Source organism: Vanellus vanellus (assembly GCF_965231255.1).
Source record: "Vanellus vanellus genome assembly, chromosome: 3".
Lineage (NCBI taxonomy): Eukaryota > Metazoa > Chordata > Aves > Charadriiformes > Charadriidae > Vanellus > Vanellus vanellus.
The window spans coordinates 28115760-28259938 of record NC_138907.1 but is presented as its reverse complement, the minus strand read 5'-3'; the positions used below and the strand labels follow the sequence as shown (position 1 = coordinate 28259938).

General features: G+C 44.1%; 1 protein-coding gene across 1 annotated transcript; it reads right to left on the bottom strand.

Moving 5' to 3' along the window:
* Positions 1–39900: 39900 nt before the first annotated feature.
* On the bottom strand, positions 39901–76504 carry PKDCC (protein kinase domain containing, cytoplasmic). The gene is made up of 7 exons (XM_082481429.1): positions 75619–76504; positions 61530–61652; positions 58148–58419; positions 54380–54459; positions 53185–53292; positions 43044–43217; positions 39901–40222 (listed from the first exon to the last, which is right to left on the bottom strand). The coding sequence occupies exons 1-7, from the start codon at positions 76288–76290 to the stop codon at positions 40137–40139; spliced, it is 1515 nt and encodes a 504-aa protein (XP_082337555.1). The 5' UTR covers positions 76291–76504; the 3' UTR covers positions 39901–40136.
* Between the last annotated feature and the right edge of the window lie 67675 nt (positions 76505–144179).

Here is a 144179-nt window from a genome sequence, read left to right as displayed (position 1 = left end):
CAATGGGCTCAGCATCTCCCAAGCACTGCAGCCCCTGCTCCCAGGGGGTTTCCGCCCATCTGGATTTCTTCCACAGCTACAGCCTCAGGTTCACCCCATGCTCCATGCCCATCATGCAGTTTACAATAGATACAAGATGCTGAAGAACCACTGTGGCTCCCATCTTACCAAGGATGCTCTCAGGCATCCAGAGAGAAATCTTGTGATGCTCAATGTCAGCCGTATTTTTTTCTGGAGAAAGAGAGAGTATGTAGATCTAGAAAAAAATTTTCCACCCATGCACTTAAGATACAATTAAACATTTCTTTAATTCCTTCTTTAAAAACACAGATGTAATATTTTAATTTGAAAGGTAGAACAGACCCTAAAACGTAATGTTATTTTGAGGTATAATCTTCAGTTATGTGGGGTTTTTTGATGAAATAGAGGAACAGATAAAGTCAGTAATACAAATTATTGGCCCATAACTAAATGCTCACTAATGTTATATTTGAAGAGTGCTGTCTTAGGGTTTGATAAACCTATTATCATTCAATGAAAGAAAGCAAAATAATCTTCGTTACACAAGTAAACAAGAAACATAATAAATAGCATTTACAACAATTGAACATTTTTAGCAATGCAACCTCCTACAGGATTAAAAAGAGAAAAGGCGAGTGCACTGTCTTCAGCACCAATCTGTATTTTCATGAAATTACAAAACTTCCCAGAAATTACTCAGAGATGGACAAAGCCAGACTTATGCCAATGTTTAAACGTGCTGAACGAGGCACAGTAGAAAGAGGTCTGAATAACTGGTATTGTACTTTACAGATAAAGAAGCAAAGGAAAATTATTTAATTAGTGTCGACAAATTAAAGGAAAAACCTAAGTCTAATATCCTCTTCTAAAGATACAGGCAAGAAGCAACAAGTGTGGCTAATAAAAGTAGTATCAGTGCAATACAGCAAGATTCATGAAAGCCACTTTATCTTAATACCCAGTGACATTTTGAATAAGAAAAGAGCATTCTGCTAAATTTATAGAGCCTTATGAAATAGCCTGGAGCTAGACAACTGAATAGGTCTCCGAAGAGAAATGAGAAAAGGAAAATTGATTTTTAGTTCCATAGAGCTGAAATAAGCCTGAGCAGTCATATCCCTGCCTGCTTACTTGATGAGAAAGTTGAAGATGACATGGAAAGCAAATACTTAGGAAACCAGGTCACAGATGTAGAGCCACCTGGACCGCTGTTTGAAAAAGGCATGACTATAAATCTGCGTTCCAGTATGGCCAAGAGCAGGACACCCAGCTATGCAAAGTGAACGCTGGCAAAACAACAGACTACATCTGTCAGGCTGTAGCTCTGGAAATACTTGGGGTCTGGAGGTGTCCTTAAAGTTGTGCTACAGCTGATAGTTAATTTATCTGAGGGTTAGATGAAGTAACGTGATACTAATCAACAGGACAAGGAAAGTCATCATACATTTGCTTTTGGAACTGGGTCCAACTCTGTACTGAGTACTGAGTACTGATGATGAGTGCAGAAAAGACTTGGAAAAATGAAACAAAGGATTGAAATTTTTGCCTTATACTGAAACGCTCAGGAACTTAACAGATTCCTGTGTCAAGGAGAATATAAAAGGGTGACTTGCTTGGCAACACAAATGTTGTAATTCTTCAGAGTTGCAAAAGATCAAATTATAAGAAGCTTATCTGTCTGAGCACTGGAGCTAGACAAATTCTGTACAGTGACTGATTAGCCACCAGGACAGCTTAATAAGGTTATAGTCAATTCCCATCATAGGCCATTTTAAATCATGGCTATAATGTTTTCTAAATCAGATGCTTTTTTGGAATGAGAAATAGCTTACGAAAGTCCTATGTCTAAGTAATGATGGAGGTCAGACCAACTCCCTCCATCTGGTTTTGTTGTCTCCAAGTAGAAGTCTCAGACTGAGCTTCCAAAGGGAAGGAGCTGGCCTCCTAACATGTCTAGCTAGCATTTGTTTGAAAAGTGTTTGGTTCTGATTGACAAAATGCATTCTTCAATGTTAGTCTGGAGCATTCTTTTTTAAATAAATCTTACTACTAAATTTTAACAACCAGTCTTTATTAGTTTTGATTGTCTTTAGCAGGAATACTTCATTTGTTAGGAAGAAGCTGTCCTCTGAGCAGCTGGTAAATTACACAAATTCCCTTATAAAAGAAGTTTAGGACTGAGAGGAAGAGACTTTGTGCAAGATTAGATTAACATAACTGTTTACTTCCAAAAGGAAAGACCTAAAGGACAATGCCATAACATGTGTATCAAGTCACTTGTCTCAGTTCCAGAACTAATTACTATCACAAATATTGACTCTGTGCATCCTGCCAGCAATCCAACAAGATGTCTCTTACTAAATTTTCTGTTGAATCAGTCCCAGCCTCATATCTATAAGAGACTGTTCTACTGATGTTTATATAGACCTCAGGCCAGAGCAAATGATTAGCTCCGGCTGCTTTGACTGCTTTAGCAGCACAGCATATCTAGAAGTTGGACCCAATGACTACATTTACTGAGTTTACTTTTTGTCTCATCGGTGAATCTGCTCTAGGTAAAGTTGTGCAGAAGTCTTTATTTTATATTTATTTTGACAGCACTCAGAGTTTTCAAATTTATCTTTTCTTAGCAAAAATGAAGGGGAAAAATAGTGAATAATAGAGTGATGTTTTTCCTTCTGGCAAATTTTTTCAGAAGTGCAAGTCCTTGCTAAAAAGTTTAGCAAAGCAAAATGAAACTATGTTAGAAGATAATTCTGTCAGGAGACCCAACTCCTCTTCCCCACCCTTTATGACCGAGGTTCTTTTAAAGAAATGAGAAATTTTCTTTCTTTTGGAGAAAAATTGGGGAATCGTCTCATTTATTCTCATCTGTTACCAGTGTCAGGATACTCTTTAGCCTCTGTTACTATCTTACATTTCTCTCTCTTCTGGATAATACTGGATGAAAACAAAACTACATGACATAAATACACAGACTAAAAATGCAGCTTAAGGAATACAAAATCTAGATCAGCTTTTGCAACACTTCAACTGAAGAAAAAAAAAGAAAAAAACAACAAAAAAAATACCCACAAAAGTCAAAACACTTAATCAGGACATTTCTAAAATCACATGCTTTAGCTTTTCTTCTTGAAATGATTTTTTTTTTAATTAAACTGACCTAAATCTTTTAAGTAGAGTAAAAAAAAGGAGTTAAGTAACACCTCAGACAGAGTTTCTACATGTTAAAATTGTTGGATTGTCTTAAAATTTTCTCCATTCTTTTTTCCTCTCAGTCCCTTTTTTCATAATGCAGCTATGGAATGGAAAAATCCATTACTCATATGCAAGCCTAGAATTCCTCCACTAAACCAGATATTATTCTTTCTAGAATGATTTAAACACAGATTTGAATTCCACGCAATTGGATGGGGAAGGTTCGTGCATTCAGTTAAGCACACATTCCTAAAACTGTTGGTGATAATTGCAGTGAAATGTAGGGTGTACTGCATGGTGAAAAAGCATCAGCACAACTCTTTCTGAAAGATTGAGTTTTCCAGTTTAACTCTGAGTAAACAATTTGTCAGTGTCTAACCCTTGTGGATCTGCCCGCCCAGGTACATGTCAGCTACCGTTACAAATGCTGAGGATTAAAAAATGGCACATCAGTATGGAGCATATCTAATACTGCATCTGAAGCACTGCTTTTCCTAACTCAACAAAGAGTGCATATTAGACTATGTAGAACTGACTGCTTTCAAAGGCATGAATCGCCATGCTATGCTAACTCAGAAGTGTTTAGAAATGTCAGCCTTCTCTGGAAGTGAATTGTGTAACTATACTTTAGACACAAACACTTAACGTTGCTTAAGATCAATTTGTGGAAAGCAAATGCAAACTCTAATTTTGGCTTCATTTATTTTATTTCTTACTTTTTTGTGGGAGGAGTCTTCTCTTTTCTTTCCATAGATAGTATAGGATCATCTTAATTAACCCGTATGTTTAATAAGAGAATATTTAATCATCAATCAACTAGAATAACTACTGATTATTTTAGTGACAGGAACTCGTTAACTGGGCTTACATGGGCACGTATATTTTGGGTTGACTTCATATTCTGTGGAAAAAATACTTTTACTTTTTTTGAAATCTGCTACTAACCAGATTTTTAAAATCTCATTTAAACAAAAATAGTAATAACTGTGCAAGAATCCTGCTTATTAGTTTTCTTGAATGACCCTATGGGAGGATGAGTCTAGTACTATCTTCCCAGTGGGAAAATAAGATGAGGAAGGAACAAGAAATTTTGTCCCAGGTGCCAAATCTGGTGATGAACATACTGGGTGTTTGTGCAACACTTGCTTTGGATGCGAATTCAGCAGAGAAGAAACATAAGGCTCTGCAGCACAGGCAGAGTCAGAGGTAGTGTGTGGTACCCCTTTGAGAGGGTCAGAAATTACTCTTTTCCAAGTAGTCATGTATGTCTATTGGGAGCAGAACACCATTCTGCATTGTGTCTGAGACCCGGGAATAAGACTGAATGGTATACCAGTAAAAGGCAGTACATTTTCTTTGTATTGGCAATATAGAGTTTGAACTTGACTCACCTTTTCATCAAATTAGTAGTAGAGCAGACAGTAGACAATTTATCATGTAGACCATCTTACATTTGACACCTAAAATTCACGTTGTCCAAATTCAGCACTTTATTTTGGCAAGCGTTTATGCGTTCAGCTTTTAGGTCTTTACTTCTTGGACGATTCAGAGTACAGTAATTCAGGAAGTAATATTTTAAATCATCCAGTACAAGAAATGAGGCCACTTTCTCATATGCTATTGCAACCATCCAAAGCTATTCCTTTCATGGTCTAAAAGAAAGGAGAAGGGATAGAAAAATGTTCGGAGGGAAATGCCAGCAAATGCCATACATTTTGTATTTCATTTTTCAGTCTTTTTAGTGTTCAACTGTCCCAAGGTCTGAAGCATTTCATTTAATAAGATGTTATTAATTTTGGAAACAACACCAGATCCAATCTTCTTGCCAAGTAGAGAGGCCTGTTTTGATATCTTAGTAATGAATAGCACCTTCAGCCTTGACTATTACTAACTCTTGTAACGCTAAGTTGGCATCATTATAATGTTCGTAGGTCTTTTCTTTCCAGACCAAAAGAATGAAAGATTTTATCAAGGCATGAAGTACATTCCAGCAGTATGGACAATTTCTTTATTGCTGAAAGTGTAGCTTTAAAAATCTACAGATCCTACTTATGAACAAAAAATTCCTTATACAGCTGTATTGTGTTGTTTCCACATTTGTTTAAACACAGGAGTCTGGCTAAGGAATATACAAACGATTCATAAAAACATGCCTATGTTACACATGTGTGAACCACATGGAGAGTAACATGTGGATTTCAAACTAAGGGCATGGGTTTCCCTTTTTATAACTATCCAAAGCAAGAACGTTCTAAATAGGGACATTTTTTCAATAACATTTTTGAAACCTTAACCTCAGAGGGTATCAAAAATGTCTCTCATGAGATATGGGGCCACACATATTGCAGACAGCTGTTTGGAAAAGTTAACACCCACCTGAAAAAGCAAAAGGGATGAAGTCTCCGCAGCTCATTCCTTTCAGCAAGTGAGAACCATACCTGGAAGACTGAGCAGAGGTATCCTCCATTTGCCTCCATATCTACTAACTGCACTTTAAATTCCTGATCCAAACGTAAAAGTGAGCTTATTCTGTTGACACCATATTATATAAAGTCAACCAGGAGACAGAAGTCGTAGTTCGCACAGTCACTGGCAGCAATGAGGATCCCCATGTTCATATCTGGAAACATTGGGTTTTAGCCTCGGTTCAGTGAAATCAGTGCAGGACTTTCCATTTCTTTGGAAAACATTGGATCAACCTGTCTAGCAGGATTCTTGCACCAATGTTACATGTTTGAAAAATACAAACTTTCAGACTAGTGGTAACTGCTTATATCAAAAAAAGATGCTCATTATTGCCCAAAGAGGTAATATACAGTTGCTAATAATTTTACTCTCATAAGCTAGGATGTAAGATTACTCTGTTTATCAGTCACACAAGCATGCAAGGACATTAGTTCCAAGACAGCTACGCTCAGTGCTCAACCGGCAAAGAGGTCAAATGAAGCTCTATCGTGCTTCACATGGAGTCTCAGTTTAAGTTTTTCTCAAGCCACTTGGCTTTCAGCTTAACGTAAACTGTAAATCATCCCAACTTCTTAATTTGTGTGTGTGTGAACTGAATTACTCTAGGTAGTGCTGTATCTGTGTTTGTGTGTTCCACAGTGCAATGCTGACAGGAATCTGGATATTAGCTGTGGCTCAGATAGGAGTTCTGCGTCTGCTCTTACGACCTGACAAGAAGGTCTTTCACAAGCAGGCATTCAATGAACACTGGAAGGCTGTTCCTTGTGCTGCAATATTTGCTCCAGTGTTTTGTTTTAGAGCATTACGTCTCAGGGCAAAGAATCATTCTTTTAATGTCAATCCACGCTATCTTATAAAACGCTTCTTGGCTTTGCACTCTGGTTTTGCTCTTACGAAAGTGCTCCACCACAGTACGATACCAAGAAAGCTCATTCTAGAGTATATGCAAACTTAAAATCAGAGAGCATTAACAGTAAGTTTGTTTCAGTTATTTTGAAGGCAGCAAAATCAAGCCTTCATGGGTTCAGATACTGTGTTAATGATCACAGGCAAAGGGCCTGCAGTGAAAAAAAATAAGAGGACGGGAAAGAAGACAGCAAAGCTAGAAGGAGAAAGGGCAAGAGTAGGTTTTGATAGACAAGGAAAGAGAAAAACTCCACTGGTTTCAGACAGCATAAATGCAATGAGAGTTTTTCCCAGTGATCTCAATATTTTTGTTATAAACAAAGAAAGTGAGGTAAGATTATTTGAATGTATCAGCAATGTAGGCTCCAGCCACATGTCCATCTTTACATACTGTTGATGGAAGGGCAAGGAGAGGGATATGGGTGGACATAATGTGGAGTCATCACATAAAAATGAGGACTAAAAAGAACGTCTAATATTTCCTTACGGGAAATCCACAGCATGGTGCAAAGTAAAGCAATGCTCTAGCAGTCAGAATACTGTCAAATGGTGACCCTGGTGGTTTCCCTTATGGCTTCTGTTTTGGGACTGAGACATGTGATAACTATTGACAAAAAATGAGATTTATCTGGAGACGAATAGGTACAGCTGTGGAAAACAGCCATCCTAAGAGACAGCCTGAAATCACCTGGCACTCTGAGGCCCAGATAGCTGAAGTGGTGGCTAATTCCATGTGCCAGAGCTGCCCTGCTCCAGCAGACAGGAGACTCTGTGTGCTCCAGTGGAGACATTCAAAGTGCAACCCACATATGTAACTTATCACAGAAAGTATATATTCCTATTGGCTCTGCTGTCAGATACTCTGAAGCCATGGAAAATGCTACAAAAGGTAAGCCATATACCTCTTTGTTTGTTCTACTTGTTTAAATTGTTGTCTGCTCCGCTCTGCGGGGTCTTTATCAGAGCCTTTTATACAAAAGGCATCAGTCTGCTTCTGATAAGTATTGCTGATATAATTACTGCTGGAGGATTGCTAGGGGCATTTTTTTCTGAACAATGAACAATGGGACATCGACAACATGTAATCAGTAACTTATCCACTTATCTATTAAGATGCTTAGTTAAATTTTGAGGTCCTGCTGCCTGTTTGTCTTTGAATCACAAGTCCATCTGGTCATAAAAACACGAAAGCTTGGAGTGGCGGAGCACTCCAAATCCCATTGCCTTGAACACAGGACAGCTCAGGACTCAGTGGGGCTTAGAAAGCTGGGAAAACTCCGGTTTACCCTCTCAGGCTTGGCACTGCTTGCAGTGGAGGGTAAAGCAGTGCGGGGAATCTTGGGATTATTATTCATTTTAATAGTACTAAATTTTTATAGCACAAAATGCTGAATCAGAGCAACATCATTGTATACCTGATAGCAGAAATACTTTTTTGACTTGAATGCCAGCAGAGCAAATAGAAAGAATTTCCTTGGACTCAGAGGGGAGGGGAGAAGTAGTAGATCAGATCCTGCGTTTTTTGAAGGAGAATTAAAGAGAGGGTATCTCTGCCAGTCTCTCCATGACAGACAAGTATGCTATTATCTCGTATACACAAAAGTCACAGGCACACTGTGAGATTCATCAAAATCAGACTACCTGTTATCCATCTGAATGTTTTCAAAAACTGTAGCTGCGATGCCATCAAAGAAAAACATTTTTTGTCTGTTCTTTACTAGCTAGTATAATTTTGGAGACAATAAAGTTGTACTGGAAATTCCCACTGAGCCAATCTGAATATTTAGATGAAGTGCCACTTGGTTTCCTAGTGTTGCGTTAGAAACATCTGGCACAAAAGGCTATTTCTTGATCTGTATTTTTTAAAAAATTTCCTCCCCAACCAGCTTCATTAATCTTTGGAGACATTAGCATTAGTAATAGTTCATTTAATTTATTTAAAAAATAAAAGCTGAAGAATGATCAGTAGGAAATTAGTTTGTTGATAATTACACAGTGTCAATAACAGCTCTGTGGCTGAAGCGGTTGTAATAAACCTGGTTTTTAGCTCGTCTTAATTATCCAGGGTAACACAGTTTACTAAGCATGTCACTTGGCACAACTCCTGCAAAGCACAATGTTCCTAAAAAAGTTTTTTTTTATAAAAGGGGTAAGGAAAAAAGAGGGGGCTGAAAGTTAAAGACCCAAAGTTGGCAAGCATGATTGCCCATTGACACTTAGGCCCTAATCTCACACTGAACAGCTGAGGCGTCGCTAGATGAAGCCATCCAGTTTAGAGCCACGAGACTCTTCCTGGCTTAATGGTAGAACAAAATGCTTTCCCACAGTGCATGGCTCTGGCCCGAAGAGCCGTAAGGGATGAGTACAACTTGGAACTGGAGCATGTTGCAGAGGTCTTGAGGTAACCCAAGATTATTTTATTGTAGCCAGACCAAACTTTAATTCCAGAAAATATAAAAATGCCCAAACCATCCTGAATGCACTGTGAATATTTTTGTTGAGTTCACTGAGTTTTGAATATGATCCATTAAATGTGATGCAAATGAACCTGCTACTACCTGTGATAGCCAGGTTTAAAAAAAAAACCAACACAGTTTTACTTCTCCGGTATTTGGCACTGCTACACTTACGAGCTAATATATATTCACTGCATGAACAGGTGTAAGAGCAAATAAAACTTTAAACTTTGCATTTGTTATAAAGAGACCATCTAGTACAGCCTGCACTCTGAGATATTGAATTAGAAATGAATGTGTCAGTGTTTAACAGAGCACTGCAATCTTATTCACAGAGCTGCATGGGACATAAGACTCATTTAAGTGCATCCTCCCTCTGAAATGTTTGTAATTTTTTTTTCCTGATGTTAATTTTTGCTTTGACTGTAATTGAAGGATACAACAGAGGGTTATACATGTCATCAGTTTGTCGGACTAGTAAAAAATCTTTAAGAACAAAAGAACCCCAGGAATGTTTTAAGAAGATTTCTGAATTTCACCTTTAAATTTTACATGGGACATTTTCAAATTTAAACAACTTCAACCACCATACCCAGGTTAATTTTGAATGTGAAATATTACTGTTGTGAAATGTTAGTGTTGTGAAATGTTACTGTTGTAAAATTTAAAAAAAAATTAATGACTTTATTTCATTTACTATTTAATTAAAATTTATATGCGTTAAATGAGTTGTAGTCATTTTTACAAGCAAATGAATTGAAATTAAAGAGTTTCTACCCAGAATCAAAGATGTGCATCTGGGTTTTGCTTTTTTTAAATCTAAGCAGTTTGAAGTAATATGAAGTTAGCAATGAAACTACAGCTATTTCTAATTATTACTGTGTCTGACAGGATGTATATGTTTATTGAATAATCTATGCATAACACAAAAAAGCTCTTTTTACTGTTTTTGAAACAGTGTTTACATCAAAGTAAAACATATGCGTGATAAAAGAACAAAGAAGAAATCCCCAGTTGCTAGTCCTATTTGAGAACTATATATAGGATATTTATAACATTTTTTTGGTGTGGTAGAACTCTGTGTGTCAGGATGATTAATTAGCAGACATGAAAAGTTAAAGGACCGTGAAGGGCTGAGGAAGATACAGCGTCTCCTAAACTATGGATAGATAGAAAGGAACACTAGGATTTGTCAGTGGCTTGCTGCAAAGTTTTATTATTACTCAAAAGGCACCTGGGCCCAAAGCATCAAGTGGAAGCAATTTTACAAATCAAAGGAGATAAACCATGTGAAACAATTATGAGTAACTAGTTTACTCAAAGGACTTGTAACAGGATCTGGAGCTTTCATCTCAGCCAAATTAACAGTGACCAAGACTAAGTCTCTTCAGAAATAAATGGGGCAGATGTTCCCATCACAAAATCACCACTACAGCTGACACCAATTGACTTTCTTATTGGTCATGTCAACAAAGAGCCAATGCTTACATGACTATGAAATATTGTCCTTCCAGAAAGGCTTTAGGATGGTTGAAGAATGATGTCTAGACTGTGTCTAAACTGGGAACAGACACTGCTTAGACTGCTGTTCGAAGAACTGTAATTGGCCTGATTCTTTTATTGGACACAGATATTGTAAATCAAGATTGCTGATTTACAGCAGCTTCAATGATATCCATAGAAACAGTTCAAGATATAATTTGTGGATGGAAGGACTGAGTTGGGTCACCTGGAAGAGGGGGCTCTTCACCATTTTTCTCAGCCAATAAGTTGCATGCAGTGTAACCTGAGGTAGGACAGGTTTCCCTGCTGTGCATCTCTCCTATTAAGAGCTCAGCTGATAAAGCTGTTGAGCAACAAGAGTCTGACCAAAACATTTTGTTGGTAAATGGGAAATGCTTTGCTAATGAACCTTCCAGTTCTTCAATGGGGTAAGACACACAGTGATGCTTTCTGATGATTGGTTTTTAGCCATCCAGATATAAAAAGGCAGATTTTGAATTATCCTAATTTCACTTCACTTTTTCTTTCATGTTTTCTGTACCTTCCATTAGTCCTATAATTAGAATAATATTTAGTTAGCTAAAATGACATGGTTTACATGTGACTACTGTGTCTGGAGATATTGTGAGTAAACGTCAGCATAAAATGTATGGGTACAGAAACATAAATAATTCTTTAATGAGTCCCTTCAATCTTAACATAATCAGAGGGAAATTAAACCAGTTGGACCCCCGCCCCCCAACCATGGACATATAAACTCACAGCAGGATTGGTTGCTTAAAAATGGCTTTTATCCAAAATGAAGTTTTTCAGCAATCAAAGAGCTGTTTACTTAGCCAGGGAAGTTTGGCTGTAGTGAGTAGACATCAGAATTGTTTATTATTGGAACCCAGAAGCACATTAATTATGTGATTTGAGTGACTGGGTAGCATCAGCCCCACAGGTTTTGCACGTCAAATGCCCTCATCTTGCATGGCGTAAACTGACCCCTGAAGTGCGCGCCTGTGCATCAGAGGTTAAAGGAGGACTCTCCTCCATCCCCACCCAGGGTCTGCCAGGGTGGCTGTGCTGCAAATTTATGTTTTTGGGGGGATCAGAGCGCTTTGATATACTGCACGGGGCAGCAGCGTAGCTTCAATTTCACTTACATGTTGTGATTTCCTATGAAAGATCATCTGTCATTGGGAGTTCTTGTAACACATTTGCAAATAAGGTCAAACAATTTGTTCAGAGGTGAACACGGTAAGTATAAACACATTGTAAATATTTGAGTATGAGTTTAATGGTGTTTGAGAGGCTCGCACAAAAAACCTCACAAATAAAATCTCTATATTTAAAAACAAATTAGAAACTTGCACATTATTTTAGCCTTTGGTGGGCATTCATCATCATTACGGACACTTCTGTTTATTTTGGTTTGCGTTGGGGAAAAGGGAACGTTTAGCAAGGCCCGGCGAGGGCAGGCAGTGCGGTATGGTGGTGCTGGCTGGGCCCTGCCAGCCAGGCCCCGGGGCTCCAGCCAGCCCCTGCCATTAGCAGCTGCCACCCCAGGCCCATGCCTGCCACCGCGCAGGGGACTAGCCATGCCCTCCTGCACAAAAACCCATTAGGCTCGCCCGAAAAATATTTTCAGAGAGTGATTATGGTGTGTGGGAACAGCCCAGCAATGGGCGGTGAAGGGACGGGCGGGCTGTGAGGGCAGTGCAGGCCTTGCGGCGCTCCTTGGCTCTCTGGTGGGGCACGAATGGTGTTTCTCTATGAAAAATGAGGGATCATCTGTACTGCATTTCGTGCAGGAACTTTACACTCTGGGGAAGATAAAGTAAAGCTCACCCCACTCCCCATCTACCTTATTATTGCTATTCTTAGGACTGGAGAAACCCCTGATTTACCTCAGATATATTCATCAAAGCATTAATGGGAATTTCTTGTAAATCCCACTCTGATGTGTCATCCCCAGTCCTGGCATAACCTCTGTAGCGAAGGCTCCTTACAGAAACACTTATTGCCATACTCCAGCACGCTCGTCCTGAGGAATTTTCTTTCACAAGGCTTTTCAGGTCCCCTTTGTACCACTAAAGGTTGATATGGCTTCTGGAGAGAAGAATCAAGGAGAAGATGTTTCCAAAGTAGTTCCCAAAAACATCCCCGAGCGGTCTCTAAGCAAAGCTAGATTTGAACAGTATTAAATCTATGGATTTCTGGTTCCAAAAAGGTTAAAAATATGGCCTTGCAGTAAGTCTGAAAGTCACCGTTTTCAGGCCTGCAATATGGCTGTTTGTACAGGGCCTAACCCTGCAAACACTTCTGCACGTGAAGTGAGGAAAACCATACCTGAATGTAGACATTTGCAAGCTTACGTCTCCAGCTACTAAAGTCTTTGAAACAGAGAACTATGTGTATGTGGAACAGTATCTAAACCATCTGGCACATTTAGGGGCACTATAATAAATCATAATATTTGTTGTGTATAAATATGCAAATTGCATTATACGAAAACTGTAAAAAACAGTGGATTAAAATATAGGTGGGACTCCTAGCATTGAAAGCAACCTCTCTGTCTAGTGAAATACTAGAAATGCTATCGGTAAAGAATTCCAGTTCATTAATCTTACTTTTGATCTTTGTGAGTGAAATTCACCCCAGAGTTTCATTTGGTCTCTCCTGAAGCCATACTATAAATCACATGATGTATAGCACACAAAGAATAGTTATTTTGCTAAGGTTTAGGCTAAGTATTCCACTGCTATGTTGCTGTTTTAAAGATTCTTTTTTTTTTCTTCTGTGGCATTATGAGTTGCAATGCTTGGATACACTTCGTACCTGTTACAGGGTACTGTTAAAAAAAGGGATTCTAGGTGCCAAAATAGCAGGGAGCACTGGCAGCTGCTTTGGGACCTCTACATTAGTGAGCCTGTGTGTGGATTGCCCGTTTCCTTCATGGCTGTGGCTGGAGGAGCGAGTACCGCACGGCCTTTCACGGCTCCTCAGGGAAGGGCGAGCTATTGCATAGGGACGGACTTTCCTGACAGCCCATGAGACATCATAAACCAAATGTGGTGGAGGACTGGCCTTAAACTGTTTCTTCTCAGCCAAGATCACACCCTTCTGGAGATTGCTTTGTCCCAGCACAGAAGTCTGAGCTGCTGCAGTAATTCTGCCATGAATGAGAGCCTTTCTTTTGAGTCATATACTTTTGTTTCCAGTCTATGGTGACTTGGCTTACTACTGTGCTGGGGATTATCTCAGCAAAAAAACAGAGCCTGGAAAATGGGCGGCTATGAAACTAGGTTTTGAAAAAGTGTTTCCCTTTATATGTATATATTAATATATATAAAAATATATATATTTTTATAAAAATTGGTGTTACTACAGTGAGACTAAATAAATTATTTTAATAATTAAAATAATATAATAACATCTTTTAATACTATAATGTAATAGGAAAATGTAGTACGTATAATATTATCATTAATATTGTCATTAGTAGTAGTAGCATAATACTCTTATAGTTAAAGCTTCATTTTTCTGGGTGCCAGTCAAACATAATGAATTAGACTGTCTTTTTCCCAAGCAGCAAAAGCCCCAACCTTACAGTAAACTCCACACAGACAAATCCCAAATGAGCACAGAGGGTTCCTCAGGGAAATGACCCAGCAATGGCTGTAGCAGGACTGGGAGCCAAGTAAGTGCCATAGGAGAAGTGAAAAGGAAGAAAAGGTGGGAACCGTTACACATGTATGGGGAGACGTTTATATCAACAGGCTGGGTTCAGTTCACTCCCCTCCTACCCTCAAAATCCTACTGAAACCACTGCAGACAGCAGCAGAGTCATACGGGTACAATTTATGGCAGAATTTGGCACAGACAGTGTGTTTCTCCGTTCCACTGGGCTGGGGTCCCTCAAAAGTCTGGTCAACTAATTCATAAATGCCTGGTGTAGTTATATTGTCCTGTATTAATGTAAGTGAGATAATATATTGTTATTACTTCATAAGACCTAATACAAAGTTAATGAAAAAAAAAATCCTTGGCACTGCAGAAGCTGTGAAACTATATACACTTAAAAGAAAATACTGTAACACAGAGCAGCTCTGAACTCTAATGTTTTTAAAAAAATTCCTCTAGTCCTGGAGGGTCTCTGGAATTTCTTTCATACTGGAGCACTCCAAAACATTGCAAGTCATGCACCAGAGACTAGGCTGAAATAGTGTCTTTTGCTTATCCTTTTAATGTCTCACTTTTGAGTGGCTGTACTTTTTTCATCATGCCCCCTAAAAGAGGATTGTCAGTGGCACAAACAGGTATACCTCTGACATCAAATGTTATGCTTCAGCCTTTCGTCATCAGAACCAGACACTTCAGGTTCTACGTTTAAGCTTGAAATGCTGTGCCCTGGCTTACAGATATTAGCCTTCCCTCCTCCCCAGATGCTGTCTAGTAGCATCCTGAAGTGCATGTCAGGCTTCAGTCTCTCTTACTATTCGTTTAACTCACTACTGGTTAGAAATATCCTTAAAAAGCCCCTTTCTGCAAGAGTATGAAGTGTATACAGATGTATCAGACTGAGTGGGGCAACAGGGCTGAAGTGTGCCAGCAAAGCAAACAGAGTTCACATCCATGAAGAATTTGTTTTGCTTCGTTTCCCAGATTTGTTTCAAGGATATGGATACCTGGAGGGGTGGCCCAGAAGAGATGAGTCAATAGGATATGCAACTTAAAAAAGGGAAAGAACGGAAATCTTTATGGAAAAGCCAAATGGAAATAAGAAGGAGAGATGAACAGAGAAAGACCACAGGGCAGGGAGAGTGAGGCTGCAGGAAAACCATGAGGGAAACCTGAGGTTCGAAAGACAATGGAAGCAGGAAGAATGGCCACACTGTAGTAGGCACAGGACAGTCAAACTAAACTTCTGGAGCTATTACTGCCCCAACTGTTGCCTCTGAAATGAAAGCCAGCTTAAACAATCTGGCCTGAAAAACTGCAGCAGGTCAGCAGCTGAGTCAAAAACTGGTCTTTCTTGCTTCAGGATAATAATTCATGACACAAAGGTGGAGTGATTGGTATATCTTCATCTACCCAAATCCAATCTGATGCTGTAATTCTGCCCAAAATCTAGTCTAACGGCTGCACTGAGGGAGGATAAGAAAAGATTCTGCCTTTTTCAGGATGAAAATGACCTTAGCAGAATTAGCTATCTCATGTGAAAAGAAACCCTGCTTGCCAGAGTCACATTATTTAAAGCTTTTGATTGACCTGAGAGACTTCCTAAAGTTTCTTTCCTCTGCCTCCCACTCCCCACGCTATGAGAATCTATTTTATTTTTAGATATATCATGACAATAAATTTAAAACCCCTGGATCTCTCAGCTCACTCTTCCTAGTTGGCGCCTCATTTGATTAATGGGTCATGAAGTTGACATTCCTCCAGTGATGTATTGCTTGCTAGAGTGGCACTGACCAGGGAAGGCAGGTCAAATAGTCTTTTAATTTAATCTTTTACAGCTAGAGATGAGAACGCTATAGAAAATGCAAAAGAGGATATCCATGTGATACTCTCACCGGGGAGAGTATCCATGGGGGAGAGAGAGAGACAACATCAGGAGCCATTGAGAGCTATATCTCAGGAAACATGGCTTATTTTGGGGACGAGCCAAAGACAAAATAGCAAGTGAGAGGGAAATGACGGAGAGGTTCTGGGGAAATTTTCACTAGCTGATTACCTTCTGTTTAAAGGTTTGGCTCTAACTTCTTTTTTAGGTGGCTTCATCCAGAATACCCTTCACAGCAGAGGAAAACTGTTACTTCTGGGAAGGTAAAGCAGAGTACATTAAACTTGGGTTTCTGTCTGTGATTTTGATTAATAGTGTTTCTTAAAATATGTGTTGTTTCTGTTGGACCATTACTCCTGATGGCACAGTCCTGAAGTTTCTTAGACTGCTGCAATTTATTACACTGTTTCTTCAAGTTTGGTGTGTCCTCTTAACTTCATGAGGAACCGGAGTCCACACAAACAAGAACATTAAAAAAAGAATAGTAGTGATTTTTTTAGCAAGGCGCTACCACTTTGCATAGGCTTATGAGGCTATGTCAGCCATTTAAACAGCCAAATTCAGGGTGACATGATTTGTTTTTATCAGTTTCCGCTCCACTTGATGGAGTAAAGTTTGTCTGATGCAATTCTATTTGTTATACAATTTGAGCAGCCGTTCCCCCAAACCAAAGAACAGGAAGTGCTCCATTTCAAAGTTCTGAATCCCTTTTTCCATCATTGCTTTGCCATTTTATTATTCCCCAGGCTGCGTACAAGATATGTCCTTGTTTTTTAGCTCTTTCTATCTTTTCAATCTTTTTGTCTCTCATTCACTGAAACACAAATTTTTGTAAAACTATCATCAGAAAACCCACACACCAAATGCCTGTCTTGAATGAGCAGACACATGTGCTTGTACTTGCTAAGGATACTGCTATAGTTTCAGCAATCTGATTCCAGAAGGGAGATTAATAGTTCTGACAACTGTCATAGATGAAGGGCCATATTTCTGCTCAATCCATAACAGTACTACTTTTTGTTGTTGTTTCAGCTCCACATATTGTTTATCCTGATCCATCTCTTCATGCAGAAAACCAAGTGCCTATATTTCATCATTGCTGAAGTCACCCCATAGCATTTTAAAGTCGAGGAAGAAATTCTGACACTGCTATTCATTCACCACTGACACTGGAAAATTATGAGATATTATGAAAATGTCTCAAGAAAGAAAAATGTTTATATTTGACTTCTCATTTCTTGACCCTCTGAGGTTATTTGCTTCATATTTTCAACTTTTATCCACATCCTGGAAGGCTAGCAAGTCACTCTGTTTGATGGAAGCTTAGATTCTCATGAACTTCCCTTGTTCCAGCAGCTAAGGCACAGACAAAACCAAATATCACAAGACTTTGTGATAAAACTGAAAAACTTGGCAGCACTTTTGCCTCCTGGTTATTAGCTCTTTACTCCATGAGTAATCTGATATAAACCAATGGAGTAAGTCACCAGTAGATAGTATTCATTGTGAGTAAAGCTGGCAGAAACACATCCTGTTTAAAACAAAACATGCTGAAGAAAGCTCCCAACCTGATAGCCTTGATTATAGGATATACACTGTATAAAATGTATGCGCATACATATACACGCATCTATCTACATACACACATACACTTACACTGTTAAAAATACTGCACCAGGTTCCGAACTAAGTAGAACTACTTGAGTTATGCTTCCAGTATGACCACACCTTGTTAAATAAAACACCAAGTGATTATTTCTCTGTTAATCTTAAATCAAGTGAACTGCATCTGTATGAAAAGACAGGAATTTGTTTATGGCTTGCCTCTTAAATGCCAAGTTGCCACAGAAAGGACACAACTGTGCGATCACAAGATGATACGCAACATGAATTGGCACACATATAGCAGGTTGGCTAGCGGAAGCATTGCTCGCATCTTATAATTACAAGCCCTGCAAGCATTTAGATTTCTTGGTTGTATAGATTCCTTGATGTATAATAAATACATGTGGCAGCCTCTCCTTTAGACAGCACACTTGAAAAACCTCTTTCTCTTCTACTTGATTACTGATTTTGACACTACTTGTAAGAAATTAAGTGCCTTCTAAACTTCAGCTGCCTCTGTCAAATTTACTTGAAATCAGCTAGTGTTGTAAAAAAGATTATTGTGGGGACACACAGTGTGACTGCAAAATAAGAAAAAAGAGGCATGTATTCAACTAATGGAAGTAATTCTGGCTTACTTCTGTATTCTGTCACAAATCCCCATGAGAAGCACTAGCTGGCATTTGTAAATGGCAGCTGCTGCCTCTGAGCTAGCACAATCAATCTTCATGCTACTGCAGCTATCCACATAAGAATAATCAGTGCCTGTGAATCAACAGGCTGAAGCATGTACCATTTATTCCTACCCACTTAGAAGTATCAAAATAACAGTTCACCAAGGCAGAAAAGAAGGCAGCAGCTTCTTACTTTCATTTCATATCTAATATGAATAAAGTAGTTTAATTCAGGACACTTACAAAGTCTCACCTTACATATTCGTCTCATTTTATTGGTTTGATATACCCAGAGACAAATGAAACCAAGCCAATAGACAATATTGCATGAATGTCTTCGTCATTCTGAACTTTGATATCAATTGCGCTCTGGAAAAATGGTGATTTATAAATGGATATCTGGTTCCAAACATATGATCTTATTTATCAGTAACCGGAGTATGAATTCCTCAGAGCATTTATACTACTGACTATAAGACAAAGTTCTGCTAAATGATATTATGGAATTGCCATCACTGCCAAGATATTTAAAGATAGGATTTTTACATGTATACAGATTTAGAGAAGATGCCTTTCTATTGGGGATAAAACCCAAAAAATAACCCAAAAAATAGATAGCAGAATCCTTATGAATCACAAAACTCTATCATTTTGTCAGGAAAAGCTGAGGAATTGTCCTATGTAGATTTGTTCCTATGTAGATTTGAAAAGCTGAATCAATCCAAACCTTTGTCTACTCAAGTACCACAGAGGATCCATAGTCGATTTTGAATGTTACACCCATGTTCTAGCAGTTACGTGTGCCAATCAATCACAAATTGACTACTATTAATACTAGATAAAGTAGTATTTCTTTTAATTTAAATGTCCTGAATGTATTGCATCTGAGTTCGATCAGAGGCTTTGTTATGTTTATACAGTGGGGCAATGAAGAAAGAAACGGATGACTATTCTTCTTATTGACATTCATTATTTTGTGTTTGAAAGCACATTTCAGTCTCACGCCAGTCATTTCATGGGTTGTGGATAAAGGGATTCATGGATTACTGTGTAAAAAGTCTGCAGTAAGTAACTGCAACAAACTGTCAATGGCTCTCATGAAAATGGGTTCCCACCTCTCATGCTGAAAAGGACTGACCATGCATTTGGTAAGTATGTTAAATGTTGTGTTACATGTAAGTATGTAAAAATGTTTATTTTAAGCACATAAGAAACCCACAAATTTGAATGTAGGCATTCCAAAGCTTAAATTTAAGAAAGCATATTTTGCCTGATATTTGGTTAACCTTGTCTTTTGGACATCAAATGCCCATAGTCAAAGTAAACATTCATGAATCTTCACATAACTTTGACTGGTTTTGTTATTCTTCTCCAGACGCTCTCTATGCATAGCATGTGTGGTGGGTTGACCCTGACTGGACACCAGGTGCCCACCAAAGCCGCTCTATCACTCCCCTCCTCAGCTGGACTGGGGAGAGAAAATATAATGAAAGGCTTATGGGATGAGATAAGGACAGGGAGAGATCACTCAGCAATTACCATCATGGGCAAAACAGACTCGACTCAGGGGAAGGAATTTAATTTATTGGCAACTAGAAGTCAGAGTAGGGTAATGAGAAAATAAACTAAATCTTAAAGCACCTTCCCTCCACCCCTCCCTTCTTCCCAGGCTCAACTTCACTCCTGAATTCTCTACCTCCTCTCCCAGCGTGGCACAGGGAGACAGGGAATGGGGGTTGCGGTCAGTTCATCGCATGCTGTCTCTGCTGCTCCTTCCTCCTCAGGGGGAGGACTCCTCACACTCTTCCCCTGCTCCAGTGTGGGATCCCTCCCACAGCAGACAGTTCTCCACAAACTTCTCCAACACAAGTCCTTCCCGTAGGCTGCAGTTCTTTGTGAACTGCTCCAAGGTGGGTCCCCTCCACGGGGTGCAGTCCTTCAGGAACAGACTGCTCCAGTGTGGGTCCCCGTTGGGGTCACAAGTCCTGCCAGCAAACCTGCTCCAGTGTGGGTTCCTCTCTGCACGGGGCCACAGGTCCTGCCAGGAGCCTGCTCCAGTGCTGGCTTCCCACGGGGTCACAGCCTCCTTTGGGGGCATCCATCTGCTCTGGCGTGAGGTCCTCCACAGGCTGCATGTGGATATCTGCTCCACCATTAACCTCTGTGGGCTGCAGGTGGACAGCCTGCCTTACCATTGTCTTCACCACGGGCTGCAGGGGAATCTCTGTTCCAGTGCCTGAAGCACGTTCTCCCCCTCCTTCTTCTCTGACCTTGGTGTCTGCAGAATTGTTGCTCTTTTCACTCCTCTCTGGCTGCAATTGCACAGGGCTTTCCCCCTGCCCCGTTCTTAAATATGTTATCACAGAGGCACTACCACTGTTGCTGATGGGATCAGCCTTGGCTGGCAGCGGATCCATCTTGGAGCCGACGGCATTGGCTCTGTAGGACATGGGGGAAGCTTCTAGCAGCTTCTCACACTACCCATGCCTGTAGCCCCCCAACTATCAAAACCTTGCCACACAAACCCAATACAGTGTGTCAATTTATATTGAGGCATCCAATACTGAACTGCGGTGAAACTGGAAATGTGTCATTCATAGTTTTCTATCAAGTTATTATTACAGCAAGATATTACTTCTGCAAAGTATTTCTCTGATCCTTCCCTTTGTTAGTTTATTTTGGAAAGGCATATTCATTAAGCTGTAATACTCACAATAATTCATACCTGTTTCCTTAGGGAACCATGTTAGATCGAAGTCCATTGCAGTAATGAGAAGTTTACTGTACTTTCTAACACACACTTCTTTTCATTAGAGCTGCCAGAATGCTGATAGATGGATAGAAGAATGAATGCTTTGGGCAAATACAAGTATTTCTAGGAGTGTCCTAGAAAGAGTGGCCCTCTTTAGTTGTTACTGATCCAGAATAATTTGTTAACAAACTGCATTCAAACTCTTTCCAAAATAATTCAAGTAATAAACAGCAACCCAACATGTTTTCTTATTTCTCTTTTAATTTAAAATTGGGTATTTACTATGAATGCCAAGCATCCTATAGGTTGGCAACATGACTTACTATTCATTTTATTTCAAAGCCTCTCACACAGGGTCCTGTCAGAGGGCTTTTGAAATTCCATGTAAATTATGTTCAAAAGATACATTTCATCTCTTACTTCATGCACTTTTTCAAGGAATTCTTGAAAGACAGAGCAGCACAATTTGCCCTTACAGAAGCTGTGTCCATTGGTCTTTATCGTATTATGCTTATCTTAATGTGTAATCTAGTCTTGAAGTAGATTCCATTTGAGGTCTTATCTTTCCCAACGACAGCAGATTAAAGAGGAAAGTCTTTGTTCATTGAAGTGCTGTGACTTACTTGCTCTCAAATCCTTGGAATTCAGAGGCAGAGCCCTGCAAGACCACTGTCTAGCAAAAGGTTTTATGCACTTGCTCAACCCTGAGCACAGTCTCACCGCAGCCAGTGGCCCTCTCTCTTGCTTAAAATTACACGCGTGATCAAATACCTTCCAAGCTGTATTGAGCAGGTAAAAAACCTGAACCTTGGATGAAGAAAAAGAGCAGAATTTAACTATATCTCAGGCAATTAGCACTTTTTTCCCCTTTTCAGTATAGTTTTCATAAGTCATATACAACACTCAGATCATTCAGAAGCTTTCTCTTTAAATACCCTTTTTCATTACTTCTAACTTGAGGAATCAAACACAGTTTCTGTCTTACCTAAGGAACTGCCAAATGTTTCCAAAAGAAGCACATGATGAGAACATTTCTTGGTGAGAAAAATGAAAAGAAAACATGTGCCTGACTTTTCCAAAGCCTGTTAGGAGTTCTAAATTTCTGTTTTCCTCACTTGCACAGCTTTGAAAAGAACCCTATGCCTAACACCAAACTGACAAAATTAACCTTTTCGACGTTTTTCCAGTGACTAGCGGAAAATATGCCCCTGCTACTCAACCTTCTGCTATATCTCTTACTGTGAGGTTGTTTAGTTTCACTGTGTTAGCATCCAATGCAAGTCATTTTTGCTGCGTGTAACTGGGTCTTTTTAACTGTTGTAAACCCTTTGAAGTTTCCTCTTTCTGCCAAGAGGTCAACGCGGTCTTTCTTTTGCCCTTTCAAAAGGACCTTTCATTCATTCCTGTGTTTGGTCAAGTTGTTGTGGGTTCTGCTCTGGCCTGGCACCATGAGTCCCCCCTCCACAAGCAATTGCTGCTTTCCTTGCTACTGCTGTTTGTACTCCTTATTGCTTCTTTCATTTATCTTCGCTGACACACCAAAGGAAAGAGGGGGCTGAAAGGGGAGAATTTGGCTGTAAGCTAAATTGATTGCATGTTATATTTCATGGAAGTCTGGCAGGAAGAGTTGAGTGATCTCAAGAGTTTCAGGAATATTTTCGTTCCTATTGTGCAAATCAATCAAAGCGCGGCTCAGCGCGGGCTGCCTGCCCCCCCGGCAGCCCATAGCAGAGCTTGCGGCATTGTCAACAAAGGTTTGAATAGAACAAAAGTCTCCCAAGTGGACACTGCATTCACTTGATGGGGTCACATATTACCCAACATTTAATAAAAGTCCCATGAATCTGAAAAGGAATCCCAGATAGATCAATGACTGGAAAAGTGGTAAATTTAGCCGGTAGAAGGGATGCCCTAAAATCAAAACGATTCCGTTTCACGTGGCAGCTACTCTTCTGTTTAGATATTAAATATTGTGGGTATCTTGGGACTACTGGAATGAATTCTTGTCAAATAAACATATCTACCACTTTCCTGTGATGCTTCCACCCGCCCTCGATCTGTCATGGAGGAATTTCCTTAGGGTGGGTTGTTTTTTCCCAAACCTTCAGTCTGCTGCACCAGCTGAACAGGATGGATTGGATCCACCGCAGCTTTACATGCTTCTCTGGGGCACATGCCTAAACCTGGCAGAGCTAGCGGCTTCAGAAACGGTGAGGCTCAAGCAACACCTAAGCAATTGCACCCTTAAGTGCTTGAGCAGAGAAGTCTCCCCAGCAGATCATGCTCCCTCCCTTTGCACCAGAGCACTGTCTTAACCTTTTCGGAAAAACAGAACAACTGCTGCCCTGCCCCTCTCGTCCTGCCTTCTCCTTTTAAGCCCAGGAGATGCCCAGGCTCTCCTGAAAGTTACAGCCGCTCTGCTAAGCTAGTCTTCCACTAGGCCCTGATAAAAAGCTGATCTCAGTAATCCTGGTTGCTGCTAAAGTAATGAACTCTCAAATTCTGGCACAACATGTGAGATTTTAATTTCGAGCCTGCAAACAGAGAGTGAGAAATAATGACTCTGCATTCTTTCTTCACGAATGCACGGCCTTAGGCTATCTAAAGAACATAAGGCCGTAGGACATGTCACTGTTCAAAAATTCAAAAGGAATCCAAAGGAGTACTTTGTGCTTGTTCCTCCCACCTTATCTGGTTCAGCGCTAGCTTTGGCAATCACTGTCACAAGTGAGAGCTGAGGGAATGCTGAGTCTGGAGTCATCACTCAGCTAACAGGTTAGTGCTTCTGCAAGATACATGGCAACTTGCTGACTGCCAGCACCTTATTTTGGACACAAATCAGACCAGAAAGGGGGAAAGGGTGCAAGAGCTTGCAAAAACCCGTGGCTTTGGGCAGGCCTCCATTCTGCAGAAAACTTTATGTGCCTGGTTTGGATTTCGAAGGGGAAAGCTTGTAATCCTATTTATCAGAACCTCTTGCATTTGGGGATCATATTAATCACCCCTCTTTGCAGTATGCCACAAAATATATAATTTATGTGGAGTGTTTGCTTTTTAGTAACTCATTTTCTCAGTAGAAATGTGTCCAGTTAACACATTTATGAGAGGAGGAATATACAGAGACAATTTTAAATCAATATAAATACGGACTATGGGGAACATAAAGATCAGAAGAAAATCCCTGAAAAGGGACGTATAGAGACATACTTTGAATACAAGAACTATTTTCATCCTGTTTTCTTCTTCGTCTTTGAAGAGCAATCATTTATTTTTAGTAAAATATTCAGGATTAAGTTTTCCAGCTGGTTGCCCAAGTTCTTTCCACCAGTGCCATGTTGCTGCTGTGAGAAGAGCATTACTGCACAAAATGTGCCTAGGCTTGCCCTTTACCCATTGTTATGTGCAGTTACTCTGTAGAGTAATTTCACCTGGGTGGGTTCAGAAACACAGATGTTGACTTTATTAGAAATGCTGAGATTTTCAGAAGAGCTTAGGAATTGACTCTTGCTAAACAAAGGTGACGGTTAGGCGTCTGGCTGCAATAATAACTTCAAAAATCTCAGCCTGAAAAGCCCATGTGACAGTTATCAGTTCAAGGATCTAGCAGAAAAATTGTATTCTTGCTGAGACTGCAGAGGTAGTCAAAAAAACACAGTTAAGAAACATTTAAAACCAGAACAAAACTTTACCACCTTGGAAAGTGAGTACTCTCACACCCAGCCAGTGTATTTCATAAACACTGCATGAAAATGAGATCTCTGAGCAGTGTGCCCTTCTCCAGCACAAAGCCCGCACGGCACCGCATGGCAGCCCAGCCCCCTGTTTGAAGCCACCCGATCCATTCCCAGCTTCGCGTATTAACACTATAAAACCATTATTAGCTGGGACACTTCTGCAAGGATGCTAACTGTTGGAGCCATGGGTGCTAAGCTAGATTTTGTTACTAACCAAAAGTAAATAATTCACCTAAAGTGCACAGCGTTTTCAAGCTCTTGGGTCTACAGATTTAAGAATAAGTTTCAGCGGCCAGTCTGGCCCAAACCATGGCAATGGGATATACTTTTACTATTAACCTCAGAGTTAATTGTTCATTTCTCTGCCTGCACCATCAGTTATCAAACCAATTTTGCTGACTAGTACTGGATGAGACGTTATGTACCACAGTTCAAAACAGAGGTATGCTGATAGTAAAAAATGTGTACCTAAAACTCATCTGCTGTTGAAAGACTTCAGAGCATAAGGTAAATATTTCTTTTGCTGTGTCTTAAAAGCAATTTATGAAAGAAATAAACAAATAGATAATGAAAAAATGATCATAAAAAAAGATATTGATTTTGCCATCAATGCATTTTAAAATATTTAAACCTGCTTCTGATTATCTTATGTGCTTGCCATTTGGCATTGACTGCTCCTGGTTGTCTTACACCCTTTCCATTTAGCATGTAACAAACCCTCTTGAGTCTGATTAAACGTAAACTAAAATTAAATACTTCCTATTCCTATCTATCTCCACCAAATTCTATTCTGATTTGCATTGTTTCATTCCTTGGTTAGATTGGTAAAGGAGGTTGGTGGATAGTTTTAAATCTGTTCTCACCACGAGCTGACACACCCCACCAGGGGTAGGAGCAGGGCAAGGGAGCGCAGAAGGAGAATGGAGACAGAGGCAAGTGTGGGACACACACCACATTCTGGAGTGTGAAACCCTGCAGGAAAAATTACGTTCAGCCTCAGTCAGGGCTGCAGCAAGCCCTTAAGACTTTGTTTGATGAAATTGGCCTGTTTTCTCAATAAATGCAAGTCGATCACAACTCAGTCCAGTTCATCTGATATGCTTTTAAATTTTGGCAGAAGTCACAGATAAGCACGTTTCGGTTGTGCTGCTTGGAGGAGATTGGCCAAAAGTCCTCAGATCGATTTGGCTCTGTTTCTGCACTGAATGTGTGAACGAACACATCCGGTAGGAATCATTTCATGTTTACATTGAAATGTGTTTCCTCAAGTTTTCGAGTAATCCACTTTCTGCAAATATTTGAGCCAGTAAATTCTGATCACACAAACTTTATGAAAAGCAAATACCAAACAGCTGTGAGCCAACTAAATTAATTTAAAATCCGGGGAGGACATTTGCAGAATTTAATTGGTACTACTATCTATAGCTCCTGAGAAAAAGAGAACTCAGTTCCTCTTGCTGCGTGCGTGCTATTTGGTGTAATTATCTAAGAGGTTGATGGATCAAGGATTTGAGCCCCAATTCTGGGATACACTTTAAGGGGCGAGTAGTGAGGAATATTTCTGTCTACTTAAGCTTGAGCTGAGCCTGCAGTGCAACTGTAGTCTCACAGGGCTTTTGTGTGTAGTCACTGTGCTGAATCTAGAACTGTGCAACTATAAAATATTATACAATCATTTAAACATGTGTGATTTAAATTAGGCTTCCTGCATTTGGTGGTTCTTACACTTTTCCCATTCTTTTTTTTTTTCAACTTAATCAATCTATTGATTTTCTATTTGAATTCTGGAATGTAATCGGCTGGAAAACCAGGCACACAGAAAACAGTGTTGTGGGGCTTCCAGCCAGGTCCAGCACTGCCCCAGGAAACGCCGGGGCACCTTGACTTTGCCTGGTATCAGGAGGCACTCAGCACCTAGCGTGGCTGGCCAATGTAAATGAATGCTGGCAGGAGACTGATACACTGGGATTAAAGGTGATATATAATTAGTCCATATGACTTTTGTTGATAATAATTGCAGGTAACTGGCTGCGCTCTGCTAATCCAAATGACTGTCACTGTGCGTTGAGGTTATCTGCAAAGGTTTCATATTTCATTTCAAACAAGGAGTTATCCATTAATAAAACAGAAAGCGATTACATGACTGCGCTCTCTGCCAAGACTGCCTAGCAAAACACGTGCGGAGGTTTTTTGCCAGCGCTTCCCCGCTGAGCAGCACTGCCCCTGCGCCTCCCCTCTGCCATACCGCCGGGCACAGGAGGCCTCCCAGGGAATGGCAGAAACGCCTGAGCAATTCACTGCGGGGAAACGCAACAAGTAAATACTTGAACTATGTTGTCCGGTGAAAAGGAAACAAGACCATCTTGCGGTGGGAGAAGGGGCATGAAAAGATGTTAATCGCATGAGCAGTAATCTCTTTGGCTGTTCAGTGTGCCACACTTGGGCTTTGTTTGCCTTGACTTATCTGGCTTACTTATCCCAAACTGTGTGATCACAGAGGTGGTGGAGGGCCTCCTTAAGTGTGCACGAGATCAGCTACTGGAGAAGGGCAATGAAACGTTAAGGAGGAAAGGTGGTATCATAAAAAAAAGCAACCTTCAAGGCCACCTATCTAGACAAAAGGGCTCTGACAGGCAATAAAAGCAGAAAATCATTGAGACAGCAATGAATTATGAAGGCTATTAAAACCCACAACTGAATTTACAGAATCAACTTCCCCTGATGTATCATAAAAATGCTTTTCTCCAGGAACTGGAGATACCAACATTTGTATTGCAGATTAATTATGGCTTTATTTAGCAGAATCAGGGAGAGGGAGTTCAGCTCGGTCAAAATAGCATAGATATTAATAGTGTTAAACTTTCTGAATCTCAAATACTGGCAGGAAATCATTAACATTACATTTAACAATTTCAGGTACTTCTGGTTTTGAACTCCAATTTTATTATTTATGGAATCCTGATTGCAGAAAAAACATACCCAGCACTTGTATTTAGATTCTGTTTACAAAGGAGCTCTGTGTTCTCCCTGGAACTTGCATAAGAACAGAAAAGTAGATTATGTGGCTTCTTAATAGTTCTTCACAAAGAGTCTTCTGTTTCTGACAAATGGTTTATGCAAATATATTCTCTGTACTGCTTCAAGCAGTACTCATGGAAAAATGACATTTTGCAATAGGGAACAATGAATAGTCAATGCATCATTTCTTAGGTGAGCTAATGGACAATTTGTATTCAATGGCCGCCGCCATTGAATAATTTTGAAATTTTGACAGAGGGCAGGGAAGTATCAGCTGGCAGTGGGAACTGAAAAGCACTGGCTTTCAGCCTTTCCAACAGTATTCCAAGAAAGGCAATTCGGGAGTTTAAAGTGCAGACTGGAAGAAAAATTTTGGTTTCTGCATGCTGAACTAAAAGGCCGTTTTACAAAGGGGCAGTACGGGTAAAAAATGTGGCCGCATCCTCGAAGTCACAGCTACTGCTGGACTTCGGAAGGGCAAGAGGGTGAAGGCTTCACAAAAGCCTCCCACAGATATTAATCCCTGGTGTGAATGGCACAATAAAGAGGCAATTTGGAATGTACAGGCCGTATCTTACAGGCCTTATTCATACAAGCAGGCACACTGAAGTCAATGGCTTTGTTTGTACTGGGGGAGGACTAGCCTGAGAGCAAGGGCTGCATGAGGAGCCCTCCTTTTGCAGTCCAGTTCAGAAAGGATGCATTGGCAGTGGGAATTCGACCTTTTTATGACAAAACAGTCTTAAGCCATCAGTTCACATACAACTGTTATATATGAATGATAGTGTAACATGATAGAGAGCAAGAAACCAAAAGGAGTGAGAAAGGCAAGTTAAAGTAGCTATTTAATGTAAATGTTTTAAGCCGCCTTTGCCTCTCATGCACCTCACGTGACAGCAGTAAGCTTTTTGAGTTGAATCCCGTGAGAGAACATAACAGTTTAGGGAAAATAGGCAGGCTTCTCTCACTCCTCCTCTCTGCTCTGCAGTCCTGCAGTTTTTCGCAAACATTTTTCTGATTTAGGAGACAGGACACGAGTTGTTCTCAAGAGTAAGGGAATCTCAGCTTTTCCATTTCATTAGCCATTGGTATTTTGTTCTCAGTAGTCTCCTACAGTTACCAGAAAGCTGGATAACTATATCTTTGAAATTCAGACATCTGCAGATAAAGAATCATTCATAAAATCTTCATGCAGATTGAAAAGGGGATCAGATCTCTTATGTTCATTTACAGCAAAGGTATTCGGTGTATGAAACAAAGTAATTAATACCTTTGATCACTGGGCTTTTCAAGTTTATCACGTTAAGTGCAATCGGAGATTGGAAAACAATAACGATTTCATGCCTGTAAATGTCTTCTAGTAAGTACATTTAATTAACAGGGAACCTCAAAAGAGAGATTTTGGACATGCTTTAAAACTTGCATTCCAAGCAGTGAACTTAACAGCAATGCTGTAAAACAATAGATACATTAGATATTTCATATCCACACGGTCATCTGAAGTTAATAGCCCAAATTCAGTGTTCAGTTACCTAACCGCAACTCCTGAATTAGTTCAACCTATAATCCATTCATTCAACAAGGTAATTGTGGACCAAAACTCAGCAACTCAGAGTGAAGATCCTGCACTACAGGATCAGATAGCACTGAAGCTGCCTCAGTTGTTTTTACAAACTATATCCAGAAAAAGCAGAAACTTGTTGTTTAGTCCAGATCTATATAATAGTAATATATGTCAAAAAGAATACAGTATTGCATGCTTTTTAGTTCCACCAGCAGAGGTATTTTAAAAAACTTTCCTAACTAACTGTTCAAGAGGCGAGTAATAAAAAATTCCAATCTACACCTAGCAATATAATTTCCTCCTAGAGGTCTACATTAATTTTCAAGGATGGTGAAAAGCCCTACCTTCTTTGTGGAGGCTCAGGTTTTCCTAAATATATGTTTTTAATGGCCTTACGTGGACTGTATGTGCTAATACCAAGATTCTAAGCTGATCATTGTTTCCAACTTCCCTTGGACCGCATTTCTGGCCGATGAACAAACAAATATTGAAAGTAATTCAGAGAGGAAAAAAAATTACTGAAAACACCAAAGACGTGTTCCATTTGTAGATTTAATTAAGATATCATGTCAATAGAAAAGCACTCAGTCACAGAATAACGATTTCCTGCTGCTGTATATGCACCAAGCCAAAGCTGAGGAGTTTATTTTCAAAGTAGGAGATATTGGTCCTGCCACAGCTGCCAAGAGAAGTGATATGAGACTCTTGTCGATAATGACTAGAGTTGGTTGAATAATTTAAATTCGTCTAAATGCTGAACTGCTGCTTGACAGAGAGGAGGAGAGTGTCAGAAGAAGGGTCAGGTCCATACTTATTCTTTCCTTCGGGGTCAGTTGCTGGCCACTGTCAGACACCGCAGCTGGGGTGACTGGCTTTTTGGTCAGACCCATCAGAGCCATTTTGGAGCAGATGAAAGTTGGCCGGGTGACAGACTCTCAGTGTGACTACAGTTTTGCTATTCTTGACAGTGATAAAGGACACCTAACTTCCGCGATCCTTTGAAAGCCAAAGGGACCTTTTGAAAGTTAATTGCTGCTTAGTGTGGGGAAAGGTACTGGAGTTTGTATCATCTGCCCAGTTTGCTTACCTGGCACTATTCAGGAGAAGTCCAGCTTACCTCTAAAAGTAATTTGTGTGGCGAAGCTGGGGCATTCTCACAGCGTAAAACCATGGCCAAGAAGCTGCACTGCTCGCTGTGGGTCAAAGCTGGGAAAAAGAAGCAAATGAGAGAGGACAGAGTAGGTGGAACACTCCAGCAGCTTCCCGGGGGGGGGGGGGGGAGAGGGACGACTACAGCCTTCTGAGACCTGTACAGAGTCTAAAGAGGTATGAAAAGTATTTTGCAACATGTATCTAGGGCCAGAGTGAAAGAGATTTTGGGATGCCAGATCTAGTCCCAATCACTCTTTCCCTCACCGATGCATTCAGCTCAGGCTACACATAGCAGAGGCTTCAGATCAGCCAACGTATTTTTAGCAAGTCAAAGTCCAGCGAGGTTATTTTCAGCAAATAAAAATGAGGTGTTATTTTGATTTGCAATTTCCAGGGACTATTCCCTTCTGACGAGTAAATAAATAGGTATGTATGCATCTTAAACAGCAAATGAAAGTCCTCAGTTTGCCCAAATTATTGCATGTCAAGTTGCAGCTAAAAAGGCAGTATTCTAATCTCTCCATCAGGCTACTTCATTTGTTATAAATAAAACCTTGATGCAAACAAAGCCAGAAAACACCTTGCCCTGATAACTTTCCCTAGACAGGCACAGATAGGTACCGATATGTTTGCGCATCACATTTATGACACTGAGCCTAACACAAAGAGCAAATGGCTTAAAACTTGACCAGAATCAATACCGAGACTGTAACAGAAATTGGAGTGTTAAACTCAGGCTTCTATTATTGTAACCTCAGAGTTTCTCTCAAAATCCTTCTTGGAAGTCATGCTTGCCCTGCTTAGAAAGATACTAAAATACTTCTTGTATAACTGCTCAGGAAAAGCTGTACATCGGGAATAAACTACTGAGCTGGCATTAATTTCATTTTACTCTAGTGTTCTGCAATATGACATATTTTACATCAGCTCTACTGCATAAGGTTCTTCTATCTATCAACTTAAAGAGAAAAGTTTGACATTGAATTTATTTCTTGGATAATATACTGGATGCTTCTGAAATCTACACTGAAGCATGAAGTGATAGTGTCTGTTGAAGCCATCCGTTCTTATTGACAAGTCTGGTTAAATTATCAGGTTGTATGTAATTTTATTTGAGTGTAGGAAAATGAAGGTTATAGCCAAGAGCTTGGTGGGGTTTTCTTTCCTGAGATGATGATTTATTCATTTTGGCTTCAATAGCTACGGTGTCAGGCGTATTTTATATTTTTCCAACTTTGACACTTCAAACATTTGATTTCCCTTTGCAACTTCCAACCTAAAACATGTTTCCCATTATAGATATTCAAGTGACTGCCTTGCACACACTGACTCATGAGGCTGTTTTTTATTTTCACAAAATATATAACCCTATTTGAATAAAATACAGATGGTGTCCAATACATTAAACACAGCAAATTTGCCATTCCCTCCTTCATCCCCTCTGTGTTCCCTTCCCCAGATTTTCTGTGGCTGTATGAAATCTTATCAGCCTCAACAGCTCCAAGAAGACAACGGCAGCGGAAATTTGATGCCACTCATATTTGGTTTGCTACAATGAATAATGTGCAGTTTTTTAATTATTAGTATTTTTCTGTAGGATTCTGCATTTGGACCTCTGCTTTAAAGTGAGATGCATGTCTCTTGGAAGGTACTGAACAGCCAGCTTCACATGGTCCTGTGGTAGAAGCTGAATTAAGGGCATTCAACATGGAACAGGACACCAAGTAACTTGCCTTCCCAAGTGACAGCTAGAGCAGATTCAGTGGCATTTTACATCGCCAAACCATTCAGAAACAACAAAAATGCAATATATTAATAGTACAGAAAATTAACTCATTAAACTAGTAAAACCTGCTGAAATTAGTTGTAGAAAAATTGTTCTGGTTTGGTATGAAAGCATAAGGATCACAGCACACACATGCATAGAACTTATTTGGAATGCGCAAGATCTGGGTTTTTGAATAAGATTCTATCAGCATCACTAGATGGCATTGGAGGGTGCCTTATCATAGAGGAATCAGAGAATCACAGAATGGTCAGGGTTGGAAGGGACCTCTGGAGATCTAGTCCAACCCCCGCGGCCAGAGGAGGGTCACCTACAGCACGTTGCACAGGATGGCGTCCAGGTGGGTTTTGAATGTCTCTTTTGTCAGCGGTCCATAGTAATTTTTATTAGGAATGCTAGTAATTAAGGAATTTATTCCAAGCAAGCTGAAGGCATGTGCTACGCAACTTTGGTGAAGGAATTGTAACACGAAGCAAGAACCAAGGCTGGCTGAGCAGTCACTGCATTGCTACAATTTCCTTCTGCTATGCACAAGGAGCCCACCATCTCTGAGCTAGAACTGGAAGACTGAAATTTGAACAGAAATAAATTGCAAAGGGTATGGAAGAAACTGAGAGCTGATATTCCATGGGCTGGTGACTTCAGAGAGATAAGAGTTAATTTGTTGCTGAGATTTAGGGTGGAATTTTTAGGACTGTATATTTGTTTTCCCCCCACAGTAAATTATACAAATATTTATTACACAAATTGTATCTCTGATTTTTCTTACAGCTTTTTTACTATATAGTTCTCATGTCCCTTTCCCGTTACTTTTAGAATGAGACATGTTTGCTATCCTGTGATATTTTTGTTTAGCATCAACATCCACTTTGGAATTATTGCTAATTTTAGTCATCTACTCTTGCCCCTTGATTGTTACTGCAAAGAAGCTGTACAGAATCAGTTGCAGCACAACTACAGCAGTTTCTGCATTGCAAGATTATTGTTACACTTACAGAGCCCTCTTTTATTCATACTTTTTAGTAGTTGGTAAAAAGAAGCAAAGAGGAGTTTGTTCCCATACAAACACATGATTTTAGGACTGTATATCAGAATTATAGGTTATGGAACATATGGTGCAATATAAGGCAGCAAAATGGTGATTTCTTTTCACATCTGCCACCTTGACCCACAATTTATGTCATTCAACTTTTCAATTCTCCAGGTAGACTGTACAGAGTCTGTTTGCAAATTTGATGCTATATGACAAAACGGGCATTATTTTTTGCCTCTGTAATAGTCTCTCTGCTTAAGAGCTGTCTTATCTAAATTCTACAACGAATCAGAAATCAGAGCCATATACAGATGAAAACCTGACACTTAATTGAAGCATTTCCATTCTTCAAACAGGCTTTAGCTTCGTTACTCTTGGGGACTAACAGACAGGATGGTAAAACATGTAGAAATAGTAGCGCTTGTGCTGATCAACAGCTTGTGTTCAAGAACGAGGTAAGACCTGCTAGTAAGTCATATAGGGTTTCTAATAGGTCATGAACTTGCTCAAAGCCAAGGTCTTGTACAAAATGTTAAGTACACTCACTTCTAAAAGTGCCACCGTGCCCCTGGTCATCTGTTTGCCTGACTAGCTGCTCCGCACTCCTTCTAGGGGGTTGTCATGGCTTAGCCTCAGCCAGCAACGAAGAACCACGCAGCCGCTCGCTCGACTCCCACAGCCGTGGGAAAAATCGGCAGAAAAAGGCGAAAGTCGTGGGTTGAAATAGTGCAATTTAACAGCACAATCAAAGGGAAGAAGAAAGAAAAACAATAACACCGATAAAGGAGTATAAGGACGCGATTACAGTACCGCCGCGCAGCGCGCCGACCGAACCCGCACCGTCGCAGCCCGCCCCCGAGTGGCGACTAACTCCCGCTCCCCGGCTAACGCCTCTTATAGCTGGGCATGGGTCACGTGGGATGGAATACCTGCCTCCCCCGCCGGCTCCTTGGGGAAATTAACCCCATCCTTGCCGGAACCAGGACAGGTATTTATAGAAAGCTGCAATTCGTAAATACCGATCTGTACCATTATCTTCATACATGCCAGGTACTTGTAATATTGAAAACTGGAAATTGTCCTTAGGGCAGAAGGGTGATAAATAAGAATGGTGTTATACCTGTTAAACAGTGAGTGTGAATGTGTAGAATTCTTATTCCTTCCTTGAGATTATTTATCAAATAATATGTCTTTAATTTGCAGTGTCTTGCTAAAGCTTCCCTCTTAAAGCAAGGTAACTCTTCATGTAGTCATTGTTTAACTCTCACTGGAACCCACACACACGCTCACGCGTGCTCTCTCTCTCACACACACACATATATGGGAAAAATCAGTGTATTTTTCCTCACTTACACGGTCCAAACATTTGGGTCCAAGAGGCAGGTTTTATTTAGCTCCTACTTCATAGCTGCCGTAAAATCTAACAGTCTGATTCTGTTTTGTGTGAACATAAATCAAGGATTAACTGAATTACACTGGTAAAATCAAGCTAAGTAAGATCAGATTCTGGCTTTACCATTTCACGTAGCCACCGAATAGTTTAGTTTTCCTTCTCAGCCTCACAGTCATTTGCTGAAAAACTGTGGTTAGCAGGGATTTTTTGTTTACAAGCCACAATTTCTAATAAATGTATTGTTTGCCCTCTGGCTTGACATCAAAGACAGTTTCATAACGAGGGTGGCTCCTACTGAATTATATTTCCCCTCAGTTCGCATGAGGAAGCGGGGCACCTATTACACAAAGGCAATTGTTGACTGCACACAACTAAAAAAGGGAAGAGATAGAACGCTTTGTTTCTTTCATATTTTTAAAATGAAAAAAATCACTTGTACTGACTTGCAAGCAACTTACTTGTTAGAATTAAAATGCCAAGGTCCACATCTCTGCTGAAGGATGGATACGGACCTTACATGCCCTGGGAGCTCTCAGAGGCAGTCAGCCCAAGTCAGCCCAATGTTTCTTGTTCCTGCTTAAAACTGAGAGACAGAAAAAAATTGTTGGTTTTTTTTTTAAAAGGGATCAAATGATCACATCTTAAAAAACATTAAACAGTGTGATCATAAAGTCTATATACCGCCTGCTGTTCACAAATCTTCCTCTTCTTCTTTGAGACCCATTTTCTACTTTCTGCATTTGATTGATGAAAACTTCACTTGAGCTTCTTCAACCTGAATCTGTCTGAATTCTTTCAACAGTGTTTCACATTTTGACCAAAAGATTAGGGATACATTTTCCTGGAAAAACTCGTGACCAGTTTTGCTACTCCATTTTTCCTTTTTTTTTTTTCCCCTCTGGTAGTAGATTTTAGTTAGTCTTCAAAGAATTTAGTGCTAAAGAATACAAGATAAGGGCCTCCCTAACAAAGTTTGAACATCCCTTTATTCATGTATTTCTTTCTGACGGGCAACATAACGTGTTCTCTGAATGTTCCCTATCACCTTCCATATGCTTTGAATTACAAGTCCTCTAAATCATTTGCTTAATCTAAATTATTATCAACAAGTGTCTTTTTTTTTCTCTAAATAGCAACAGTGCATGAAGGCACAGCGCCTTATAAACATTAATAGGGTCAGCACCCCCCATCCACCAGTAGAAGTGGAATAACAATATATATTTTGCCTCTCTGCAATTCTCCTTGTAACGCATGCCTCCCACGTGTCCCCAGGCTACAGCAGGCTGTGGGAGAGAAGCAGTGCAGGACAGTCCCATGGGGAGCTGCTGGGGCTCTGCTCTCCGTAACCGTAGCAGGGCGAGCCCATGTGCGTAGCTACGTTTTTCAGGATGTTTGTCTGTGACTGACTGATTAGTCACTAAGTCTACTCCTTTGCTCACCTGGTATGAACACAAGGCTGCATTGACCTATCATGAGCTCTGGTACAAGTTGGTAAGCTGAATTTCAGAGGCCTTCATGGTCTTCACTGTGCACCTACCATGATCAGGTCCTGCTCCAGGACGGTGGTCCCCAGTGGTTACCACACCACACAGAGTAACTGGCAATAGGAAGACCTGCCTTCACTCTGAGCTGCTGTCGTCCCTGCTCCCCACTCTGCCATCCTTATCACAAATCTTATGGGAAGCTGGGTGGTCATGGCTGGCAGAAGTACTAAGCAAAATGCCTCAGTGAAGCAGGGAGAGGCTGGGCAAAGCACGTTAGGAACAGTTGTACTTAACTCCTTTATTTCATGTTGGAAGAACATCTCTCTGAGATTCTTTGCCAGTGTCTCACTGCTCATCCAACCCCCTTCGCTCTCTATGCAAACTTACCCGAGCTCCTCAGCTGGCAACAGGGCCCATTTGTTTGAAGGCTTCCTCTTGGGGTGATGAGTGCTCATGGTGATATCGCTAATTTCACCACAGATTTCTCTTGGATGTGATGCAAGTTGTAACAACCTGTTTCTGGAGCTGAATATATGAGACCTCAGCTTTCCACTTAAAAAGACGCACTGAAGTTGGGGAGAAAGCTTTGAAAAAGGACTAGAGAGAAAGTAGTAGGCTCAGGCAAGATACAGAGCAATAGAACGTATTTATTTTGGTCTAAGCAAAGAGCAAAGCTCTCAGCATGCCTCCACCACATCCCTCGGGCTGTCAGGCCAGAGGTGATGCTGAGCAGCGCTCGCTTTGTTGCCTGGAGTCTGTTCCCAGTGGTGGGGCTAGTGTCTCCCCTTCACCAAACCATCACAGAGACGGAGGGCAGCTCTTGCAGATGCTCTGAGCCGCAGCCCAGCCGGGGCATGGCGGTGCCGGACGGGACCAAACGCTCAGCACAGCCCCTTGCAGAGCCGCAGCACCCACCGCTTCACGCAGCTCTCACTTCTCCAGATGAACTCAACATCCTGTTTAGCACTTCATTTTGTGCACAGCCAATTGGTTTTTCACTGAGGAAATAAGCTCTCTCTGTTCAGCGTGACACGTACATAAATGCATATACACATACACACACGTGCACGCACGCACACAGACATCAGTCGTTTAAAGCCCTGTGGGTGTCTTCTTTCATATTTCTACCCTGTGGCTTGAGGAAGCCAGGAAATGTAAAAAGCAGTCAAAATGTTAGGGGGAAAAGAGATAGAAATGCCTTTTCCACAGACGACGTGGAGCAGCTCCCAGGCTGACAGGCCCAGACCTGCCAGCTCACTTTGTGCCTTGCTTCCTCTTCCTCCTCCTCCTCCTCTGCGGCTTCTCAGAGGTTTCCACGCCACAAGTGCCAGGCAGGCGCTTTGCTGAATCAGACCTGCTGCTGCCAAAGACACTTTCTCTCCGTAAATTCAGACTTTTACCAGTGCTTATTACAGCTATTCAATTCACTTATTGTAGTATCACGCCTCCCTTATTAAGATTTTAATCAGCATTTCCACTGGAAAGCCTTACCCTCAAATAGTTATAAAACCGCCTGTACAGAGTTGATTACCGCTGAAATTTAGAATCCAGCTTCTTGGCTCACAGCTACGTTTCTTTCTTGCTTACTTGATCTCTGTTTGCAAAAGCTGATGTAAATTGATTTGGCAAGTTTGTTTAATTCCAGGAATAAACAATTCATGACTTAAGAAGCATTTTTTTCCAGTGCGTGGAAAGTGATGGAATGAAATTATTCTAAGTTACCTGACTACCCTATCAAAGAATTACCATGGATATCTTTCTTTTTTTTTTTTTTTTTCTTTTAAATGTTGATATATTTTACCTAGGAAAGCAACTAAAGAATTTAACCATTTGCACTGTTTTTAAACACTGAGTATTTTTGGAGCGGTATACAGTGCTTAATGGTAAGGCAATCATGGGAGGTTAAAGACTTTCAAAATACATACCAGCACCCCAGTGCCAACAACCCATATCACTTCAATGAACTGTGCAGTATGTGTTGGCATGATTTATGTAGCAATTTTAAAAGAATCTGTAGTGTTTGTTTATTACCATGGCATGATTGATGGGTTCCTAAGTGCACGGCGACACAATCAGCTGAGCTATTACGGCTGGGAGTTTGATAATTTGTGAGTTACAGCCATTACAGCATGTCATTTCAGTCAATTGCCAGAAGTCGTTAGGGTATCGGTGACCTCAGAGAAACCGCAGTGAGATGAGACCCACTGCCGATGGTGTCACCATCTCTCCTGCGTAGTCACACAGGCTATGAGCACTTCTGCCCAGCTTCCCTGGCTCTCCTGCCCCCCTTCCCAGACCCTCCTTTGTAAAGCCCAGCAGGAAAAACCATCATTTAGCCCGACAAGTAATTCCTTCAGGTTCTGCTGTCATCCTCATCCCTTCCAAATGTTAAAAGACTGGTACTGATGTGACTTAAACTAGAGAAAGAAAGTCTGCTCAAGCCTTGTCTTCTAATGGCCAATTGCTTTGCAATGGGCAACCATGTAGACAAAGCCACCGCGTACCCCCAGAAACACACCCCACACTGGGAGCCACTGGAACAACCTCAGTTCCTTCCTGAAAAAAATATCACAGGCTTAAGTTTACATAGTATACATCATGTCTAAGTCTTCACTGGATGTAGGCATTTATTTTCAACACACACAAAAAAAATCAAGTATGAAAGAAATTGTATTTATCTTTTATTTTTTTTTTTACAAAAATAAACTATTTGAGAAACAAAAGCACATTTTTTTCCTGACTGTACAAACTACAAAACAGTATGACATTGGTCACTTTAGCATTTACTTTATTGCTTTCACTGAAAGCAAATTCTCTAGACACACCATGCCTGTAAAACGCATTTTATATAGAATTAAGGCTAGCATTCATGTGACATTATTAAGGTCATTTACTTCATTCACTCTAAGAATTAGCAAGCGGTGCCTTAGAAAACCAAAGATTTGATGACGAAAAATACGGATAACTGCAAGATAGTCATTAAACTAGTCCTGTTCCACCAGCTGGATTGCTTGCCAGTCTGTCAAAGATGTGGCTTCCTGAACAATTCAAACTCGATTCAACAAAAGTCTTAAGCACAGGCTTAATTGTAAGCATATGCTTAGGCCTATCCCTATTCAGCAAAGCACTCGGCACTTGGGTAAGTCCCTACCCTTTCAGTGGGACTATTCATATGCTTATGTGATTTGCTAGACCTACAAAATGGCTCTTTTAAATTAAAAATGAAACTTTATGATAACATTGGAAGCCAAAATGAAAATTAGCTACAGTCTTGCAATTCTGAACATAACCAACTCCTTCCTTTTGACAAAGACGCCGGCATTGCATATTTGATAGCTTTAACACAAATGCTGATTGTCTTCAGTAACATTTGCTATTCAGTTTACAAACTGATACGCTTCAGTTATTCTGCTGTGATTGTACGTGCCCAAATAAATATCAGCGCGGAGGATACAGACTTCCCATAGAAACGATCAACTTTCATCCCTGCGCACACATGCACAGGTCAGAAACATTACACTAACCTTGGTTAGAAAAGCCAGAGCTGCCAGCTGATTTATAACCAAAATTATACCCTAACAGTGTATCATATCTTGTATTTCGCTTTGTGTTGTGTTTTTTTTTTTTTTTTTAAATCACATTTTCAAAATGTTGTTTTATTGCACATTCATCCTGGTCATGCAGGTTATTTCTTTAAAGTTTTGTTTAGCACTCTATAGATTAGAATGAGTAATAGTGCAATTATCTCTCCGGCCACAGCCGCCTTATACCTAACAGCTGCCTATATTTATACACAAACAGATCTTGTCACTCACGTGTCAGACTGAGCCACTTTAGGTGTCAGTCTGTCACCTTCACATATGTTATCTTGTCAGGATCAGGCATGAGATGATTTGAGGCCATCTTGAAGAAGACAAGCTGCCGACCTGCACCGAATAGGAAAAGGGGCGGAAATTATTTAGAAGTGGTAAGCAAAAGGTTGCAAACTTTAAAATATTGACATTGCATATTCTTCTTCAACCTACGCATTCTTTGGGCAACCCGAGAGTGAACTCCTTCTTAACTTCCCCTGGTATAAAACTGAAATGCTTTCGTCTACCCGGAATGACACTGAATCTCCTCTGCTTTCAGTGTATTTTTTGTAATTATGGTCAAGATAACGGCTGCACACAGCTAACACAGTAAACGACGGAAAGATCTGAAGATTTTAAATTTCACACGACCTTTTAAAAAGTTTTTAAAGACTCTCCCATTGATGAAAACAGGCTTGGGTTCAGGGCATTCACGTGATTATACAGGAGCAGTATCGTCTTTACATGCTCAAATCTTTGCAAAACCAATCAGTGCAACGTATGTTTAACATGACTTTCTCTGAAAGAGCTCCTGCTGATCACTTTGTACCTCTGGGTTTTAAACAAGCTGGAACAGGGTTTCCACTCCTCACACAGAAACCACCAGCAAGTGGTAACAGCCCGGGCAGCGTAAGGCACCTGCCACACACACCCCAGGCCAGCGTGGGCTGAATTTGGTGAGGTTTCACTTGGCGGTATCTGTGGGTGCTGCAGCACAGTTCTTGTATCTCCCCACGCTTACCGACCTGGCATCTTACGCACATCCCAGCCTCTCGCTGGGTACCTGCCGTCCCACGGACCTCCCTGTCATTGCTTTTCCTTGGGGCAGAGCCCACAGAGATACCTTCCACACCTATTCAGCCTCTGCCTTCCCCTCTCTTTAATTTCAGAAAGAAAACCAAACGCCATTTACTCCCAGCCTGCCTCTCTAGGGGGCTCCCATAACACTATTTTCTTAACAAGTATCGCACGGCAAATGGGAAGCCTCAACTACTGAGCAAATTTCCATGCTCCAGATTTCAGGGACTTGAGTGCTTAAGCATCAGGAACCACATGGTAAAGGGCATGATAAATAAAACTAGAAATACTGCTACTATGTCTCATTTGCTTTTAATATTATAACCTGAGACAGGAGCTGCTCTAAACTTCCTACGCACTTCTCTGTGCCATAATAATTACTTTTTAGTATTTTAATTAACTTCAAAGTCTGGTTATAGATGGTCTGTCATGATGACCTAGTAGTGACTGGTTAGCCACAGGCAAGGTTAATATAAATTAGTTTTTTCTGGGCTCCATGGAAGTCTCTGTTCACAACTCTCAGAAGTACAAGAAATGCAGAAAGCCATGGCAGTACAATGCCAAAAACACGCTGAAACGTATGAACTGCCTAAAGTTTCTACTCGTTTGGGATGTTTTCAGAACTGGGGACCCGCCCTGAGAAATAGGCATATACATAAACCTGGCTTTTGAGGTACATTTATGTTGCTCAGCTAAGCACAACTAAAGCACCCAACTGCACGCAGGGTAAGTTTCGATTGTAAGGTTAAGACGTGCTGCGATTGCAGATGTACAGGCAGAAAGCTGAGCCTCAGAGCCTCGATAACTTCCCACGCTAAAGCATATGGCAGAGCAGGGACTTCTGTCAGCTGCCCCTAGGTTTGGCTAGCATTAGCCACCGCTCCGCTCAAAGACACGAGCGGGGGAACAGACCTGGCTCTGGCAGAAAACAGCAACCGCAGGCAACAAAACAGCCCCGTGCACGTGGAGACAACACACAGAAGAAAACCTCACCCTGACTTCAGCGGGGGTTTCATCTTGGGGGAAGATTACAAAAAAAACCACGGACTCGGTCCCTTGCACCTTACAGGCACAAACATGTCTCTTTTCTTTACCCTCCCCAAGGGGTGGGTGCAGCGCGCACAGGGGAACGCTGCAGGACAGGCAGCTCCGCCGGGCACACGGGGACGGGGCACGGACGGGGTTGGGAGCCACCTGCAGCACTCAGCTCTTTGAACCCCTCAGCCACGCCGGAGCTGCAGCTACCGGAGATGTTTAGCAGGGGCTTGTAACATTTTTTTGTTTCTCAGATTGCTCTGGAGCTGTCTGAAACAGGCACAGGTCTGGTGCAGAAGGAGCGAGCCGGGGCCAATTCTCCGCTTGATGTCAATCGGCACCGAGTGCCTGCCTTCAGGGGAGCAGCACGGGGACCATCAGGCCCACAGACCTTTGGGAAAATGTATTTCTCTTTTCAACAAGTGCATTCCGTTAGACAAGAAAATGACTTGTGGCGGCAAATGGGATTTTCCTCTGGAAGTTCTGCTTCTACTTCTACCTAGTCTTAAACCCTCCCTCCTTGCTGTCCTTTAGCCAAAGCCCCACTGCTAGAAGCACGGTGTTCCCACCAGCGGTAGAGCATGTCTGACACCAGCCGGGAAGTCCCAGCTAGACGCACAGGAGAACCTGTTTGGTTTTGTGTCAAACCGCAACAACCATATGGATTGGAAAGATTTATTTAAATCCAGATGTTGGACCATGTCCTGCACATTTAACTGCGGAAACAGGTCATGGGCTTTTGTTGTTGTTTCTGCTGCTGTGTTTTAAAATAAAATTTCAGACCCCGTGGTTTGGAGACCTGTGGTCCACGTGCTGTAGCCCTCTGGTGCCATCTCCTCTGAGTCTGTCCGCAGGTTCCTGCTCTGCCCACAGCTGGCAAAGAGAAGCCCCACCAAAATCAAAAGTGCCTCGGCTGAAGCTTCAGAAACCATCCCACTTCTAGCTGCTGCTGGTGGCTCCCACAGCCCAGCCCAGCACCCTCCCCAAACTGTATTAAAACACTTAAAGCCGCCAGAATACGTGATCCAGCTGCTGCTTCTGCTCCGCAGCATCTGCGACCTACCTGTCCACGTCGTCTGGTTAGTTAGGACGAAAGCTTTGCACTGGGAGTAGCTGTCGCAGATCTCAATGGCTTCGTTGATGTCAAACACGGAGAGGAGGCAGCCCTTATGATGGTACGATGGCCAGCATCTGTAGTTCTCATCAGGAATAAAAGCTTCAGGCACCCGTCTGTACTCTGCAAATAACCAGAGCAAAGCAATCGTTTTGAAAGCTCCAGCAAACTGCTTGTTTTTAGCAGGCAAATTTTATTGTAACGGCTTAGGAGCCGGATATACGACGGAAAAGGTGACGGGCTAGACTGTACCAGCCCCGGTTTACTCCCAAACGTGTTTATAGCTCTGCACCTTACTTTCCTTTTCCTTTCCTCCTTTCTTCTTCTCACCTTTTTTCTCCAGAAAGCGTCTGTAAATAGTCTGTGCACAAAACCCTTTCCCCTTCCCCACTGCGTAGGCGAGGCTTTGGTTTTATTAGGAGTTTTACAGGAAGAATGTCCCAGTGAATAAACAGCATCCACTTGAATGAACTGACTCACTGTCCTACTTCTTAACAGTGAGTGGGATTGTCGGGGTGAGACCCGACCAGGCGTTCCCAGCCCTCCCTCTCCCTCAGCAGAGCATGCTATTTTCCTCCGGCTCCTTTAGACAAGGAAGAAAAGACAGGCTTTTAATTAAGCAAACTTTTTTTGCTGGCTCACATTAGCACAAAAGGGGAGTCGCTTGATGGGCCCCGAAGAGGTGGGGGGGAAGGAGCGGGAGCATGTCAGCGTGGTCCTCGCCCAGCGCCTCCGCGCTGCCCTGCCGATTACTCCTCTCCCTTGGCTGCCGTTCAGTCTCACTTGCCTTTATGAGCTGCCTCTTGTTCTCTGTTCGCAGCTCCTCTCGCTTTCCCAGCCGCTGACGGGGGGGGGGGGGGGTCGCTAATGAATGCATCAGCAAATTCAACTAATCATTTATAAACATTTCTATTTAGCCTCCAGACGCACAAATTGACGGTTCCCCCCCTGCCTCCCCCCCCCCCCCATCCTATTCAAAAAAAGAAATACATTCTATATTTCTTCTAATTGTATCTATTATGGAAACCAGAGCTGCCGGCCCTGACTCACAGCCTGTTCTTAAGTCACTTTGGTTCAGGCATTTTCTGCCTGACGTTGCAGATTCAGCCTGCTAGTATTTCAGACAGCACATTGTACCAACACCACCGAGTCAAAGGCGAGCCCATCTACTACTCTAAACTGCCAGTATTTCAACCGGGAAAAGAAGTTCACATCCACAAGTGCTCATTCACACCCCGCAGCCTGAAATAGTGGGAAACAAATGCAGTAAATGCATTTACTTTTTTTTAAGCCTGGCTCATTAAAAGCATTGTAAGAAACATTCACAGAGAAGAAGCAAAATCAGAGCCGATCGCGCCTCACTTAAATCAAAAGCAAAAAAGTTGTCGTTAATTCAGAAAATGCAGGCTCACGCAGGCGAAGAAAAAACAACCAAAATAAAAATGCAGTTTTACATTACAAATGGTCACGTCTCCATCAAAAACATATGTATTTCTTCTGCAGAACAGTCACAGCATAAATCAAACTGCTACTGGCTGGATAGGTGAAGTGCTTTTTTTTTTTTTTTTTTTTAATTTCTGTATCAACTGTACAGTGCAACAGCAATAATTGAACGTAGCTGAATAATATCCTCTTATCCCTGTATGGTAACTGCTGAGTATCGATTTGTACCTCACAGCCAAGGTCAGTAAAATGATATGTGCAAATGAAACGCAAAAAATCAATTCCCCGTGTTCGGTGCCGTATACAACTCTCTGTGTCAGTGTGCGTGCCACATTGACAAGATACAAAATGTGACTACCCACAACCTTTTTTCGCACCTAACACCGCACTGCGCCAAACCCCACACCACAGAGGACGTTCACAGAAGGATGGCACTGGCTGTAGCAGAAGACGATGAAGCATCTGCTTGATTCTCCGTGCCAGCAGGGACCATGCCCCGGCGCTTCCCACGGATGCTCTCAGAGCCTGTCGGGCTCCGCACCGGGGCTGGGAGGGAGCTGTGGCATCCCCCGGCACACCGTCAGGGCACTAAGCAGAGCAGCCCTATGTCACGTTGTATATTTTCTGCGACGCAAGGCAGGAGCCCACCTGGAAGACCCTTATTTTGAATTATCATTCAATTTTTAAACTCTTCCGCATACAGACACGCCCTCTTAATATGCCTACAGCACTTACTTTCTTCTCAACGCTGTTTCCAGTACAGCTGTCAGGGGTTAGGGTCTCCGCTGACGTAAACAGATTTTAAAAGAGCAGTAGTGATTTATGTGACCTGAGGGTCTGTCAGAGGTAGGAGATAAAGTTCTCCCTTTCCATTGACTTTTTCAAGGTGTCCAAGCCAGGTAAATCATTTGGGCAGCTTAGACACACTAATCGACAGAGTTGGGCCAGCAATAACTGCGATGGTGATGGCGATGGCGAGGTCCTGGCTTGCGGGTGGCAGAGAGGATGGAAACCTCCATGCCAGTACTTAGGGTGGTCTCACCATGCAGCAGAACCCTTTGGCTGTCCCTATTCTCCTTGCCTCTCCCCACCAACTCCTACAGGAGGGAAACCACCACCATCTGCAATGCCTCACACGGGAACAGGGTAGCAAAACAGGTACACAGCAGCACGACCCACAGGCAAAGAGCATTTTCCTCGGCTGGGAGATCACCAAGCGCCAGACAGGTGAAAATACAGCCACCGGAGCCTAAGTGAAAGCATGGAGGCACATGGGCTCCCCAAAGGCAGCCTCTGGCAGCTCCCCCGAACTGGCACGGACCACTGAATGCCTGCAGTCTGGGGACCTGAGGCTCCTGCCTACGCTGCCTGCGGGGAGGGGAGCAGGATGCAGCGAGGGGGAAAGGCAGGAAGGCAGCGCCTCTTCCCTCTGGCACGGCAGGCAGCAGGGATGGTTGCCCAGCAGCGCCTTTGCCTGGGAGCACCCTGATGGGAAGGTGGCTCCGAGGCACAGAGAGCAACACACGCGATGGCCCTGCACCCTGGCTCATATTCCCAAACCAGCCAGGCGCTCCCGCCGCCCTGGGAAGCCAACACGGGTTCTCCTCTTAAACTATTACAGTCAGAACTGATCAGAAACTCACTGTGACATCAACCGAGCGCTGGTCTGATGAAACCGCATTTCTCTCCAAAACTCACTTGATCTCGAGCAGAGCAAGGTAGCTGCCTTCCCTGTTTGCACGGCGAAGGCAAATATCCCAGGAATCTCTTGTTTACACAGCGACAAATTAGGGAGCTGACCCCTTAGCCCTTATTTGTACGAGTTGTGGAGACATGCACTCCTCTCGCATGAGCGAGAAGGGCGCTGCTGAAGGATGCCCCTCTGTCAAGACGTACCCCGGCAATGCCCGACACCTCCTGCTCCTTCTTGCCCTCCATTAGCCCCAGCCAGCAGGACAGCTGGGCTTCCCCTCCACCTTTAAATGATCACCCTGGTCACTACAGTGCAGTTACTTGCTCAATTAAGCAATACTCCACTGGTTTAGAGACAGCTCCAGCTCAGGTTTTTGTCCTGCCAAGACCTGAAACTTGCTTAAATGGAGTCCGTGGAATTTGAAGGCTCACGGCAGTAAATCACATCATAAAAAGGTCAAAGTTCTGGTCGATTTCCAGACTAATGGTGTTTAAAACCAATAAATACTTGCCTAATACTATAAATGCAGCCATAAATTTACACTTTTGCATACGTACACGTAGCTTGACACAGAGTACATAAAGTCTATCAAGGTAATGGCAAGGAACAGATCAGAGAAATGCAAGACACTCCTACCGGTATCACAACAGAAAAAAGAATCCTTTTCTCCATCTATCGATTTTGCGAGGACTGAAGCAAATAAATGTAATGCAGTAAGCCTGATCTTGATGTCACTTAGGACAGATTTACTCCAGCTTAGCATATGGGAGCTGATTTGCTGCTCACAGTTATACAAATAAATCCCCCCAGGAACCATCTGTCCTGCCCTGTAAACATTTTGAAACTTCAAAATATCTTGCTTTGCTGAATCTGGGCAATCCTCAAAAGTTTTGCTTTGCGATATTTTCAATAGTTTGAAAATATTTTTACAAGTTTGCTCTGGTCAATCAAAACACACTGTTTCTATCAGGCCAAAATCTTAAAAGTTTCTCTACAGTGCTAGCCAGCCTCCACAGCAGCCACAGCGATTTCCCAAACGAGCACCTTCTTGTGACAGGTATGAGAGGCATCTTTAAAAGCAACGATGTGCAGCATCACTGACCGGTGCAAGAGCTATAAAAGAAAGCCAATGCTTTAAAATCTTATTCTACTTTTTTTTTTTTCCATCAAAAAATCACCTGCATTGTCCCAAAGCCGACTACAATCTATAAACATACTCATTTTCACTGCACTAGACTGAATCATATAAATAACTCCACAAGTATATAATAAAGTATGTGAAACCGCCTGTGGTTTCCCCCTTTTAGCTTGTTTGAATCACCCTAAATCTGACTTTAATCAGTCCTAATGACCGTTTATTTCAGCCCCAGCAGCCAGATTGCATTTTTACTACCAAGTATACAGCTACTCGTTGGAAATTTGCCCAGTTCCCTTTTCTAGTTATCACCTGCCAATACACCATGGGTCAATGACACAGAGGCAGTAATGGTCATCCTTGAGAGAGAAATCACGTTACTCCTTTTCTTCCACTCTCGAGAGGAGCACTGGCAGTCGATTCTGGATTTGCCTTTAATCGCTTTGCTTACAAGTAAGCAGAAAGAACCTGATCTTGCCAATCTCAGCGAAAAAGCAGTATTGAGCGGTGTTTTGCTCTACAAACAGTCCCCACCAGTTCCCAGGGAGCTTAAGGAGAACAGAATCGGATCCCAAATAGACAATAATACACTTATGTTTTTAGTACGCTTCATTTTATGCCGAAATTTTCCTCATGCTTCAACGCCTCCCGTTTAAACACGCTTCTGACAACAAGCCTCGCAAAGCTGTATGCGCAGTTGCGCTACGGCAAGCTAGTTTTTGGAATGTCTAGAAAACGACACGCTAGGCGTGCCCCGCGTGCCTCTGCTTTCAATCATTTCTGACGAATCCCAACTGTTTGGAAGGACAGACGGGCCTGGCAGGACAGGGCTTTGCCGTCAGACCGGCAGATAGCCCTGCTCCTCTGGTGAGTATTTCCATCCCTTGGCTGTTTCCCGCGCGCAGGCGGGAAGCGCAGGAAGGCTCGCCTCTTTTTATACGCTTCTATTGTGCTTACAGTAGAGCCATATTTAAATCGGTATGCAGGCTGTCACCGAAACACAAATAAATACGGAGAAGAACGACATGTTCCCTTACATTTTATTCCCGTTAACAGGACACAGCTGCAGCGGTTTCCCTGCCTCGTGCCCCACGTCCCGGCGCCGCTCACCGGGCTGCGGAGCCGCTCTGCACCCACGGCCACCTCTGCGGCTCACGCCCATCTACTGACGGCAACGAGCCCGAACTAGCGCCACAGATGCTTCGACGCCGCATCTGGCTCATAAAAACAATGATGGTGATGATGGATGAGCCAAAAGGTGCCTAGGGACACGTGTGCGGGGTATTTAAGCTTAAAGACAGATGCCTACGGGATTTGTAAAAGATACTCGGCGACTTCTTTAGCGTTCTTGAAAGGAGCTGAGGACCTAACCCACCAGCGGGAAATGTTTTGCTGTACGCTGCTGCCAAGTTGGACCTGGAGAAGCGTAGCGACAGCAGAACAGGTTGCTCAGTGAACAGGGCACATGGTTTGCGCGGCGCTGGAGATACGTGTGAGCAACAACCAGCCAATACAGCCCCACTGTATTTCCAGTGCCGTGCAAAGGAACCTGCTCCTGTATTCCCACGCGTGCTGGGATTGCCCGGCTGCTGATGCCAAAGTCCTCTGTGCCTTTCCTCCTCAGCCGGCCACGCAGCAGCCTTGACGTCCCTGGGAAAGAAACACCGAACGCACCAGTGCCAGATAAAGCAGGAATCTGGGCTGCGCTATGTTCCCGGCTGAGCCTTCAAGCGCCTCCAGCAGCACGCGCGTCGCCTTCGCGTTGTGGCCTGACACAGGGTATCCAAACTGCCTCAAACAATATTCCAGCAACCTTGCAAAATTTCTCTCTCGCACATACACATGTGCACAAACATATACGCACGCACGCATGCACGCGCACCCCCCCTCGACTTCAGTAACTCTTGGGTGGATTTACAATTCCCTAAGCAGGTTGCTATAGTGACCCTGCAGAATATTTTTTCAAAACACTGTTGTACTGTAAATGTTTACATACAGCATAATCCTGCCAAATTGTCTTAAGACAAAGGAAAACATGAAGTGTCTTTGCTTTATGTCCAGCCTTCCAGCTTTTTCAGCACTGAGAATGTACTTTCAACTAACAGCAGCAGCTAATTATGCCTTTCTGTGGGCTTGCACACCCCCAGGCCTAATAATGGGTCATCTATTAGCTTTAATGAATAACAAAGCTATCGGATTTACTAGTGTTAGCTGATTTCACGCATTTCTGAGTAAATTCTGAGTTAACCGAAGGGCTGCGGCTTAGCTCAAGGGCCAGACATCCAGTTGGTACAAATCAGAACGTAATAAAAATGTTGATACTGGGGCAGGACTTTACTGATGAACATCAGTAGGGTTTTTTTATAGTCTTCTTAATCTGGATAATTAATGGAACGATTTAATCGTTTTTAGATAACGTGTCAGAAGAAATACATGGTTCCTGTTTTAATTCACATTTTTCTGGATTCCAGCAAGAGAGACCAACAGTCAATGGAATATAAAAGTATTTGTTCATGGTGTTGTTTTAAACACTGTAATGTTCCTACATCAACATTAACAGTAGTGTGATTTATGATTACAGAACACATACGTAGCTATCGAATGTCTCCCACGCCTCTACTCTGTTTCTAAGATACTAAAGCAAAGTCCAGAGCATAATATAATTTACAACACTATAAAATCTTTTACAACTGAAGCACAGTGAAAGCTTAATATCCAAGACCTTCTGTAATATGACTATGTCATCTTGTTAAACTTTATTTATGGGAACACTAGGGTTGACGAGAACTTTCTTCGTGTCACTTCCCTACTGATTATCAATATCACCTTTCTCACTTCACGGTGTTCATAGGAAGAGGTCTTCCTTTCAAAAACATAAGTTCAGATAGATAACAGACTGTTTCCTCAAAGTTTATGTTTTAGTTACGGCCTTAGATCACTTGCCCAAGATCACGATCTCTTCTTTCCTAGTACGAATTGTCAGTGTTCTATCCAAGACAATGGGTAATTCAAAGCATTTAGACCTAAGACAAGTTCTGAAGCACTATTTCCTGAACCTTCTGTGGTTTCTTTTCCCCAAAAATAAAACAAAACAAAATACTGCAATTCTTGGATCTGAATTCTCCTCTAGTTCTGCTTTTAGGATTTCAAAATAGATCACACCCCAGAAAGGCCTTATTTTTGTCACAACCCTTTAGATGCCAGAGGAGACCGGCATTGTTAATTCTTGTCATATCTACTGTTTGAGAGAGCACACATTCTGGGAGTCAAGTCATCTTGAGAGATTTCCATCATCTGGAGCAAAATCGATGCAAACTTGTGCCTGGCCAATCCTGGCACACTGGCGTACGAATGCAAAGCTCTGATTAACTCCTATCTGGCCTGAGAACCACACCATCATCTCTAGTTTTATCTTAACCTAGTACTGGGCTGAAAAACACTCTCCTTGAACTTTCATTATGCTGTAGAGCAAGGCAGAAAAGGTTTAAAAAAAATCCACAATCTTAATATTTTTTTTTTTTTTTTTTTTGCCTTTCAGAGAGAAACATACTGTCCTCCTAGACCCCAAACAGGGCCAAAGGACGACCTCAGCTCACAGCTTAGGAAAGTATCACAGTTGTCCCTTTTCACCCCTGTCTCTCCCACCACCCCCCATCAGGAGTTACACAAATTATCCGATCTGCTCAGCGGTTCAGCCCTGGTTTCGGCAGTCAGGACGCCAGCTCAGCTGGGAACGTCCTGCCAGCAGGAAGAGGTTGAGCACTCGGACACCAGTCCTTTCCAGCACCACTGTCACCTTCTCCTGCAACTTCATCTATAATCTGGATAATTTCTAATTAGTAATCTCTAATTCCATAATCTCTGGACTGAGAATATGAAAAATTAAATCTAGCACGGTACTCCCAGTCAAATACTGGTTGAAGAAGGAATGTGTTCAGATTAAAAGCGGTACAAATGAGTAGGTAGGCGCATTTTCACCCTCACAATATAACTTCTTCGTGCTTTTCTGGCAAGGAAAGGGAGCCTTAAAATAGAAATAAATTACAACCCCTTTTCTGTTTGGTTAAAGTAGCCTTAGAACAAACAAGAAACAGGCCTGCACATCTTAAAGGCATGGCAGCTGAGTCTGAAAACACATCTCATCTAAGTGTAATTTCCACTAAGATATCTGATTCCTCAGGCTTGCCATTGGTAGAGAACATTTTTCTATCAAGGAATTCAATATTACGCTCACAGTCTTTACAATGGAGACCAGCCAAACGTGTTACACAAAGCATCTATGGATTTTCAACATCTTTGCTCACGCGGTAGAGTGCCTAAGTCCATGAGCCGTGTCCTACAAATAAAAAGAGCTCCTTGGACAGAAGGGCGTTACTAACCGTGAACACGGGTAGCAGATTCTGCGTTATACTATCCAGGACTCTACAGAATTAAACTAACACAAAAATGTGTAATTATTACAGTAGCCAAATATACATGGAGCTCTGCTCCATATTTGTAGAAACCTGCACGGTTACATTTACTGGCGCTGTCCTAAGCTTCTCTCCCTGCGATTCTTTATAAACATGACAGCCCTCTAAAATTCAAAACTTCATCTTGTCCTGATACGGCAGTTAAATCTGGAATCAACCAGCATCACAGAAAAACTTCAGCCCTCCTGGCACTTCTTCAACAAAGGACGTGTTTGTACTATTGATTGTACTGCTGAAAATAATTTTGCTGTGTTGACAGGCATCACTCAGCGCAGATTCTGATGAAAAGCTGAAAATTAGAAAGTTAAATGAACACCTGCAACAATTTTCCTGCCAATTTTACAACAAAATAAATATTGAATTATTCTGATAAGTGGGTCAAATTCATCCCTGGTGTCATGGCCCTTTGAGGTTAACAGCGCTACGACAGGAATGAATTTGGCTCCTGTGTCTCTCTCACAGAGCAAATGCTTCACTGAACTTTTCAAACCCTCTGTGCCAACATTCATCTTCATTTAGAACCCATCTTTCCCTCTTTACTGAGCTTCTGCAGCAAAGCCATAATTTTCCTATCAACTTGCAGTCAATTATGTTGACGGTTTGACATGAATATTGTACGTACACAAAAATAATTTGCAAAACAGCTTTTTCAATTGTTAGACTTAACAGTCATTTCCATCATACATAATCTTCTTTGACGTGTATAATTCCACAAGCTATCCATCCGGGAAGAATATGCATCCCCCCGTATCATAGCTGCTTGAATAGCATTTTACATACCTGTGGTGCTGCAGAGATTTTATGAAAAAACTACTGTTATGCAGCTTCGTTTTCATCCTGTCTTTTTTTTTTTTTCTTTTTTATTCTGTTGCTGGCAGGCAGCTGAGGAACACCTTATTTTTCTCTTGCAAAGCAAGCAAAAATTTTATTCTTCCAATCTACAAGTGCTTACATAGCAAGAAATTCCTGTAAGTCCCAGAAACTCCACAGAGGGTTACAGTATCTTCATGAGATTCCCCCCAATTCATGTTTGGGCAGGTTCTGGTACTCCAACAGCAGAGAAGTGTGTGGATACGACGAAAAACATTTTCCACAGCTCTGCTATGGAGAGCAATGCTCCGCTGGATTTCCTTATCCCTATTACAGCCTGCTCACACCTATGGACGTGCAGCTACCTCATTTAGGCGAAGAGCTTGAGAAGGCATCCAGGAAGCACAAAGCAGACAACAGGTTATCGTGTGCATGACTTCAAGGGCCATCGAGCCCCATTTTCTGCACATTTGCCCTTTCAAACCTCAAAATAAGGACAAAGTCTCTGATTTTAAATTTCGAGAAAGACCACCTTACCAGCTTTCGGCATCCGGGTCGTATTCTGTAGGTACTCTCCACTCTTATATAGATTCAAAACTCTCTCTAGCTGAGCAGCCGTCTCATCTATTCCCCAGTGAAGTTCTCCTTTAAAAGCACAGGAAGAGAATGAGTTAGATGAGAAGCAACCTGCACAGGACAAAACGAGGCTGCATTCGAATAAAGCCCTAAGCATCAGAGCCCAGCCGTGGCCTGCTCTGTGGCGGCGTGGTGATGTGGACGTGAAATCCCTGAGTTACTACAAAACGGGGTTTCCAACCTGACGTGTGCCAGACATGTCAAAAGGCTGGCTCGTCCAGCTGGGAACGCCGGGCCTGTGGGCCGAAAACACTACTGCGGTGAGCTCCCCACAAGCAACGAACTTCAGTCAATATAGGGAACTCCAGAGGCTTGGCTTGTTAATTAGCTATAGCCCAGCATCGTTAACTTACCCATTGAATGCACACAGTACAAGGTATAAAACCCCTGGAACAATGCACCGAAAACCCTCAAATGAGATTTACTGGCACATGAAACTCCTCTTGTCCCAAAGGTGCTACCTTGGTAATTAGTAAAGATTAGGAAGAAATTCTTTACGGTGGGGGTGGTGAGGCACTGGCACAGGTTGCCCAGGGAAGCTGTGGAGGCCCCACCCCTGGAGGTGTTCAAGGCCAGGCTGGATGGGGCTTTGAGCAACCTGGTCTAGTGGGAGGCGTCCCTGCCTATGGCAGGGGGGTGGAACTAAATGATCTTTAAGGTCCCTTCCAATCCAAACCATTCTATGATTCTACAGTCTTTGGTAATGTCACTTGCCTCTGGCTTCTGAGGTATAAAAGCACCACTGCTACCATTGGCAATGAGGAAGTACCCTGGTTTTATCACTAAAATTCCCCTTGCCAGAAATGGGGGTACCTCCAAATCCCTCGAGGAATTTCATTCTGACACAGTTCGCCACAGTGCTGAGGTGTCAGGAGGAAGTAAATACCTCTGTGAAGCCTACATAAAATCTCAAAACAGGATTTCTCTGGTCTACGGGGCCATTCTTGCCTTCTCTGTTTGGGGGAAACTTTATCCTGGATAGAAAAACAATCTGGTTCTATTGCAGTGAACGTAAAAGCAGCATCCCCCACATCCCAAATGGGATAGTCACACTGAAAAAGGACATACTTGGCATTACCATGTTTACTGCGATTACCTGTTGCATTGACTATCTTATCCAGTAATGGTCTCAGTGAGGATGGAGCACTGTGTGGAAGAAGATACGTAAAAAAAAACCTGCAATGGAAAAGTAACCCATATTGAAAAATTAAGGAAAAAACAAAAAGAGTTTACAAATGTCTGGTAACTACTGAACAACATAAGGAATAAAATTCCTATTGCTTATAAGCCACTGACCTATTCAGGAAATATAATTATATTCTATAGTCAAATAAATATATAGCTGAGACTATTCACGCAGCTGTCTGGCATACCTAGGCCATGCTGTTATATACAATGCTGCCTTGTAACCACGTGTAAATGTTCCAGTAATACAGAAATTTGCTATGAAGCCCTGTGGATTGTGATGATTTGCAAAGCTGTCTGTACTTTAACGAACTAAAAGGATGCCATCAACCCCAGAAGTCCTGGTGGTTCGTTGGTTTTTTTTTTTCCAAAACTTGAAAGAGCATAAATCAAGTTTCTGCTCATTTCAAATAATTGACTATTATTTTCTTTTCTACAGTTTTCTTAGAATTTCAAATGAATTGCGAGGAGAAAGCCTTCTTCTGTTGTTTTAATGCCCCTCCAATTCAGAATGTCTTCTCTGTTCTCATCATTATCTAAATTCAAGATGTGTTCATGTAGATATTCATTGATGGATGCATATTCTGCATTTTAACATTTTTAATTACAAAATAAAAAACAATATGCCTTTACCATCATTTGAAGTACACTTAATTTTCACATTGTTCTTTAAATTTCTATTACTTTGCCGATATTACTACCCATTGCAAACTCAGTGTCATAACAACCTAAGATAGAGATGGACAGTTCAGGATCTGACAACATAAACAGAACTATCAGACATAAATATTAGGCAACACGTAGAACAGGAACACAATTGGGCAATTGCCCTGCTTTACATCTAACCTGCAAAGTAGATGTTTTTTCATATACAGAGACCACATTGTCAAACAGAAACCTCCAGGGGCTCATGCTCAGGAGAGAGACTAGCAGATGTCTTACATAAGCACAAATTAAGAAATTAAGTTACCAACAGCAAAAATTGATCATAGACACAGGTATTATTGAGCTGACACATTCCACGTACACAACGAATATTCCCTTGAGATTTTAACTCCCTTTTTCATATCTTATAAATATTATTTACAAATAAAATAAAAATATAATGAATAATGTAAGTGTTATTTTTGTATTAGTCATCTATTTAAATATATTTACATATAGAAATCTAAAGAGCAGCATAACATTCGTAATGAATAATTTGTCTGGTAAATGTTACCTCACTTTTTTTTGTTTAGAGATTATCCATAAGCAGAGTCCGAATGATTGTGAGTAGTTCTTTGCAAAAATTCAGTAGTTGTCATTTACTTTGCGAAACGCTGGATGGATGCGAGTCAGGGAGGTTATTGTTTTTCCGTGCCTATATAAATATATGACTTGTTCTAACGCAAACACCCACATGTGAAATTCTGACATGTAGAGACACTGGCGCCTGCACAACTTAATTGCAGGAACATTTGTTATTCATCGATTCCAGGGCCAGTGGCATCCCCTGTGATCTGCATAACACAGATTGTCAGATCCTTTTACATTTGTTCCTACAGCCTTTTTTTCCCCCCTTCTTTTTTCTTTTTGAGAACGATCTGATCTTAATTTAAGAATTGTCAGGGATGGAGAATTCATTTGAGCCATTGGTTAATAATTCAAAATATTATTTATCCTTACTTTTGAAACTGTCCAGTGCTTTTAAAATTGTTCCTCCAAACATTTGGAGGAAACCCCATAGATACACATTTGTGACAGAAGGTAACCATCTGAAAGTCAAGATGGGCCAGTTCTTGCATAGCAGAGTTTTTTCCAAAATGTTTTCTCTCCTTTAATTATTTACCTCATAAAGAAACCAGCTAGATAGGCTAATTACACTCTCAAGGCTAGGGCCTGCTATATTTTCAAATTACAAGGGGTTTATGTGCTGTTTGACATATTGCTGCTTTTGACTTCTACCTGACAGCACCAGGAACCCTTTCCTACGGGCAATCTCTAACCCTACAGCAACAGAGCGCATCCACGAAAATATGAAATCAGCCTATACCTAACGACCTGAAGATTCAGCCTTCTAAGACAAGCGCAGAGTTTGTTGCTAATGCCCTCGCGTAGGCGGGCGCAGCTTCTATAGCGTGGATCTGCTCTTGAACAAAAACCCACTGTCTCTACCGAATTAAGCAAAAGCAGGGGCTGAAAACACCGGGGCACTGCGTGCGTGCGTTACACACCGGTGCGCGGTTCAAAGGCAATATTAAGAATTGCAATAGAAAAAGACTGCTTCCTCCAGCGAGACCAGCAACCTGCCGCAAGCCCACCGCACCACAGACGTGTCCCCACTTAACGACCGAGATGGATGGGTGCCTACTGAAGGTTTCTTAGCCAGACCAGTAAAACGGTCTTAACCAAAAGCTAGCAAGCTAAGCAAGATCTTTAAGCCAAGCAAATGGAAGCAGAAAATTTTGCAGGACACACCGAAAACTGCGCTGCACAACTGCAGATGGCTGTCATGTGGTGCAGCCCACTTCAGTGTGGTCAGCTAATGCAACACACATGCTGGTGGTGAGCGCCCTGGGACTACAGCAGAAGACTCTCTTCGGAGCAGCCTCTCCTCGCTGTGGTCTGGCGGGCAGTGAACGGCACGATACTTGAAAGGGAAGTCTGAGAAATGAGTGCACCATTACGGCATTGCTTTGAGATCCTCCTATCTGCAACAGAGAAGGTGGCCCGTCAGCCGAAGCGGTGGCGGCAGGAGCGCAGCACGGAGCATCAGCTCCCTGGAAAGCAGCAACATGGCCCCCCCACCCCCAGCATCCTGGACCAGCCCTCCACGGGGAGCGATGGCCGATGGGGGAGAGCCGAGACCGCAAACACAAAGCCGTCGCCCAGAAAGACTCCCGCTGTAAATGCGGAGAAACCTTTAAAATCAAATTTGGAAGATGGACGTGTTGGCTGAATGCTTTTTTCAGCGTGGCCAACTGGCCCGGCATGGCCGGTCACCTACACGTCCCCCGTCACAGGCATGGTGTGGCTGCAGAGTGGGGGCAGCACCAGGAGGCAGCCCACCAGTGCCTGCCCACGCAGAGACCAGGGGCTGGGGCAGGAGGGGGGCGAAAAGGAGCACCCCTGGCTTTCACAGGTTTGGCATTAGGCCCCAGATGGTCAGTGCCTGAGGGTGCTCTTTGGGGCGCCACGACTGCACCGGGGACTGTTACTGCCCTTCCAAAGCAGGCTCCAATGCGGCGGGGAGCTCCGAGATGGAGCCCAGGACAAGAGCTCAGCTCTAACTCTGCCTCTGCCCTTTCCGCAACTGGTGGTGGAAAAGGCGTGATGACCCCTCTCAACTCACGCTGAAGAAGAGCTGCCCGAATGGCCTCAGCACAGAGCTAAGGGGCCCCCACCTCCACAGGCACCTTTGTTTCACTCCTATGAAAATCTCTCCTTGGGTGAAGAATTCAGTGGAATGGAACCAACGTAAAATTAGACTAGAAGTGGTGAATCACACTCAAAGCATGCAAAACATTTCCAAAGTTATAAATGCTACGTTTTTTCACAAACAAAACAATTATTCATGGCTTCACTTAGTCTTGGGTAACAGTTCTGAGACAATATGTACCCGTTGATGTGAATAACTGTAGAGGATGCGGGAGACTTTCTGCCCGCTCTTAATTCTCTTTCACCTTATCCGATCACGTACCTGTAGGCGTTGTAGAGATTCCTCTTCTCGTTCATACTCTCACACCGTCCCTCAACCGAACAGGGCAGGGTGAAGTTCCTGGCGGGGAATTCCATGAAGCAGTCGCTGTTACTGGTGCAAGAGCTCTCCTCGATGCTGGCATCGTCCAGATCCGTCACCTTCAGTTCCCCATCCACGATCACAAACTGCCGAGGGCGAAAATCCAGTAATGTCACGGAGCCCAGAGGAGAGTGAGCCAAATAATGCAGAAGCCGAACTAAGCTGAGACATATCTGAAATGCAAAAACGTGGGAACCTTGCGTTATCTTCTCAGTACAAGTACATAAAGGAAACCACTTTAGCTGAAGATATGTTCATAAATATATGACTTAACGTAAGGGTTATAACTTATCCTCAGAACTGAATCCTGCAACTAAGGTATTTTTCAGAGGATTAACACAGTTGATTGTAAAACCCTTAGAGACTTGAAACAAAAATAAGCTTCTTTACCAGTGCTTTCCCACACTATTCGTGAAGCGGGGCTCATTGTTGCTATTCTTACTTTTATTAGAAATAAAAGCATTAACTTTTAATAACACATTACGCACAGGCCTTGACCACGCAGCCTGATGCTGCTCTTTTACAAACTCCAGGTCTGGAAGTTTTGGCCAGACTGCCCCACGCCTGCGCCTGGAGCTCCAACTGCAGACGGTGTCTGTGTTGCCTCCATACTGATCCTGCCTTCTGACTGCTTTTATAATTTCTTTTTTCCACTGGTTCCTCTTATGTTTGCCTTTTTCCAGGGGAGAAGGAAGCAAATTCCCAGAAAGAGGAGCTCTACAGCTCCTCCATAACTCTTTGTTGTGCCTCAGGGTAAAGGTACATGTCCATCCCTCTTGGTGGACCCTCATGTGCCACTTTGAAGTTGGGGTGGGAGCTCTGTGCTGACGCTGCACTTTTCAGCTGCAGGTTAGAAACTTGAGTAACTATTACTAGACAGCAAACTCGATGAATGTTGAACTCAGCCCCCTTACCAAAGTACTGTTTTCAATTCTTGCATTCCTTTAGAGTCCACTATGTAACGTATTAATGTAAAAGTAGCATTAATATGAACGCAGTTAAATACTGGAATTTTTATTCTACGTATTAAATTAATAACAGGTCTTATTCAGTCTAGCAAGCTTTTTATTGTTTACATAGAATCTTTGTTTTCAGTTAAAATATACTGTTAAGGCCACGTGCATTGAAGTAGTCAAATCCAAATTGAATCCCGGGGCATAAATGGTGCACTCAGGGGAGCACCTAAATGTGTCCTTCCTAAGAAAGCTGAGCACGTCTGAAGTTATCCCTCACAGACCCTTCGCCTGTGGGACATTAGGACTACCGTACACTTCTATAATCATTTCCCTCCTTGGCCAGACTAGAGAATTTTTATCCTACTTATGGGATACCACAGTTCACAGGGAGATGCCTGTGGGTGTAGATGAACGCAGGCCTGGTTATGGGATGCCGGACCTGATCACCCTTTCCTTCCTCTGGAGGGACACAGGACTTGTATATGTGCCGTCCTGAAATAAGCTGTATATAAAAGGCACGTCCAGTCCAAACTAACCTACAATACACCTATTTTCAATTGCCAGCGAACCCAGAATTTACCTTGAATTAAAACACAAGTTGTCATCTGAAATTATTGCCTTTTCTCAAACGCCAAAAAGCCCCTGCTCCTGCAGCGGGAACCCCTGTGACCAACCCCGACGGGACACTGCCCTGTGTGCCTGCCGCCAGGCTGGCACCGCAAAGTCCCCCACATGATGAGCTTTAAGCACACAGATGAAGGCTTCACCCTGTATCACGCACCTCTGCTGAGTGCAGAGGTGTGGATCTGGGCAGCAAACTTACTGCCGAGTCCTTCGACACAAGGAAATCATTATTTGTAGGAATAAGGTCCAATATTTATGTGGCCGTTTTCAGGACTGGACCGCAAACAAGTGTCCACACATCATCAAGAAGACGTGATTTTATTTCCTCCTCCTTCTCTGCATTAGTTGCAGCCTAGACAAGCTAATGAGCATGACACTATCTAAGACGTCATTACAGCAGTCACAGGAATGTTTCACCTGTAATTCCACCTCTGTGAATCAGCTCAGCTCAGCACCTTCATCTCGTTCTTCTTCATCTCCCTTTGCAATTGCTCACTCAGAAATATCCATGCTGGGAGGAAACTCTCCTGTTTATTACCCATAATCTAACACATCTCTTGGTCATTTACTTTGTACGCAGTTGCCGTCACAGTCCATTATGTGCATTCCCTGGATGAGATGAGCCGAAGACGGGTCCCGTACATCAGGAGCAGCGACGTGCTTATCAAGAGCGTACTTCTTTCAGGACAAGTGAGCTGAAGGTTGGCATAAGGAACACGCTTGCTCCATCTCTACGAGTAAAATAAACTCCTCCAGGGAACATTCCTGGGCACAGAAACTTAATCCCCCACACACGCTTGCTCGCACGGCCTCTGGCCCGGGTCTGACGGCGACCAAGGCTGCTCTCCCGCGCCGTCCCCAGGCACGACCCAGCAGGCAGCACGGCCCAGGGACCACTTCTGACCGGCACCCTGCCTGCAGCCACCCGCCCTTCAGAGAGCGCCAGAATTCAATAGTACAGACATGGGCTGCACCTTGCCGGTTCGTCTCCGAAACCAGTCGGGCGCACTTTTACTTTTCCGGTACAGATGTAGCCATGCAATCCAAAGCGGTTTAGATGAAGACTGCTGCTGCCTCACAACGTCTTAGGGAGTGAGTTAACCTCAGCCGACGACACGTCCCAATATACACTGAGTGAGACAGCGCTGCCTTGATCAAAGCATTGCTGCAGTCTGGCTTCATTTTGGACAAATTAAGTGCGACCTTCGTGCTCCTGGTAAATTGCCAACGCAGTGGACAACCCGGGTTTGAGATTTGTGTGCATTTATTTCACTCTTCCCCCACTAAACGACAAACAGAGCAGGAAGCAGTAGAAAACAATCCTAAAACCAACCTATGATAAGGATCAGCAGAGAAATGTAACATCCTTCTCTTGTTTAAACCCCAGTTACAGAGCACAGCGCTCAACACCAAAAATCCCGGGCCTTGAGCTTTTACCAAGTAAGAAATGTTTGAAGATATCATGTAAAAAGCATAAAACCGGCTACAATTAGATAACATCAGCAGACAAAATAGCACAATATCTTAACCACTGCAGAAAGGGAGTGCTTAATGTCGTTTCTAAACAAAGATGTAATCATACGCAACGCAAACATTTAATAAACGTGAATTTCACTGCATAGTACATAACCCCTGCTTCATGCTTGATGTTATTTTGTGTTCATCGCTCTCTTCAAAGTCCTTTTAAAACAGTTGTTACTCACTCGAAATCTGTCTTCCCAGGAAGTCTGTAAAAGCTGAATCATCTCCAAAGGCGAGCCCAGTTCAGTGATGGTCGTCAGTGTGTCTGGGATGTCATTGCTGTCTTGGTAGCAATAGCCATAGAGCTGAAAAGAAATCACAACCAGGCAGTATCAGTGTAACCTATCTCGGCACGCTTTTACGTTTCTCCCTGGATGAGGCGCAAAGTAAGCGTTTCCTACAGGGCTCTGAGCTCTACATGCTGTATTGCCTTGAAGTCGTCCCCCCAACGGCTTTTGGGCCCTCTCATTTGAGGAACACTCCCTTGAAACTGCCCAGTTAGCAAGCAGAGTCTCTCGCAGGCATCACGCAGCGCGCAAGGCCAGTGAAGTGCCCCCCGCGTACCCCTCTGTACAGGATCTTATCTCAATTAATGTTTAAGAAAAATAAAAATAAAAATTAAAATATCCATGAATGCAGAAACAGAAGTCTATCTGAGGAAAATTAGTTTAGCCTGTGCAATACCTGGCTAAATAAGACTGATTTTCTGCTTAAAAGACATCGCAAAATAGCTTTTAATGACATTTCCCATAGGACTACTGTTTGCGCATTGACTGGCAATGTGTATTTCAATGACACAGTAGCTTGAAAAGCAATTGAAATGCCAAAACTTATCTTTTTCCAGCCAGACACTGCCTCTTGCTATACTTGATGGACTTTTGCGTGCAGTATCGTTAAAGAAGGGCAAATACTCCAAAACGTTATCTGCCAGTAGCTTCTTCAATTTAAAAGCATTTAAATGGCAATTTCGGCTATGCTCCAGCTCCTTCTCCTATTTGCTTTCCAAGGACATTTGAATGATTAATTTTCACTTGCACAAATCATTGCAGAAGAAGAATATTTAAAGACTGCAGAGGAGCGATGTCTTGCTTTATATGGAGTGGGACAACGTCTGGCAGGGCTGGGGGACAGCCTTTTACGAACTCCCTGCCAAGCCCTGGCAGAAAGGCAGTTAAATGAGCCTGATAAGGATCTGATTGCAACTTTCCTGCCAGAACAGCATGCAGATGAAATAAAATTAAATGTAATCTCTGCCCCCAGTCAAGTAAACCATACAGTAAAAGGGTCTGTGTGAAAAGGCAGCATTAAAAAAAACGCCCTGCTGCTATTCCTCTACTGCCTTGCCCTGCGTTATCTGACTTTTTTAAGAAAGCCCAGGGCAGGTGATGAGGGTGCCCTCCGAGCTGAGGGCACTCGGATACGGCCCTGCAGAAGAAGCCAGGGTCACGCAGACCAGGATGGGGACCGACCCTAATTCACCAGGAAAGCAGAGAGCCAGACTAGCGAGTGCCATGGCTGGAGGCAGCGGTGGGAGGCTGAACACAACCGCTGCGAGCAGATTGGAGTACCGAGCACCTTCTTACGGCTTGGGACCCTCCCAGACAGAAAAGCAAAGACCGAGCTAAAAGTCAGCAAATGCGGGATTTGTCATGAACCGTTCTGCGAGCTCCGACTGCGGCTGTCTACACTTAAACAAAAAAAGGGTGCCAAAAAATGTAAACGAAGTAAACAATTTTTCTTTTCGGTGTAAAAACGGCGCTGTATTTCAAAACAGCTGCTTAAACACGGACATTAACCTAAACAAAAAAAGAGCTCGAAGATTTTATTTTAAAACATGCTGAAAAGATTTTGGCATCGATGCACAACAGAGAATTTGTGAGAGATGCCGATATGAACACTTGAAACAGGAAAAGGGACCTTCCTCTTTACTGCCACAACCACAACAAAGATTGCAAAAGCAATCATTTCTTAATCTAGAGCCATCCACACCGGACTTGGGCTCGTTCCTTATCATCTGTGATACCGTTTTTGTGCAGCGTATTGACAGGAGTTAAATCTTCATGTGCTGCAAACTATATTAGAGGATCACATCAGCACAATTCCGCTAAAGCCTTCTGAAATAACAAAAACTGAAATTAAATTAAAATATTGATACAATATATATCTTTTCTCAGAGATAAACTGGATTCTGCAGTTCTTACTATGTATTTCACGACCAAGAGGGCAGGATGAAGCTCGGTAAGTTTGAAAACCCTCACTTCTGAGTGTCAAAATCTCACATCTGCTTCTCTATCATCTGCAGAGTTCAGCTCTTGTCTTTAGCGCACTGGGGAAAAAGCCGTAAGGGAAATTAGCAAGCAATCCTGACTGGGAAACGACAGTATCGCGCTGTGGGTTCACAGCAACGCTGAATACAACAAAAGGTGTCAGTCATCGTTAAACATTCTCAACGTTTGTGAAAACCATTCCAGGAATAGAAATGCAGAAGACAAAAATTATACATTCCCTCGATTATAAAAACATAATACATGCATGGCTGTGCACACGAAATACTGAGAAATTAGTCTTATTATCTATGTATGTGCATATGAACTCGTAAGTAGACATGAATTACAGTATCTATTTGTGTCTACTTTATCTCAATCCATGAGTGCCAATAGTAATAATAATGATTTAGATTTGTTCTCAGAGAGCTGGAACTTTGCTAATAAGTAATTACTTCATTTTAGTATCCAATTTGTACCTTGGCAAAAGCCCTCACTGCCCGAGTAGCTGAGTATTTGGTGTATATTTTACTACATTAATACACATTTAATCACTTCAGTCATTGTGACAGCTTAAATGACCTGATCCAGTTCTGGTTTCATATTAAACTGCTCTTTATTCTCACAAGAAAATTTTCTTGCATGAGTACTGCTGAAGTTAATCAATCTTAAACGCTGAAAAACACAGTACTGCGCAAGTTAGTGTAGGTCTAACTCAAAAAATATATAATCTACCCTGAGCTCTTTATGGCTTTTACTTAAGTGAAACCTCTCCAGATGCAGTGTTATTGCATAATTATATAGAGTTATAAAAGCACAGAAGTCTGAGATATAAAGGATTTATTGGGCCGCATTTATACTTTTCTAAACGAACTCCTGAAACTAAATGCAAAAATGCACATGTAATTACATGGCCATATTTGTATGTGCAATTACCATGATTACAAACTGGGCAAGTCCCAACAGCCAGTTAAGCATCTAAAACGGTTACATTCATCCCCTCCTGATGAACCACCACCCAGCGTACAGATGTTACAAAATACAGAATATATACAGACGGAAAATATTCCAAGACACGGAATATTCTCAGGCCTTTCTTTTAAGAAGCCAAATTATTAAGACACAGAAAGAACAAGTACAGAGGTACTGCCCAAAATACTTTTTTTGTTCCTTCCTTTTTGTTTTTGTTCAAACCATTTTAAGGTCTGAAATGAGACAAAATGGTTTGTATTCCCAGACGGTGAAGTAAGAAACAGATAGCTGGATGCATACAACAACAAGAAAAATAACCACACGGGGAAACTGAATATAGCTGGAAGCAAAAGATGAGCCAAAATATCTCCTCTATCTGAAATTCTATTAGGTTGGACATCATTCTCAGCATCGCAAAGCCACACTTTAGATATATTCAAGAGTGATGGTATTCATACGCCTTTTCAGCATGGTTCCAATTAAATGAACGGAAAGAAATACAATCCCACATCTTTTTGCTATCTCGAGTCACTGCGTTTAAACGCCACCCCAATATTGGGCAGAATCTAATAGCAAACAGTCACAATATCGGGATGCCTTTCTGCCTGGTGAGGAAAACGTATGCCAGATATGAAATGCTGACCTGTTCTCACATCGTCTGCCGTAATTCATTTCGAGTAGCCCCGTGCACCGAACCCTTCCCTCGCTGCTTGGATTTTCTCAGCCATAAAGGCTCGGTCCTGCGTGAAGTCCTTGCGGGCCCAAAACTCCCACTGACCCGGGGAGCTTTTAGGCACGCTGGGTCAGCCCCTGCCAAGGTTACACGGCTTTGTAGGAGCCCACGTCCCGACAGCCGGTCGCTTCACCTCCCTTTACAACTCCCTTTTACTACAAATGATGGGGACAGAGGTGCCCCTTTCAGAGGAGCTGGTGCCTGGGGGGGGGGCGGAGGGGAGGGAAGGGGGGAAGGCGAAAGCAGAGGTCAGCCCCTACACAAAAGCCGACAAGCTTACTGAATAAAAACACGAAATAGAGGAGCTTATTAAGCTGTCATCAGCCGGGTAAGGCTGTGCAAACAGCGGGCCCTCCCGCGTTAGCGCAGGCAGCCTAGCTGCATTTTCCGAAAAAAATCAATTGTCAAGCCAGAACCTCCACCGCAGCGCTGCGTTTCACTGGGAGAGGCTGCTCAGTCGGGAAGGGTTGGGTGGACCACCTTCCCCCAGCGGGGCTGTGCCGGCCGGGCAAAACTCCCCTGTGCTGATCATGCCATTGCCCTAAAAACTACAACACGTTGCGAAGCTTTTTCTTTGCCTTGCTAGTTTTTCCGCCCTTAGCGTTCGCAATCTTTAGCTTTCCTCTACAACCGCAAAAGCTGGAAAATACCCCCTTTTTTCTCTAATGAACATGAGATTTCCATGACTCCAGGAACGGGAACTTCCAGAACACTATTACCAGCTGTCATGTAAGTGACAGGCTCAACTGCATTACACCAGAAGTAATTTCTAGAAACCTAATTCTCTTCTCTTTTAATGACTTGCCCCAACTTACTACACTAAGGCCTAACTGGTCCCCACAGTAGAAAAGTACAATTAAAAATAAAAAAAAATCTCACTTTTATTAAGAGCAACAGTAGTCAATGCTTACCACAGCCTTTAATTTCAAAAATACATGGACACGGGGTTACCTAATCAAAAATGGTTGTGTCAAAGCTGTATTTTGTAGTGACTTGGAGCCCAGGGGAAATAAAGAACTCCCACCGACGTTGGTTGCCATTTGACGAGCCATTCGTTTGAGCTGCTACTTGTCAAAACCAGAACAGCACATTTTAGAAGCTGCTTTATTGCTATCAAAGTGAACGTACTATTTTTTATGCAACCAATCTTTGGATTCACCTTTCATTCCTGGAGCACCGGGGCAGTCCCTGCCAGAGCAGGAACATACAGCACTGCCTGATACAGCTATGATTTACTGATAACATGACGCCAGATGTTTTTGTCACTCTAAGATCTAATCATCCCTCAGGTTTTAAATATTTTCCTTCATTGCTGATGGTATACGCATATATAAACATACACACAAGCACATATATAGGTATATATTTGCATATGTGTGTTTCTATATGTAATATATACACACACAATATTTCTATCTGTATTTTAATGTGTTTTGATATATATAAATATATTAAAATATTTTGATATATTGCCACACCTACTCATCCCAAAAGCGCCTGCAAACCTGTAACATGCATCTCCCTGGAAAAAGGACGGGTTCCCTGAAACGCCTTAACTTAATAAAGATCAATCCAACATCAGCCTTCCTGCTACCGGATATATAGGCATGATGCATGAGAAGCAAATGATTTTCCTCCTTGAAATCTAGCACTCAAGCCCTGCCAAGTGCTGGAAAAAGACTTCCATACAGGGCATCCCCAGCACCACGCAGAACCTTGCAAGAACGGGACCAAAACTGCGTGCTGAAAGCTGTAAGGCAGGATTTCCTCTGCTGCCGGATACTGGAACCGACAGCAACCAGTGGGTAATTCAAATATGAAGCTCTAAATTCACAGCTCTGCCTAGGCTTTTATTTATAAATGCATTATTACGATTAGCACTAAACTCCAGAAGAGCTAGAAGGTACAAGAATCTCATACTTGGCACTGTTATTAAACATGGAAGTTCATTAATAGAAAAACTGGAATGCATTAGTTAGAGATACACACATATGTATATCTAACCGTATCTGTTGGTATATCCACAGATATCTCCATATATTTTATAAGTATGTGTGTGTATACATACCCATATATACCTGCTGTTCTGACTCATATTATGTTGGCTATAATCTTATGGTTTAGTAACGTTATCTCCCGTTTACTCTCCCTGCTTTCCTCATACTCTGAAGTGGAAAATTCTTCTACTAAAAACATTTACAGCACTTTGAATTTGCATTGCACTGCACAAGCTCAAGGCCCAACCCTGCAAATATTTAGTCACGCAAGTAGCCTACTCTCGTAAAGCCTCCCAGTGAAGACAAATAGATCACTCATACAACCCTGATTTCAATGGAAACGGGCTGATATCAGTGGAGGCGCAGTTCATTATCTTGTAAATAGCCAGACCAGAAGCTCCCCTGACCTCCATCCACAGGACTGCATTCTGTTCCATTGCACCGCCAGATTAACCCTTCGTTATGACGTGATTTTGCACTACAAAACTATCAAATTTCCAAACATGCGATGCACAGAGGTTAAGCTTGACTTGCATTCATTAGACCCATCTGTATAATTCTTCTTTCTTAGGTATCCGAGTTGTATCATGTTGTACTTTATCGTGGAGAGCTTTAAAATAAGCTTGGAGTCTATCTGCAGCTACATAGTCCGAGAAAAAAGCAACTCTTTCCAAACTATGTTCTTCCAAATTTGGCCTAAAACAACGTTAAACATCCACGTTTGGTGTCTACTACCTAACCTGAGTGGTTCAGCCGAGTGTGACAAAAGATAACAACTCCTTTAAAATTAGTCTAGAGTCAATATTAGTATTAGCATAGTGCCTGTGAGAACTAGTTCTCGTCAAGTTTTTCACGGCCATCACAGAAATGAAAAATTGCAGTGGGAGTTAGATGCCACAAGGCACCAATCTGAACCACCAGATGACTGTGTTGGCACAAAAATCCGTGAAAAGGACCTTTAAAAAACCCAGCTTGTATATCCGACGCAGACGCTTCATAAACCAGGGCTGCAACACTTCTACACGCGGGCCAGCTCACGCCTGAGTCCACCAACTCTCGCTCTGTCTGTGTGGCGAGCAGAGGGGCCAGAGAGGCAGAGCTCTGCCAGCCCTGGTGTGCCCTTCCAGGGGTCATCTCCTGGCTCCTCAGCTAACAACCACAGCCCTACCAGCCCTTCCCAAAATATGGCTGCAACGAGAAGACACAGCATATACAAATGGGCCACAACCATCTATCGCAAGGATAGGATAGGATAGGATAGGATAATTTCAGTTGGAAGGGACCTGCAACAATCATCTAGTCCAACTGCCTGACCACTTCAGGGCTGACCAAAAGTAAAAGCATGTTATTAAGGGCATTGTCCAAATGCCTCTTGAACACTGACAGGCTTGGGGCATTGACCACTTCTCTAGGAAGCCTGTCCCAGTGTTTCACCACCCTCTCGGTAAAGAAATGCTTCCTAATGTCCAGTCTACGCCTCCCCTGGCGCAGCTTTGAAGCATTCCCACACATCCTATCACTGGATACCATGGAGAAGAGGCTTACCTAGCTACCCCACATTTGGCAGGGGGGGCAGGTGGAGGGAAGGGGGAAGAGTGAAAATAGAAACTCTAAAATACACATGCTTTCAGCTACAATTCTGCCCTGGCCATAACTAATTTCCAGGCCAGGATATTCAGAGGGTGGAGTGACCTTCCTCACTCATTGTCACTCCTACGAAAAAAGGCAAGCAGCAAGGGAGAACTTGATCACACCCACAGCATCCCATGGTGACCAGTGATCTCCCCAAGCTCCTGCGCAGAAGGAGCAATGCTGGGCTCCCCTGAAGGAAACTGGATGAGGTTGCTAGTCATCAGCTCCCATAAAGGAGGTAGAAATTCAAACCAGAGTCTTCTGGAATGATTTACATGGCACATAAAACTGTGAAGCAATCACAGAAATCATTCAACAAATGATTGGGATTAGTTTTATGAATGCTGCTTTCAAAAGGATGGACGATGTAGCCCTTTTAACTTATGTGATGGCACATGCCTTATGGAAAGCTGTTTCTGCCAACAGCTTTGCAAGTTGAACACCCTCTGCCATCCCATGCAATTCAATGGAAAAGAACATTATTTGGCGACTTCAGCATCAAGACATATAGCTTGCCTTCCAGTGACACGAACGGTTAGAGTTGGTTTGCAATTGTATCAGCCCTGTGCTTCCAGCAGTTCTGGAGTTCTTGTTAACAGATCCTTTCTTCACTCTTAAAAGTGCAGGATAACATCTGGGCCTTTTGGGAAGCAGTCTCGCAATAAAGAAGCACTTTGTGTAATTCTTCTTTCCTCGCCAAACCGCATCTGTCTGCTCTCTGCCCTTCTCCACTCCACCCCAAGCTCCTTGGGGCTGTGGGGACATCTGTTAGCAGCAGCAAGCTGTCTCCACCGAGCTATCAGTAGGTGGCACTGCCTGCTTTTTTCTCTCCACCCACGTATGTGTCCAGTGCTGACCCCCTATATTGGCCACCACGAATAATTTTGAAGGATGCTCAAGTGACTTAGACTCCTCGCCTCCTGCAAGGCACATCTACAGCAATGTCAAGCAGTGACCGGGACAAAGACGCAGCTCCATCTCTGCTTGCTGGGCAGTGGTGATGGCAGCTTTACCAGAAGGAGGTGGCCAGCAAGTGGTGCGAACCTCTCCTGCCACCTCACTCGGATTTGGCAGGCTCATCTGCCCAGGACCTGAAGTTCCTCTGATCCTAATGCCAGCTAAACAGATGGTGTCAGTCTGGTCTTGCACCATGTGTGGTGGCCTCATTCATCTTTAGCCAACCTGTCCCAAGAGCAGCTCAACTGAGCTACTTCAGAAAAGCATTAGAAAAAATTCCCTGTCTCAAAGGTCCCTCCTACTTGGAGCAAACCCCTACTGATGACTGCATGTGGAATGCATGGTCAAAACCCAGCCAGCCCCAGCCCCAGCCTGGAAGGTTAATTCTCATCAGGTGCTTGGTTTTGAAAGGTTTGTTTCCAAGAGCTGTGAACCTCTGCTGGGGCTCTCCAAAATTCAGAATGACAAATTCTCCACGTAGTCACCCACCAGCTGGTATAGCAATTGCAGCACTCTTCTCAGGCCAGCCGTTCCCAAAGTTGTCATGGTCAAACTCCAGCCAACTGCAGATCAAGGCTTGTTGCTGGGAATCCTGCACCATTGCCACCACAAAAGGGATTCAATGCCCACCCGCTGGCAACAGGGAAGAGGTCCCTGAGTAGCTGTTTCCACCATGGCTTGATCTCCCCTCCCCCCTCTGCCTTCTGTGAAAACAACAGTGGATTCATTCAGAAGGATGGGGAAGGACCAGACCTTCAAGAGTCCATACACTGCCTATGCAGATGTGTTTGCACTGGAAATTAATTGTATATTGACTTTCTTCAGACTTGGAAAGACTGTCTACTTCCACTCGGAATAAGCAAACTGTATATACAAAGCTTTACTATTTTAATTCTGATGTTAAAATTAAAACTGCCCTATCCTGCTGGCTATGCATATGTATAGGGAAGCCATCAGGGCAAAATGTCTGTTAATTATCACATGTAAAAAAAATAAAATCTTATTTAAAAATATCATGACCGGCTAGCACATCTTAAGTCGACTGAACTTGTCAACAACAAGTGATGTATTATTTTCAGTACTATTTTAATCAATGAATTTTCTAAGTGATAAATATTCTCACCGTAATCATGACTATTTAGAACAAATCAATAATTAAAAAAAAAAGGTGCTAGTGCTAACTGAACCAATTCATATAGAAACTGCTTTGACATCATACCTCGGATGGTGACATTTTTAGTGTTGATGCCATCCCAGTATTTCATCTGCGTGTTTCAACTTTACACTGAAGCTAAATAAGCCAAATGAAACGCCCTTGTCTGGGCAGTCAGCGAACCAGCGGTTCTCTTAGCAGCTGGTGTCTTCCACTGGCTTCAGACAAAGCCAACCCTTTTCCTTTTGTGCTTGTTTTTAAGAAAGCGGTAGCTCCTTCTTAAATGAATCATTGTGAACTCACACTAGAAGCGCTGATAAATAGCTGTCACAAAAATAAGCTTGGGCTTTTCGAAACGTCTGCGCTTTTAAGCCTTCCCTCCCCTCTCTTCAGCTTCAGCAATGCAAAGGAAGGAAGAATTCCTCCAAAGAACTGCTTATGCCCATGAATGGCAACACCCTCAATTCTGATACTCCAGGGCTATAATTACATTATTACAGTAAATCAAACATTGCCTTTGTGTCTTTACAATCGCGCTCATTGTTTGAAATTAACTGCAAATGGTTTGATTTTCTTTTCTTCCTCAAATACGGGCAGGGAGGAATTAAAGCACACTAAATCATCTTCCCCACTAAAATGCACGGAAAGCCGGGATTCAGACAGCAGCATTTGAACTGTGCAAGAAAAGAAACCACAGCGCGGAGGGAAAGGCAGAGATCAGGCACCGCATTTGACACAGAGCGACTGCAAAGCAATTAGCGGGCCGCTAAATCCTCTGCGACAATGAATCAGTGACCCAGTTCCCCCTCTTCCCCAGTGCCCTTCATTATAAAATCAACTTTAATGAACTACCCCTCTCTTCCCCGCTCCAAAGCAAATCTATTTCCAGTGCAGCCTGCACCTGCCCTTCCCGGGGAGCCTCGGGCAGCCCAGGCGAGCGGCGAGGGGCAAGGGGGCCGCTGGCCCAGCGCTGGCACTCCGGCGGGCATCCCAGCCATGGGCAGAGCACGGAAATCAAAAATATGAAGGCGAGCTGCCTTCGCCACAGCGTTGGCTAATGCGAAACCACTCTCCCTCTCGCCGGTTTTCCAAAACGTTTCTTTTGCAAGACTTGATTCGCCACATCTGCCGGAGCTGACACATCTGGCTCCTTCCCCAGGCAGAGGGCACGGTGGATATGTCAACATGTTGTCTGAAGGCAGTGGTACTTTCTGGAAAGAGCTCTTTTCCCCTCTATCATATATTGTACAATAATCAAGTCTTTTAAAAGGATGGCTAACAGGAAAAAAAAAAAAAAAGGAAGAAAAAAAAAAAAGCTGATTTTGACAAGAGACAGGCCAGAATGGGAACTGCTGAGACAGTAAAGAACAAGCCTGTTATCTTACAAACTACACTTCAGGCTGTCAGCTGCCAGAGATTTACAGGAAAACCCCCCTTCCTAGAACTGAACCTACACGGAACTTTATTTCCAGCAAAAGAAACTCATGAACGCATTCACCCCAAATAGCCCCTGACCGGGGCCGGGACCGGGGCCGCTCCAGGGGGGCCGGGCGCAGAGGAGGACCGGACCGCGCATCCCGGGGGAGGACCGGGCATCCCCGGGGGAGGACGGCTGCTGCCGCCGCCGCCGCATCCTCCCCTCCCCGCGGCGGCCCGACACCGTGGGTGGACGGGTCGCCGCGTGCCGATCCCGCTTCCTCCCCTCCCCACGCGGCGTGGGGAGGCGAAGGAGGAAGACTTCCCGCTGTCCTCAAGCGGCCCCGGTTCGTCCCCAGCCCCGGGCGGGCGGCTGCGGGGACCCAGCCGGGTGGCGCTCGCAGGTGGCAGCGCGGGCGGGTAAAGGCATCGCCCGCCTCCCTGCCCAAAACCAGCCCGGCTCCCCCCTGGCTGCCCGCCAGCCCTGCCCTCCCCCCGCACGGCAGGGTGGCAGGAGGGTGGCATGTCCTTCGAGCTATTTATAGCGGCCGGCTCGTATTTGGGTATGCCGGGAGCCGCCGGAGGCGGGGTAAGGAGCAAAAAAAAAAAAAAGAGGTAAAGAGGAAAGGCAGAAAAACTCCCGGGCTTTGCTGCCCCGGTAGATGTTGTGGGGTGCCCGTGGCATCTGTAGGCAGCGTGGGTCCCTCCGCTCCGATGGAAGCCGCAGCGCCCGTCAAAAGCCAGAAGAGAGAGGAGGAGATGCTGAACCGATTTCCTCTCCCTCGGCCGCAAACCCTGGACAGTGATGTCTAAGCCCTGGGCCACCTTCCGCTGAAAACAAGCTAAAAATCAGTCTTGAGGTCGGTAGATCCTCTGCCGTTTGAGATTTTAACACAGACATAACCAATAAATTTCACCTTGCTCACTGGGGCACATTTTCTGCACCGTTTTCACGACTCCAGCATGACACCAGACCCTCTCCTGGCCCACACGGCTGTCCCGACCGTGCCTCGATAACGCCTGTCAGGTTCATTTTGATAGTCTCCTTTCAAGGCAATGTCTTGTCAAACGTTTATCCCTCACTCACGCCGCAGTAACGTCGCCCCTGGAATGAACTATGTTAAACAAAAAGGTGGGTGATGTCCGGGGGCTCAGGGCTCTTCCCTTCCCAGCCAGGCAGGGCTGCCGGGGGCTGATGAAGGCGGAGGGCAGACAAAAGAAAAAGGCGATGACAAAATCGGAACGAAACGGAAAACATGTTTCTGATTTAAGTGCAATCTATTTTTAAATAGATTGGGTGGCATGTAAATATGAAGCCCTAATTAACACGCGGGATTTTTGCCCGTGAGAGCATTTTCCCAGCACGGAGCCTGGGCGTGTTTCTCCTCCCGGCGCTTGGGGAAGCGCCGGCTCATCCCCCGGCTGCTCCGGCCCCGGCCCTACTTGACCAAGGGACACCCCACACCTCCCCCCCCCCCCCCGAGTCCACCTGACACCGCGAAACGGAGGAGTGAATTTCCGCGGGTCCTCCAAGGTTGGCCGCAGAGGGAGCGGTGCCGCGGGCAGCTCCGGCAGCGGAGGGGGGGGGGGGGGGGGAGGGGGGGGCGGCTGCCCACACACGCAGAAACACCGCGGCGGCTGCTGGGGACCCCTCACAGAGAACGCAGCCCCCTTTCCATTCTGCGAGGAGGATGAGCTGTTTACAAATTAATCCTTCCAGAGCAGAGAACTAAAAATGACCCGCAACGTGAAAAAACATACACTTCAAGCTCAATCTGGCCAGCTCGCTTCCACCGAGCAAGAAAAACAATCTTGGGGGGGGGGGGGGGGGAAATGCCCTCCACGTTTACAACTGTAGGGTGCATTTCCTGCTGTCAGCTCAATCAATAACGATGGCTGCACCCCAGCACGGGTTGCCCAACAAGAATTCATCACAGCAGAGGAGCAAGGAACATCCTTGCCAGGAGTACAGCTCTTTGTAGCCTGCTAGATGCTGTTCTCCTTATGGATTATAGTTAAACCTGGAACCACTGAGGAAAGAATACGGGAATAGGAAGGAAGGAAGGAAGAAAGTAAGGAAGGTTGGTTAATATCTATTTTCTTGTCGTGGATAAATCATGACTGCCCTTTCTTTGAACAGTATATGAAACTCGAGAGCTTTGATCGTTGGGATCTGAAGTTCTCGTGGGGGAGCTGGTACTCCTGCTGCTGCTGCTGAAGAAACACAAAACTCCTTTACTCGATTCAGTTCAAAAAGCACCTACTGTGAGACCGTCTGGTCTAACGTTCATTTTTTATTCTACTGCAACGCTCACGCTATGCGAAACGCAACAGGAATTTCCATACCGGCATTTACATCCAAAAGGACCCGTTGAGATTCATGCTGATGTGTAACAGCCCTACTACGCGGCCCTTCTGGCAAGTGCCGCGGTGCCGTGCCGGCGCGATGACTAAGGCAGCGCGGACGCCCGCCCCGTCCCAGCCGGGGACTCCGCCGCCGCAGAGGCTGCCAGGGGTGCCCCGAATGCCCCCTTCTCTCCAGGGGCTTGCATGCAAGGCGGCCTCTATTTCCTAAGTTTGGGGAACGCTTTTGAATCTCCGAGCCCTTCCTCGGCCCCCTCCCTTCCTCGCCCCGGTATTACACAGGAGGAAGAGCCATCAGACCGCAAAGCCGCTAGACCGGCCGTGGCGGGAGGACGCCGGTGGGGTGAGCCCCGCGCCGGGCACCTTTCTCCGGCCCCGGCGGGCCCCGCGGGGGCGAATCCCATCTCGGCGGGGGGATGAGCGCCGCCGGCGGTGCGCGGCTGCCGGCGGAAAGCGCCCATCGACATCGCCCCCACCGCCCCGCGGGCCCGCCATGGGGAGGGGGCGTGCGGAGCCGCCGTGCCCGCAGAGGGACCACTGCCTCCGCACCGCCGGCCCCCACCGCGCCTCCCGGCGGCTCCCCACGGAGCGGGTGGGGTGTGCGGGGAGTAAACCCTCGGGGGCTCCGCGGCACGGCCCCCGGCCCGCTCCCCGCTCCGGCTTGGGGCCGGCGGCGGTGGCAGCACCCGCAGGTTGCCCGCGGCGGGGCCGAGAAAACGGCGGAGAAAGCGGCGGGACACCCCCCACCCCGCCTCGGCGGCCGCCCGCACAAGACCCGCGTACCTGCAGGACGTTGGCGTGGCGCAGCCGCTGCAGCAGGATCATCTCCTTGACGACCTTGTAGGCGGCCAGGCGGTAGCAGTCCCCCAGGGCGGCGAACTGCCGCACGCAGTGGGCGATGTCGTGCCCGCCGAAATCCACCGCCTTCAGCGCCACGGCCAGCGTGCGGTTGAGCACCGCCTTGTAGACCGCCTTGGTGTACCCCGAGCCCAAGTACTGCACGCCGCTGACATTGCGGATGTCGCGACAGCCCAGCAGCGGCGGCTCCAACGAGAGCTCGGCCGAAGCGCCGGCCCGCGGTCCCCCCGCCGCCGCCCGGCCCCGCGGCCCCGGCTGCTCCGCCGAGGTGCGCGGCGGCGCCAGGTCCATCAAGCGCCGCTCCCGCGGCCGCAGCGGCCGCCGCCCCGCCGCCGCCACTGCCGCCCGGTGCTGCCGGTAGCGCAGCACCTCCTCGTAGCGCTCGCGGATCTGCCGCGCCAGGGCGGCCCGACCGCCGCCGCCGCCGCCGCCCTCCTCCTCCGGCGGGTGGAGGGGGGCGCCGGGCGGGGAGGGGGGCGCCCCGTCGCGGGGCGGCGGCGGGTGCTCGGAGCCGGGGACGAAGAGGAGGTTGAGCAGGGTGCCCAGGAGGAAGGCGAGGCAGCAGCCGGCCGCCACCGCCGTCTTCCTGCGCCTCATCGCCACTTCGCTGCCGGCTTCTCCAGCCTTTCGGGCTTCTCTCCTCTCGCCCCTTCCCCGGGAAACAGCTCCGAGGCGCCTTTTTTTTTTTTTTTCCTTCCTTTCCCCCCCCCCTCCTATTTTTTTTCTTTTCTTTTTTTTTTTTTCTTTTTTTTTTTTGCCTCCGGGCTGCGCCGGCGGCAGAGCAGACCCGGGCGCTCAGCCGGAGCTCAGCCCCTTACGGCGCGCCCGCATGACACTTGCCTCCCTGCTTTTAAGCCTCTGAAGCACTTATTATTAGCGGGACGCGGAGGAGGGAGGGCGGGGGGGGGGGGATCCCCGGCTCAGCTACCCCCGCCGACGCGCACTGATTGACAGCCCGGCCCTTCCCGCGGCCCGGCAGAGCAGCAGGGGGGCCTGGGAAACGTAGTCCCCCGCCGAAGCCCCGCCGGCCGCCGGCGAGCCCGGGAGCCGGGACTACATCTCCCAGGCTCGGCAGAGCCCCCCCTCCCCTCCCCCCCGGCGGGGGGCGGAGCGGGGCGGAGCGGGAGGGCGGACGGACGGACACCCCCACCCCCCCCCCCTCGGACGGACGCCGGGGCTGGGGGCTGCCGGGGCAGGGCGGGCTCCGGGCGGCTGTGATTCTTCCCACGCGTGTCGGCGCGGCGGGGCGAAAGTGGCGCCGGCAGCGGGGTGTGTGGGATGCCCTTGTCCCTGTGCCTGGCAGCCGCGGGGAGGGGACACACACACATAAGCACCCACAGAAGGAGGGGGGTTCCGATGCCTTTTTCCGGCAGAAGGCGGGCGCGGAGGGGGGTTGGGGGGGGCTGGGCGGGGGAGCGGGGCTCGGGGTGCGTGTCACCCACACGAGATTACAGCCACAAATCACGGTCCCGGTATGGGGTAGCCCCTGCCCTGTTGGAAATGTGAATTGCAGGGGCGAGTGCTAATGGCATGGTTATCCATCAAGCCCACATTACGATGCTGTTAGCAACTAATTAACAAATACAATCAGCCCGCGAAACTTCCACAAAGGGAAGCCCATCAACAAGAGAAAAGCCGTAAAGAGTCAGGCGAGGCAAAGTTCACCACAATGGAAGCGGGAAATCATTTCCAATAAGGGAAAGGGACGACCCATTTAGGTAATACACATCGGACTTACCGAAAAAAAAAAAAAGGAGGAAAAAGAAAAAAAAAAAAGAAAGAGGAAAAAAAAGAGGAAAAAAAAAAAGAGGAAAAGAGGAAAAAGAAAAAACCCTCGGCGGCGGCTCCCAGGAGCCAGCGTGCCGTGGTGGCCAGCGTTCTCTCCAGCGCCGGCAGAAAGCGGAGCTGGGGAAGCTCAGCCCCGGCCCCCGCCCGCCCGCTGCCGGCGCCCGGGCCGGAGGGGAAGAGCCCGGGGGCCGGAGGCGGCGGCGAGAGCGGGAGGAGGCGGGCGGGCTCAGCCTGCCGAGGGGATGCGGGAGCCCCACCGTCCCTCCCAGCAGCCTGCCGAGAGCCCCCCCGCAGGCACCGGCGGCACGGCCCACCCGCGACCCCGCACACGGGGCGGGCAGAGGCGCGGGCACATCCCCTCCCGCGGCACGCCGCACCGGGCGCCCCTTCCCAGCGGGGCTCCCGGAGCCCGCCACTAACCACCACATAAAAATAACGGGGAGCGCGTAATCACCAATTAAAATAAAAATAACACGGGGGAGGGGGAAGTGTCTGTGCCCGGCGGCGCAGCAGGTCCCGGGCCCGGCGTGGCGTGGCGCCCAGCCCCCGCGCCCCGCTCCGCGCTGCTCCGCGGTACCCGCTCTGCCCGCCGGGGCGGTGCCACCTGCCCTCCCGCGGCCGCGGAGCGCTGCGGGGCACCGCGGGCGGGGGAGCGGAGAGCAGCGAGCGGGTGGTGAATAGCCGGGCTTTTATGCTTGCTGTATCCTGAGGGATTGGTGGGGGTTGGGTTTGGGGTTTTTTTTTTGGTGTTTTTGTTGGTTTAGGTTTGGGTGGTTTGTTTTGGGTTTTGTTGGTTTGTTTGGTGTTTTTTTTTTCGTGGAGGGGGGGCTTGGGTTTTTTTTTGTTTGAGTTTTGGGGGGATTTGGGGGTCTTTCCCTTGCTCCCCAATCTCCTCACCTAGCGGGAGCAGCGGGTGTTTTACCTTTCAGCCGTGCCAGGGCAGCTTCGCTGCGCGTTTCCCGAGCCAGCCTCCGTTCCCGCTGCGGTCGGTGGGAATTCCACGCGTGCAGCAGGGGAGGACAGGGTCTGCAGGCCAGGATTTTTTGTTTGTTTGTTTGTTTGCAAAGTAAACGGGTTCATAACGATATGAAATGCGTTTCCAAAACTGTTGGGACACCTGCAGCCCTCCCTCTTTGGAGCGGGACCCCCCCACGCACCCCCGCGGGCGGCGGGAGGCTCGGATTGCCTTCCCGCGGTAGGTTAGGAGATCCGAAGGTACCGGACCTCCTCCCCGGCAGGGCAGAGGGCTCCCGAGGAGACACCGTGCGATATCGTCCAGCCAGTCAACTTAAATCGCATGTCGCAGGTCAAGTGACCGCGGAGGGCTCCGTCGTTGCGCGCTTCCCGCAGCCGCCGCGCAGCCCGCCGCCCGGCGCGCCCTCCGGGGAAATCACGGCGATTTGCCCGTGAGCGCTTGAAACGTGCACGCTCGGCTGGATTTATGGCTTGGTCGATGCCGGCCAACACTTTTCTATTGCTGCTCGGATAGAGTCAGAATAAAGTCGGAGCGGTTGTGCGAGCCGAGAAAGGAGGGGGCCCTGGAAACGTTACCAGCAAGCGGTGCGGTGTGATCTCAGCGGAATATTTCTTACAGGCCGAACAGGGGGCGACCCGAGGCCAACAAGCTCTTGGAGTGGGGAGCCGGCTCCTCCGAGGGGCCGTGCCCCCCAGCCCCGAAAGGGGATGGTTCCCCGGGGGGTGCAGGCAGCCCCGGGGGAGCGGTTGATGGTCCCCGGTGGGGCCAGCGCGGAGAGAGGGGGAAGCTTGCTTTGCCAGGTGCCCCGTATGGCACCTGCACCCCTGGATGCTTTGGGGAGGGGGGGGACGGGTGTATTTTGGGGGGGGGGGGGGGGGGTGTACATCTCCGCGAGGTGGAGGTAGTGCCCGCTGTTCTTGCAGGAGGGGACGGAGAGGGTCTGCAGCGAAATGGGAGTGGGGGTAGGGGGGTGTCAGGCTTTGCTTTGTCACCGTGAGGAGGCAGTGATTTAAGGAGAGCAGCCCGGGAGGACCGAGCCGTCCTTCTTCTGCCTTCCCCTTTGCCCCTCCCCAGAGACGCGCCGCTTCGGGCCGGGCAGCGCCTGGCGCCGCGGAGGCTGCGCGCCCGCGGAGGTTGCGCGCCCGCCGCCGGTTCGCCGTGTTTGCGCCGTTTACGGGAACACAACCGGCCTGCAAAACAGATGCTCCGCAACCCCATTAAAGCGGGCCACCTGTTTTTCACATCATGCCCCATCTCAAAGCCGGTTTTCTTCATTATATCCCTCCCGACAGATACCATGAAATACATCACTCATTTAGATATGGGGGCCGACCTCTGGAGGACGACTTGCGCCGAGCACTTTGATGTCGAGAGACAGATTTCAAAAGACAGAAAGCCCCTTCCATGTTTCTAATTACCCCGCGCCCGGGGCCTGCCACTGATTAGGGCGGCGGTGCCGGGGCGAGGCGGGCGGGCGGGCGGGTAGCCCGGGCCGGCTCTGCCCTGCCCGGTTGGGCGAGGAGGGGCTGCCAGCCGCCTTAAACCGGGCTGCCAGGAAAAGCCGCATGGGTGCATAAACAAGAGCTACCGACTAAAGTCGACAGCGAGCTGCGGCCAACAGCGAACAGCCCGTGCCGGCGTGAAAACGGGGCAAAAGGGCTTTTGAGCATCCCCAGCCGCAGCCCCGGCCTCCCCGCCGCTGGAGGAGATTTAGGGGTAGCCGGTATCTGCTCCCGCAGCCAAGGCTCTTTTGCAAGACGGTGCGCTGAAAGCATTACAGACCTTGCTAACACTTCTGCTCACATGCGAGCCTTTTATCTCGGCAGCGCAGTTGGAAAAGCTGAATCACCGCGGAGAGAGTGAGGACTGAAGGGTATTTTCTCGTATGCAGCAGGCTGCTCGTTATTTGGTCTTCGCGGTCCCTATTTCTACCAATATTCCTAAAGCGGAGGGATCAAACACGGAAAAATTAAAACCATGCTACCACGCTAAATAAGATTAAGATCGTGGCATTGTATTGACTGCTCCTTGGGGAAATCATTTTGTTGCTGCAGGAGCCATGGCCGTCCTGGAGACAAAGCCTGCGTTTCAGGAATAGGTGATGGGAAAGAGAGGTTTGGGAGTCTGCAGCCCGACCCGGCCTGGAGCAATCTCAAGCTCCTGTCCTCCTGTCCCCCTGTGTGCTCCCAGCCTGGCTGTGGGGGCATCGCTGGTCTACGGAGTCGATGAAATTTGCCAAACTAAGCTCAACTATCCCTGTTTTTACACCCACAAGCAGGCATCTTCAAGCGAGTCCCACCGTTGGTCTCAAGGGATTTTGACTCCAGGCCCCAAAATAGAAGTCCCACATTTTCAAGAATGGGTAGCTTCAAGATCTCACTTAAAAACCACAACTGGAAACATGTTTGTGGGAGCTGGAATCCTTCAGAGCTTCTGCTGGGAAAGTTTGTTCTTCCAGAAGCATTCTGCACTCACATGACTCCCCTTTGACACTTCGGAGTTAATTTTTTTTTTTTAAAGGACTTCATAACATTTCAAATTCCTGGCCACCTGTTCTGGGTGCTTATGTGGAAGGAGAGCTTTTTTTGGAAAGCCTCAGCCGTGAGGCCACAAGTCCCTTGAAAACTCAAGTCCATGTCCTGCCTGCCTTTTCGCTGAGGGCTCCTCCATGTCCAACCTCTCCGTCATTCCCTGCTTTGCCAAAGTCTTGTCAGCAGGGTGGGAAGCCTCTCTTTCCTCAGGGATGTGGAGCCAGTGGTGGGCCCTTGCACGTTTATGTTTTGTAGCCTTCTGTAAGTTTTCTTACATGGCAAAATCTTTGTGGTGCTTTTTACTTTAAACAAGATCTCTTTTTTGATGGTGTTTCTTCCTTTTCTCTCAGGAAACCCGCTCCCTTGTATATTTGAAGCAAGCTGAGATGCAGCCAATTGTATTAGTTCTGGCTGGAGCAAAAATGCATAATGAAACACTGGATGTGTGGTGTGAGTCCAAAATAAATGGTCACTAGCAGAGCCAGCAAAAACCTGCAAGCACAGTCAGTCTGCAAAAAAGGAAAAGCTTGGGCTCTACCTGCGGTGCTGTGCATTTTTCCAAAGGAAAAAATGACCTTTGGGGTTTAGAGAGCTTGGGAAGAGATGCTGGGGCACCGTGCCTTTTTTGATTACATTTGTGAATTGTGATGATTCTTGCATTTTTTGTGAATACAGCATCTGTAAGTGGGAGAAGGTGTTTTATCTCCTAACCTGTATTCTCAAAGCACAGCAGTTTGGTTTTTATGTGCCAGATGTCAGTGTGCCCTGATTCTTCAGGCAGTTGGGATTAAAGCTTCCCTGTATCAGAGAGGTGTTACAAGGATAACTCCATTAATGCGTGTGGAAACCTGGTACTGCAGCGATAAAGACCCTGTAAATATTTACACAGACAGAGCTAGCTCATGGAAATTTTACATTATTAGCTTAACTTCATTACAAGGAAGTAGTTGAGAAAGTCAGCGGTACGTTACATTTGCTTTTATTTTTAATTAAACATTGACAACATATCTGGTGCTGCTTCAAGCCACAAGATTGAAAGAGTTGCTGCTCTAAATATTTTACACTCTGCAGGGAAATACCGAGTCTCAAGCGAAAGAAAAAAGTAACATAGCTGTTTTAAAAATAAATCTTACCAGTCAGACCTTTTACACTTTTAAGAGTTAATAAAATAGTGGGTAAAGAACAACCAGAGGATATAATTTATTTGGACATTCAAAAGCCTTTTGATAAACACCCATACAAGAAACTGTTAAGGAAACTTGGTAACCACAAAGTGAGAGGTAAAGTCCTGTCATGGATTAAAAACTGGTTATAAATGGGTATGGAATAAATGGCCAATTCTAGTACGGAAAGAGATTAATAATGAGGTGCCCCAGAGAGCAGGACTCAAACCAATATTGTTTAATGCTTTATTAATAACCTGTGGGTGAATAGTGAAGTGGCAAAAGTTGATGTCAATACAAAAGCACTTACCTTAGGTCAGGAGCAACTTCAGAAGAATTTAATAAAATGTCAGGACCACGTGCAGAAGTACGAGGGCAGCTTGGAAAGTGCCTTCAAAACCTACAGCAGCATTCCCGCTCCTCCTGGCACGCTGGGACTGGCAAAGGAACGGGGCCTGTCCCACGTCTCTGCAAAGCTGAGGGTAGGTAAGCTGAGGACAGGCACGTGTTTCCAAGCATCTCAAGTACTTTTTCACTCCTCCCGGCTGCTGCCCAGCTCCCCTAGTTCATTATGCCAGGAGGAAAGGCTGAGCTCCCATACGGCAGGCCGCTCTACTAATCTGTGAATAATATCCCCGCGAACTCCTCCAGTAATTGTTTGAAAAAGCTGATGTCAGTTCCCATGGCTGATCCTTCCCTGAGGACATGCCAAAGGCTCTAGGTCACCTCTCACAGGCATTTCAAAAATTACGTGTTTGGTCTGATGAGAGTGACATGGCAGCAAGCCTCAAGTCCGCTTAGCCTAAGAACATAAGCTCCTGGGTGCTGCCTGGCACCTGGAAAAACAAAACCTGCCAGCACAGCTGGGCTGCAAATGCCTATCTGCAAATAGCAGCCACATCACCTAGTGCGTAACGGGGTAAAGGCAGAGGCAGCTGCCTCAGCTGACTGCCGCCGAGCTTCTGGGTGTGTTGCTTAGGTGCGTCGTTTGCTCTGTGGCTTTTTCTTCCCACTGATTTCACTCCCGCGGCGTGGCTGTGTCTTACTGGACCACGTTGATGCCAACTGTAGCATCGTGACCTGGCGCAGACCCGAATTCACGTTGCAAGCAGGCTATTTGAGCCTGGTATGCCGACGAATGTACTTACCGGCAGTCTGGATGACATTTGATGGTATCTTTGCGTGCAATCTCCTTGCTGCCAGTCCTCTGTTCCAACTGTTCTGTCTTCTCCACAGTGCCACCCAAGCACAGTGCAGGCTCTCGTGGCCTTTGAAGGTAATGACATTCTTGGAAATTCAAACGGCTGTTTTTCACAGGGATTTATTATTGTTTTGTTGTTAACCAGTGGGTCATTTCCAAGGATACTATTCTGGAAAAGAAAGCAACTCATAAAGAAAGATTTTTAAAAATCCTCTTGATATGACTTGTAAAGTATTTTGAAGTACCAGCCGCAAAAGAAATTGTTTTTAAATCCCCTCTTTCATCTGATGATTTATAGTACGTTAGAAATGCCCCGTGTCCCCAGCGTCAGGACCCCAGAGCAGTAGGTGGGGTGCCAGTGCTGCGCACAGAGGGCTCTGTTCCCAAAGGGAACTGGAAGGCGACACACTCCAGGTGGGACGCGGGAAGCCTAAGTGCAAGTGGGAAATGACTTCTCTCCGATCCACCCAGGAGACAACTCAGGGCTCCCTCCTCTCAGTGAACCACACCACCTTGCCTAGTCCCCGCATTTGTAGTTCAATCCCAGCTCTTCATGGCTTGTCAGCACTCTTGGGATTCTTACTTTTACTTTTTTTTTTCCGTAATTTGAAATTAAAAACCATATACACACGCACATAATACCCATTCAGCCTCATAAACTATAACCTAATGCTTTAATGCAGGGGGATGGGCTCCAGGTGTGAATAGGCTTAATTTGTGGAGCTTTATGACTTGACGTCAAACAAGAACCTGCTCAGCAGTGCAGGAACAGCCCCAGCAGCGTGGGGTCTAACCACCCAGCACGTGGACCCAGGGATTCTGCCAAGGATCAGGTCAGAAAGGAGCTATTTTGCAGGACAGGGGCATGTGCTGTATTTGCTGTCGAGCCTGGGGCACCGTTCTCTCTGGCCATGGCTCACTGAGTTATTCTGGGAGGCAAAATGTTGAGGCAACATCACAGTGACATTTGCAATAAGCATGATACTACGTGAGCATAGCGTGCAATCATGCAAACGTGAAGGTTACTGAACGACTTGGGGTCAGTGGTTTAAAATTGGTCTATTTTACCATTAGCACCATCAATTTTCTCTGTAAGTACCATCCAAGGAAAAGCTTGGAGAGCCTGTTCTGAGGAATCAGGATAGGCTGGAGTCTGGGGCAACCCGTGGCTCTGGGCAGCTGCAGCGCTAAAGCAAGAAAGGCTAAAACTCAAGTATTTGACTTCAAACTGCCAAGGCAGAGCCCTGGCGTTTCCCTGGAAGTGGCTGCCCTCTGCTTGCCCCGCTGCCCCGCTGCGGTGGGAGCTACAGCTGCCTCTGCTGTGTTTAGCGCTCATCTCTCCTGGCTCCGCTTCTGGGCTGCTTGTCTTTCCCCTCTTCACTGCTGAGCCTGCTTCTCCCAGCACACCCCCTTTTCCCTCCATGCAGCAAGCCCCTTCGGTCATCATTTCTGCTCCTTCCTCCTGCCAGCAGAGAAAATGGCACTTTCTCAACCCTGGCTTTCTCCTTCTTCTCCTTCTCCTTCTCCTTCTCCTTCTCCTTCTCCTTCTCCTTCTCCTTCTCCTTCTCCTTCTCCTTCTCCTTCTCCTTCTCCTTCTCCTTCTCCTTCTCCTTCTCCTTCTCCTTCTCCTTCTCCTTCTCCTTCTCCTTCTCCTTCTCCTTCTCCTTCTCCTTCTCCTTCTCCTTCTCCTTCTCCTTCTCCTCCTTCTCCTCCTCCTCCTTCTCCTCCTCCTCCTTCTCCTCCTCCTCCTCTTCCTCCTCCAGGCTTTTGAGGGCTGCAGTGACTGGCTGCAGCAACAGAGCCACATCCGTCAGGGCAAGGCTGATTTCTTTTCTGCTGGCTCCCAGAACAATTAGCAAAGGCCGGCATTTTGTTAATCCAGGCGTAATTAGTCACCAGCAGTGTTTTTATTTTAATTCCTCTGTTTCCATAGTCTTGGAGAGCTTTAGGAGCTGTGAGCTTCTATACAGCGTTGTAGAAGATACCGATGCAAATATTTTGCCAGGCCATAAAATCCTTTGCAGCAGTAGTAGTTTTTTAGACAACTTTTTGTTTTTTAAACAACTTTGGATTAAAATAAAAGGGCCAGACTGGAGAGGTACAGAAGGATGTTTTCTGAATCTTAGTTGTTCCAGCAGGATAGAGAAATGGAAAGGAGTAGAAGCTGAGTATTTTGTACTCAGAAGACAATTTCTTGCTATCTACCAGTGCACAAAGATATAGCAGAGAGGAAGACCTGGATCTGCAATTTATTCCTGTGCCGTTAGTATCTATCAGGATAATTGCAGCAGTGGTTCTTAGAGATGGGAACGTGGTACTTCCTGCCCAAGACGGCATCCACAAAAGATGTCAGGTCGCCTTACAGCCTCTCATTTGAACAGACAAGATGTTTGAATTGTTTCTCAGAGTCACTTAAAAAAAAAAAAAGGCATGTGAAAATGTCAGAGAATTTCCTCTTTCCCTTTCCCACCCAAATACAAAATCAAATAAAAGCAAACACATGGGACAAATATAAGAGCAGCCCCCTCTGCACGTATTCTCTGTGATACACAGGCTGTTTCCAGATGTACGGATTAGACCTCATCCAACTACTGCTTAAAGCTCAGCCTTAGCATATTGATTGAATACTCACCGAGTCGGAAACTTCTGGGAAAACTAATGCACTCAGTGGTCAGGCTCCCACCTTCTGCTGTGATACTGGTCGCTGCATCTACTCCGTGACCCTGTTGCCGTCTCTTCATTCCAGTTAGACCGTTTTTAAGCCTGTTAAAGTATAGGTTTAAAGTGCTTGGAGTGTAATTCAAAATGAAAAACAAAATAGGTGTGGGTGGTTTTGTCTTCCGCCTGAATATTTTTTAATCAACTGTTGCTATAGTGTAGGAAATGTATAGCCCTGACAGCACAAGAAGTGAAGTACGCTCATGGTGAAAAAACACAGCATCGGCACTGCATCATGTATAAAAAACCCAACTGCCTGCTAAAGGCAGAGTGTTTAAAAGCACTTCAGGATCTGCACTCAGAAACATTTCAGGATTTTCACACATCCTGTGGATGAACATCTCGCATAACTACTTTTGGTAATTGAATATTTGTGTGTGTGGATCCCAGATGAGAATTTTCAGACATAAATACGCCTGCAGCAATATTAAGCGCATGGGCAACAGGGCACTGCTGCGCTTGTGCAGGGCTCATGCCCTAAGCTGTAGCTGTTATTACTGCCTGACACGGTGCTTAGTATTTTTGGTCCCGATTCCGATCCTACCATGCTTCAGTACTGACCTCTTACTTTCGAGTGCCACGGGTATGAGTAAGACTAGACCAAGGTTCTTGGGGCTATAAATGTAGAAGAGGCACTTTGGCATTGCAACTGCCAACTTTATGGTGCCCTGTCACTCATAGGATTTTTATCTTCACGTTATGCGCTAGAAGAGCCTGGGCATGCCAAGAAGGAGAACTGCCTACGGATGGGAGTCAGGACAACCGTCAGGCTGAGAAAAGAGCTGCTTAAACTCATCAGCAAGTACAGAGAGCAATACAGAAGTGGGTGCCTGGCTTAAGGCCGAAAGGAGATGCTTCTCTGCACTCGGGATTCAGGGCAGCCACCCCTGGGCAGGTAGCTCCTGGCAAAGACGAGAGACTGAGGCTTTGTACTGCTACCTCAGCATGTAACCTGGCAGTTAGGATTGTCCTGTGGTCCAGGAGACCAAGGTACCTGAATCCCTGTACTGCCTGAGCAGCGTGTGTCCCTTGTCCCGCACCTCTTACTGGAGTACTCTGCCAGGACAGTGTAAGATGGGATTCCCTCCATCATGACTACTCGTGATGGGCTGTGTATTAAAAACTATTACAGAAATTATTCTGTACTCTGGTGTATTTTTTTTCAGTGGCTGTGTAAGAGAATTGAGAGTCAGTCCATGGTTAAACGATGAACAGAAGAATCGGAGACACACAGCGCACACATTTCCAGCAGTTGGGGCACGTTTATCTCTTAACAACACAAAAGGAGGATTTAAAGGCCAGTCTGCTGACGTCGGGTTTAGGCAAGTAATGCCCTGACTCGCAGATCCCGGGAGATGCCCAGCAGCGCTCTGCGAGGCCGGCTGAGCTCCAAGGATGGCTGTGGGGTCAGGCCCTCCTCAGGAGCTCACACCTGCGTGGTTCTGCGCATGCCCTGCGGGAACGGGAGCATCCCACAGCCTTGGTTGGCAGAGACGGGCCTGCCAACGGGGTTTTGGCACCGCTGGGTTACGGGTCAAAAGGATTTCTGAGGATTTTTCATGTTCTGAAGATTTCAGGTACTTCGGGAGTCAGTTAATGACTACATCTCTCTGTGGAGGTGTTTTTCTCATGGCGTTTTGCAGATGCCTCATGGATGTACCCTCAGTCAAATGCGGCTACACTTTGCAGGGGGCTTTTTAGTCCCACCTTTCTCTAAAGCATAATAGATAGCAGCCAATAAAGTCAGCAGCATTGTTCTGCAAGTTTGAAAACCTGTATACTAGTGAAAAAAAGTCCTTGATTATTCATAAAATATTCCTTGATAATGTGGCTCTATTTATCCTGAGAATTAAAGAAACCAAACCAAAACACAATATGCTGTTATTCGGGGGGGGGGGGGGGAACCAACCCAACAAAACAACACTTAAAAATTGTTTTAGTCCTCAAATCTAGGTCAAAGAGTGGAACCACCTTTGCATCTAGCAAAATCATATTGTTCTCAACTGCTTTTCCAGATATGCTGAGAATTTTATATTCTTTGAGCACCCCGATGGGCTGAAAATACTCCTGAGAGATTAGTAGGCTCTCAGCTACTGCTCCAATTCATAGAAATTAAACCTTCCATCATCTGGTTTTTATATTTGGAAAATGTCAGCTATACTTCCTATCACGTATATTGTTGCTTCAATGTACTGAGCCTTCTGTGAATTTCAAAACACATAACTCAGCTCTCAAGCATTTCTTTTGTAAATATTGATAATGGTTTCAAGTTCTTTATTAAATAACTTTTTAATGAGTTTGAGGACAAAGAACTATTTTTTCACAGTCTCACGAAGATAAGAATCATAACATATCTTTCTGTACCATGGAACACATGGCTCTCAATACCTCATTGTGCAGCATAGGTTTTCCTCACTTTTAAAAAGTTTACTTTAACAAAAAAAGCCCCGCAATTATAAGAAATAAAATCTAAGCAGGCCATACTAAAACGTCCAAAATCACATGCAAATGCTGTGTGACAGCTTTGCAGGTCAGTGTGTGCTGGCGGTTGGAGCAGCGCTAGAAAGCTGCCTTTACCCTTTTAATCCAACAGCAAGAAGAACTCCAGAATGCCACCGCCACTCCATAATGCAGTTCAATGTATAGAATCAGAATCACAGAATCATGGAGTTTTCAGAGTTGGAAGGGACCTCTAGAGATCATCTAGTCCAACTCCCCTGCTAAAGCAGGATTGCCCAGAGCACATTACTCAGGACTGCATCCAGGCGGGTCTTGAAAATCTCCAGGGAAGGGGACTCCACAACCTCCCTGGGCAGCCTGTGCCAGTGCTCTGTCACCCTCACCGTAAAGAAGTTTTTCCGTGTATTTGAACGGAACTTCCTGTGTTCTAACTTGTGCCCATTGCCCCTCGTCCTGTCACTTGGAACCATTGAAAAGAGCCTGGCTCCATCCTCCTTCAACCCACCCTTTAGATACTTGTACGCCATAATAAGGTCTCCCCTCAGCCTTCTCAGACCTCTCCTTGCTCAGCGTTATTTATGGCCCGCATTTTTACCAGAAAGGAACCCTGCGTCTACACTTAGGATCGAAGACAATAAAATATTACGGCGAGGTTCACCAGGGGAAGTTTCCAGGGAGAGGTTTTTTATCAGTTTACAGGCACGGGCGAAGTCCTGCAGGGGAGTTCCTCTTTGGAGCGGGCTGTAAACAATTTACATGGGGAGGTAAGAGGAAGTCTTTAGGGTGCCTTGAAAAATATTAAGTTATAGAAGTTCTGACCTCTGTCTTCTAGACCTGGCCCAGAGGACTGATGTTTACTAGCAAGCATGCGGCTCTCTAGGAAACTGCATACTGTCAGTGGAAGGAGGGTTATTTTTTTAATACATTTCAATTACAAGTTGGACTAGGTAGCGGTATACTAAATCAAATATGCTGTACAACTAATTTTCTCTATAAAAAGCCAAATGTTTACCTTTGAACTTAAAAATGTTGCCTTCGGGCATAGAGTATCCCAGCCAGCTGTGGTTTAAACGCATGGTGCGGGTTCTGTAGCTTGCTTCTTCATTCACCACTCAAAATCATTCATGTTTGCGAAGCGGAATTAAAAGCCGGCTAGGAACAGATTACCGGTCCCCTGATATTAGCCTTTCTTCTCACGCATTCCCTCGAAGACTTTCAGGTCTAATAATAATGTTTTCCTGTGCTGGTCCTATTGACAGCTTGAAACCTTAACGCCGATCCATTTGAAATGTAAATACTTGGTCTTATTTGCACGTTTATTCGAATATTTGGTCTCATTGTAATGTAAACACTGTAATGTAAATAAAAATGTAAATACGTGGTCTTATTTGCACATTTATACAAATTCAAGGGAATTTGTGTTGAATCATTTAGCTGAGACACTGCAAACAGAGGTCAAGAGACAAACAAGAAAATTCAGGTGATTTTAGATGGTATTTTAGGCCTGGCCCATGACTGGACATGTTGCCAAAGCTGTGCTTTCCCAGAGGGCTGAGAGAGACATCTCAGCGTCTCCAGTCTCCACTTGTGCAATTTTTCTCGTTAAAATTAAATACGAAGGCATGGATTGGCGCTGCTGGTTTGGGGTTTTGTGTTGTTATTTTGGGTTTTTTTCCCCTGAAGTTAGGATGGCAACAAAGCCACAGAACATCTCTATTAAACACGTAACCAAAAGATAAGGGTTGGGAAAGGAGCTGTTGTTGATTACTGGCTAGCAGGTTCTTATTTGCATCTATTATTTTAATGATGCTGAGACTTGGCTGCAGTGTTTAGGACGTGTTAGGGCACCGAGAGCACTCCAAAGGTATCTTTTCAGCCGTTTCGAGTTAAGGAGTATATATTACTGAGTCGTGAATTAGAAGAACCATTCAATCTTCCATCTTTGTCATTGTGCCAACACACGGGAAATGACCTCGTCCTAAAAGCTGAGCACCTGCAACTCTCATTAAGATCCGTCTAATGTCACCCATTGCTTTTCAGACTCCTAAAAGGGCCTCTCACAATCTACCTGCTTCAAATTCCCCGAGGATTTATTGGCTCAGAACACAGATTACTTGTCTTGGTATCAGGGATTTCCTTTCTTTTGAACAGGAACATAAAAACACAAAGAAAGTCTAAACTCAAGTAATGTGAAAATATTGTGTTTGATTCCAACCCATACATTCAAAGTTACAGCTGAATCTCTGACTTTAACTTGAAATGCGATGCCTTAACTCTGCATATGATCTTATGGCATATAAAATGTTTGGAAGCCTTTGAAAAAAAACTGAAATATTCTTGGCTTTGGTTGCGCTCTTATTATTGTGCTTTCTTTAATGCATTTAGAGTTGGTGCAACAGATCTTTACGTTTATCAAACTGGGGTAGCAAGGTTCAGGACTTGAGAAATCTGTGTCATTACTGATTGTAATGGTGGTACGCTGTCAAGTCTGTTGTGCACTTTACAGATGATATATCTCTAGGTGAGAAGATCCTCACGTGTAAATGGTATAGTCCAAAAGCTTGATGCAAATCTTCCTGAAACCTTTCCGGTTTATTTCAGTGACATGCAGGACTAAAAGTTTGAAACGCTGAGCTCGTCTTTCTTAAGAGGTGAGCAGTAAAGTACAGGCACCTGCAACTTTACACGGGCCTGAAATTGCCCTGCGTTTGCCCTTTTAAATTGAGACAAAGCAATAAAATTTAATGTATACATGCACTTACTGCATTAAAATTAATGGTTTAATTTCCAGACTGATTACTGACTGATCTTAAATGCAATTAGTTCTCCTAGAAGACGGCTAAGTACCCTTAGAAGTGAACACAGATTTTTGGACACAGTAAAAATGCAACATAGAGAGCAATGAGAATTTCATGCTCAACATGCTCAAGTGCTTTAGTGATCTCGGGGGTTTTTGATAGGTTCTGACAAGAAATAATCTCTGAGCTCCATTCAACAGCTGACTCAAGTGTGAGTTAAAAGGAAAAAGAAAATCAGTCGTCTTGAAAGGTTTAAAAGTAATCCCTTCTAATGAAGAAATTTTTTTTCCATCGCTCTATGTTCTCTCTTAATCCTATCACAAGTCTTCTTTAAGAACACCTAAGCAACTTTATACGTAGCTTATTTTAAAGAAGAGATCATACATTCATCGAACGTGTTCAGCACTGTTCTCCCAGAGGTGACTTTTGCATTATGAGAGTAAAACTTTAAAGCGTGTAATTAATTAGCAGCCAGAGCTAGCTGGATGTGAATGGAAGCGAAGACCTTGCAATCAGATGAAATTAATACAGTCACGTAGTTTGCAGAGGCTGCAAGCTTACAGTTCCATTCAGCCAGATGCTGTGTGACTCCTGGAAGGTGACAGTCCCGATCTCACAAGTCTGTTATTGAAAAGAAACTCTTTGCCATTCTGTGAAGTGATCTTCAAGGGTCTTAAATGATCCAAAAGCTGATATTGTTACTCATACGAGTACTGATCAGAGGTTCACTCTTCAATCAGTCAACATGAAATGCGTGGAATTCCTTCAAGGCTGGAGTATGAATCAAGAGGAATGAACGTGCGCTTCGGTAAGACTTTAATTGATGGGAAAAGGTATCAAACCAGGAGATGACTGGAAAACATAGCGTCAAATAACCTTGTACTGTAATTTCACTGGAACCCCATAAGCTCTGAAATCAAGGCTAGTTCCTCTGAACGCTGTCTGTGCTCACAGTCCTATTCAAAAGTTGGCAAAGTATTGTCTTCACAGCTAGTCATGGTGAACAGTTAAAGCATGACGGCATTGTGTTTATGCACGGACTGTTTGTTACACGTGCAGCACTTTCCAATATAGTAACCTTCCCTCAGTTTTGCACTCGTTACATGTGCTCGTAATAGATGAGCGAGGTTGCGAAATGTGAGGTGCGTATCAAACTTTGCAGAAACATCAAGACTACAGGAGCTCTCCCTGTGAGTCTTCTGTCTAACCTGCTGATAGACATATATGCAGGCTACATAATTAGCAATCAACATCTAGCAGCCTTCACAAGTTTCGCAGTCAACATCTGGAAAGTTGGCAGAACCGTGCTCGGGATTTGGATTACAGCTTTGTCCACAAGGTGTGCAATTCTCCTAGCCAAATAAAGCCCTTAAGCCCCATAAGGAGCTTTAGAGTATGCAATTACTTTAAGGGACAACCGTTTAAAGGACACAGAAAGCCACACAAAGTTTTACAGCCTTTGTGGCAGGACCTTCCGGCTCTTAGCTGCCAAACTCAGACCTACGATAACAGTTTGTCTCACAAGGGAAAAAACACCTTGATGGGTGTTCCTAATCCTACACACAGTTCAGAAGTTGGGGATCTCTAGCTGGAAGAGTACAGGTGTTTTTCTTTAGTTCCTTCTATTAGTCACCTGTCAGGGGAAAAAAAAAAAAAAAGGGTTGTGTGGGTAGCCCAATGTTCCCCTTCTTTTTTCCCTGAATACGAGCTCCGCAGTGGTGCCAGAGAACAGAAGTGTCTTTATATTATATTGCAACAATGGACCGAAGGACACATACCTGAACCTAATCAGCATACGTGAGAAAGGCAGCATTGTCGCTAGGACCCAGAGGGAAGAAGCCCTTTTGTAGGCTGTTTTCTTGTGGAAAAGCTTCAAAAACAATGCCGCTGAACAGCTAATGCCATATTTACTTTCCTGTTTCTGTTTTAAGCCAGACTGTCCTACGGAAAAGGAGACTCCCAACACGCTCACGCAGCGCTTCTCGCCTGAGGCAGTGAACCTAGCAACTTCATCTATCCGTCACAGCAAACCACAGCACGCTTTTCTAAGCTTAGCTTGTTATTGTCTTTCAGGCTGCAGAATAACTCAGGGCAGGGGAACGGTTACTGGCACTATAAATGTTTTCAGACACCGAAGCTAGTAATATGCAACCTTATTTGAATTGAATTTCCTCTTTAAGGGAGTCTGAAACCGGATGACTTCATATAATTCATTATGTTTAAGAAGGCGGTTTAGTGTGGCAAGTTAAAACCCATTAAATTGCTTTGTAGTTTTCTTGGCTGTGGTTATTTTTCTTAAGTGAAAGTAATTAAACATAAATATTTACTAATATCCCAGGCTGTGAAACTCTATAGCCAGTAAGAGGAACAAGGAGAACCGCCCCAGCGTTGGCTTCCTACGTTAATACCCCACGCTGGCTGGAACGTGCTTGCTGACTTTTCCACAAACAGGGCCAGCCGATGTGGAGCTCCGGTGGGGAATTCGGAAGCCGAGCAGTTGAATTTATTTAAACAAGGGGAGGAAACCACTACTCAGATGTGATCTTTTTTTTACGTACACAGGATTAATGCGATGGGCAGTACGACACCACAAGTAAACTGGCTTTTTCCCCTACTGATCCTGTCCAAAGACCTGCTCCCAAAATTTGTCGATGTCAATGGAAAAAGCCCCACTGAGTTGCGTGGCTCCTGCATCAAGGCTGTACTTTCACAAGCACGGTGAATGAGCGCAGGCAAACCCCGCCACAGAGGCAGCCCTGCCTTCTCCTGCCCCGGCCCACCGCACCTCGCTGCTGCTAAACCATCTCCCTCCGGCCACCATGAGTGTTGCCGTGGCCATGTGGAGAACCGATACCGGCAAACACTGGCCAGCATTGGCGCTGCCAGCTTGGCTTAAGGTCTCTGCTGCTGTAAAGCAAAAGCTCCCTCTTGCCAATCTACTCTAAAGCGGGTGAGATGGCAGACGCTGGCAGAGACAGCAAACTGTGTTAGTCTAAATAATATAAACTCCCAATACGTATGTTCTTGAGGGGCCGATCAGGATGCCAACAAACGGGTCCAGACTGGCCCAACGTGCCCAGTGAACGTCTCGGGGTTAATTCTCCAGCTGAGACCTCTTCAGAGCCAACTTTCAGAGACAAGTATATGGCACTTAGCCTTGAAATAGTACTCTCTACTCTCTCTTTATACTCCATTTGAAAGTAAGGGGCTTCTTGTGACTCTTTAGGACTCCAAGGTAACATAATTAAGCAGACTTAAATTGTTCACGTACTGTGGTACTTCACTAAGTTGATCTATGGACAGGTTTTGCCCCTTCTACACAGACCAGGTCCGCTTCATTGCTTATAGTAAGACCTGTCTTTCCCAGCATCCGACAAAAGGGCTCCCATGAAAGACTGAAGTCCTCCGACATTGTCAGAAAAATACGGATTTGCTTAGCTCGAAGAAGATATCAACGGCTGGCCCAGGGGCACAGCTCCCAGAGTGAGATACCGTGCACCGTGAAAAACAGCAACCAAACCTTAAAGCAGATGGTGATTAGGGATGGACATATGCCTGATCCTCCCCCGCCTTCTCCATGCCTGCTGCTTTCCGAGGGGCGCGCGTGGCGAGACGCGAGGGCAGTCAGCGCCCGGCAGCATCGGGCTGGGGCAGCGCAGCCTGCGCAGGGCAGGGGGGCAGGAGGGTGCCCCAGCCCCCAGGGTGGGTGCCAAACCCTCAGCCCCCAACACAGCACTGCCGTCACCCCAGCTGTGGCGGGGTGCCCCGAGGCCACAACAGCACCCCTCGAATGAGGACCCACTCAAGCGCTTAACATTATTGAATATATCCTGAAGGTGTAAACCTGAGCAGCCCGGCTGGAGCAGGTGTCAGGCAGGGGGAGATCTTGAATTAACGGACAGGGGAGGTTTATTAGCAAACTCCTCCGTTGAGCTTTTACCCAGAGCTTTTGTTGCTGCATGTTCAATACTGCTGATGTCGCTGTGCTTTTTGAAGGCGAATGAGGAACACTAAGCTGTCGCATTCATATTTGCCATCCACATTCACCCAGAAGGTTTGCCTGACAGGGTGCTCAGCGCACAGGTGGAGAAAAGAATTCAAACAGCAGCAATTAATTTGTGGAGTGATTTTTTTTATTTTTTTTTTTTTTTTTTTTGTCCTGTGAAGTAATAGCCTCGTAAACTATATCTCCCCTGTCCAGCACGGAAATGTCATGTGAAGAGTGATGCTGCAGTCTTCCCCCTCTCCACTGACCCTTCAGAAGACACACTGCGAGGGCCCAAGTCACCCCTGGACCAGTATTTCTTTGCATCTCCTGGCAAGCAAGGTGGCAGTTCACGCAAAGCATGCTGCTAGGACACATGATGCGTTTGAGTCATGGTTAAGTCCAAAACCTTCTGCCAAGAACGAGCTTGTTAAAAGCTGCTTTAGTCAGAAAGATGAAATAGTAAGCTGCCTGCCTTTAGAAGACAACAGCTCGTACGAGCTGAAATTCAGACATCTTCCTTTGGAATAAGCTTGCTGGATCATTTCAGTCTTTTGGGGGTATAAAGCGCAAAGAAACTGCCAAAACGATTAAAAAAAAAAAAAAAAAAAAAGAGTTATATACCTGGTTGGGAAGCAATCTGTGTGTTCTGCTGGAAGAGATTACCCCACGCGTGCTCCCAGCTCTGCCCTGCCAGCCAAGCGCCCACAGCTCCGGGCTTTCCTCCTCCGTGGGCTTCTCACAGCCCTTTCACCGAACCGCCGCTGCCTTGGCTCATGGTGGGCAAAGCCCCATGTAACGCAGGACCCCAGCTCTTTGGCAGCACTGTAGCGAGGGGCTGGTTTTTCTGCTGATAAGGATTGATGGTAAAAGAGGACATCTGACATTTGCTGAAGCTGTTGGGTGTATGGGAAGAAAACCAGTTAAACCTGCATTTATTGAATGAGCAAGCCCTTACCTCATTTATAAATGAGTCAGCCAGAGCGGCCTTCAGCCATATTACCCCAGGCTGAATTTTTGTCAGATTTTTTTTCACCGATTCAGTAGGATTGGGTCAGAGCGATACCTCGAAGACAAATTGCCAACAAAAATCCGGGTCCGAAAGTGATAATTCAGTAGATGGCATGTTTCTACCTGAGGTATTATGAAGCGAATACCAAGATCCAGGCTTAGTACTTTTATTTGAAATCTGGAAGGCAGCTTTCCATAGTCTGAGAGCGTAATCATCTCCTTCCAGCTTTCAGCACACAGGGGACTCCTGGAGTCCAAGATGTTTCATTTAGGAACATGCTCGGATTTTAACCCGTCCTATTCGTGATGACGAAAGATCCAAGTGGAGCAACCTCTGGCTGCTTCTCAGACGCGGGGAGCACGCCTGCAGTTGTCCCAGAGCTGCCAATGAGCATGGGGACAGGGCAAGCTTCACGTGGAGCTGGGCTCCCCACCAGAGTTTCTGTGCCAGCCCGGTATTGCTGAGAAAGTCCTGACCTGCTGCGCGGGCTGGCACGCAGGTGCCACAGCCCGTACAAAGTTCCACAGCATCGCTGGACAGAACAGAGATGAAAATCACCGCTAAGTCAGAGAAAACGTTCGTGCGTTTACGTCCTGGGCAAATTTGGGTCCTAGTGCTGCCTAACAGAGTGAAGCCACTTTTTTTTTTTTTTCTCATTTTCTCGCCCAAAGGCTCTAACAAACCCTTGCTAGATGTTTTAGCAAATCTGATGCCAGCAAATTTGATAATTTCTGTACCTTCGGGGATTCTTCTACAAATTTATGCTTCTATTCTAATTGCTGTGGGTATTTCGCTTCACAATGTAATTCAACCAAGCAAATCAAGAAGAAAGACGAAAAGGATAAAAGTTTCTTTCCGTTGCATTTAATTGGGAGTTTCCCCACAACCTGTGTGGCAGTAATAGGCTTAGAATCTTATTTGTACAGTAATGCTTGATTTACTTGTTTCTCCCCTTCTTCCTTTCTCTTCCCATAGTGGCGCATTATTGTTTCAAACCGCTGGTCTTTGCTGTGGTCTCTTGTTTCCCACAACTTGCATTGCTGGGATGTTTACTTCCTGGATTTAATTCTAATTTAGCTACTACACTAATCCTTAAATAAATCTTTTTCAGTTCAACTCTTTCCCTTAACCCTATACACCAATGTTTACACTAATTTAAATAGGCAGGATATTAGATTAAAGTTAATTGAGGGAGTCAACATACTAATCCAGTTTCTACAGGTTTACACCCCTGAAGAAAATATTAAGAGCAGCCATATAAATTCCCCTTTCTCATAGTGAGAGCGAGGGAGAATATGCTTGGAGAGCGGCCCGCTATTAGGTTTTGGAAACCCAAGTCACCTGGATCATACGGTTCTCAGATCGTCAAACATAATGTAAGACAACACATGCAACTAAGCTGAATTCTCCCGCTTTCCCGTGTCAAGGCTGACAGCTCAGGAAAGCCGCCTGACCATAGCTGGAGAGACTACAGGTTTCCACGAAAGCAAATGCCAACATATTATCAAAGGGTAGCAATCCGCACAGTATTTCCAAACAGTACAACCAAAATGAAAAAAAAAAAAACAAAACACCACACCAAAACCCAACACTGGGAATTACATGGTTTGGATGCTATAATTTTTTAAAGAGGCAAGACTGCATTTTTGAAACAGCTAACGTAGTAACCCAACTTCCAGCTCACAAGTTATTTGCACCAATAACTGTCGGTGCAAATTTTCACCTGTAATTACGCACAAGTATAATCTAAGGCACGTAAGTGTCTAGAAGCCAATACAATGACATCTAAATGCTAAAAACACAATCAGATTTAATACGGACCAAAAAAAAAAAAACCAAAACCACAACCTCAGCCTTTAAAAATTTTGTCCCACTGCATTTTTTTGTCTGAAGGTAAGTTTATCCATCTTCTGGATGTGCTGCAAATTCTAGCTATTTTCTTGCATTGTGAGGGAATGAAAGGCTATCATCGGAACATTTTTGCTGGTTGTTATTTTTTTTTGTGATTTAACATTGGCACTGAGGTAGCAACTTCAAGTAATACTTTCATAGTGTGCTGTATTGCACAGGCATATAAGAAAATGGCTTATGAGTATTACTGCAGCTGTGTATTTTGTTTCTGTCTTTAAAAGAGCAACAGAAATGCCTAGCAGTGCAGGGGATGCAGAGCTACGTATAAAATAAGTATAGTTAATTCTACTCTACAAATCAATACATGTGAAATGTCTCCTTTTGATAAATCAAAACCCACTTTTGATGACGACAGCCTCGAGTTCCCAGAGCTGAAAGCCAGAGTCACATCCCTCTCCTTTTAAACTGCAAACGCCTACCTTTCTTTCATGTCCCCTTGTAACGAGATGGGTGCTCGTTTACACCAATTAATAACGTGACCTGGGGTGAAAATCGGCAGTGAATCAATTCCGAACTCCTCCTATCAATCGCTTGTCCGTAGCACACGCGCGTATTTATGTAATAAATTCATTCACTGTACTACGCCGAATCCAGTTAAACCCTGAACGCTTTGGGGCAGAAGTTGTAGCTTTTCCCTGCCAGGTAGGTGTTTACGAGCCTGGTAGCACCAGAAGCGTTTCTGGAGCCCACAAACATAATTTAGCCGCAGTAATGTGAAATTACTGAGCCTGTCTCGTGCCGACATGTGTTACACGCAATTGTAAAAAGGAAAAAAAGTTTAACAGCTTAGCCACAAAGGAATGTTTATATCTGATTACACTAACTGCTAATTTAATGGTAGTTAATCAGTGGCACGTAATACAAGCCAAGCAGCCCAATGGATTTATTGATGAATGGCATTTCAAGTTGTTGTTAGAAAACGGGTGCAGTTGTTACGTTAAACGAGCCGGCACCGAGCCCTATCACACAGTAGCGCGTTTCCGAACGGCAGGTTTCTGCTCCGGCTTCCAGTGCTTCACATCCCGACTTGCTCCAAATTCACACCGAACCAACCGGCCGGTGGGTGAGCCGCAGCCCCAACCCTGCACAGTGCAGAAAAGATCCCCCGAGGTTGACACCCGTGAGCGCCACGCTGCTGGGACGGGCCCTGAATTTCAGAGGAAAGCAGGCACCCTCCCGGAGCCCGTGAGCAGCTCCTGTGAGGCTTAAATACTGGAGTAGGATTTTTCTTCTTTTTTTTTTTTTTCTTTTTTTTTTTTTTCAGGTGTGCCTACGCCTCTCCACACCAGCTGTAGGTGTATAAGCTGGAAGGGGCACATTTCTTCCCCCTCCAGAAGTCAGCGGGGGCTGAGGGATGGATACGGCCCCGCTGTGAGTGCGGCACTGGCAGCTGCGCTACGGCATCACTTCCCAGTGCGTGGTCCTGCCTACGCCTGCGCTGACGGGGACTCGTTTAGGGCAGAGGGAAGGAAAGGTACAGCCACTTCATCCCCTCTGGCAAGTACTGATTTGCCTGGATGCACACTCTTCACCTCCCCAAACCCGACCCATACAGCTGCCACATACCACGCAGCTTGCTTTCTTTAACGTGAAATATGAGCAAAGGGAGTCGGCGAAGTAGCGCTAGAAGCAGAGTCCCGTGGAGTGCATCCATGCCCGAGATTAAAAAGGAGAGAAAAGCTTTTTAAAGAAAATGGTTTTTACTCACGCAGGCTTCTCTGAGCGGCTGCTGCTCCCCTCGGAGCACCGCAGCATCCAGCTATCCGGCCTCGGCCTCCTGACCCTTTGGCCAGCTGAAATCATCGGGAGCTTTGACTGCTCCTGACGCGGCTGGGATGAAGCCAGCTGCCAAGTGAGAGGCATCTGTAAAGGAGTAAAAAGTTGAAAATTATGTCAGTTATTTCTTAATGGGAGACAGTTTACCGAATGCTGCCAAAATTTAAGAGCTTCTGTTTCTTTGCAAGCTTCAGTTCCGTCTTGTGTAACCAGCAGGAATGTGTCCAGCGTTGCCTATTTCGTCAACAGTTTTCTTTTATCATTTAACCGGACGATTTCAAATACACAAGATGGTAAGTTTTCAGGCTGTTAGAAACAGCCACAAGAAGAGCAGGTACAGAAAAAAGCTACTGCGCCTGGAGAGACCTGCGAAATAAGGTACCTTGTGACCCAGCGTTGCGTTACAATGGGGTGTTTGAGAAGGGCTCACTTGAAACTTAAAACCCGGTCAAAACCTTGATACTGTATTAAATTCACCCCAATGATATTATTGCAGGGAAAACAGAAAAACTAGCACGGCAGTAATTTCTTGTTCAGAATTAAGTGTAAGCCAACCCTTAAAGAAGGCGGTTCATTAAATCACCTCTTGGCTTGAGGGCAGGCATGGGGAGCCCCAATGGGCTTCCAGTTTCTGATGGAAATAGTAAGTTATGCTAAACCAGTTGCACCGTCCTGGAGAAATTTATTTATTAATAAAATCTACCGTTAACATTATAGTTCACGTTTGGTCCTGCATGACACAGGTATAGAAATGCACATCTGAAAGGGAAAAAAAAAAAAAAAACCAAAAAAACCACCAAGACAGGAAGACAGGAGACACAGGAGAATTAGACCTGTCAAGACACAGGAGCTTGGCTGGGGAGTTTCCAGACGACCCTCCAGTGGTGGCAGGATTGGACACATGAAGTAGTTGATGAGGCGCATTAATAAGAAAGACTTGCAAATTCTGTGTGCATCCTCACAAAACTCATTTGCTGCTACCTTACTTGGTAGCCCCAGTGAGGCTGGTGCATGCAGGCACATGAGCACTTGCGAAGGACTGGGAGAGGTGGGATAGGGTTGCTTTGCCTTCGCCGTAGTCACTGGGAAGTCGGGTATCTAATGCCAGCTATCCATCTAGGCTTCCTCTGTAATCCATACTCCACAGATGAGGTGGGATGAGACTCTGTTCAGATGCTTTTTGCCCATTTCGGTGTCTAGTTGGAAGAACCACCCTCAGGAGATGCCTCTTCTCTTCATCAGCTGTTAAGGGCACAAAGCTGACTAGCTCCAGCTCGCTTAGCTGCCTAGGAGTAGGTGAAATAATTCCCTTTTGGATGGGTATTGCTCAACCTCCTGCCCTTTCTCGTTGCGCTCTTCCCTAGGGTCACAGCTGGGAAAGCACACAGGCAGCTGCCGGCCCAGAATCGAAAGAAAGTCAAAATGCATTTGGAGTTAAATGTCAAATGCAAAGAAAACTGCCAAGGTGTGAAAAAAATATATAAATCTGAAGGTTTAGGCATCAAGTGTGCATTTTCCATAAACAATGAGATATTTCTAATCTCCCAGGATCCATGCTCACCTAGCAGAGGGTTGAGGTCCCCAGCAGTGTCAGGACAGTCAGCACCTTTCTTGACAGGTTTGTTTGGACCAGCAAGATAAGCACGTTAAACGTGGGCTTTCTCCCTTGTCTTCCTTCCAAGTGGCAGCGCCCTTCCTGTGAAAGCGCAGGAGCAGAGGAGGAAAGCCATGGTGGTCGTTGGGGAGCGGGGCCCCGAGATGGCCTTCATTTTGGAATAAATCCCATAGGGATGGACCCTGGCAGCTCAGATCAGCAGGACAGAAGCCCGCCTTCTCCCGCAGCCTTACAGGAATCTGCTTATCTGCGGCCAAGAAGCTCTTTAGTAGCATTGCAAAGGTTTATCAGTGTCATCGCTCATCCAGGGCAGGAGACCCGAGCTCTGTACATAGCTCTGTCAGAGCAACCCATGGAGTCATTTAGCAGAGAAACACTTGAATTAAATTAAACACAGGCATCTTTGCATTTGTGTAGCTGGAACCAGCTACACCACGAGCCGAGTGCACTGCCAACCCATGGTTGCAGCTGAAATAAAGACCAAGAAGCACTTACAACGGGTCTTCTGTGTTTCCTGTAGGTGGAGACAAACATCAACTCGGACGGTTCACTTTCTTCTCAGCTCTTCCCCATCATTTGCTGTTCACATTGTGCTGGGCTAATTCCCCATGCTGTATATTTTTGAACAGACCATTAAAAAGTTGTGGTGCTGGTCACTTCTCAGGCCAGGGTGAATATTCTGTACACAGGAGGGTTTGTTGCTTGTTTATTTCCAGAGCCGATTTTTTATTTCCTTCCAGCTCTGCAGATATAGAAGAGTAGCAGTGGTAGACACAGACTGCGCTGTGGAATTTGTTACTGGTCTGGTATAAACAGCCCGTCCTGTGTATTGACCTAATGTAAACAGCCAGTAGCCTATATAAACAACCAGCAGTTGAGCTCAGACTAAATGAAGCCCCAAAGTATGTTTGAGCAGCAAGAAACCAAATGTCAATGCATATATTTCCAACTCGTAAACTGTTGTTTCTCTGCTTGCCAGCAAGAATTCTCTCTTTTTTTTTTTTTTTAAATTTCTTGGAAGTTTGGCATCGCATAGTTTGCAGTTTCCCCAAAGAGCAAGGTGCCAGGGGACGGTGCCAGTGTCTCGCAGCACTCCCTGCGCCCTCGGCCAAGCACCTCCCAAAAATCAGGCTGCCAGGGGAAGGAGGAGCACAGGGGCTGAAGGAACCTCAGGGGGAGGTGGGGGCAGGTTCAGCCCCAACATCCCAAAGGGGATTCTGCAAGTTTCAAAACTTCCCGTTGGAAAAAATTCAAACTGTCCACATTTTCCTATATGACTATCCATATAGACATCTTTAAAAACTGGACTGTCCTGAAAATGTTTTGTTTCTTAGAAAACTCTTTATTTGGGATAGAAGTCTATAAGAAAACAGCAGTCTCAAAATTATGCCTTTTTTTCCTTTGAGAGGCAGTTCTCTCTTTAAAAACATATAAATATCCTTTAAAATCCATTTCACAGATCAAGGTTAATCTTTACTGTAGATTTGGCTATAAGGCTATTTCACTGCTTTAATCAGAGGCAAATACTGAACTGAACTAGAATTAAATGGAAACGGTGAAAGGAGGGGACAGACAGAAGATAGAAAAGAAAGCTTAAAAGGGGGACCCTCGTATAGCCATACTTAGTAACAGCAGGGAAAATAAATAAATAGATACAGTTATTTTGGGCAGCTGAGAAAAACTACAGAAAAAACCCAAGCCTTCTATCTTTAAATAATCCATTTGACTTCAGCCCACCTTAGCAGATAACTGTTTGCTCTCCAAGGAGAAAGGAACCAGATGGTCCTCATATATCTAATGGCCACGTATCTGCATGACAAGCACCATCTCGGAGGTTAGCAGTAACGCTGGAGGCTTCATGGGTGTGGGGGGGTGCGAATGATTAAGAGAACACAACCATTTTCTTGTCTTTTTTTCTTCTTTTTTTGTTTTTTCCTCCTCCCCTAGCCAGTCTGGGATGGGAAACACCCTCCCAGAAAGAGCTGCACATCAGCCACCCACATCATCGGCACCTTCACGAGGTGGATGGAGGACTCTGGTTTGGTGTCAATTCAGCACTTTTCACTAATTGGATTCATCGCAAGTGTCGAGAGATGGTCCAAAGACGAGCTGTCTAGTGTAACCATGCCTCTTGCGAAACTGTTGACTTCCTGCGTTCACGCCAAGAGTAAAAATCAGAATTCAGCCTGAGGTGAACCCTGCTGGGGCATAATGCATTAGGTTTCTGTACTGCTGAACCATGTAATGAATCCCAGGGTTGGTGCTAATGCAAAACTAGTGGTGATGTGCTAAATGGTTTAACTGCTCATAAAATGGTGGCTAACCACCTGTCCAGTTTTTAATCGGGCAGAGGAAGTCTAGCAGTAGTAATAAAACTGTACTAGATTAAGCTACAGTGGCTAGCTCTAAACAAAAGGAAAAAATAAAATTAAAAGTTAATTAAAATAGTTATGTTACAAATAGAGAGTCAGGGGGGAAAGCAGGCTGCAGTCTTCCCCTTACTGTCCTGAAGGAAACAGGTTCTCATTCAGAGAAGGTTTCACAGCAAAAATGACACTTCAAACTATTTTAAAGCTACCTTGAGCTCTGTTTCACTACTCATAGGAATTGATTGGAGTGAGTGATAAGAGTCCACTTACCCTGAAGCCTATCAGAATAGCTGCACCATTCAACCCTACTTGGGGTGGTAACTGTATTTTCACTACAAAACCAAGATTTTTGTCTCAAATTGCTGCATGAAAGAAAGAAATACTCTAGGTGGTTTTTGAGAATGGAAACCTGTGTCCATCCTGCTTTAGTTACATTTTCACAAAATGAAAAATAAAATGCACTGTTAAAAAAGCTTACTTGAATATTAAATAGTAACGGGGGGGGAGGGGAAGAACAAATAGATGCCTTAGCAAATATGAAACTTCACAGGCAGAATGGTTACTACCAGAACAAGACTTAGAAATTATAAGCTAAATTTGGATCTTTAGGACTGACTGAAAACCAACATAGAAACATTACTGCTCCATATTGTGGACTATCCAGCACTTCCTGTACCAGCACCCAGTAAATGCAAAACTCAGATGAAGAAAGTTGTGTGTATTTATGAGATTCTGTGGTGTCTTGCTTTGCTCTGTACATACCAGCTTACTCTTATAACATAAGAAATGTTATATACTGAACTGCAAGATCATCAGTTAAGAGAACTTCATATAACTTCATTGCTTAATCCTTTACCCACACACACTTCTCACTGCAGGTGAGAACCACCAATAGAGTCAAAGGTACCCACAAAGGCTCAGAAGCATCTTACAGTTTCTGTAAACCTATACTTCTCTGAAAATGCTAGTTATTATTAAGAGCCTTCAGTATTACAAAATTTAAGAATTTTAATTTATATAAACTCTTACTGTCAACCGCTCAGTTCCTCAAGGTCAGAAAAGTGAGAAATAAGGTATTGCTGCAAATACTTACACTAACTAACCAGGACATGACCACTCATCTCTACCCAGTAGTAAACTCCAGCTCCTTGAGCACTCTCCAGCAGGTTTATAGATTCAGTTCTGTTAATTACAGCTGCTTCCTATTTCCTCTACAGCACTAAAGACAGCAAGCTACTGGCAGACAGTAATGGTGAGGGTCACCTGAGAAGAGGTGTGCTTCTAATAGGTCACACTTGCAAAAAAATTTAGAAAAACTCATTAACAACGTAATTCTGAAGAGAATCGGAAAACCTGCATAATAATATTTTCTTGTGTGTATATATACTTATAAAGATTATTCTTTCTCCTTATGCAATTTGTTCAGTTGGCTTTCAATTAGTTCTTTGCCAAAGAGTGGAAATCTCAAGTAAGGCCCCCCAGACTTGGGAGGGCAGCAAGCGAGTGATATTTCACTGTTCTCTTTTTACGGGTCACTGCGGCCACCGTCACCTCCATGCTGTGGTCATCCTCCCTCGCTGGCGATACACCGCTGTCTGCAGCTGCTGTAGGGACAGGCAGTCCCATGCCAGCCGGGTCGGGATCCTGGGCGTCCTCACCATCCTAACATCCCTCACCAAACTGGTACTGCAAATAATTACTTGCAAGCACAACAGAGCTGCTTAAAGCTGCTTTTATCATATTCTTGACTTTACAGCAAGGTTTTTTTTTTAACCCAGAATTTCCAGATGGAATCTTCAGCAGCATCTTAAATTCAAAACAAGTGGATATGGAAGTGATGCAGCTATTTTAAAAGAGAATATTGGTGATCTAATTATTATTTGTTTAAAGGATGAAGGTACCATTAAGGCACTTTTCTTCACAAGCATATAGATTTCAGCCAAGCACAACAGTCTTTAAGGTTTTCCATGTATGAATTAAAGGTCTCAGTGGAGCAGGGCCACAGCTAAATACATGTTGCATCAATATGAACTGTGCAACAGAAAAATTTTAAGTAATCAGCCTGGAATTATCTACTTTTACTACTCTCATGTTATAGAGAGCCAGCACGACACTGCTTCCGAGTTTGAAACCGCGGGTAGCCTTTGGGGACTATTTCGGGCCACGGTGAAGCTTTCTGACACACGCGGATGTCTTCCCGCGCAGGAGCAAAGCATTGGGGCGGCGAGGGAAGGACGGCTGTGCTCTGTGCCCCGTGCCACGCTTGGTGAGGACACGTCAGAGGTCCCTGCTTTGCTCGGGGACAGGGGTTGGCTTGGGCCCGAGATCAGCCCTGCTCCTGGCTTGCCTGCACCGCCTCACTGCTGGCTCTTCTCTGGCTGTTTGGGGCACTCCAGCTGGCGTTCGCTCAGGCAGCCCGGCCCTGGAAGGGCAGCTCTGAGCCGTGGGGACCCGAGCTGGCGTGCACCACGCTCCCTGGGGCAGGAGTTTGACCCCAAACCTCTCAGCAGCACAGGCATGGCCAGCTGAGACCCCGACCCGGGTAACGTGTTAGCACAAGCAAGAAATGATCGTGCGTAGAGATAATCTTGCCATTGGCTTCTTGAAGGCTGGTGGGGCTTTGTGCATGGGTTACTGAATCCCAGTGCTCGCTTCAGGAAGGTCAGTATTTTGGTGTAACCAAATGACGACACTTACAGAAGCAGTCTGTCCAAGCTGCACTGCGGTCTGGGGTGGTGGTGGGCCTCAAGCGCCCTCGGGATCTGCCAACTCGTGCACCACCGTACTCATACTCCTTAATACTCATTATATTTTTATTTATATTTATATTTTAATAAATATTTATTTATATTTTAATAAATTCACAGATTAAAAATATTGCAATGGTTAAGGAACGCATTCCGTTAGAAACAAAGGGGTTTGAAGATTGTCATCTTCAAGAATCAGCTTTGTGTTCTTTTGCATTTGTGATTCCAACAGCTTTAGCATGACAGATGTGCAGCAGAATGTAATTTAAAAGGAGAGGCTAAAAGTAGTGTGAAATCAGGAATAACTGAAACTAAAGCTTGACTAGAAAAGCAAAACCTTCATAATTAAACTCGTTTCAGTATGATGGATGTTTTTGATTTGCATAGACAGCTCTGCGAGCGTACATCTGGGTAATACCAAACTACTGTCCAGAAAACATGTCAGATGCTTTAGATTAGGGATTATATTTTTAGTCTTTCTTTAGTTCCCTTGTTATACATATCATTTCAAGGCAGTTGATTTGCCAGTTGCCATAAACCCTGTTTAAATATTCTCCACGTCTAACAATATCACCAAAGGAAAGCCAAGTACTGAAAACCACCCTGGCCCAGTGTGACCTCTTTCCTCTGGAGAGCCTGTAAATGCTGCTCTCACAGCAGCACCACCTGGCTCTGTGGTGGACTTTGCAGAACAGTTGTATTTCTAACAGTTCGACACGGTTCAGATCCGGCCACGTATGTATTGTTTCAGAGGTTTCGGTGACAGATCCAAATCTTGAAACTCTATCCTGACCGTGATGCTTATCATATGGCAAAGGAGTAGAGACTCTTGTTTATTATTAATAGCAGCCCATATAAACACAAGCCAAGTCCAGTCAGAGACGCTGCTCCCCACCCAGCACTGCTGTAGATTACATTTGCCTGCTGCTTTTTACATTACCATTATTCACAGTCCTTCCTTTCGCTCGGTTGTGAATGATGGACAGAAACGGACAATGCACAAGGGTTTGGAGTGCGGATTTTAAAACACGTGGGAAGAATAGAAATGATATATCTGTGGATACTCCCTCAGAGGTCTCAGCTCTAACACCACGAAAGAGGGATTCTCAGCAGCGTGTCCTTTCTGGCGAGGAGGCCGAGGGAGGCAGAGATTAAAGCACCTGGTTTACACTCTTGGAGATTTGGCAGATTTTCACTTGGCAGACACTTGGGGCATTAGTACAAGTCTGGCCAATGTTCCCCGCCTGGCTGGGTCTTCTGCAGTCAGTACGAGGAAGGAAAGATATATTTTGATCTGAAGACATACATGCATATGTGTTTATACATACATTGATTAATCCATGGCTTTCCTTGCCTGTAAAATACTGGTTTTGAAGCCTAACTTGACCCTTTTTACTAGGGCCCCTACTTCAGCCTCTGAGGAGACCACGGTCTTCCCTGAAACATTCTTCTTCAAAGGACGTCATCTGAATGTGTACATATTTATATCTCTCAATATGCGTATATATTTAGATGTCTCTTGCTCTCTCCAGGTATATATTTAAATGGTCTTAAGCACTTATTGTCAGCTCTTTAGTTTATGTGCACCACCAGCACAGGCAGTGGAAATACATTCATAATCTCATAAGGATCAGACCGTCATATATGTAGCTACAAATTCATCTTACTGAATTTTATTTTTGTAGGCCACCTATCACCTAATGATGATATATATGAATAGATATAATGCACTGAGATAATGAGGTTAAGCTACCACACTGAGGAATGCAGTATAAATCTAGATGGGTAGAAAAAAATAGAGTGGGATTAGCGATGTTTTACAGCTCATGGAAGACAGGAAAATATACATCAGTAACTTCTAAAAAAGTTGTACAAAGCTCCAGCCGCAAAAATGGGTATTCTGGCTCAGTAGCCTGTCTCCTTTCAGTCTTTCTATTTATAAATGTTATTGTTGTGCGTGTCTTCATTAGTCCCTCTTGCGAATAATCTTTAGAAGGTCAGTGCATTCATATGATATTAATACAGTATGTTTAAAAACATTTAATATCCTGCTACCCATAGGAATAGGTCATTCTGATGGGTAAACATTTCAAGAAAAGCAAGTAAATTAGATTTTGCTGAGCTGGCAAGATGCATCCAAAAATTGGATGTTTTGGGAGACAGGCTCAGTGAAGATTTTGTACCTTAAAATTCATTTTATTTATAGCCTGTGATTTGATTACACCGTTGGATACCAATTACTCCAGAAGTTAATGAGCTGTGTAATTTCCCATAAAACAACAATCTCATGCAGAATATGCTAGTAAAGGAAACAGTATAATTGCGGGGTGAAAAGGGTTTTTTTTCCCTTGTTTCCATAAAATAAACAAAAGGAAATTATTTCAAAGTACTTTTTTAAAATTATGTGTAGTTAATAATTAACTATGAAAAAACCGCTCAGCATGAGGTAGATTCTCTAAGGAATGGTAGAGCGAGGAGGAAAAAAAATCTCAAAGTTAAACAGAGAGTGAATTAGATCCAGCAAAAACTGTGGCCCGGGCTCTGAGGAGTCTCCCAGGAAGAGCAGGATGCTGTGTAAAAATGCTTTCCGTCTTCTCCCATGACCTTTTAGGCAGCAGGTCTCTAACAGCTGCAGCTCCTTCCTTTCTCTGAAACGGACCTACCATCTTCCCTACGTGACAGATCCAGACTGGAGTCCATCTGGTTGCTGCAAGACATGCTTTTGCTGTGCCCAAGGTGAAATAAAGTGCATCTGGGAGTACATTTCCCCGGATTTCCTCCTGCCACGGGCGTCTCTGCACCTGCTGCCCAGCACCGTGGAGTACATACCACGAACGGTGCCTGCACCCCAGCCCAGCCGCACTGGAAACAGTCCACTCGACATTTGTTCAGAATACCTTACCACGTATCCGGACATTTTTAAGGTAGTAAATCATACCCATCGTGGCCGTAGAGAAAAATCACCAGCTTTCTTCAGATAACTTACGGGAAGGGGCTTGAGCTGAAGATGCCGAGACGAACAGAATGCCGGGAGTAGAGAAAAGATGGTTTTTCCCAATCAAATGGTACAGACCAAAATACTCTCACAGACACCCTATTATTCCTATTAAGGTAACATTTTGATTTGAAACATCTGTGGGTTCTTGAGGCCTGACTGAACCTGACATTCTCAACCTTCGGCAACTGTATTACGCCTGGCATGCATTTGCGCGTACGTGTGCCTTGGGGCAAAGGCAAGGAAACGCTGAACGTATTCTGGTAAAGTGGGATCCCTCTCCAAACTCCTCCTGGGTACAGGGTACCAGCAACATACCAGTCCTTCTGTTTGTGGGCAGCCCTGATGTCCACACAGAGTAGGACTTGGTCCACAGCAAGTTTGAAGAACCCATGTTATACCTCTAAAAGGATTTCAATAGAGATCATTTCTGCTGCTTCACCCGAAAAGTGCTACTGCCTTCCTTTACCTCTGCTGGATGACAGATCCAGGCTGAAGCCTCTCTGACTGCTGCAAGACCAGATTCCTGCATTTCCTTCCCAAACAAAGCAGGTATCTTGTCTACCAGCATCATCCTTCTTTTCTAAGTTCATGAAGATTTTGATTACAAGCAGCAAAAAAGCAACAACAACAACCAACCAACCAACCAAAAAACTCAAACATGAATTAACAGCAAAAAGAAAAAGGAAAAAACTTCTTTCAGACACAACTATAATTTAAAGCCCTACAAAATGAAGGCATTTCTGAATAACTAACTAGACTTGTCTCTGGTTAGCATAAAGGCATGCCTACTACTAAGTCTTTGTATAGAAATCCTTGAGGAGGAAAAGATATATTTTCAGCAAAATAAAATGTTGTCAGCTCTTTAAGCCTTAGTGGGAACTGAAAATGTCAAGCTTATACCTGTTAGGCATCATTTAAATTGAAATATGGACCTTCTTGAGTCTTCAAAGTAATGCACTTCAGGTGATAATGATGGATTAACGTTGAGAGAAAATGACCTAGCAGCCTGTTAGTTACTTTTTTCAATTGAGTGGGAGCACACCAAATTTTTCATCGATCTGCCAATTGGAGACAGCTGAAAAATGACGACTGCGCTTACTACAGGCTTCGTACATAAATATTCACTGATGAGCACATTAAAATATGGGAAAGCAGAGGAACAGTTTGTTCAGATTCTGCTGCATTTAGACCCGTGTTCAAACAGCTATATATTTCTAAACAGTGAGGGTTTACAAGTTCAAAGAGCTGCCCCCTTCACAGGCAAGTTTCTTATAAGTTTCTTACAACATCACACAAATGCATTTTACAAGGCAACTCCTTTACTCACAAGATTAATTCAGTGCCCTTTAAACTGTGGGAGTCGTATTCAAATGTGGTTTAGATTAAAGTGATTTAGCATTATCCCAACATCCAACAACATGAATGTATGTTTTCAATGGATGGATCTGAAATCAGCTGTTCTGCATTGTTAAGCCTCTTACAACAAGCTGTTTGGATTGCTGGCTGCTCAGCACCCCAAAGGGACAGATTAATCTCTGAACTCTGTGGCTGACTCCTATTTAGAGTCCTCAAGCGCCTGCTGTTCATCTGGGCAGCCCTCAGACAAATAAGACAATTTACAGGAATCAATAACAAGCAATTCCAGACAGCTGTGAATTGAAGATGACTCTTGCCCCGGGGCAGATGCAGAGATGATAGCTGCACCCCTTGCTTCGTAAAACCCACCCTTGAGGTTGTCGAGGTAATGCTCCCTGAGCAGGGAAGAGTCATCTGGAGTACTGAGGACACAGAGTCTCACCAAAGTAATGAGGCTTTTGCCTGAAACCTGGCACGTGCCATACAGCCCAAAGTGATGCTGTGAAGAGCACGTTCGCTTGGGAAGGTAGCAGAGAGCCCATGAACTGTGATACACCCCGGCACCACAAACATAGACACGACGGCAAACCCTTCATAATGTCGTTAGTCATAAGTAATAAAGTAGGAACAAAAGGGGGTTTCTTTCTGAAGAGAACAGTTAGCTTTTCCACTTCAGAGACCAGAGAGAGGTGACTTTGGTTACCTGGAGCACTGACATGTGCAGGAAATGGGGCTCCGTGGATCACTCAGGCATGAAGCCTGTGAACTTGAGATCTTTTCCAGAGAGACAGGTAAAAAGCACGAGAAAATAAACGTAATTCAGTAACTGTTCGGACAAGGAAAGCTTTGCCTCTGCTCTTCAGTGAAACCTAACAGCAATAACAGGTGCATGAAAAGCAAATCCACCACACGCATAAATGGGAGGTAGGGACACCTTACTGATGTATTGGGGTCAAAATATGAGAGGGAGCCCTATAGATCATTACTAAACAAATTCGCCAATCAGTTGATAAATAAATAGTTTGAGTTGTTGTTTTGGGGAGTCCTATTACCTACTATCACCAGCTACTGAGATGAATTCCTATTTATTAGTGCAAATGTGAACCACACGGTTGCTCGCTGCAGTTTCTGCAGATCGGCTTGCACATCAGTTTGACAACGGAGTATTTTGCCAGCAGGATCTTCCAGCGCTGCGCGCTTCTCCTCTCAAGGGGTCCTGTCGGCATTCATGGTCCTCTGGGTGCCTCACCCAGCTTTTTGAGAGCTCTGAAAAGTGGAGACAACAGATAAATCATAAGGTACCAAATAGATAGGAGATCCATGGTGGCTGCAATAGCTCAAAGAACCACTGCAGTTACAGGGCAAAGAAGCAGTCTTTCTTTTTTGAGTACCGATTAGCACAGATGACATTAAAGGTGACTGGTAAGAAACAACTTTCCTGGATGCAAGAGTAAGGGATCGCCAGCATATAATTCAGCAGTTGCACTGCTCTTCTTCTGAACATGGTCTTTCACCCGCCTGCTGGTGCTGCACACAGATTTGCTCACTGCAGACACGGGAGACGGGCACAAGGCTGACACAGCCAGGCAAAGGCACTGGTGCTCTGGTGGAACCTGTGGTGAAACCCAAAGGCACGGTACCTGATCCATCAGAGCGGGTGGGGACATGCTATATGACCCACTGCAAGGACGCTTTCTGTAGACCTCGTTTGGCCTTTTAATGCTCTAGTTAATAGTTAATGGCAAACAAGTTTCTAGTGAATAGTACAGAGTGAATATAAAATAAAGGCAACCTGTAATGAAGCAATGAATATGACTTCTTATCACATAGAGGGGGAAGTTTGGTACTTTGTCCTTTACTGCCATTTGCCCCAAATGTTGGTGGTTCGTTTGGTTTTTTTTCCTGTGGAATGAATGATTTCAAATCAAGCTAAGGGGCAAATAATCAAGCCACAGACATGGTCCCCAGGATCTCTTCTTGGATTCTCACAAGTGTCCTTTGAAACAGAGTTCCAAATTCTAATCCGCCACTGTTTGTAGGAGAGGCAGGATGAGGAGCAGACAGGATTTTTTGCAGATTATGGAGTTTCTTTGGGATGGTGAAAATCATATCCCACAGACCTGCATATCTGCATAGGACATCCTGACCATTCATTTTAAGCTGTCTTGTACCCATGCTGGGTTTTCTGCTACATCCAGTTACGGCAAGGAGACCCAAGGTGACAAGACATGGTGCTGGCATTGCTTAACACGGAAATAACCGCATTGCTGTACTGGTATCGGAAGTCCGCTCAGGGACTTTCTTCTGGGGAAGAGCAACCCTTTCTTTGTATTCAGTGGCTAAAACCAGTCCTTGCTGTCTGTATAGCAGGTCCCAAAACCCCCAGCAGGGCCACGGTGACACCACACCAGAAGAGTCTTTGGCTGGGCAAAACCAGTGTCAAAAGTCCAGTGGAGGCAAGAGCCAACAGAAAACACATGTAGGTCAGGCAGGAGCAAATGATGGGCCTCATCAGAGAGGTGTCTTGGTGATGGAAAGATCAGTGCCTGAATTATGAGAAGAGAAGAGCTTTTTCCAGGAGCTGCACCAGTTCAGAGAGCACTCCCAGTGCTCTGCTCACGCTGGTGGCTGCCTTGGCAGGGAAATCCATGTGGCTCCACCTCAGTCCCAGGGGAGGAGTGAGGTCACTGCAAAGCTTTTGGCTCCTTCCCTCCGTGGCATGCCTGGCTTGGAGGACTTTTCCCTTTGCCTTGTGGTGCTTGTCCCAGTGGGAGACTAATGAGTCCCAGCTGTGGTACCCAGAATGGCTCATTTTGGTCACAAGCTGCCGTATCTGAGGTGTTGGTGCTGGACATTCAGCAGAAGTCAGCTTGAATACAGTTGTGAAAAGAGAAGTTATTGGCAGAACTAAAGGCTGGGATGGTTTTTCTTTAGCTTGGGAGTTTGCGTCCTCCATGCCTGAGGACATGGCAGCCTGATATTTCATGGTTTCAGAGAAGGAATAGAGATGAGGGAGGTAAGAGGCCACCAAGTGGAATATGGGCTTTTACCGGGTGGAAGGGGCAGTCATTGTATCCCTTAGGGGATCAGTCAGCTGCAGGATGGACGGAACCGGAGGCTCAGTTTCGGTTTCCCTTTGGCAAGATGCGCTTGGAGGAGCTGTACTGGGGGTTTGTAGAGGCTGCCCGGCAACGCAGTCTGGTCTGAGCACTTGTCACTCTGTGAAAGCAGGAGACAGTGTCTGAAGGACTGTAAGTCTGACGACATACAAGAGATGCTTATGCTAAAAGCAACGAACAGGTCGATTAGCTGGTGAGGTCCTGTGTTACCACCACAGCAGACAGGAAGGGACTGAAGGAAGAACCTGCTGCCTTCTCATCCTTGTGCCTTCAGGGGCCCAGAGCAGACATTCAGCTCTCGGGGAGGCTGATAGTTACCCTGTTCTCAGATGCATGCTGCCCATACCCACCAGCCCCAGGGTCTCCATTCAGGTGCTCAGGGAAAAGCCAGCAGATTTCATGAGTTTACACTGGAGAGGCGTGGTGCGCTGCTCTTTGCTGTGCACTCTGTACTGGTGTGGCGTTGCTCTCATGCTGGAGTTTTCGGTTATCTACTTGAGGAAGGGGAAACCAATCTCCCACCGCAAACAGCAAACACCAATTGGAAAATTGTCCATAAATAAATCTCCATCCCTAACTCCACACTCTCTCGGGAGTAATGGCAACACTTGAATCACTCTTTCTCTCCATAGATCTCAAAAGAGACCACAATATTAAGTTAGTTAATTTAAAAAATTTGCCATCTAAGCTGTCCCAGCATTATTAATTAGTCATCAGTTCAGCTGTGCACTCAGAGACCCACCTGCCTTCCTCACAGAGGCGGGCTGGTGGGAGGATGAGGAGAGACAGAGGAAGCAACCCCAGAGCTATGCTAACAACTGCGGGTGTGGATGAAAGGCAACAGCCTTGCTAAACGCTAACGACACCACCGATAACGCGTAGCAGGGCTGAGGGGCTTGCCGGGCACCACGGAGGGGAGTGAGAATGGCAAATGCAGCCCATCGTTCTGCTCTGATGGCGTCTATCCCCCGGTTCATTAAGCTAAATTGCCCCATAGATGCCAGCACACTTCTTGAGGACTTGCTTGCGACTCCCCGCAAGGGCTGGGCAAAGAAAGAAGCCGAGCTTCAGCCGTGAGTGAAACATTGGTTTCTCAAAGAATAGCAATGGCAATCAAGAATACAGTTATTTTTTCCTAACAAAAACTTTTGTCCGATTTGATACAGTGACTTAACTCCGGTCTCATACTTCCACTGCCATCACAGGCACCAGGCAAGACCGTCTGCGGCTGATCAGATGTTGAACTTTCACAGTAGATCTCGCCGGAACAGCACAGGACAGACGTTTTGATATGCTGGGAAAAGTCACAGTCTTAAACAATGATAAAATATGCCTCTGTAGCTGGGTCTGTGTTTGCATTTTTGTTCAGATTTCTTACCATGACTTCCCCCCCCCACCCCCCCCGCCCCGGGTCACTCTGCTTGCGGCTGCAACAGTAGGAGCGTTTTTGTAGACCACTGAACTGTTCACAGCTGGTGCCTTATCACACGGGTGCTTTTCCCACTTTTCCCATTGCTATCATTAATGCAGCTTAGGTATAGAATTGGATACCTTCAATATACGGGACTTTAACAAGTTTTGTAGCTCCCCTGTTTTTAACTGTCTGGTCTCTTTATGAAATTACCACTTTTGAAAACCTTTGATTTCAAAATAAATGTGAAATATGGCCGGCATAAATAGTACCCTGAAACAATAAATAAAACCTGTGCAGTAATGACAGTCTAGTTCTTCCCAGCTGTGCGAATATTCCAGCGGGAGTCAAGGAGGCGTAAGTCAGAACAGCCTTAAGGCAGCTCTAATATGCACCTAGGAGGTGGACTGGCGTAGGAACAGAGGAGTTTCAGGTTTACCATAGTTACTGTTTACTCACCAGCCCTGGCCCTACACAAAGCACAGATCATGTGGAACTGGGGGTGAAAGCCAGAAACTTTAATATAGAATTAAATTATGGCTAGCAAGGAACAAGCATCAGAAGTTTGGCAATTAGTTCAGCTTACATAATCTCCTCAAAGTCCAGCTGCTTAGCAGAATTATCCAAAGTAAACTACCGCTGGTATTCCTTCTTTCTACAAAAAATAAATTTTTTTTTTTTTTTACATAACCAAAAATAATCCCCATGTGCAGACTTTGTGCCTAATTAGACATACCTGTTTATTTTCACCCAAGCAAAACTTCTCAGTTTGGTGAGAGGTTTGTCTTGGACGCGGTTATGAATACTGTGAATTTTTGTCATACATTTTAACTCAAATTATTATGCCACCCATTAAAACACGGGCATTTATCCTGCACCTGAGATGTGTCAAGCCCTTGCTACAATAACACAATCAATATACTCTATCACATAGAGGACATAAAGAAGAGAAAGGAGAAAGATACACAGTAAATGAAATTTTTTAAAGGCAAGTGTGGATGAAAGCAATGAGGAAAGACTTTGAGTCACGTTATTTCCACATACTGCCCTAACTTGGCTTACGTATGTGTCTCTGTCCTGGGCTGACAAGAGGCTGGTGAACCTTGGAAGACCCGGGGCTCCTTTTGGCTTTGAATTTCAATTTGGAAGTGAAATCAGACACTGAGCAAGTTTCACCTGGTTTCAGGTTTCACTGGAAAAGGGGGAAATGGATGAAGAAATGCAGGTAGCTGTCAGAAGGCAACTGCCGTGAAAGACGTGAGGTTGTGAGCAGCAGCGGCGCAGGGACCACGCTCATGTTGCAAACAGAAAAGCATCATCAGGTGAGGAGCATCCGTATCCCTGAGTGTAGGATGCTGTGGCTGCTGTGGCTAATAGGGACACACAGAAACTGGGCTCAAATGATTTTGGTGGTCTTTAGCCAAACGCCCATCTATACGTGACCTTTCTAAATGGTGGAGAGACAAACCACTTCATCCCATAGCGTATCAGAAGGCGCAGCCAGACTCCACAGATTTTCCCACAAATATTGTCTACCCTGCAGCCCCATTCCAAAAAAAGTTATGGGATGATAAAGTATTTGTCTGATAGTAAGATAAATGCACGACAGCTGGAATGTGAGACCTGGCACCAGAGGGCTTTTGCCAGCAGGCCAAGGAAAAGTGTGCAAAGCAAGTAGGAATGAAATTACATGCCTCGTCTGTCCGCGCCGTGTAAGAGCACGGGGCCAACTAACCCGGAGTGATAGATCAGTAATTTGTCATTGTAAGGGGAGCAGTTTGTGAAGAGCACCAGGATCCTTGAAAGATGTGTAACACATTGATTGAATTCCCCAATTAATATTTTACCAGTAAGAAAAACCCAAGTGAGATTTAATTATATACCCCACAAAAAAAAAAAAAAATAATCATTAAGCGTTACAGCTGCTTCATTCCGCCCTTCCCAATTGCTGATTTTTATCAGCAGATTAAAACGCTTCCAGCTGAAAGGCTAATTAACTGTTTTCATGTTTTCTGCCTGTCCTGATCACAGGGAAAATCTACAGTCCAAGGGAAGCACAGTTATAAGCAACTGGAAGGATTACCGCCTCCGCTGTGTGACTTCCAATGAAAGAAAAATGTGTTGGCCTTCAGCTCTCCATCCCGCTCTCTTACGTTCACGCACTCAAAAGCTGCAGTGTCTGTGTTCTAGCTGATAGTGCTCCTTTGTCACAAGCTCTCCCTTTTCCCTGTTAAACACTTTCTCTCTCTTCTCGCCACGTGCAGAACTTATTCTTAGAGGAATTCAGTTGTAAACATGGAAAAGGTTGGGAAAAAAACTGTTTTCGCAGGTTATGCTGCAGCCTTCCAGAGAACAAACTTCCGCTTATTACTACAGCAGCAAAGCACTACTGGCATAGGATCACATCCCAGGGTCTCTCTCTGCACTCCAGCTTTCATTAGGCTCAACCATTTTCCAAATTTGACTGTGTGAAAATCTTAATCACTGAATCAGACTAAATGCAGAGATGATACGGGTAGATATTTCCCTACGCCCTTCAGTACCCGCAGTAAACTATCTCCATATTTATAAAGAATACGTAAAAATGTCTAATTGTATAACAGTTCACAAATTCACACATTAACAAAACTCCTTTCTAGCAGACATAGCACTTTGCATATTTTGGACTAGTGCTTAGTTGTCTGTCTGTTTATATATACGCACACACGCACACACCCCCCCCAGTCAAAAACATTCACAGCCTGCATAAGAATATCATGCTGGTTTTAATTTTGAGGAATATTTTGTTTCATTTTTACTCTGGTCTCCTTTTTTTTTTTTTTCCTTCTCTTTGTTTTTCGAGCAGTTGCATTTATAGCACAGAACATCATCTTTAATGAAAAATGGGAAAGCTCTACAAAGGAACACTCTGGACTAAGTCATACGAGCTTTTGACTTAACAAATTAAGGCCTGGTGCAGCACATACTTTATTTCATGTTCTGTGTGCGCAGTGGGTCTGCTGAATGTGTGAAGTCAAGCATATATTTTGGTAGTTTAATATTAAAAAAGCCAGATCCTTAGTATATATTGAATAGCATTCATTGAAACAAGACCAATATTGCACCACTTCGGAATATAGTCCAAATCAATTATATGCAACCTGTCTAAATGTGGTTTTCTATATGAAATATTTATACATACATATACATTTTATGCGTGAATAATATAGGAGCTGGAATAATATTGATATAATTATTTGATACATCTGGCCATTTCAGAGTTTTTCAAACTGTACTGTTCAAAGTAGAGCCCAAACTCAGCATTCAAACAAGAAAACACACCCTGGATGGCTCTTAACAGATTTGTGACACATGTTCTGTACAAGTAAATAAATAATTTGACTGTGTGAAAAATTTTGCAATATAGAAGTCTGGATGAGTTGAATTTTCCTTTACGTACTGGAATGAGCATGATTTTTTCTTCCCCTAATATTTTAAAGTGAGAGAATGATACAACAGCATTCGGCAAGAGCTCTTTTGTCACTTGGTAATGTCTCTGTTTGCTGGACTGGAGTACCAATTTCCAGGCACTCTCAGGTGACCATTTGTGTTTGCCAGATGTTAGCGCTTTCATAATCTGAATTTTAGCAATTTGTGCCTATGGCCTTTCTTCCAGATACCTGCCCGTGGCAGCCCCCCAGGCTTGCACAGCCTGGGCTACCATCCAGCCAGGTAAACTCTCCCTGACCAGCTACCACATCCCTCCCAAAAATCCCCCACTGTACATCATTGCTTGTCACGGAGCAGTGAGGATCCCATACAGCTGCTCTGCTGACGGATCAGATCATGGCTTACATGAGTGTTCAGTGTAGAGGTAGCCAGATCCAGTGCTCCCAAGAAACCCAGCGCAGACATCACCAATGGGAGGGATGCAATGGGATCTGCAAAATACCTAACATAGCTTGAGCACAGCTGAGGCACAGCAGCCTCACCACCCTGCCACCATTACTATATACACCAGGAAAATGCTACTCCTGACATAGAATCATAGAATGGCTTAGGTTGGAAAGGACCTTGAAGATCACCAAGTTCCAACCCCCCTGCCATAGGCAGGGACACCTCCCACTAGACCAGGTTGCCCAAGGCCACATCCAGCCTGGCCTTGAACACCTCCATGGATGGGGCCTCAACAACCTCTCTGGGCAACCTGTGCCAGTGCCTTACCACCCTCACAGTGAAAAAACTTCTTCCTAATATTTAATCTGAACCTGCCCTCTTCCAATTTAAAGCCATTGCCCCTCATCCTCATAGGTTCAATATAATAAAAAAAAAAATCCTTAAAAAAACCCAGCACAACGTTTATAAACCACTAAGTCTATATTTTGCCCAAAAAATAAATGTTATTTGCACTCCTGTACAAGATGTCATCGTGACTGTAGCATGGTATGTAATGAGAGAGTAACTCCAGGCTGCCAACAGAGGTGATCCGAAAAAAGCAGCACACTGTAAACTCACAAACAGCAAAATTAGGGCTTTCACTTACTTTTTTTTTTTTTTTCCCTGGATGTATCTTAAAATTGAGCTGAAATTACCTTTTATCAGCATGGCTCTGAAACCCTGACCTACACAAGTCCGTGGGGGTAAGGGGAAAGAGTGGGCATCTCGTACTACACTTCTCAGCCGTTGCTCTTGCAAGCCACCTATTTGCGGCATACGAGTGAAAACCATGGAAAAGTTGAAGACCTTGAAACATCACGTCTAGGTCCTAATATTCCATCTGATTACAAGTCAGGTACTCACACGTTGCCAGCCTTGCACGCCGTCTGGCTGAAGAGGGTTTCACAGAGGCACTGGCCTTCACACCGCTCCTCTGCTGTCAGACGTTCCTGGCGTCTCGCAGGCACCAGCCACATCCAAGCTGCTTCTGGAAGTGAGATGAGAGAAATTTTGAACACAAAATAACTTTTTTACTTTCAGATCTACCTATGCCAAATGTTTCAGACTGAAATTTTATATTGAAACTAGCATTTACAAGGATCTGAGGCTAAAGTATCGGGACAATTTTTACACCTCAGTACGAGGCTGAATCCTGCATCAGTTCAAGATAAAATGTGTTTCCTACCCTTAACTCCCACTAACATCGTGAGGAATAGAGTAACACATGCTGGAAAAAGTGTCAGTGTCTTCTAATTAAATCCTAATGGGAGCTATTTTCTGGGAGCTGCATTTAAATTCAGGATAAATAAAGCTGTTGATAATGCAAGGTATTTTCTTTTGTACGTTGTAAAAGAGAGAAAGGTTACAAATTTGGTGGCTTCCAGTTAAGCAGCTCTTGTATAGCTTTGCATCTTTAAGTCTCCAGCCCTGCAAGATGAAGCATATGTTTAGCTTTACTTATTGCATTGACTCCAATGTGGTTACTTACCATATCTAAAAGTTAATCAATTAAATAAGCCTCTGCCTGGTTGAAATTAATTCCTACATATGTGTTGTCTGGGACACACGGTATAGTTTATTTTATGAGAAGCAATTGCTATCTTAATTTGCTAATTTAATTTTTAAAAATATTGACAGCTGCGCTATTCAGTCAATGCAGAAGCGCATCACGAGTAAAAATTTATTCTTGGATTTTGGATTTTAGCCCCGCTAACATCAGCCATGCTACTTGCGTACCCTGACGTAAGATAGGGAAGAACCAGATATAGGGTCAGTTAATTCTCTCTAATTTAAAGCTTGATTCGGTTTTATGGATGCAAAGAATTTCTGCCTGCAGTCATAGAGACATCAAGTATTAAAGATGTAGAGGTCTTCTCAGCTGCATTGTCTGCTGGACACGCTGTGTTTTGCTTATTTTATTGCTGCTTGCATTAAAAAAAACCCACTCTTTTGCTTCCTATTAATTTTTTCTTAAACTACTCAAAAAAGACTTTTGTTACAAAGCTCTGCTTAAATGTTCATGTTTCATTTTGATGTTGTTTTGCTCTTTATTTTCATCATTCAGTTCACTGGACTACTTTACCTTTCAAAAAAGACGGTACATGAGCAGTTTTTCCCCCTTGAAAAGTTGTCGGAAACCTGGATTAAAAATACTGCAAGCAGAAGAAAGCCTGACAACTCTGTGGAAGAAGAAAAAAAAAAAAGCCAAAAAAAGATGCAAAGCGATGTCCCACTGACTTCCTCATCTGTCTGTCAGACATCAGCCCTGGCACTGGCGCAGCCGGGCCACCCACCTCCCTGAGGAGAACGGTGTTAAACGGGGCCACCTCCAACAGGGAGACTGTCACTGCCTCAGTGTGGTGTTGACCTACTGTGACAACAGGGGGAGGAGAAGCAATAAATCAGATGTCAGAGGGAGGTGGCTCTTCTTGGGGCTGTGGGGGGAAGCTCTCGAAGGGTACCACAAGGCAGGAAAGGGGTTGCGGTAAACCCAAGGGCTGTTTGGACTCTTGCGCGTGCCTGAGGAGAGCCGCCCTGAAACACAGGTTTCAAAAGCGAGAGAGCAAAGCAGGCAACAGTTCTCCTCGGGAATAACAAGAAGAAATATTTTATGGTCTACAAATACCAGAGGCTGGGTTAGAGGAGCCTCTCCGATCTCCGGAGGGCAGCTGAGAGCTCAAAGAGGATCCCAGGAGGACACGTGATGTGGTTACGGTGCCCCGAGTCAGCTCCAGCCAACCCTCGCCAGACTTCTGCAGGCGTGAAATTCCCCTCTAGGGCACAGCCTTTTGCCAGAGTCCACCTCTAAACCACACGGCTCTCCTGGAGGATCATAAACACAAGGAATTTCAGGGCAACAGCAGTTCGGCTAGGTCCCGGTGTCTTAACGTCTGACACTGATGGGGAAGGGTTTTTTTTCTTGGCCAGAACTGCAGGATCAAACTCTTAACAGCCAGAGTGCCTAATTTTATAAATGTAGACTTTAAAAACACAATACAGGCAGGAATTCATAGGAATTGTATAGTCCCATTGAGAGTTTTAATTTTTGTAAACAATAACACAAGCTTATGAAGTGATCCTGAAAAAAAAAGATACTTGAGATGCTTCCTGAAGAGAGGAGGAGGTTAGGAGAGCTGACAGGGAGAGAGAAAACAGCTCCTGAAAACTTTCAGCAGAAATTAAATAAGTAAACAACAGTCTTTGAATTTCTGGGGTTTAGTCAAAGAGTGATTTACTTGGGTTTGTATGGGGCAACAACAAAAAAACCTCAAACAACCCCACATTTTCAACTTTCACTTTCTTATTTCATGGAAACCTTTTAAAAAATTATGTGTATACATTTCTCATGCAAAAGAATTCAAGCGAGAACTTTGTCCATCTCTAGGGAGCATCCAGGAGACCTTTCATGTCCTTATTGCATACTGAAAAAGAAAAAGTGCCTAATGTAATAAGTAAGCCCTGATTTTTGCAGGCAAAAATTTGTCTTGCCAAGTTTCACACTGGAACACACTGCAGATCTCCCATGTATTTTCTTCTCGGGAATTTTTGCCAAATTAGAAGATACAGTTTGCTTGCGAGTACCACCTGCTGATTTTGTGGAAAACAGGAAAAACTCAAGTTTGACATACGACCTCCGAAAATTCTTCTTTTTACAAACAAAACAGAAAAAGCTTCTCCAGCATCATCATGTCCCAAGCCAATATCATTTGCAAAAAGTTAGAGCATTTTTTCTTTTAACTGAAAACACTCTTAGGCTGTTTCCACAGAAACCACATGCAAATGTTTGACAACTTTTGTCTTATACTTTCAGACAGAAGTCAAGAAAGAAGTAGTACTTTTCCTTTAATTATTTTAATGCAATATAGGAATTAACATTAAAAAATCCAGTGTAATTCTTTATTTTTTTCTTTTTCAACTCTTTTGCAACTAACCAATCGTAATAGTTACGTCTAAAAAAAAAAAAGGTAGACTGTTTAGGAGCTTTTCCTTCATTTAAAAGTATTTTGTTCAAGTTTGGTTTAAACCTAGTAAGTGCCTTAATTTCTAGCATTCTAAAGTGGCTGCCATAGCCTCACAGCTCCCTGTAAATTTTCCTGTGTATGGACACTGGCATTTGAAAGAAGAGCCGCAGTGTTTCTGCCTAACATATTAATCGCCTCTGCTACTAGTAATTTATCTTTTCTGATGTCTACCTAAAATAAATTACTTGTAATGGCAACAAAAATAGCTATCGAATATACGGCACTGTCCCACTCTGTATTATTAAAGCCTCATTTTAACAACATGAGTGCAGATCCTGTTGGTCTCACCTGCTCAGCTATTAGTTTCAATTTGTCTCCCAACGCTTGCCAACACGCTGGGGTGTGTGAGCAGTCCCAGAAGACCTCTTTGGAAAATCTCACTACATTCCCACACCTCTGACAATATTTCACTATACCTCAGGGCAATGCTAAACAATCTTTGCATTGTCCTATGCCATCTGTTCAGCATTTTTAAGCATAACCGCTCCGTATTGGCGTCTCATGCGTTGTAACCAGTTTCTGTTATACCATACCATTCGTTTTTGTCATACCCTTTCCTTCCAGTTCATTTCTTTTTCATCGCTAGCCAGCGCTGAGTATCACACAAACGCGCTGCGTGACGCAGCCAGGAAACTGAAGCAGTGGAGGGAGCATCACCTTGCTCTTTATTATTGCCAGAAGCAGTATATTCTCAGCTCCCTGCCTAGGGGGACCAGCCCAAGGAGAACCGGTGGGTATCGCGTGACAAATCCCACGCTGATAACAGGATAGCGCGCCCACGCAAAGAGGGATACTGCACAGGCGCTGAATCAGATACAGGGGAGGCACTGCTGTTGCAAACTCAGCGTGGACATCACGGTTCGGTTGTGCCCAGGTGTCTCGCGCCACAGGGAGGGAGCACATCCAGCTGGGCGGTACTTCCATCCAGCAGCCACAAGGTTAAAGCTGATTTGGGCTTTAACGCTGTTAGAGTCCCGGGGTCTCGGACACTGCCACATGCACCCACCCGCTGGGGGACCTGCTGCCCCTCAGGCTTGGCATTGGTGGTGGAGCCTGGAGCCCAGCGCTCCCTCTTGGCCCCGCCAACAGCTCGCTCTGGGTCTTCAGCACTGCGCTTAAGCATAAATGTATTACATCAGGCTTTCTCATCTGTAAAATTAAGATGTGTATCCTTATTTGGGAAGTATTTTGGAGCTGGGAGGGAGGAAATTATGTAAATGCTAAAAACATTACTATTGCACTTTCACCACTTGAGTTCTAACATTTTAAATGAAAGTATTTTATTTAAAACCTTCTAGCTTTTAGAGTCTTCAGTAGACAACATCGGTGACTGCTTTCCCTAATAATTCATGTCTTCAAGTGCTCGACTGATATCCTAAGTGAGTGCATTTCCAGTACCTGAGGAATAATAACAAGGTTTCCTACTAAGTTGAGATCAAAAGCCCCCTGGAAGAGATGGGAGTCTACCTGTAGTCATACATGAATTCAAGGCTGCCTTAATATTAATTAAAAAAAAGCCTAAAGTAGTTCTGAATATTCATGCACTGTTTATTGAGTTCTGGAACAAATCATAAATTAATTGAAAGGCCTGCTGAATTTGCCTAATCGACAGCCTGAACTGAGATTTTTGAAATCCTAACCACGTGCCAAACAAATAAGGGTTCTTTTTTATTGTTATTTTTAAAATTTATTTGCCTTTCCATAACATTGTTCACTAACCTAAAGCCTGACCATCACTATTTTTCCAAATGAGCACACGTGGTGACATCCATCTCCCGTAACCGTTGACCTCAGGAAGTTAAGAAAACAAACGGTTTCAAAACCACACTGTGAAATATGGCTGCTAAGATGGCCAGCACATTCTTCTCATTTTTCATCAGCCTCTCCTGTAGCTGTCACAGGACAAATCATCCAGCAGGAAACAGCAGCCGTGTCTCAGTACAGCAAAGTCTGGTTAGGCTTAAATCTATGGATAGACTTTTTCCATAAAACCTCATGGCAGAAATATAAGGTAGCATCTCTTGAGCACATCCTAAATCTGGCATTCAGAAGAAAGTGAGTGCATTTGGGGCAAAGGCTCCTGAAGGGCATATCATGGAGCCGTTGTCCCCCTGGGGTCCCAGAGCTGCTCCCAAAAGCCAGGCACCCTGCACTGCTCGTGTCCCGCTCCGATGCCCAGGGAACCACCTGGACAATGCCATCTTCAGCTCCTTATGACCCTGTGCTTTAACAACCATAAGGGAAATTTGATTTGTCTCTTTTTTTTTCTGCATTGGTAAGGTTCTTTTTTATATACAACTGTGCCCGTGCAGCTGTTTCACTGAGTATTCATCTGAGATAGTGAGATGGAAAAGATTATTTGCTATTTCCCACTCCCTATTTCTGCATGTGTATGTGCATTGCCATAGCATCAGGTGCCATGCCTAAGACCTTATCTTCCTCTCCTTCTCAGTACTGGGCCATAAAATATACAAATCCTTGCACTGGGTGTGGTGTTCTGAAACTCTCACCATTTGCGTAGGCCAGTAAAGGTGGAAGGGATGGCAGCCCTCAGTTTGCAGAGGGAGAAGCAAGATGTGTCACCATCCCTGGAGTTATTCAAAAGGCATGTAGACGCAGCAATTAGGGACATGGTTTAGCGGTGGACTTGGCAGTGTTAGGTTAACAGTTGGACTCCACGATCTTAAGGGTCTTTCCCAACTTAAATGATCCTATGATGCAGTGAGAGGGAGGGAGCAACTTACCGGCATCCCCCCAGGAGTGCACCCTGCAGCCAGCAAGGTGCCCCAGTAGCTCCAGCTCCGCCTGGGGGCCAGGCAGGCAGGCAGACACCGCTGGGGGACAGGTATGGAGCCAGGCTAAATTATTCTGGGAGGAGACAAAGGAGTACTCTGCTTGCCTATGACAGGAGGGACCGGCCATCCGGTGGGAAATGTAAAGCCACCCCAATAGGTGTTAATGGTTTCAGCCAAGGGGACACTTAATGGGAGCCACTTAGCTTTGCTCCCAATAAACAAAGATAGGTCTGGTGTGACTTTGTGTACTTGTTAGTTGGAAGCTTAATTGTGTACTTAAGGCAGAAGCCTTGTGTTCAGGCTTTTTTGTGGGGAAGAATATCCATAGGGAATCTAGTGAGGCTTGTTGTTTAATTTTTTTTTCTTTTTTATCTGAGCATACAGCATTGCTGTTAGGTGAGTCCCAGAGGGAATATCAAGACAGCAAGGAAGGATGGATCAGAGCCAGCCACTGAGGGAAATAATGTACCTCACACCTAACAAGTGGGAAGTTGACAGGCAGAAAGGTTCCTGAAGCTGTACTTCTAATCCAACCCATAGCCTCAGTGTAAGTGCTGAAAGGTAAACAAGTGTTTCGATCCATTTGAAGTCATCAGTTTTTCCATAGTCGGAGTTGCCTTATGCTTTGCGCAAAGTAAGGGACTAATAGTTTCTAGTTGCCTGTGCTAGAAGGGCCCTCGGTCTTGTAATGGTGTTATAACTGCCATGCCAACTATACCTATTCACAGGCAAAATAGCTAAAGACAACACCATCGATATTTTAAAACACCTAACCTGAATAATGTTGCTTCCACGTCAGAAAGTCCCATTTCCAGAAACTACTGCTAACTGTTGGTTTGAATTGGAGAATTAATTTCACTGATATTAGGCTGCTCAGGACAATCAGGTGTCTGCCTTTATTATTCATATACAGGCTTATGAGATATGAAATGCCTAAATGTGACTAATTCTGTGCAAACCCCTTGGAAATAAAACACATGTATTAGCCAACAGCATGTTTTAATAATTAGAGGACGGCAGCCAAGGCATAGCATAGTCATATTCAGAATGTATCACAACAACTTTTTCCTTCCCTTTTTCCTAACTCTCTCTTCCTCTCTCATTTCTGTTGCTATAATCTTGCCTTTCAGGAAGGAAGGGAAGCGTTTCCAAGCCTCTAACCTTTGGTGCCTGAGGAAAGTTCATCTCCAGCTTCCAAACTGCGCTCTGCCCTCCCCAGGTGGGAATGAGAATTCCTATGAAATACAGCAAAACCGTATCAGAGAGCACACGACAGGCCCATCCTGCGGGTTTGTGTAACTTCCCTTTCCAAGGTTTCTCAGAACCAGGTCAGAGAAAAGCCAAAGGATTCAAAAAACGTTGAATCAGTCTTAAAAAATTCAGGACATTGGCCTAAAAATCACAATCTCTCTAAAAAACAAACCAAACCAAAGCAACAACACTTTTGAATTCTTTCATTTGCCTTCTGGTTTCTGAGCAATTTGTATTTACATAGCATATTTAAGCTTTGCTCCTTAACGACTAGATGTACTTAAAAATACTAAGAAGAAACAAAAACAACCCTTCTGTAATTACACATGTCCAGGAACTAACATTTTAAAAACCAGGAGAAAATATGGACACACTAATAAAATCACGAGCTGGCAGTAACCAGCTCACCCTTCACTTGGTCACCTTTCGGTGCAGTTTTTGTTCATGTGACAAGCAGGGCCTTCTCCTGGCATTGGCACAAAAATCTGTATTCTCTGATACAACGTTCAAGGATATCTCAGAAAGATATACTCCTTCTTTCATACATCCATCTAATAGTGTTTCACAGAGTGCCTTTTGGACCAGCACAATAATCACAAACCTGGTTATTATCACAGTTTGCTAATTGCATCTTTCACAGGGTGGTAGTTACAATTCAGACTATCTCTTCTTCTCAGTGGCTTTACCTCAAGACTCAGTTGTCCCCTATGTGTTCAGCTTTTCATCTGTTTCACCTAGTTGGCCACACCGCCTGCATTGTCCAGAGTCGCTGCTGGCCGTGCTTGTTCATCAGCCAGCTCCTATGTCCCATGAGCTTGGTCCCGCACCATTTATGTCCAAGAACCAGGATTTGACTCACGTGCCTTGATCACAACCCCACAAAATCTTTTGGAATTTTTCTATAGGTGTCAGGGGCTATTGGTCTGTAAACAGCATGTAATCGTGTGGAAGAGAAGAACTTCAGTGTCATTTATTTGTTATGTGGAATAACAGACAGCATATTGGCACGTCAACAAGAGAAACATGAGTTCTTTCTTTTCTTCACTTCTTTTGGCAAAGCCAGAAGAAAATCATTATCTCTGCATGTCTTTCTATGCACTTCCAGTGGTTTTTATTTATCTTCTTGTATTGCAAGCTTCCTTAGGTTATGGGCTACCCTCCCTGTCTGCCTTTACTATGTTAGCACACCAGGAAATCATTTGGGGTCAGATTTCTGGACGCTGCTTCATATTGCAATCAGAATTAAAAAAAGCCCCTCAACTACAAAGACATCTTTTCCTCAGATTCCTGGTTGGGAGAAGCTCAGTGATGAGACCTGCACTGTGAACTGCAGAAAGTTCAAACAGCAAGAGCCTGATGCAAAGCCTTATTTACTGCAATTCTAATCTACTTCTAATCCACCTTGCTCTAAAGACCACTGCCCAGCATAACACAGAGCCTTCGGATAACAAACAGTTACAAAAACCATTGGTTTCTCTGAGCAACATAAGCTGCCAAAAACGCATTCAGCCTCTGTGGAAAAGACCTTCACCTCTGGACAGAGCCCATCGGTGCACACCCTCTTAGCAATTGCCAACTCTTAGAAAATGACTTTCATCTGGCTGCAGAAAACGCATATGTAAAAGCGAGCCTGGCAGCCCTGCTCAGAGCTTTATTCATTGCAGCTTAAATGAGATAACCATCCATCCTTCCACCGTCCCCCATCTTCATTACACACAGCATCTGCCATACAAGAGCAATGCTTTGGGAAGCCTATCCCTGTTAACTATCTTTTTACTAACTTTCAGCCAAATACTCATGTCTGGCATTTATTTCCTCTGTCCTATGGATAGAGATGGGAGAGGGGCTTCCAGTCTCCTCTTATTATTCTTATTGATAACTATTTTCTTATAGGACGGTGCGCAGTGAATGGCTCCTCAAAGTGTTCAGTCATTGCTCACCTAGGCATTGTTTTCACTCATTAAAGCTAAACCTCAAAGGACTGAAATTTGGTTCTTATCAGCATAGGGAAGTAAATATAATGAAAATAGGGTAATAGAAAAAAAACAAAGAAACTTTTGTTACAGCATTACTGCATGAATAGCTGCTGAACAGTGTATGCCCTCCATGCACACAGCATCTTGGGCAGCCCCTTAGAAGAGATGCCCACCCTGGCTGTCCTACCACCTGCCTCTTGTTCCTGAGATGACTCCAGCTCTCTGCATGTGGTGTCTGTTACTCCTCTGCATCTCAGTGCCAGTTCTAAGGGGACATCCGTTTTCCCTAACCAAACAATTTCACAGCTGTCTCTGATGCTTCCCTCAGGTTCTGCCCAGCATCACTGGTGACAAAGAGTGCTCAGGGACAGAGCTGCAGAGCTGGTCCAAAAAACCTCAAGCCATTAGCTGTCTCTTGCTCAGAGGCTGATGTCTTTTAGGCAGTGTCAGACCTCATTTTTTGAAGCTGGAGGGCTCAGACAAGCCCCAAAAATACAATTTTCCTGGTAGGTAAGTAGTGACAGCAAGGAGAATTAAGTTCAGTAGAGCCAAGTTTCTTCTTGACATAGTCAATAATCTGCTCTTTACCAAGCAGCTTGAGAAAACGCACCTTCATGGCATGAACAGGCAGAACTTCACACTTGCTAAAACAGACTTCAAACTTATGTATACTGTTACCAGTGCAACACTGCCTTTGCTCAATGAAGCGACTCTTGTACCTAAGTAAAAGCAATAAATACTCAGCTACTGATTGTCATTTATTAATTTCCTAATTAACTTGGAAAGGAGTGGTAAGATCAAATCACACAGGAAATATTCAGGATAGCAGCAAGAAGTATCTGTGAGTTCTGAGAAACTGTTCGCACCAGCATCATGAGTATTGCCAGAGGAATTATTGTAACTTGTCCGAGTTGCTTAAAATATAACAGACTCAATAAACACACAAACAACTGAAAAACATTCTCCTGCAGCCACGAGGGTCTATGCTCTTCCTCATTATCCTGATGCAGATGGGGAACATACTAGCCCATGATGGTCACCAGAAGACATTTGGTCCACCTGAACATCTAACTTACCCGTATGAGTAACATTTTGAAGGGTGCCCTGGTACCCTTTGGCTTCCCCTTGGAACACTGCATCAAGAGATTGTGCTTGTTCCTGTATCCCAAATTTAAGGGGAGCCACCCTGAAAGAATGGAAAGTATTTTCCGTTTGTCTTAATATAGTTTGTAGGTTAGTGATAAATATAAATAAATGAATTATTCATAAACTTCAAATAGAGATAATTCTGCTTCAACACGTACAGAAACAGGTAAACAGACATGAAAAGCATGCTATGTGTGACTGAGGAGTAGTTAGATTTATACAAAGGCAGGGCAAGAGAAACCTATAAGTTTCACATTTTGCTGTCTAGGGAGCTAGTTTTTTAGCAACTAGGAAAGTAATCTGTCTTAAATAATTCTGTATTCATGAAATACTATTGGGAATTAGATAGACATCCTTCATAATAATTGTTCTAGCCCTGGAGAATACCAATATTCACATCTTCCACCATGCCATCCCATCCAAAGATGTCTTCATCTGTACTCCATCAGAAAAGGATTTCCACCTTCCATGCACTAATTCATTGGCTGTCATGTTCATCGGCTATAACTAAGTGCAGTTTTCACCTGTCCAGAGAGTAAATGGAGTCAAGTAATGAATCTTTGACTAGGCCATTTGGCAGATGAATCCACGGATGAACAGCCTGTGGTGGGCAACGCTCTAATCCTGGAATGAGGTTTCTCTTCATGTTACAGACTTTACACCCCCTGCCATTTCATACCTTCTTAATCATACTTTAATCTCATAATCAGACAAAATGATAACTAATCCCTCTGGAGTGATAACAGGTTTACAGCTCACTCTGAAAGAGATCATAACGGGAAGGAACTAGGGACTAATCTTCAACATCCCGTCTTAACATCATTAACAGGGAGAATGGCAGACCACAGGACACGGGCAAGTGTGCACATCGAGTCACTTCCAGTCTTTGTTCCCATTGCTCTCGCTGAGTAGTAACAGCAATCGCTAAAGAGGCAAGATGGTAATCACTGAAGGTACATGTGAATAAAGCCTGGCATGGACTGGGGCTGAAGGGTTCAGATTCAATTTAATGCGTTTCTTCAAGGCACAGCTATAGGTGGAGACCACGTGGAATGGTATCGGTCCACTCTAACATTAGCATGCAGTATGAGCCAGGCTGTTGCTTGACAACATATGGTTTATGTATTACACAACCTTATCCTGCACTACGGGCCAACATGGAAAGGGTTATGGACTTGCTTCCTACCTTTAGGGTGTTACCATAGCCAATGGATTAGGGCACAGGGAGGGGAAAGAAAAGGAAATAAATAAATAAAAAAAAGGACCTATCCTGTCAATGCTCAGACTCTTAAAAAAAAAAAAAAAAACAACCAACAAAAGAAACCCACAAAAAAAACAGCTTCCCAATTTTCTCTTTGATCATAATTTGTTTGCTTTATACATTTTTGAAGGGTCTCTGATGTGACAAACCTCCTAATCTGCTGCTTGCATCCAGATACAGCTTTGTGATGAAAAGCTTTGTTCTCCTTCAATATTGCAAGATTTGTGATTGTTAATCTACTCTGTTATTCATCTCTGCATGAAGTTATCAGACCTTACTCTTTACTGGCTTCCACTGATGTACATCAGGAATCTTTCCAAAGATATAACACTAATATTGAAGTAAGCAAAAGGAGGTCCAGACCTTGCATGCTTCCTAGAAGCTACTTCAAGATGAGGAGACTTTGTTCTTTATTTTGTTGTGATTGTCTTTCTGCAATGAATCTAAAAAAGTTTGGGTTTTTTTCTTCCTAGGCAATTTTAGCTGGCATTCAGCCACTATGCTACAGGGAGCTGTGGAATGGGTAGGCAAGGTATTGTGTCACTGCTGCAGATAAAACAGTAAGATTGTAGTCATATTTTTTTTCTCTTATTAGCTCTAAGATTTGACCAGTTTTAACATACCAGTGATTCAAAACGTCTTACATGCTGGCATTGCTCACAGTAATGCTCTCTAACTCATTCCTGTTGAACCATACAAAGCAGATGACTGGAAGCAATTAAAGTCTTCATCTGCCCTCCAGCCCCAGCAGTGTCATTCAGACAAGAGGTTCTGAGCCCTTTCAAGCCCACCATACATTCCCCAAATTGGAGATTTCTGAGGAACGAACTCTCATTTTTAGCACAAAGCCACTGGATGCCAAGAACTGCCATTGTGTAAATGACATGCTCCAAAACTCATTTTCCTATTCAGATCCCAAATCCCCCGTTTCCTGTTGACTCTCATTGCTTAAGCTAATATCATTCAGCCTACTCTTTCAACTGGGTAGAAGGGCTTAGTCAAACCCCGCTGCAGTCAGAGGAACACAGTGCACATGTGTAACAGAGTAGAAATTGTTGGCTCAGAGCATATTCATTTGTTGTGTGTAAGTCGGTAATAAAAAACAAATGCAGAGACTTCATTTTATATATAATAAAAATACTGCAATATTTTATGTGTCTCATTTTAGCAGCCTGTTTTTAAATAACAACCTTATTTTTTTCCAATTGCAAATCTCTGAACAGAGGAGCAAAACATTAAAAGTATTTTTAGTTTATGGGCTAAGCGTCCAGCCCAGCAGTTTGCTAGTAATATACGTATACTGATAATAACCACAACTAGCAGGGGATGCAATGCAGCCTCAGTTATTTCTCCCCGCTCTGCAAGAACATACTCCTTCTGTTAACAATTCAGATGTCAGCCAGGATTGCTAACTGCCTCGGTTCACACTTCCCTGAAGAGAAGCAAAATGGTAGATGCTCTTTGAAAGACCACAAAGCCTTTCTGAACACCACGGCTCAAGTGCTCAGGGAACGGGGGAATGGCACCAAAATTTTCATTTTTCTTCTTCAGATAGTTGTTTTTAATCAGTAAGCAGGGTACCGTTGGAAGCTTGTAATTTTGCTCAGGGAGAAATAGGTACAATTCTCTGAGCAAGTAGAGTTAGTGGTTTTTCTCCAGGGAACGCCAGCGATACTGAGGGGCCTCCTGAGCTTAAAAAGATATTCGATAGAGTTTAGAGATACGTAAGTGGAAATCACTTTGCACATAAACACAAGCTGCCTTTCCAAAATGTTTGGGTTTGTCTCCTGAGAGTACACCGGTTTCTGCAGAGCATGGTGTGGGCCTGACCCACAGCCCGCTGATGCGGGCAGGAGTCCCTCCCAGATTGCTCTGGGTAGAGCCCATACAGGGGTCTCCTCAAGGCACGGGCAAGGACACACAGCACTGCAGACTGGCAGGTAAAAGGTTTGGTTTGGTTTTCTTTAGATAAAATGGGTGCTGCGCAATGAATAAACCATGAGTGAAGTGCCACTAAAGATGCCAACCCGGAGCTACCAAAATAATGGAGAAAGTTCAGTGTAATTTTGTGTCATAGCAACATTTTTATATTGTCAAATCGAATTTGAAATTTCCACAGAGACTCTCCAAGTCATCTTGGAGGTGTTCCTGTAAAATCTGTAGTGAAAGACAATAGCTTTTCTGGAAGCAGATGGGCTTAACACCTTCAGAAAAGAATTAGTCAGCAGGGCCAGACTGGTTTACTCCCAAATCACATAACCAGGGGTGACACCACAATACTTCCCTCCCACCCCCCCCAAGTTGCTGTATTTTGATTAGAACGTGTTTTAGGATACCACTGAGCATTGGAAAGGAATAATCATCTTCCAAAGCATGTACTGCAGTCCCTACAGAGGCTGAATGGGGAGAAGTGGAATCGAGCGGCCCTTTCCTTTTCCCCTGCCCGAGGTTTGCAGTGAGCAGGGTGTATTGTTTCCCTCCAGTCTTTGGAGGTGAAGACAAATTAGCCTTTGCTTCTGACAAATTGGCTTCTTGTTTTCAATAACAAAGTCTCCTAATTGAAAACGTAAACCCTGATTTGAAAATCCCTTGTGTTTTCACACTTCCCTTTAATCTTTTTTGTGCTTCTTCACTTCATCATCTTTGAAAAGCATTTACGGAAAATGAGACAGCCCCAATGTCTCCCATTGAAATAATGATAACCATCACTGGATAGGCATGACTTTACAGGTGGGGACAGACAAATGCATTCAGAATCACAGACAGAAAACAGTTTTTACCACCAGCCTGACATTTTTCCCTATCATGTGCTTTCAGTAGCAATTAAGTTGTCCTGTTTATACAGAGGGGAGCGTCCTGATTTTCCCCAACTTAAGCGTCAAAACCAACAGAGCCACACACTACACAGTGGAGCATAGCTGTAAAGCACTGCTGGGTTCAGCAGTCCCAGGGCTTCCTCTGCCTTTTCCTTCTCCTCCCAGTACGACGCCAGCGAGCCAGCTCCTGACTTCCGATTGTTGCTTCAAGAAAAGGGTCTGAGAGGGCTCTGCTGAAGTTTGCTTTGTCAATAAATGTCTGAAAAGTGCTCTGGGATGCAAGGCTTAAGCAAATATCTGGGAGATGGCACAAACCAAGTCACTTTTCCAAAAAAGAGGAAGAAGAGAAGGGTGCGATTTGCTTGGTGGGGGGAGATAAGGTGCTCCTCCAGAGAGGAGCAATGTCACATCTTCCCTTCCCGTTTACTTTGGACCCTGGGAAGCACTCACTAATTAGGCAGTTGCGCTGCCCCCGAGAAACAATGCACAAACGAGCCAATTAGCCCCAATTCATTGTTAAGCTTGAAGCCAACCCACAGCAGCACTTTTCAGAGCAAATTTCTTTGCTGGTGACTTTATTTTGTTACCACTTTTACTGCCATCTAATTGAAGCCACTGATGGCTAATTGCTTCATTTATCATCAAGTTTACAGGCCACACACTGCAAAACTAATTAGAGACCAGACATTGTGTTTCAGCCTCCCTTTGAAATATTGCTGGCATTTACATGTAATTCCAATTCATTATGTTTCAAAGCAGCTGAGAGAGTGGGAATGAGAAGATTATTTCTAAAAAACAGCACTGAGATTAGGCAGGCCCAGATTATGCTCTAACACAACTATTTTAAGATTATTGGGAAAGGGGGTGGAGGAGAATTAGCAGTTCCCCCCCAGTTTCTGACACTACCAAGCACAAGCCCAAACCCCACATAATGACTCTTGTATAAACGCTAGCAGCGAGCTCTGCTCTGCATGCAGTTTTCAACCGTACTGATTTTCACAGGGAAGTGGTGAATTTTGCACTTGAGGTGAGAAATACTGCCCTAAGGATTTAAATCTGACAAGTGCCAAGGTCTTGTGAAGGTTCCTCTGTTTGGGGTGGAAGGAGGGGAAGGCAGACCTCGGCGTTCGCCACGCATTGATTTGACAATAAATCACCCGAAGCCTGCAGACATTTGGCAGGCCTGCAAAGAATTGTTGTTGTTTTAACTGAAATCTGATAGATTTTCTACTTTTAAGGCATTTTCAGATAAATGCCTCCGATTTGGAGCCAGCTTCGCTCTTGCCTTGCACTGGGGCTACTCTTAGGACCGAGAGGTACGCAGGACTGGCTGTGAGTGAGAATAAAGCTTATTCTCTTTCCTGCTTTTTGTTTGATATTCTCCTGTTGCAACTATTCCTCTTCCTTCCCCTCTTTAGGTCCCCTACATCCTGATGGGCTCATTTCTCCCTAAATAAACTTAAAGCACAGAAGCAAAATGCATTTGTTGCCTGGGAAACATGCAATTCAGCATAAGAGGTGGTCATCCTAAGAGAGCCATAGACCTCCAAGGAAGTTTTTATATCAATAATTGTAACCAACCACAAGTACCAGGTTAGTAAAACATTCCCTGCTACTTGCTTGTTACTTTTCAAAATGTTTGACAAGTTCCTCATTATAGCCCATGATTTACTCTGGATTTATGGAAAGTCTTGCTCTTCATTTTAGAAATGTTTTACTATAATAGTGAGAGAATTTGACAGAAATTTCAGCAGGGAGCAGAAATCACTTGCTGAGGATTACTGGTAAACTCTTCACTGTATCATCACTTGGTCTCATTGGCTCCTATTTTTCACTTTGATTCAACTATTTTCTATTACACACTGCTCCTTTGAAACAGTCCTATCTCCCTGGGCCTTCTAAATGCCACTAAATGTCTTACAATAGCATATGGTATCCTGCCTCTGGCACCAATAGCACACTACAGACAACAAACACCACCCACCCACCCCCTTCTCTCTTTCCCCCAGGAAAACATTCACATCGCTATTATCCTCCAAGAACTACTCAGAGGGGTGTCCCTCCTGGAGACCCTGACTGGGTGTGCTCCAAAAAACACCCCATCGCCTCACACTAAAAGGTTATTTTCCAGTTAAGTTATGATGGTTCCTAAAGATCCCAGCAGTGACTGTCTGTCTTCTTGTCAGATAAGGAAACTATTATTAGCAGGGTGATAAAATTATGTATTTTTTCAAATATGAATCTAAAGGCAGACATTAAATTCAGTCATGCATCAGCCCGCTGCAATGCAAACTCTGGGACTATCTTATATGATGCATCATGGAAGTAAACTGTGTATCAGTACAGGATTATTACATTTATCAAGGATTTCTTCCAGCTGGTTCACAGTACTTGCTGACGAAAGCAAAGCCAGAAAGGGACAACTTCTACCACTAGCAGCCAACCACAACCTCTCACACAACGGCACCAAAAAAATAAATGCAGAGCCCTATGCTTGTAATAAGGAATCTTGCAATAATCAAAGTGAGAAGCTAGGGGAAATTATAACAATAACCTAATCTCAAAAATAAAGGTTACGATAGGTTTAAAAGCTGATCTTGGTTTGAAATTAAAGGATCATATGTGAGGACTCATCCTGGTTGGATGGGGAGTTTTCTGAACTGGGAACAGAAAATCCTCAAATGGTTTACAGGGCTGCCTCCAGCTTTCATTATCAGTGAGCACCCTTTCCTCCGTCTTTTCTTCAAGCAAAAGCCAACTTTATTCCTTTTTGGATATTTTTGTGTGTGTTTATCAGTGTTATTGCCACAAGGCCTCAAGAGTATATCTATCTCAGGTGAAAGCAAGGCTGAGGTGGCATCTACATATGGATTCCAGCACAGCCAAAAAAAAATATATATAGCAACTGCTCTGTAGCCCTCACAGATACGCTGTCCATCGCAGGCAATGATGACAGCTTTAAAAAACTTAGCATTAAGCATTGCCTTGTGAAAGAAAAGCAGTTTTCCCAAGCTACCTTGATTTTGGGGACAGTTTCCCAAACTACCTTTTCACCAAGATTTATAAGCAAGTTTCAAAAGGAAAAAAACGATGGGCTTTATCAACCAGGCAGAGACCCAACCTTCCCCCACTTCCTCCAGCCTGAACCAGTTTACTGTTTTAACATTCTTCTCCAGCATCCAAACTCTGTACCGTAATTTGATCCCTCCAGTGACAATAAGAAACCCAGTCTATGTTGCTGCAGAAGAAAAATAAACCAGCAATTAACAAGTTCCTATATGTTTCCTGTTTACATAATATAGCTCTTTTGCAGGGCAAAAGCCCGGAAGAAACTGATAGGCCTGGAACAGATTTGCAATAAAGGCTATTTGAAATACGCAGTGATGCAACTAGACCAGTTGTTTCCTCTGTGAAGACTGTAAAAGGATAAATGTGGACTTAAATGCTGTCAGGACTGGCTAGAGGTGGTAGAAGGGGGAGCTTTCTATAGATCACACCTGTGGCAACACTGTTCTGTACCACCAGTAGTGAGTAGGGACATTTCCCATCACAACTACATTTCTTAAAAAGGGCTATATGCAAAGTGTATACATTTCCTAAATGCATTAGAAATTGCTATTTTTTAAACAGGATAATAGTAAAGGGAGGAGTTGATTAGCTGCCTCTTATTTTTTAAGGGTGTCTTAAAGTAACACATTCCTCTATCAGTCTTGCAGCATCTCCAAGGTAAAATGCTTGATCTGCAGTGAAAACTACTACACATGTTGCCATTTGGCTTGAAAGCTTGAGTGCCCAATCAAACAAAATCCAAACTGTGATCACTGTTATGCGGTATGTTATGTTCTAAGGTCTTCAGTGATACCCATTACAGTGTACAGGTCTTTGATGTTATTTTTTCAGTTATTTATGGCGTTTTACGCAAACTGCTAGCCACTTGAAACACTCTTTGTATCAGGTACTTTCCCCCTCGTCCCACTCACACATTTGACATTTTCAGTTCTAGTTTTCTCTTCGAGCAGAATTTTAAATTGAGAAAGTGAGCTTTCATTTCAAGAGAAGGCATGAACGGCAAGAAGAGCTTAGACAGCTCCCTTCCTCTTTAGGTAGGGCCGTAGGAACAGGCCATATGGGAGCCAACCATAGTCCAGCTGTCTCTGACAATAAGCAGCACGAGCGAGGCAGTGGTGTAACAGCTAACTCACCACATGAAGAATCCGCTCTAGTACCAGTCCTGCCATTAGTTTGCTGGATAACCTTTCCATCACGCTGTAGCATGATTTCTCATTTAACAGGAGCTTAGCATCACCAGTCTTTTTTTTTTTTTTTTATAAAACACAAGAGGAAAAGTGCTGTAGAAGATTCGGGTATGAACTCTTTGCTACAATTTGCTGGGCTGGATGGGGCTTTGAGCAACCTGGTCTAGTGGGAGGTGTCCCTGCCCATGGCAGGGGGGTTGGAACTAGATGATCTTCAAGGTCCCTTCCAACCTAAACGATTCTATGATTATATTAACAGAAGATAATAAAACCCATGCTGTTGGAAGTGCAGTTAGTGCTAATATTCCTGGCTTGTCTTAGTTTGATTTCAGATAGTTCCAGTCATGAACAAATTTTGACATCACTCCAGAAAATGTAAGTATGTATCAGAATAGCTGCAATGTTATTTTGTGTTTTCCTTTTTTTTTTTCTCTCCAAACTGTTAACTCAAGAATCAGAGTCACCTAAAACCACCCAAAGTTCAAAAGAGCTCCAAAGTTTCATTTTGATGTTCATGTTAAGATCAACTGAGCCATGCAAAAAGGTTTAGGCTAGTCAACCTATTTTTAGAAATTGAAAACCCAACTGCTGGGACAAAGTTCGATATGCACATGTCATGCAGGAGAACAGCGCAAGTTCTGGACAAAATGACCAAAGCCCATGCTTGAAAACATGGTTCAAAAGTTCCCCAAACTTGGTCTAATTAAGAGAAATTTAATCTAAACTGACAGGCTGTCCCCCACTGATTTCAGTGCGAGTTGGGTCAGAGACCTTATGTACCACACAGGCTCCAGCTCCCTGTACATCTACAAGGTCCCACAGAGTTAGGGTTGGCCTCAGGTGTGTCTGCTCCAGAGCCATAACTTCATGGTTAAGTTCCCATTTTCATCCATTTAATCTTTAGGCTTCAGTTTTTTGTTATATTCTTAAGCTTTCATTTTCAGATACACGTTGGTGGACTGCCAGATCTGGCCAAAAAAGCTGCAAGACTGAGGACAGTTACTATGTTCAGCATCCAAACTTTTCTTAAGAGATAACTTCCTGTGGTTGCACAATAGTAAGTACTGTGACTTCAGCATTGTTTTTTATCTTTCCAAAGATCTTTTATTCTACTAGGTGTTTGTTATATTTAATATACATTAAGCCAGCAGTTTCTCCTCTTGCAGTTTGCTTGGGACTATTATTAACAAAGGTTTAGCATATACAAAATTATTGCTTAGATGTCCATGCCAAGTTCGCAGGCTGTACATTAAGAAGTTTTCAAGTAAACTGCTGGCAAGAAAAGGCTAAATAAATTAAAAATGGGAAAAAGATCAACTTCCAATATCCTAGTTCAAAAAATAGTGGAATAGATTTCATTCACATTTCCCAGGACGCTACTAAAGCGAATGGTTTCAAATCAAAATGATTGCTTAACCTTAACTGTAGAGTTATGACATGAAAAAGCTATAATCATCAAATTAAAGGGGTAAAATTTAGGAAAAGTGTGGGTTGAACCATCCTAGGATATATGGTCAGTCCTATCATGTGAAGTGGGATATGGAAAAAGAATAACATAATAATAACATACATTTTTAGTATCTTTCATCCACAAGAATTTCAAAATGCTTCCCAGACTAAACATGAAAGTCCAGATTCTGATTTCTTCTCCCCTGGTGTAAATCCAAAGTGATTTGACTGAAGTTAGTAGAGTCGACTCTTCATTTACAAAACTGAAACTGAGATCAGAGGTTTGGCCCTATTGTAGGAATACAGTAATGGGTTTCATTTGTGCATTGGTCTCATTCAAACAGCTATAATTTGAAGCAAATTCGTTTTCCAGCATCGGGAGAACTAGAACTGATAAATCTGGCACTCAAATATATACAGCAAGAAAGAAGAAAAAACAGTAATGCAGCTTTTTAACGTTCATCCAGAGATGTAAAACAGGCAAATATCCCTGTGAGTATAAAATATTATTGCTTTAATTCAGATCAGTAAAAAGCCTCTCCAAGAAAAGTAAAAGAGTGGGAGAAGGCAGAAAGAAGGAATATATTAAAGCACATGAATTTGAACTACAAAGATGCTCTCTGTCCAGTCCACTCAAGAACACTTTTTTGACAAGAAAACCTTTTTTGTGCAGCACCCTTCATTCCCAGGCACACCCAGATCCCTTCTGAACCATACGAAGGTCTAGTTTTCTTAGCTCTACAATCACTGCCTCTGTAATTTTATCATGTTGTGAGAATTAGAAGCAAGAGATCCTTTATGACTACCAACATTTTCCAAGTTGGTTTGGGAAGACCTTGTAGCCAATTTGCAAGCTTTTGATTTTTTTAAAGCCTAAGCCCTGTCCTAAAGTTTTGCTTTCTGGACCTGACCTGATGCCTGCTGAAGTCCAGTAGAGTTTCTCTGGTAATTCCAGTGAGGCTTACACTAGGGTCTTCTATGCACATAGAGCCAATGTAGATTTTGGTTTTAGGCTTCTTCGTGAGAAGAAAGCTGCTAGACCATTTTCACACACCCCACAAAAATGCTTCCTCAACCTTTTTTCCGGGGTGAAGACCAAGGGTCAAAGATCTTTCATGGAGAGGAACATCTCTGCTTCTGTCTGCTTTTGCACAAAATTGTACCCTTCGTAATCCAACTGTGTGCCAGCAAAAAACTTAAAACTTCCCAGGAGAGTATTTATCTGATCTCAGGTCAGTAAGAGTGGCTTTAGAACTTAAACTGCTGGTATGTAAAGAGCAACAAACCCTGCATTTTATTTGAGCAGGAGGGTCAGAAAGAAAGCATGAACCTAGAGAAAAAAACTTACAAAAAGTTGCCTTCGAATGATGAACATTAAACTATCTGCTGTTATTTAAATAAACAAGGTTTGCACACACCATTGATCAAGATTGAAAAAGTCATCTTGTATTTCTGGGCTTCTGATTTCAGGCAACCAAGGGTCAACACCAACTCAAGTCACCACCAAAGTGAGTTTGCCAGTTCTTGCCCTTCAGCAATTCATATTTTCTTTTAAAAAAAAGAGATACTGCAAATTAATGACCCTACCAGTCCAAAGTTTGGTAGCCTAAGATTTAAATTAGTTGCAGTCAAAAAGGGGACAGTGGTAACCGACACGAGTTCTTTAGAAGTTTTTCCATATCTGACACAAAAATCCTAATCTAATTCCTATGCAGGGAGCAATTCTCTGGCTGCATTACTATACAACTAAGCCCTGAAACAAAGACGGTAAATTGAAGAAAAATACTGTGATGTATATACAGGCTGTCACAGGGATTGCTAAAATTGAATAAAATTAGTCCTTCATGGTGATTTTGTAATGATTAACATTAATTAAGATATCATTTCTTTATACTGCCTTAGGGAGGGCCCCTTATAGCCTGTCTATTAAATACTTGCTTGCCAACTAAACCCACACAAAAATACAGAGGAACGAGATTTTTAAGAAAGCCTTTCTCTGTCTGGTCCCTGTGTTCTTTCCCATCTGGACCAAATATACAGTCCAAGGGTGTATTCTCTTTGAAGAAATAAAATCCTTTAACAGTCAGTTCAACAGTAACTTTGCCTCATCACTCAGCATGGCAATATTTGCTCAAGATGCCTGAGCATCTCTGTTCCTCTGAGGAAATGAGAGGGGACTGATTTTAGCCTCTACCACTCTCTCACCAGACTTTTATCTACCTTGACTGTGTTGCTAGCCTCTACCAGCCCCAGGGAAGGGTCAGGAGCGGCACGGCCAGGCTGCCACTCTGCTAGCCAGCCACAACCCTCTGGCTGCTGCTGGCTCACAGCTTGGCTCCCAATCCTTCAACCCTGAATGAGGTTAAAAGCAAGTGCTTTCTTGAGTGAGGTAACCCCTGCAAAGCCAGCCTTTTACTTCTGAGAAAAAAAAAAAAAAAAAAACAAAACAAACCAAAAAAACCCCACCTGCTGCCATTCACTGTGTGCAGAAATACAGCACTTCCCATATGCTCTCCGTAAAAATACAGGATTGCAACAGGAGGAGTGTTTGAATTATTGGTGGGTTTGGTTTGTTTTAGTTTGGTTTTGGTTGTTTGTTTGTTTTCCCCTTTTAGTGCAACAATTCTGACAAGGCCTAAATATTTCTCAAATCAAAAAGAGATAACACTAGAGACAGGTAGGTTCTGATTTGTAAGGTAAAGCATCTGGAGTTCCCACTGACTTCAATTAGAGCTTCAATTACCTGCTCCTCCCTCAAGCCAGACTTTCCCCTTGATGCAGAGCTGGGAGCTGCTCTGAGCAGTTCAGAGAATTTTCACAGTGTATAAAGAAAAGTCACTGCTCTCCTGTTCATTTCTGAAACAAATATACCAAGCTGGATTTTTAGTTACAGCCACTTTTAAACAGAGCAAAGGAGCCAAGACCCAAGTGCAAATGGCAATGTTACAGTCTGACAGAAGACGATCTGGATAGAGCCATCTCCTCTCCTGAGCCTAAGTGCGTGCATGATTTCAGCGTATACAAAGGGAAACACACACCCCATGCACTTGTTTCCTTCCCTGGCTCAGGTCATCATCACAAGCAACAAAAGTGAACAACGGATTCTAGCACCTCCCTAATGGTCTCCACCTGTCTTTGCCGCATGCAATATGGAAAGGAAAATAATCTTCAGCATCCCTGTGGGTAACATCATCAAAAGATATCAATGCGCTCTCAGCATCCAAATCCTTCTATGTATTTCTAGAGTACCTGGGCTATTTGTACAAAATGAGCAAAAATTTAGTTGTTATGCCCACTGCCTTTAACGGGTATAGGAGCGATCTATGGAAAAAAAAGATGTGTTTGGAGCAAGCCCTTATCACCTTGAAGCGAGGTCTTAAAGATGGAAAATCTATCGCAGGCAAATTCAAGAGCAGTTTATAAATACATTTTAAGGGGAGTCATTTCCTCACTCTACTCCTCAGCACTCTCCTCTTAAAAAGCATTCTGAAACTCAGATGTGTATACCAGCCCAGATAAGACTTGTTCTTTGGAAAATCTTTTGTACCAGGCTACACGTACACATTTTTTTCACCAGAACTACTTATTTAAAGTACCAGGCAGCACAGCTGCCAGTGCTAAGTCCTAAATGAATGCATTTGAACTGCTTTTTGGGTTATTAAAGG

Coding starts and splice junctions, on each gene's coding strand:
- PKDCC (XM_082481429.1), bottom strand. CDS start 76,290: ATGAGGCGCAGGAAGACGGCGGTGGCGGCCGGCTGCTGCCTCGCCTTC. Junction 58,420..61,529: donor CCTGGGAAGACAGATTTCGA/GTGAGTAACAAC, acceptor TTTGCATTTCAG/ATATGTCTCAGCTTAGTTCG. Junction 43,218..53,184: donor GACCCGGATGCCGAAAGCTG/GTAAGGTGGTCT, acceptor GGTTATTTGCAG/AGTACAGACGGGTGCCTGAA.